Genomic DNA, 144,179 nt, shown 5'->3' with positions numbered 1-144,179 from the left:
GTAATTTTCCTCTTACTCATTTACTGTACCCACACATATTATATACCGTTTTTCTCGCCATTAAATGGACTTTCTAAAGATACCATTATTTTCATCATATCTTATAATTTACTATAAAATCTTTTATAAAATATGAGGAAAAAATTGAAAAAAACACACTTTTTTAACTTTGACCCTCAAAATCTCCTACACTTCAACAACTACCAAAAAACTCCCATGCTAAATAGTTTCTAAATTTTGTCCTGAGTTTAGAAATACTCAATGTTTACATGTTCTTTGCTTTTTTTGCAAGTTATAGGGCAATAAGTACAAGTAGCACTTTGCTATTTCCAAAAAATTTTTAAAAAAATTAGCGATAGTTACATTGGAACACTGATATCTGTCAGGAATCCCTGATTAACCCTTCACATATATATATTTTTTAAAAGAACACAACCTAAGGTATTAAACATGGGGTATTTTGACTCTTTCCATGCAACTATTTTACCACCAATCTATGCCAAAGTTTGAAAAAAAAAAAAAAAAGTGGTGATTTTTTGACAAAATAGCAATTCAAGAATACATTTACTGAGAACGTTAAGGGTTACTGCCAAATAACACCCCAATATGTCTTCAGCAGCATCTCCTGAGTACAGTGATACCACCCATGTATAGGTCTGTTGGGTTCTCTGGGGGCTAAAAGGCATTATTTTTAGGGGGCGCATTCCAGTTTTTTAATTTGGAATTTTCACATCTGTCGTCATGCACCCATGTCCTATTTGGGACATTTCTGAAGCCGGACAATGCAAATTACCCCCATCAAACCATATATTTTTAAAAAGTAGACACCCTAGGGTATTTCAAATGCTGGTATTTTAACACTTTGCATGCACTAATTCAACCACCAGTCTTTGTCAAACTTTTGGGTAGTCATTTTGGTGTGTTATTTTTCACACGCATTGTACTTTAGGCATGGATTCTCAGTTCCTGTTATATGTTACTGACCAAAAACACCTCAATATGTGTTCAACAACAACTTCTGAGTACAGTGATACCCCCCATGTATAGGTGTGTCGGGTTCTCTGGGGGCTAAAAGGCCTTAATTTTAGGGGGCGCATTCCAGTTTTTCAACTTGGAATTTTCATATCTGTCATCATGCACCCATGTCCAATTTGGGACATTTCTGAAGCCGGCCAATGTAAATTACCCCCATCAAACCATATATTTTTGAAAAGTAGACACCCTAGGGTATTTCAAATGCTGGTATTTTAACACTTTCCATGCACTAATTCAACCACTAGTCTTTGTCAAACTTTTAGGTAGTCATTTTTTTGCATTATTTTTCACACACATTGTACTTTAGGCATATATTCTCAGTCCCTGTTATGTGTTACTGCCAAAAAAAACCTCAATATGTATTCAACAACATCTCCTGAGTACAGTGATACCCCCCATGTATAGGTGTGTCGGGTTCTCTGGGGGCTAAAAGGCCTTAATTTTAGGGGGCGCATTCCAGTTTTTCAACTTGGAATTTTCACATCTGTCATCATGCACCCATGTCCTATTTGGGACATTTCTGAAGCCGGCCAATGTAAATTACCCCCATCAAACCATATATTTTTGAAAAGTAGACACCCTAGGGTATTTCAAATGCTGGTATTTTAACACTTTCCATGCACTAATTCAACCACTAGTCTTTGTCAAACTTTTAGGTAGTCATTTTTTTGCATTATTTTTCACACACATTGTACTTTAGGCATATATTCTCAGTCCCTGTTATGTGTTACTGCCAAAAAAAACCTCAATATGTATTCAACAACATCTCCTGAGTACAGTGATACCCCCCATGTATAGGTGTGTCGGGTTCTCTGGGGGCTAAAAGGCCTTATTTTTAGGGGGCGCATTCCAGTTTTTCAACTTGGAATTTTCATATCTGTCATCATGCACCCATGTCCTATTTGGGACATTTCTGAAGCCGGGCAATGTAAATTACCCCCATCAAACCATATATTTTTGAAAAGTAGACACCCTAGGGTATTTCAAATGCTGGTATTTTAACACTTTCCATGCACTATTTCAACCACTAGTCTTTGTCAAACTTTTGGGTAGTCATTTTTTTTGTGTTATTTTTCACACACGTTGTACTTTAGGCATATATTCTCAGTCCCTGTTATGTGTTACTGCCAAAAAAAACCTCAATATGTATTCAACAACATCTCCTGAGTACAGTGATACCACCCATGTATAGGTGTGTTGGGTTCTCTGGGGACTAAAAGGCCTTATTTTTAGGGGGCGCATTCCAGTTTTTCAACTTGGAATTTTCACATCCCATGCACCCATGTCCTATGTAGGACATTTCTGAAGCCGGCCAATGTAATTTACCCCCATCAAACCATATATTTTTGAAAAGTAGACACCCTAGGGTATTTCAAATACTGGTATTTTAACACTTTCCATGCACTAATTCTTTGTCAAACTATTAGGCAGTCATTTTTTGTGTGTTATTTTTCACACACATTGTACTTTAGACATGAATTCTCAGCTCCTGTTATGTGTTACTGCCAAAGAAGACCCCAATATGTGTTCACCAACATCTCCTGAGTACAGTGATACCACCTATGCATAAGTTTCTTGGCTTGTTCGGGGGGTGTAATGCCAAATGTCCAACATGCGTTTGTGATTTTTTTTCACATTTAACATATTTTCTTTGCCTATTGTCTTTTTGGGGGTATTTTAACATACCCCAATTTATTTGTTTCCATGAATGTGCATATTTTTGAAATGTTGACACCCCAAGGTATTGTATATGGTGTGCTTTGATGCATTTGAAGTAACTGTTTTAGCTAAAAAAATTGGAGAAAGTGTATGGTGGCATTTTTTCAATTTTCATTTTTACACACACATTGCTTTTTGACTATGAGTTAGGAGAGACTGTTGTAAGTTAGTGCAAAAAAATACTTCAGGTTGTTTTCTGCTAGGCACCCTGAGTACACCTATGCCCCCCATGCATAGGTTTGCCAGGATTTTGGGAAGGTTATGTTACAATTTTATGACTTGTGATTTTAGTTATTAAGTGAGAGTATTTCTTCTGATAGGCCTATCTTTAGTTTGGGGCCTATTGTAAACCCCACTTTTATTTATTGCCATGAATGTGCATATTTTTGAAATGTTGACACCCCAAGGTATTGTATATGGTGTGCTTTGATGCATTTGAAGTAACTGTTTTAGCTAAAAAAATTGGAGAAAGTGTATGGTGGCATTTTTTCAATTTTCATTTTTACACACACATTGCTTTTTGACTATGATTTAGGAGAGACTGTTGTAAGTTAGTGCAAAAAAATACTTCAGGTTGTTTTCTGCTAGGCACCCTGAGTACACCTATGCCCCCCATGCATAGGTTTGCCAGGATTTTGGGAAGGTTATGTTACAATTTTATGACTTGTGATTTTAGTTATTAAGTGAGAGTATTTCTTCTGATAGGCCTATCTTTAGTTTGGGGCCTATTGTAAACCCCACTTTTATTTATTGCCATGAATGTGCATATTTTTGAAATGTTGACACCCCAAGGTATTGTATATGGTGTGCTTTGATGCATTTGAAGTAACTGTTTTAGCTAAAAAAATTGGAGAAAGTGTATGGTGGCATTTTTTCAATTTTCATTTTTACACACACATTGCTTTTTGACTATGATTTAGGAGAGACTGTTGTAAGTTAGTGCAAAAAAAATACTACAGGTTGTTTTCTGCTAGGCACCCTGAGTACACCTATGTCCCCATGCATAGGTTTGACAGGGGTTTTTGTAAAAAAAAAAAAAAAAGAACAGCCCCATTTTAGAAAAAAAAATATATTAGTGAAATGTAAAAATCTGGCACATTAAAAGTAAAAAAATAACAAAAAATTTAACAGTAAACATAACAAAAAAAAAATAACAGCAAATGTATTTATTTTTTAAAAATTGACCATTGTATGGTACCGCTTGAAGCAGTCCCCAATGCAGAGTCCAGGCTGTCCAGGGCAATCAGGACAGTGATATACAGTGTCCCTTCTCTGCCCCCTCTTGGTACAGACTCTGCATTTTTTTTGTGGTCTCTGCTTTGCGGCAGTAGGGGGGATTTTAAAAATAAAATGAGTAGCCCCAACTCTGCTCTCTCCCATCACCGCCCGGGGAGCAGGTGCATCATGGTACAAAATCCCCGAAATGATCTGGAGCTGAAATTGTAAAAAAGTCAGTTTCATTCCGGGGTTTGCTTTTTTGAACAACAAAAAAGCGTTGTGGGTTGCAATCTGCATTAGGTAAATTGCAACCTTTTTGTACCAGGCCCTTGTCTTCCTCATAATTAGGTAGGGCTGCAGCAGCTGATCTGCCAGATCAACCCCACCCATATGTCTGTTATAAGACTTGATGCACACTGGCTTCCTTATGATCTCAGCTCTGCCACGTACAGAGACCGCCACCGTCCTCTCTGTGTGGATGGTGGTAAGAAGGTATACATCCTTCTTGTCTCTGTACTTCAGTGCCAACAGCTCCTCTTGGCGCAGAGCAGAGGTCTCCCCCCTTCGTAGCCGGGTGCGTACAAGTTGTCCTGGGAAACCTTTGCGGTTCTTTTTAATAGTACCGCAAGCTACTGTATCAAAGCAATACAGTAGCTTGAACAAAAGGACACTTGTATAAAAATTGTCTAAGTACAAGTGATACCCTTTGTTCATTAGGGGTAATATCAGGTCCCAGACAATCTTGCCAGTGGTTCCCATATGTTCTGGGCAACCTGGAGGGTCAAGGTGGCTATCCTTTCCCTCATACACCCGGAAGGCCTGAGTATACCCAGTCTCGCTCTCACAGAGCTTATACACCTTTACCCCATACCTGGAGCGCTTGGAAGGAATATACTGCTTGAATCCCAGCCTTCCCTTATACTTCATCAGGGATTCATCAACGCATATATTCCTTCCAGGTGTATAAGCCTCTGCAAACCTGGCAGAAAAGTGGGTAATCAGGGGGCGGATTTTATACAGCCTGTCAAATTGGTGATGCTCCCTAGGGGGGCACAGGCTGTTGTCGCTGAAGTGCATGAAATGAAGAATCATTTCATATCTCTGCCTCGACATACTCTGGGAGAAAATGGGGGTAGAGCAGATGGGGCTACTGCTCCAGTAGGAGCGAACGGAGGGTTTCTTTATGATGCCCATCAGCATAGTCAATGCCCAGAATTTTTTAAATTCTGGCACATTGATGGGGGCCCATTGCTGCTTTGCCAAATATGTTTCAGGCTTTGCAGCACGGTACTGATGGGCATATAAATTAGTTTGGGCGACAATGTTCCCCAATACATCATCACCCAGAAACACCTCCAGAAACTGTTGGGGGCTAAAACCTGCCACATCTATATTTATGCCAGCATTTGCTGTGAAGGGTGGGATATCTGGCCTCTGGAGATGAGGCGTTACCCACTCTTCAGCGGCAATGGCAGCAACACGCCTCCTTCTAGCAGGGGGGCTGGCAGGGGGGCTAGCAGGGGGGCTGGCAGGGGGGCTAGCAGCCACAGATACATCACTATCAGTTGAGACTGCATCTAATGATGTATCTGAGCATATGGCAGGGTCAAAATTGGGGTCTGAGTCAGACATAGAGGCATCTGACTCTGACGCAAGGATGGCATACGCCTCCTCAACACTATATCTTTTCTGTGACATTTTTGTATCTGTCACAGAAAACCAAAATTAATTAATTAACTAAATGGCCTTTGGTTTTTTTTTAAAAAAAGTACAGCTATGCTAATGCCAGTGATTTATAGCGATCACTGGCAAGCTAGGGGTTAAATACTCTTTAAATTAAATTAACTAAATGGCCTTTGGGTTTTTTTTAAAAAAAGTACAGCTATGCTAATGCCAGTGATTTATAGCGATCACTGGCAAGCTAGGGGTTAAATACTCTTTAAATTAAATTAACTAAATGGCCTTTGGGTTTTTTTAAAAAAAAGTACAGCTATGCTAATGCCAGTGATTTATAGCGATCACTGGCAAGCTAGGGGTTAAATACTCTTTAAATTAAATTAACTAAATGGCCTTTGGGTTTTTTAAAAAAAAAGTACAGCTATGCTAATGCCAGTGATTTATAGCGATCACTGGCAAGCTAGGGGTTAAATACTCTTTAAATTAAATTAAATTAGCTAAATGGCTCTGAAAGGAGCCTTTAGGTTTTTAAAAAATGACAACAACAAAAATTAACCCCTAAAAAAATGCACAGACAGCAAAAATGTACAGCTATGCTAATGCCAGTGATTTATAGCGATCACTGGCAAGCTAGGGGTTAAATACTCTTTAAATTAAATTAAATTAGCTAAATGGCTCTGAAAGGAGCCTTTGGGTTTTTAAAAAATTACAACAACAAAAATTAACCCCTAAAAAAATGCACAGACAGCAAAAAAGTACAGCTATGCTAATGCCAGTGATGTATAGCGATCACTGGCAAGCTAGGGGTTAAATACTATTTAAATTAAATTAAATTAGCTAAATGGCTCTGAAAGGAGCGTTTAGGTTTTTAAAAAATTACAACAACAAAAATTAACCCCTAAAAAATGCACAGACAGCAAAAAAGTACAGCTATGCTAATGCCAGTGATGTATAGCGATCACTGGCAAGCTAGGGGTTAAATAGTCTTTAAATTAAATTAAATTAGCTAAATGGCTCTGAAAGGAGCCTTTGAGTTTTTAAAAAAAAATACAACAACAAAAATTAACCCCTAAAAAAATGCACAGACAGCAAAAAAAAGTGCAGCTGTGCTACTGCCAGTGATTTATAGTGATCACTGGCAAGCTAGGGGTTAATGGCTCTGAAAAGAGCCTTTGGATTTTAAATTTTTTAACAAATAAAAGAAATAAATCTCTCTCTGCTAAAATACAGGTCTCTCTCTTTCTCCAACAAAATGGCAAGTGAGGAGAGGGAGGGAGATCCACTTGAATTTCTAAATTCTAATTTTAAACACATTTGTTGACCCCTGGATTACATATAATCTACAACATTCCATGTTTTCCTTTGAGAGCAACATCATATGATATTTATATTTCAGAACAAAATAAATGTAACATCTGTGTGTGTTTGTACCAAAAATATCAGAGTTTACAAGATTTTTTTCCCTACATTTTATATTTTCTTCCACTGGCTGCACAGGTTGTTGATGGTGATGAGCTTGCATGCTGCTAGTTTTAATATTGCTATTGTTTACACAAAACTGTGTTTGACTCCAACAAAATGTTAAGCACATAGTCAAAGTCATCTCCAGAAAAGCAATACACTAATGGCTTGTCAATAAACATGTCCTATGAGCCCTTCTGGGTCTGCACAGATGTGTATTGCTGTCTCAGAACTGACATTGACTATGTGTTTAACTCTTTTGCAAGAGGCTAACACACTTCTCTGCAAGCACTAGTGCAATAATAAAATGCCCAGCAAACTGCTGATCAGAGTCAATATTTACAAATATTGACCTGATCAGACAAATGGGGTATTTTATTATTATTTTATTTTTTTCTAAGAAGGCTCAGATTGGGTGACCCTAGCTTGCCCCTATGGTGAGACAGGCTAGGGACACCCCCAGATGCCCCATGATGCACCGGGCATCGCCATTTTGGAAGCTTCATGGGGGAGGGGGGGGGCGCTATATGTGGGGCTTTTTTATTTTATATTTTATTTTTTTTTCCCCATTTTTTATTTTATTTATATACTAACTAAGTGCCTCGACCCACCGAGGCACTTAGCACACTATCAGAGCATCGGAAGCGTGTCCGATCGCTTCCGATGCTCTGCTGCACTGCCGGGCTCCACGTGGAGCAAAACCGGAAGTGATCACTCAAGGGGGAGTGATCGCTCCGGTCCCGGCACTCCGTAACAGCACTGCAGGGATGCCCAGACATCGAGGCATCCCTGCAGTACTGTAATAGTGTCTGGAAGCGATCTTGATCGCTTCCAGCACTCACTTTAGCCGAGGACGTGCAGGGTACGTCGTCAGGCGTTAACTGCCTTTTTTTTTCAGACGTACCCTGCACGTCCTCGGTCACTAAGGGGTTAAACAACTTTCCAATTTACTTCTATTATCTAATTTGCTCAATTCTTTAGATATCCTTTGTTGAAGAAATAGCAATGCACATGTGTGAGCCAATCACACAAGGCCTCTATGTGCAGCAACCAATCAGCAGCTATCGAGCATATCTAGATATGCTTTTAAGCAAGTGATATCAAGAGAATGAAGCAAATGAGATAATAGATGTAAATTAGAAAGTTGTTTAAAATGGCATGCTCTTTCTAAATCACAAAAGAAAAAATTTGGGTTTCATGTCCCTTTAAGGAGCAGTCATCAGTTAACCACATCCATATACAGATCGCTACTAAATATACATATATCAGCTATATAATGGTATTGATATTTAAGCTAAATACTTGCTGCAAGTTATTAAAATAATTGGAGCGATCGCAAGCCCGCTCCCCTCCTTAACATGTCTCGCCGGGCCATTGTAGAGCAATGCGATTTAATGGGGCCCATTTATCAAGCTCCGATTGCAGCTTGAGGGCCCGTGTTTCTGGCGAGCCTGCAGGCTCGCCAGAAACACCAGTTATGAAACAGCGATCTAAAGACCACTGCTCCATAACCTGTCTGTCTGCTCAGAGGAGGCGGACAGACATCGCAGCAATTCAACCCGATCGAGTACGATCGGGTTGATTGCCACCCCCCTGCCGGCGGCTGATTGGCCGCGAATCTGCAGGGGGTGGTGTTGCACCAGCAGCTCACAAGAGCTGCTGGTGCAATGCTGAATACGGAGAGCGTATTGCTCTCCGCATTCAGCGAGGTCTGTCGGACCTGATCCGCACTGTTGGATCAGGTCCGACAGACCTTTGTTAAATAGGCCCCAATATGTCAGTATAGAGGATGTTATCCAAGCAGGGAATGTGACTTAGTTATTTATGAATTAGATTTAGATTATCTCAGGTAAGTGGTCTGAAGTTTGATCGTATGAATTTATATTTTAATATTTTTATTGATCTGTATACGGGGCAGTGTAAGGTTTACATTATAAAGTCCCTAGAAAGTTATAATAATAATAAAATAATAATAAAATACAAAAATGTATATTGCTAATGTTAGTGTGATAGTATAAAATCATACAGCAAGATTACAAGTTTTGCGGTATGGTGCGGTACGGCTATACCGCTGAAAAAATTGGCTATTGCGCGTGGAATAACCGGTCTCCCTTATTAGAAGTCACTGTGGTATAGCTATAATGCAAGCATTTTAGCCTGTAACGCAACGATCCATTCTGCACTCAAAAAATGACGTTTGAGTTCAGGATTTTCATAGCGCTGTATTAAAGGTTGTGCGGTCCGGCTAAAATGCTTGCGTTATAGCCTATACCGCCCTGATCCATACCGCGATCTGAGACCAGTAGTTTTGGATTTTGCAAAACAAAAATGTTTCACAAAACTCATAACTAAAATGTTACAAAGATCACTAACACCAATAAACTGCCTATTAACCCCTAAACCGCCACCCTCCCGCATTGCAAATACTATATTAAACGTATTACCCCTAATCCGCCGCCCACCCACATACCCAACACTATATAAAGCTATTAACCCCTAAACCGCTGGCCCCCACATTGCTCCTACTAAACTAAACCTATTAACCTCTTAACTGCCGGCCCTCCACATCACAACACACTAAATTAAACTTTTAACCCCTAAACCTAACATCCCCCTATTTTTTTAACTAAATTTACAATATAACTATCTTTAACCCTTAGAGTACTAATGACGGCTCTGAGCCGTCACTAGCACTCTCCCACCTTGAGGGAGATCTGGGGGCTCCCACCCGCTCTTACCCCGGCGATCGTGCCTGTAGAGTGACAGGTATCGCGGTGGCATCACGTTTTGTGCAGTTACGTCACTCGCAATGACGTGATGACGTCACTGCGCAACTTTATTAACAATTTGTCAATACAAAGTATAGGGAAAGGGGCATGCTGCTTAGAAGACTGTATCTCAGGCATCTAAGCAGCTACAGACCCTCAAAGACCCACCATTGGAAAGGTAATCGCCTAACCTTTCCAATAGTGTAAGTCTTGGGGATCTGGGAAAAAAAAAAGTTAAAACCTTTTTTTTTCACAAAATAAAAAAATAAATGAAAGTGCTTAGCACTTAAAGGGTTAAATAAATAAAAACTTACCTGTGAAATAAAAAAAACTAAGTATAAACTATAAAGTAACCTAACATTACTATTTTTAAACAATACAATTACCGGAAAAAAAAAATACAAATTAAAAAAATCCAAACACTTCGAAAAAAAAAAAAATTACATTACAAAAAATAAAAACTCTACAAAAGGACCTTTTAAGGGCTATTGGTAGTTTATTGATAGGTTAGGGGGTATTTTTATTTTGGGGTAGCTTTTTTGTTTTTATAGGGGTATTAGATTAGGTTTAATTGTTATTATTTTGGATAATTTCGTTTATTATTTTTGTAATCTTAGAGTTTTTTATTTTTCGTAATTTTTAGAGTTTTTATTTTTTTGTAATGTAATTTTTAAAAAATTTTCCGATGTAATTGAGTTTTTTTTTAAATTTTCGTTAATTTTATTGTTTTAAAATAATAATGTTAGGTTACTTTATAGTTTAAACTTTTTTTTTTATTTCACAGGTAGGTTATCATGTAAATTTAAAATTAGGGGGGTGTTAGGTTTAGGGGTTAATAGTTTAATTTAGTGTGTTGCAAAGTGGGGGCCGGCGGTTTAGGGGTTAATAGGTTTATTTAGTGTTGGAGATGTGGGGAGCCGGGGGTTTAGGGGTTAATAGGTTTATTTAGTGTCAGGGGGGCGGATTAGGGGTTAAAGGGACATTAAACCCAAAATATTTTTTTCATTTTTCAGACAGAGAATACAATTTACTTCTATTATCAAATTTTCTTCCTAATTATGATATTCTTTGTTGAAGAGATACCTAGGTAGGTAGCGTGCACGTGCCTGAAGCACTACATGACAGGAAATTGTGCGGCCATCTAGTGCTACTGCTAATGTATAACATTGTTGCAAAACTGCTGCCAAATAGTGCTGCAGACACGTGCACACTTCTGAGCTTACATCCTTGCTTTTCAACAAAAGATAACAAGAAAACTAAGAGAAAATTATAACAGAAGTAAATTGGAAAGTTGTTTAAAATTGTATGTTCTATCTAAATCATGACAGAAAAAAAAATTGGGTTTTATGTCCCTTTAATAATTTTTTTGTATTGTCGGTGATGTCGGGGAGCGGTGGATTAGGGTTGTTTAGACTAAGGGTTTATGTTAGGGTTGCGTTACGGCGATTGCCATTCCGTGATCGCAGGTGTTAGTTTTTTTCTAACACTTTCTCTCCTTTGATGTCTATGGGGAAAAGCGTGCACGCGCACGTAAAGTCAGGTCTTGGGTTTTGTGCTGTATGGAGCTTATCGCACCATTCCGCACAACAAGAGAAAGTGTTTTAGTAACTTGTAATGGCAGCGCTATGGAAAGTGCGATAACGCTCAGTTTTTTTGCGTTATTTACGCACCTGGTATAGCGCAAAACTTGTAATCTTGGCCATAGTTTATAATAATAATCTAATTCATAAATAACTAAATCACATTCCCTGCTTGGATAACATCCTCTATACTGACATATTAAATCACATTGCTCTACAATGAATAAGAGTGTATGAATAACAGGTCTGTCAGTCAAAGGATGCCTCCGATATTCTGAGGATACGATTCGCCAATAACAAACAAAGAGGCGTGACCTACGTCATAAAAAGCCACGGCAGACGAGGCACCTCTTGCAAAAGCCCGTTACCCGGCGAAACATGTTAAGAAGGGGAGCGGGCTGGTGGGAGCTACAATTGCAGCAAGTATTTAGCTTAATATCTATACCATTATATAGCTGATATGTGTATACTTAGGAGCGATCTGTATATGGATGTGGTTAACTGATGACTGCTCCTTAATACGTTGTAAGGTTGAGCCTTTCTGGGTATGATGGTACAATCTAACTCATTTACAATATATGTTGTTTAACTTACAATACTTATAACTATAACTGAGCCTTTTCAACGTAATTGATTTTATAGCAATTAAATATACCTTTGAGACAAATGTTGCTGTTGTTTAGATATAAGACACTATGGGGTCTATTTATCAAGCTACAAACAGAGCTTGATGCCCTGTGTTTCTAAGGACCGCTGCTCCATAAACTGTCCGCCTGCTCTGAGGTGGCCGACAGACATCGACGAAAATCAACCCGATCCAATACGATCGGGCTGATTGACAACCCCTGCTGGCGGCTGATTGGCATTGCACCAGCAGTTCACATTTATTGATGTGCGGCGGACATGTCCGTCCGTCCGCACAATGATAAATGGACCCCTATAACACCGGCTACTGCAAACTGACCTCTACTTGGTTGATTTGCAATATTGGTTATTTGATACTAATGTAAACATACATAAGATATCCTAACTTAAGCCCAGCTGCCGTATAGTGCACTAAGATATAATACATATCTAAACTGATACTACTATTTTTACTTCCTTTACCATTACTGGATCGTTTGTAAAACACTTTTGTTACACAGGAGCTAACCACTTATTTTAATTTCTCCTGTTAAGTGTGGTCAGTCCACGGGTCATCATTACTTCTGGGATATTAACTCCTCCCCAACAGGAAGTGCAAGAGGATTCACCCAGCAGAGCTGCTATATAGCTCCTCCCCTCTACGTCACACCCAGTCATTCTCTTGCACCCAACTAATAGATAGGATGTGTGAGAGGACTGTGGTGATTATACTTAGTTTTATACCTTCAATCAAAAGTTTGTTATTTTATAACAGCACCGGAGTGTGTTGTTCCTTCTCTGGTAGAATTTGAAGAAGAATCTACCTGAGTTTTTTGTATGATTTTAGCCGGCGTAGTTAAGATCATATTGCTGTTCTGGGCCATCTGAGGAGTGAGGTAAACTTCAGATCAGGGGACAGCGGGCAGGTTAATCTGCAAAAAGGTATGTAGCAGCATATTATTTTCTGACAATGGAATTGACTGAGAAAATTCTGCCATACCGATATAATGTAAGCTCAGCCTTAAATGCAGTAGTAGCAACTGGTATCAGGCTGTCATGTATGTATATTTTACACTTCAGTATTCTGGGGAATGGCACTTCACTGGGATAATACTGTATGCATAAGACTTTAGCCTAATTTGCAGTGACTAGCAACAGGCTTTCTAATGTCATTTCATTTATTTGATGTTAAACGTTTTTGCTGGCATGTTAAATCGTTTAATTTTCTGAGGTACTGGGTGAAAAAATGTTTTGGGCACTGTTTTGTCGCGCCGAGTACATCAGGGCGGCCATTACAAATCACATTACAGGATATGGCTAATGTTATGACTGAAGTTTTGGCTAAATTACCAGAACTAAGAGGTAAGCGTGATCACTCTGGGGTGAGAACAGAGTGCGCTGTTGATAATAGGGCCATGTCTGATACTGCGTCACAGTATGCTGAACATGAGGACGGAGAGCTTCAATCAGCAGGTGACGGTTCTGATCCCAATAGAATGGATTCAGACATTTCTAATTTTAAGTTTAAACTCGAAAACCTCCGTGTACTGTTAGGGGAGGTATTAGCAGCTCTAAATGATTGTAACACCGTTGCAATCCCAGAGAAATTATGTAGGCTGGATAGATACTATGCGGTAACGGCGAGTACTGACGTATTTCCTATACCTAAGAGGCTTACAGAGATAATTACTAAGGAGTGGGATAGGCCCGGTGTACCCTTTCCCCCCCCCCCTCCTGTGTTTAGAAAAATGTTTCCAATAGACGCCACCACACGGGACTTATGGCAGACGGTCCCTAAGGTGGAGGGAGCGGTTTCTACTCTGGCTAAGCGTACCACTATCCCGGTGGAGGATAGCTGTGCCTTTTCAGATCCAATGGATAAAAAATTAGAGGGTTACCTTAAGAAAATGTTTGTTCAACAAGGTTTTATATTGCAACCCCTTGCATGTATTGCGTCTGTCACGGCCGCGGCCGCTTTTTGGTCCGAGTCCCTGGAAGAGACTCTTGACTCAATAACTATAGATGAGATTTCAAACAAGCTTAAGACACTTAAGCTAGCTAATTCATTTATTTTGGATGCCGTAGTACATTTAACTAAACTTACGGCTAAGAATTCCGGATTCGCCATTCAGGCACGCAGAGCACTGTGGCTAAAATCCTGGTCAGCCGACGTTACTTCTAAATCTAAATTACTTAACATACCTTTCCAAGGGCAGACCTTATTCGGGCCCGGGTTGAAAGAAATTATCGCTGACATTACAGGAGGTAAAGGCCATGCCCTGCCTCAAGACAGAGCCAAACCTAAGGCTAGACAGTCTAATTTTCGTTCCTTTCGGAATTTCATAGCAGGAGCAGCATCAACTTCCTCTGCACCAAAACAGGAAGGAGCTGTTGCTCGCTACAGACAAGGCTGGAGACCTAACCAGTCCTGGAACAAGGGCAAGCAGGCCAGGAAACCTGCTGCTGCCCCTAAGACAGCATGAATTGAGGGCCCCCGATCCGGGAACGGATCTAGTGGGGGGCAGACTTTCTCTCTTCGCCCAGGCTTGGGCAAGAGATGTCCAGGATCCCTGGGCGTTAGAGATCATATCTCAGGGATACCTTCTGGACTTCAAATCCTCTCCCCCAAAAGGGAGATTTCATCTGTCAAGGTTGTCAACAAACCAAATAAAGAAAGAGGCGTTTCTACGCTGTGTACAAGATCTTTTACTAATGGGATTGATCCATCCGGTTCCGCGGTCGGAACAAGGACAAGGGTTTTACTCAAATCTGTTTGTGGTTCCCAAAAAAGAGGGAACTTTCAGGCCAATCTTGGATTTAAAGATCCTAAACAAATTCCTAAGAGTTCCATCGTTCAAAATGGAAACTATTCGGACAATCTTACCCATGATCCAAAAGGGTCAGTACATGACCACAGTGGATTTAAAGGATGCTTACCTTCACATACCGATTCACAAAGATCATTACCGGTATCTAAGGTTTGCCTTCCTAGACAGGCATTACCAGTTTGTAGCTCTTCCATTCGGATTGGCTACGGCTCCAAGAATCTTCACGAAGGTTCTGGGTGCTCTTCTGGCGGTACTAAGACCGCAAGGAATTTCGGTAGCTCCGTACCTAGACGACATTCTGATACAAGCTTCATGCTTTCAAACTGCCAAGTCTCATACAGAGTTAGTACTGGCATTTCTTTTTTTTTTTTTTTTTTTTTTTTTTTTTTCAAATGCTTTATTGAAGGTTGTCAAAGAAATACATAGAAAAAAAAAACATAAAGAAATCTTACAACTTGACATTGTTTGATATAGGGGAAAAAAGAAAAAGAAAAAGCAAAAAATCGAGAAACAAAGAAAAAAGAGAAAAAATGCAAATTCAGCTTCATTACAATTATTCTAGTATGGTCGTGGTGATTAACCTCGAGGTTGGTTATAATAGTTGGATTAGGTGTGAAGTACCGTTCAGCCGAAGTCAAAGAGTAAGAAATGACTATGTGTAGGAGGGTGTGAACCTCCTCTTTGATATAATGAATTGACCCTACTGTATATATGCGTGAATAAAGTTAGGTTTATAAAAGTCGGGAGTGGGTGTGTCTTTGTGCGGTCCAGTTCAGGAGGTGTGCGAGAGGGTAGATATTTACTGGCTATTGACATATTCCTCCCAGAGAAAAGATATATTGTGGAAATCGTCTATTCGCTTAGTGTGTGCGTAGTGGTATTTCTCTAGTTGGAGGTAGTGAGTGACTTTAGTTTTCCAAACTACCAAGGATGGTAGGTTCGTCTTCTTCCAATTAAGTGGGATTAGCCTCTTAGCTGAATTGACCATGATAGTGAGAAGTGTTTGTTTTAGTTTGCACGGGATTTTAGGGAATTTGTTGAAAAGAAAAACCCAGGGTGTGAAGGGGAGCGGTATACCTAATGCTTTTTCGAATTCTGGTTTAAGGGAGCGCCAGTAGGATGAGGCTATTGGGCAATTCCACCAAATGTGCGCAAAGGTTGCTGTTTCTCCGCAATCTCTCCAGCACATGGCAGTCGTGCTGGGAAATAAATGATGTAGTCTAATGGGGGTATAGTACCAGCGGCTCAATAGTTTGAGGTTCATCTCTAACGTTGAGATGGACGATGAGGCTTTCGTCATCTGCTGGAAAATGGTTGCCCATTCTGTATAGTCTAAAGTGGCGTGTAAGTCTGTCTCCCATTTGGCAACATATGTAGGGGGAGCTGAGTGGGATACTTGCGATAACAATTTATACGCAAGAGATAGGATTCCCCTATGAGGGGACGAATGGAAGCATATTGCTTCAAATTGGGAGAGTTGTCTCTGCAGGTGAGATTTAAGTGGGTGTGTGGATAGGTAGTGTTTCAACTGAGTGAAAGCATACCAATTTTGGAAATGCATCCCAAGAATATCGCATATTGCCTGTTGTGGTTGAGTTTCTTTACCCTTATATAACAGGTGATGTGGGGCTGAGCTATGTATAAAAGGGGTGGGGTGGGCAGCGGCAACTGCCTTTATCATTGATGAGAACGGCGTATTTTTACTGACCGGTGTCAGGGGGGAGCATGTGGTGGAGATTTTAGGATGCTTTTGGAGTATTTTGTCCCACTGTCTGAAGGTTTCATGTACTAGTCTAGGGGTGGTATGTGATAGTTTGCGTTGGGTATTGGGGAGCCAGCAGTTCCCGCACAGGTAGTGTTTATCAGAAAGTGTCTGCTCTAAATGAATCCATTCTTTGTTCATGTTGTGTTTGCACCAGTCCACAATACGTGTTAAGAAAACTGCCTGTCTATAACGCATCAAGTTTGGGGCTCCGATCCCTCCCAACTCCTTTGGGCGATATAGGGTGGAGGTGGCAATACGAGGCCTTTTGTGGGACCATATGAAACTGTTAATTGGTTTTTGCAAGGAGAATAACAGGTGTTCAGGGATAGGAATCGGGAGGGTTTGCAGAAGGTATAGGATTTTAGGTAATATGATCATTTTGACCGCATTGATTTTTCCCAGCCAGGAAAGAGGTTTGCGGTTCCATGCACCCAGAGTAGCCTGAGTTGTCGAATTGAGAAGTTTATAGTTTAGAGATATTATGGTTTCCACCGATGGTGAAACATAAACTCCTAAATATTTGATGGCTTGGGGTTGTATGCGGAAGTGGTATCGTTGTTGGATTCTATCTATTACATTTTGGTGTAGGTGGGTGGCCAGTAGTTCGGATTTTGAGATATTGATTTTGAAATTGGAATATAGACCATATGTTTCCAGGGCTCGCATCAGCGGAGGTAATGATGTCTCCGCATCCGCGAGCGTCAGAAAGATATCATCCGCATATAGGGTTATTTTATATGATACGGATCCAATCTCTATACCCTTAATGTCTATGTTGTGTCTAATATGCGTGGCAAGCACTTCCATTGCCAAAACGAATAGAAGAGGTGAGAGCGGACAACCTTGCCTGGTTCCATTCATAATTTTAAACGGGGGTGAAATGGAGTCATTGATTTTAATTTTGGCCTGTGGATTACTATAAAGGGTGAATATCTTTCCTATAATTTCCTGGGGAAAGCCAAATGTGTATAGGGTTTGTTTCAGGAAAGACCAATCTAGCCTATCAAAGGCTTTTTCCGCATCCATGGCGAGAAAAACCGAAGGGATTTTTTGATTAAATGTGTGTTCCATGAGATCTATTATTTTGGTGGTATTATCTCTGGCTTCTCTGGAGGGCGTAAAGCCTGCTTGATTGGTGTGTATGATTGAAGGTAAAATTACATTTATTCTTGTGGCTATAATTTTTGCAAAAAGTTTTACATCTAAGTTCAGAAGGGAGATGGGGCGGAAATTTGCGGGTGTGTCTGGGGGTTTACCTGGCTTGGGGAGAACTACTACTAGGGCCTCCAGCATGGAGGGTGGAAAAGGATTGTCATCAGTTACTGAATTAAACATTGTGACGAGGTAAGATGTCAATATGGCCGAGAAGGTTTTGTAATATTTGGCTGTGAAGCCATCTGGCCCAGGACTCTTCCCTATTTTCAGGGTTTTAATGGCTGTTTGGATTTCTTGTGGGGATATTGGTGTGGTGAGTTGATTTAGTACTGGCATTTCTAAGGTCGCATGGATGGAAGGTGAACGAAAAGAAGAGTTCTCTCTTTCCACTCACAAGAGTTCCCTTCTTGGGGACTCTTATAGATTCTGTAGAAATGAAGATTTACCTGACAGAAGACAGGTTAACAAAGCTTCAAAATGCATGCCGTGTCCTTCATTCCATTCAACACCCGTCAGTAGCTCAATGCATGGAGGTGATCGGCTTAATGGTAGCGGCAATGGACATAGTTCCCTTTGCACGCCTACATCTCAGACCGCTGCAATTGTGCATGCTAAGTCAGTGGAATGGGGATTACTCAGACTTGTCCCCTACTCTGAATCTGGATCAAGAGACCAGAAATTCTCTTCTATGGTGGCTTTCTCGGCCACATCTGTCCAGGGGGATGCCATTCAGCAGGCCAGACTGGACAATTGTAACAACAGACGCCAGCCTACTAGGTTGGGGCGCTGTCTGGAATTCTCTGAAGGCTCAGGGACAATGGAATCAGGAGGAGAGTCTACTGCCAATAAACATTCTGGAATTGAGAGCAGTTCTCAATGCCCTTCTGGCTTGGCCCCAGTTAACAACTCGGGGGTTCATCAGGTTTCAGTCGGACAACATCACGACTGTAGCTTACATCAACCATCAGGGAGGGACAAGAAGCTCCCTAGCAATGATGGAAGTATCAAAGATAATTCGCTGGGCAGAGTCTCACTCTTGCCACCTGTCAGCAATCCACATCCCGGGAGTGGAGAACTGGGAGGCGGATTTCCTAAGTCGTCAGACTTTTCATCCGGGGGAGTGGGAACTTCACCCGGAGGTTTTTGCCCAAATTCTTCGACGTTGGGGCAAACCAGAGATAGATCTCATGGCGTCTCGACAGAACGCCAAGCTTCCTCGTTATGGGTCCAGATCCAGGGATCCGGGAGCGGTTCTGATAGATGCTTTGACAGCACCTTGGACCTTCGGGATGGCTTATGTGTTTCCACCCTTCCCGATGCTTCCTCGATTGATTGCCAGAATCAAACAGGAGAGAGCATCAGTGATTCTAATAGCACCTGCATGGCCACGCAGGACTTGGTATGCAGATCTAGTGGACATGTCATCCTGTCCACCTTGGTCTCTACCTCTGAAACAGGACCTTCTGATCCAGGGTCCCTTCAAACATCAAAATCTAATTTCTCTGAAGCTGACTGCTTGGAAATTGAACGCTTGATTTTATCAAAACGTGGTTTTTCTGAGTCAGTTATTGATACCTTAATACAGGCTAGGAAGCCTGTTACCAGAAAGATTTACCATAAAATATGGCGTAAATACTTATATTGGTGCGAATCCAAGAGTTACTCATGGAGTAAGGTTAGGATTCCTAGGATATTGTCTTTTCTACAAGAAGGTTTAGAAAAGGGTTTATCCGCTAGTTCCTTAAAGGGACAGATTTCAGCTCTGTCCATTCTTTTACACAAACGTCTGTCAGAAGTTCCGGACGTTCAAGCTTTTTGTCAGGCTTTAGCTAGGATCAAGCCTGTGTTTAAAACTGTTGCTCCACCATGGAGTTTGAACTTAGTTCTTAATGTTTTACAGGGTGTTCCGTTTGAACCCCTTCATTCCATTGATATCAAGCTGTTATCTTGGAAAGTTCTGTTTTTAATGGCGATTTCCTCGGCTCGAAGAGTCTCTGAGTTATCTGCCTTACATTGTGATTCTCCTTATCTGATTTTTCATTCAGACAAGGTAGTTCTGCGTACTAAACCGGGGTTCTTACCTAAGGTGGTCACTAACAGGAATATCAATCAAGAGATTGTTGTTCCATCTTTGTGTCCTAATCCTTCTTCGAAGAAGGAACGTCTGCTACACAATCTAGATGTAGTCCGTGCCCTGAAATTTTATCTACAGGCAACTAAGGATTTTCGACAAACGTCTTCCCTGTTTGTCGTTTATTCTGGTCAGAGGAGAGGTCAAAAAGCTTCGGCTACCTCTCTCTCTTTTGGCTTCGTAGCATAATACGGTTAGCCTATGAGACTGCTGGACAGCAGCCTCCTGAAAGAATTACAGCTCATTCTACTAGAACTGTGGCTTCCACTTGGGCCTTTAAGAATGAGGCTTCTGTTGAACAGATTTGCAAGGCTGCAACTTGGTCTTCTCTTCATACTTTTTCCAAATTTTACAAATTTGACACTTTTGCTTCTTCGGAGGCTGTTTTTGGGAGAAAGGTTCTTCAGGCAGTGGTTCCTTCCGTATAAAGAGCCTGCCTGTCCCTCCCGTCATCCGTGTACTTTAGCTTTGGTATTGGTATCCCAGAAGTAATGATGACCCGTGGACTGACCACACTTAACAGGAGAAAACAAAATTTATGCTTACCTGATAAATTCCTTTCTCCTGTAGTGTGGTCAGTCCACGGCCCGCCCTGTTTTTTATGGCAGGTCTAAAAAATTTTTAAATTATAGTCCAGTCACCACTGCACCCTTTGGCTTCTCCTTTCTCGTTGGTTCTTGGTCGAATGACTGGGTGTGACGTAGAGGGGAGGAGCTATATAGCAGCTCTGCTGGGTGAATCCTCTTGCACTTCCTGTTGGGGAGGAGTTAATATCCCAGAAGTAATGATGACCCGTGGACTGACCACACTACAGGAGAAAGGAATTTATCAGGTAAGCATAAATTTTGTTATTATGCAGTAAATGGAGTAATTATTATTGAACATTGCATGACTGTAGAATATCCTTACCTCCTTTCTGTGATAAATCACATTTGTTACATATTTGTGCAGATTGCTAAACTAGTATCTAGCAAACTAAAATTATATGTGGGATGTGAAATATTAGTGCTAAGCTAAATCTCGTTTGCTAACTCTTTACCCACTTTTTAAAAATTTCTAATAAAATGTATGTTTTCATTTCTTGTGACACACACGTCTTTATACACTGATACAAGGGGTGATCTTGAGTGCTTAGAAAGTATTGCTCTTTTGTTCAGTTCTATAACTGATTATTTTGCAATTGATTCTACTTATAAATAGCACCTCTCAACCACAACTATAGCTTTTGAAAGGCCAACTGATATATTTAGTGGTTATCACCCCCTTATTATACATTATGGGGCATATTTATTAATGTGCGAGCGGACATGATACAAAGTAGCGTGTCCGTTGCACATCAATAAATGCAGACAGCATACGCTGTCAGCATTTATCATTGCACCAGCAATTCTTGTGAACTGCTGATGCAATGCCGCCCCCTGCAGATTTGCGCCCGCTAGCAGGGGGTGTCAATCAACCCGATCGTATTCGATCGGATTGATTTCTGTCCGCGGCCTCAGAGCAGGCAGACAAGTTATGGAGCAGCAGTTTAGACCGTTTAGACCGCTGCTTCATAACTTTCCGGCAAGCCTTCAGGGGTATCAAGCTCCATACGGAGCTTGATAAATATGCCCCAATATATGTAGTGCCATCAATTCCAGTCTTCAGATAGCTCCCAGTAGGGCATAGCTGCTCCTTCAAAAAAGGATATCATGAGAATGAAGCAAATTGGATATAATAAGTGAATTTGAAAGTTTATTAAAATCACATGCTCTATTTGAATCATGAAAAATAAGAAAAAGAAAACATTTTGGGTTTTGTGTCCCTTTAAGCTGAGCCTACAAAATCTGATGCATGTACAGAAACGGAACCAAGTTTTATTTATATAATATACTATATTATACTATATTTATAGTAATTTCATAAGAATCCTGAAAAATAAAAGTAGGCAAAATCAGTTACTTCAACATGTACTTGATACTGTGCAATCCTCCAGGGCACTGATTTAAAAAGGACGTTTAGGTACGACTTGCAGTATATTTCTTCCTTTTAGAAAATGTCAATCATCACATGTTTTATGTACAATGTGTGTGTGTGGGGGGGTTCTTGTTTTGTTTTTCTTTTTTGTCATACTTCAAGCACTTTAGTAAAAAAAAATTAATCATGCTTTTTTTGGAGTAAATTCTTTATTCGTTTGTATGATTTTATGGAGAAATTTCATGCACCTCATTTGTGTTTTCTCTTGTGCTAGCTGTACATAGGAGTCACTAGGTTGTGCAGGGCTAAATTTACATTCCATCATTATACTAATTTTACAAAGAACATATACCTTTTAGTTGTCCCAAAATATGTTTTACAAAGTTTATCCACATCTGCTTGACACATCTCATTCATTAATATAATCCATTGCAAATTATCTCAGTAAATATATTTCCACCAAAGGCTGACCTTAATTGAAAAGTAAGATGTATGACTATACTAAATATTCCAATAAAAAGCACCAAGTCCATAAAATACTAGGCTCAATTTCTCTGTAGAAATGTCTGCCTCTGTTATGTCGCTAACACAGTAGCATGCATGTGAAACACATAAATAGAGTATGCTTACCCTTTGAAGGTCGATGAAGATGAAGTCAACACTCTTCAGGTTTGCCAGTATCAGTGTCCTATGTTTGAAGTCTCCCTGCGAAGATACAACCACTATTGCTGCTGATCCTGCTGTCGGCCTTCTGTGCTGTCAGTGATTGAGTGCACTTTTGGGGCGCAGTGTTGAAATACCTCTCTTGCCCTGTCATGTGCAGACTTCTTTTGTCAGTGCGCGGAGCCTACAGAATCCCTGCACAGCTTTTCTGCCGCGTACGTGACAAGGAACATTGCATGATGGCAGTGTTCTTATTGTTGTACAGAACATTAGAGACATTTCAAAGATAAAAATAAACCTTGGTTGGCACATATTTAGTACACACATATGTCTGAGTGCATTTAAAAGTGACCTCCAATCCTGTACTGTCTATTGTAAATATATGTATGCTCACTGTGCATTAGTACTGAACATTGATCCATCCGTGATGCCACTTTGTGGCCTCCAACTTTGGCCACACACACGAGTGCCTGGGGATATGGTAGTCGGGAGTGGATCCAGGATACTCTGCAAACACGTTCATAATGTGCATGTTGCCATTGTACACAAAGTGGACATTAATAGAATGAAAGTGTTGGCGGATGCAATATGCCATTTGCTGGTTCCACAGTGGCTGCAGAGCAATATGGGTGCAGTGTATTGTCCCCCACACATTAGGTATGCCTACCATATTCTATTAGTCCCTCTTGAGATCAGACCAAGTTTCCTCTGTGTGAGTAAATCCTATGACAGAATGTCACTTGTTGTGGATGGCATTCCTAAACTTCCCGATTACGACAGTGAAAGTGCTTTAAATCATCCTTCATGACATGGTATAAACTAATACTGTACTGCATATAGATGCTCTAGATGTCCTAAACCTCAGCATCAGTGAGGGCACACACCCTGCACGTGTGGGCAAGACTGCTGGCACGTATGATTGTGTTGAGACAGAGTTGTCCATGAGCAAGTGAACAAGCAAACTTGAGATCCATATTTGCATAGCCAAGTAGAGAAGCCAATTAGTCAATCAAAGAGCACTGCTACACAATGGTGATCAAAAAGGCAAGAAAAGCCTGATAAGCCAAGTTGTTCATCTGGGACATATTGGCTGTGATGTTTGTTTAATTTCTAGTACACTAGACCTATGTGAGCAGCTTAGTAATGATTCATGACCGTATCCAGATAAAATGTATTGAAAACATAGAAGCCCAATTATTTAACCAGAGGTGGGAGCTGTGGTTAAAAAATCTTGAAATGTTCTCGATAGCGCAGCCGCGTGCATATTACCCAACAACTTGTTCAGAATAGCTTTTTTAGTGGCCCATTGAAAAAGATTTAATTTTTCAAAAGCTTTTATATAAAAATATCAAGTTGTAAGATGGTGCAAAGTGACAAACATTATAAATTGTATTTTTAATTTTTAATTGTTTTTGAATAATATAGAAAGCCCTAAACCTTGATATTTAGGGAAGGTGTACTGATGCTTAATGTGGAATCATAAAATGTTTGAATAAATTACTTCTTCTTTTTTTATTTCCCATAGTATTTCTGCAAACTGAAGGTACTTTCTCAAAATTCTTCATCAGCTGAAAAACAATTTGCATGATTTTTGTGAGTACCTTTCAATTTAAGTGTAAATGCAGTGAGAAGAAAACAACTTAAATGGACAGTCTACACCAGAATTGTTATTGTTTTAAAAGATAGATAATCCCTTGTTTACCCATTCCCTAGTTTTGCATAACCAACACAGTTATATTTATATATTTTTTTACCTCTGTGATTATCTTGTATCTAAGCCTCTGCAGACTGCCCCTTTATTTCAGTTCTTTTGACAGACTTGCAGTTTAGCCAATCAGTGATGGCTCCCAGGTAACTTCACGTGGACGAGCACAGTGTTATCTATATGAAAAACATGAGCTAACACCCTCTAGTGGTGAAAAACCTGTTAAAATGCATTCTTAAGAGGCGGCCTTCAAGGTCTAAGAAATTAGCATATGAACCTCCTAGGTTAAGCTTTCAACTAAGGATACCAAGAGAACAAAGAAAAATTGGTGATAAAAGTAAATTGGAAAATTGTTTAAAATTACATCAGCCCTCAAATGCGCAAAATAAATAATTAAAGTACATTTATTTTTATTTATATACTGTTCATAATAAACCATTTTAAGGGGAAGTTATATTTGATGTCCCTTTAATTATAGACTCAATTGCACTTTTACTTGCAGTAACAAAAGAGGAGCAAAAGTTTGGAATAATTATATTAGACAGTCTAAAGGTTGGTGTACAATGCAGTAGTGCAGCGAGTAAGAACATTAAGATTCCTGATCATATAGCAAGAGGTACTAGAAGTAGAAAAGGTAAAGTACTTTTTACCAATTTAGGCCTAGATTACGAGTGGAGCGCTATTGTGCGCTAACTGTGCTACACTTCGGCTTTTTGTGTTCGTCGGATACTGCGTGTATTACAAGTTAAAAGCAAAAAGGTTTTTGCTTGCACGCTAACCCAAAGAGTGAAAAAATCAGGTTACATTATCGCTACCGCGTTAACATATTCTCTCTTAGACTTCCATGGAGTGCAAAAGGGGGGGGCACCCGACACGTCGCACTAACCCGACATGTAATATCTCTTTGTCTCAAGTGCGCTAACATGACACTGTTAAACACTTTATTAAATATAAATATTTGCATAAAAAAGATTTTACATGTTTTCAGCTACTCAACTGCAAAGGGCTCCAATGCACTTATATATATGTATACATATGTATTTATATGTGTATATATATCTGTAAATACATATATACCCAAATAAATACATAAATGCATATTTACACACATATAAACCTATATATAGATATATATATATATATATATATATTTAAATATACAGTATATATATATATATATATATATACACAGTATGTATATATATATATATATATATATATATATATATATACAGTATCTCACAAAAGTGAGTACACCCCTCACATTTTTGTAAATATTTTTTTTTTTTTTTTTTAAATTCTTTTTATTAAAGAGACACAGGAACAAGACAACGTACATATATGCATTCGAGGTAAAATTACAGAGAATAAGTTACATTAGAGTTCTAGATTAAATGCTACCTTCTAAGCATCCATATACAGTGTTCACATACTACTGAGAAAAATGAAAGCTATTCATGTAGTAAGAGGTACATAAAGCTTGTTCAGGCATTTTCTTATGTTGCACCTGTGTCCCTAAATTTTATAATATCAACAAAACTAAACTAAACAAAACCAAAACTAAACACTAAATAAAACAAAACCATCCCCCTTCTCCCTCCAAGAACATGGATATATATATATATATTGCACCCTGTGAAGTAAATTGATAATATATTCTCATAAGCAAAGGTTCAGTGTCATTATGAATGATGATATTGCGCAAGTTTTGGACATCTCGAGATACACCACAGCCCGTGCCTTGTGGACCAGAAGATGAGATTTAAAAAAAGGTGGGGCAGTGAGGGTAAGGCAGTGAGGACCACTCTTTAACCAGGAGTTTTGTGTTAGATTAAAGGAAATATTGCTGGGACTAGAAAAATAGAGAGATAAAAGGTAATATTCTGGGGGCTATAGGGATAGTACGGCTGGAGGTTTACCCCTGTAGTTATGCAGTGGAGGACATCAAAAGAGGTATTACTTCTGAATAAAACAAGGCAAGAGGGAGGGGGGGGGATAGGTGAGGAACGGTAGAATGGAAAGGGATGGGGGGAACAAACAGACTCAAGTCGTAGAACAAGGGAGACAAAAGGGAGGCGAGGGGGGGGGGAAGCCAGGGGAGGAGGAAAAATAGAGTGGTCAGAGATGAGGGGGACACAGCGGGCATATATAGATCAACAAATAGCATTTCCACATGCTTCGCTATATAATCCATGAGTTATTGTGATGACCTTAGGGCAATACTATAATGGGTCAGAAATAGTGTTGGCTCACTTGCATTGATAGAAAGCTTTCAAAATTCAACCAGAAAAACAGCAATCACCCTTCATGAAATATAGACATACATTTCTGGAGTCACAGTAAAACACAATTAGATAAGAAAAATCCTAAACAAACTACAGCAAGTACCTTTTCCTGGTTTGTTGTGTTATGATAAGGTAGGTTAACAGTTATAGGCTAACAATGGGAACCATCAATACAGGTAGTGGAGCGCATATACCTTTAAATTTTAGGAACAATTGTGAGGGCAAAGTAAAATTTAGAGTGGGTACTCTGTTAACAAGAGGCTATGAAGTAAGGCGTAAGATTCCCTTATATATAAAATAAAACAGTAGCAGAACTAATGAAAGACAGGCAAACACTGACAGCTAATTGCTTGCGAGCAGGTACTTAGAGACACTAAGCCTGTAACCTAATAAGCAAAAATGTTTGCGAAACGAAGAGTGGAAGTGGCCATAGGACAGATGACTTGAGCTAGATCTGTCCGCAGTATGAGAGCTAATATTGTTTAATGCTGAGAAAAAAAATAGTTAAATAAATAAATATAGATTAAATTCCCTGCTATGTGATCGCTAGCGCTACTGTAGATTGCTAAGATAAAATTAACAATAAACCCTTGTGACGCTCTAATGCCCATAAGTAAGGCTGTGAGCAAAATAAATCAAGTTGCACACATGAGTCTTCCAGCCTTGTTCAGTTTGCTATGGCAGACAAGAGTTTTGCCGCCAAGCTTGGAATGTGAGCATACACCAGCAACAACAAGCCTAAGAGCATATAAGAAAAGCCGGGCATTGATCCAGAGAAAATTAGATAAGTGACGGTTTAATTTACAGCCTATTGGGTTTTAGGGTATTTGTCTATAGTTATCCGACAAAGACATCTGGAGCTAATCCCCCCTCTGCAACCCCCATACAACACAGTATGATAAGATGTTATGCCCTCCAGTGTGTGAAGACCGCTTAATATTTAAAAAAAAAAGAAAAAGGCAAAAGGCACTAAACAAGTAGAAAACATATTCACAGCAGATCGTGGGCAATAAGAAGGCATAAGCAAACCACAAACAAATAGTAATCAAGAAAGGATCATGTTATAGAAATGTTGGCATAGGATGATTGTACAGTCTAAGGTTATTGTACATGGCAGTATTCAATGTCCAGATTGGGTTAACCCCCTCTGCGCCCACACCAGTGCCTGTATGCGCGCAAGAGGAGACAAACATATGTCCAGGATTAGCATGTCTATATAAACACAGCTTTGCAGCGGGTACTGGGAAACAACAGTTCAGAACACTTTTGAGCAAGACAAAACAAATAGCCAGCCGTGCCATAGTCGGGTGTTACTGCAAGTTCAAATTCACATAGAAATTGGGAGTATAGCAGATAGTGGCTCAGGGACGTGCACTACACTTCAGCCAACTCCAGTAGGCGAGCATAACTGCCGGGATACACCGTTCTCCCCACACAACGCGGCACAAGAAACTCCCCTTCCACACTGCCCCCTGATGATACCCGTCTGTCGCCAGGCTTCTGTTGATGGAGGTGCTTTATGCGTCTCATAGACACACGACAGGAAGGTCAGCTCGGGCTCTAGCCGCATACCAGCCCACAACTGCACAATATGTTCCCAATCTAGGCTGTTCTGTTGCAGCTCTCTTGTCTCGCAGTCGGGGGGGGGCATCTACATACAGATCACATGAGGGTATCAGGTTAGTGTTCTCTGCTACGGAAACCAGGCAGTTTTCCAAAGTGTGAGTTGCTGATACTTTATCGAAGGCAGGGGCTGCAGCCCGCTTTGTAGGTAAGGTTAGTAGCATATCTGTACGCATTGGCCCAGCCAGTGAGGGAGCTGGAAGGGAGCTTTTAAACTCAGTCGGGTTAGCCTTTGGGGGTGAGGTGTTGTCAGATTCGTCTATACATAGACAACAATCCTCCCTAGTTCCATAGATTGTCTCACCATCTTGTGCTTTCGGGAGCAACCGCATGGCTCTTACGTTAGCTTTCAAGAGACCAAATTGCTCGGTGTTCCGAGCCGTTCCAAGTATACCATCACGTCTTGTATTCTGCAGCATTGCACATAAGTTGGTGCAGCTGTTTAGCAGGTTCTCAAGTTTTGGTGAGAAAATTACAGACAGTGCCATAAACAATTCCCTGTCTACATCCCCTGCCTCGTGGGCAGTTAACTTTGAGCTGGGTCGCTCCATCTTCATATTTATTCAAAATGACTGTCCGGGGTAGAAGAGCTGGTGATCCTTCTATCTGCTGAATGTTCCCGGACAACTTGCTTGTCAAGGGAGAGACAGATGGCTTAGATTGAGGCTGCAATGGTGAAATTAAAGTAGAATTTCTTCAGAGCTGCTGAGGGTTGCAGCCATCTTGTAGAGCCGCCCACCGGAAGTCTTGTAAATATTTTATTATATCTTTTTATGTGACAACACTGAAGAAATGACACTTTGCTACAATGTAAAGTAGTGAGTATACAGCCTGTATAACAGTGTAAATTTCCTGTCCCCTCAAAATAACTCAACACACAGCCATTAATGTCTAAACCATGGGTAACAAAAGTGAGTACACCCCTAAGTAGAAATGTCCAAATTGGGCCCAGTGTCAATATTTTGTGTGGTCACCATTATTTTCCAGCACTGCCTTAACTCTCTTGGGCATGTAGTTCACCAGAGCTTCACAGGGTGCCACTGGAGTTCTCTTCCACATCTCCATGACGACATCACAGAGCTGGTGGATGTTAGAGACCTTGCACTCCCCCACCTTCCGTTTGAGGATGCCCCACAGATGCTCAATAGGGTTTAGGTCTGGAGACATGCTTGGCCAGTCCATCACCTTTACCCTCAGCTTCTTTAGCAAGGCAGCGGTCGTCTTAGAGGGGTGTTTGGGGTCATTATCATGTTGGAATACTGCCCTGCGGCCCAGTTTCCGAAGGGAGGAGATCATACTCTGCTTCATTATGTCACAGTACATGTTGGCATTCATGGTTCCCTCAATGAACTGTAGCTCCTCAGTGCCAGCAGCACTCATGCAGGCCCAGACCATGACACTCCCACCACCATGCTTGACTGTAGGCATGACACACTTGTCTTTGTACTCCTCACCTGGTTGCTGCCACACATGCTTGACACCATGTGAACCAAATAAGTTTATCTTGGTCTCATCGAACCACAGGACATGGTTCCAGTAATCCATGTCCTTAGTCTGCTTGTCTTCAGCAAACTGTTTGCGGGCTTTCTTGTGCATTATCTTTAGCAGAGGCTTCCTTCTGGGACGACAGCCATGCAGACCAATTTGATGCAGTGTGCAGCATATGGTCTAAACACTGACAGCCTGATCCCCCACCCCTTCAACCTCTGCAGCAATACTGGCAGCACTCATATGTCTATTTCACAAAGACAACCTCTGGATATGACGCTGAGCATGTGCACTCAACTTCTTTGGTCTACCATGGCGAGGCCTGTTCTGAGTGGAACCTGTCCTGTGAAACGGCCCACCGTGCTGCAGCTCAGTTTCAGGGTCTTGGCAATCTTTTTATAGCCTAGGCCATCTTTATATAGAGCAACAATTCTTTTTTTCAGATCCTCAGAGAGTTCTTTGCCATGAAGTGCCATGTTTAACTTGCAGTGACCAGTATGAGAGAGTGTGAGAGCGATAACACCAAATTTAACACACCTGCTTCCCATTCACATCTGAGACCTTGTAACACTAACGATTCACATGACACCAGGGAGGGAAATGGCTGATTGGGCCCAATTTGGACATTTACACTTAGAAAAGCTATAAGGACTCAAAGGTATATGATATATGACAAGGTGTTTGACTGCAAAGGACTATATTGTATGTATACATACCTATACATGTCTAAATATGTGTATGTATGTGTGTGTGTGTGTATATATATATATATACTGTATATATATATATATGTATATATGCACATATATGTATATATGTACATGAATATGTATTTATGTGTTTTACTGCGTATTTACTGTACACATTTCACATTGCAAATCTACATTCCTATATATGTATATATCTATATCTGTAAATCTATTCCTATAGATATATACGTATAGATATCTATCTTATATTAACATTATCATATATATATATATATATATAGAAATATTTATTTACTAACCCGACACTGCCTTAGACCGAAATTGCAAAACACAAAGCTTAATATGCATATTTTACATTCCAGTGTTCTTCACATATACATTTTTTATTCAATATATATTTCTATATATATTTGATATCATTAATATAAAATAGATATCTATACCTATATATCTATATGAATAGATATACATGTATAGGTATATATATATATATATATATACAGGTGGCCCTCAGTTTACGCCGGGGTTAGGTTCCAGAAGGAATGGTTGTAAATCGAAATCGTTGTAAATTGAAACCCAGTTTATAATATAAGTCAATGGGAAGTGAGGGAGTTAGATTCCAGGCCCCTCTCAAAATTGACATAACTAACACCTAATACATTATTTTTAAAGCTTTGAAATGAAGACTTTAAATGCTAAACAGCATTATAAACCGAATTAAATAATCCCACAACAGACTGTATCATCAAACTAAGTTTAATGAACAAAAACATTTTTTTACTTGCATTTCTCTGCAAACAGTTCTCTGCATTTGTTAGCATGTTAGAAATATTGGGTCTGCACCTGTTCTATGCATTTAAATCTGGACTGATTAAGCAGTTAGGCACCCTCAGCTCAAGCATCTGGACAGGAAGATAATAGGGAAGTGGCTGCTGGATCTTGCTGCTTTGAAAGCTGCTAAATAGCGTATGTCTATTCTGTGTACACAGATTAATTTCAGACCTGCTAAGCTTGCATAACTTTGCTGCAACACAAGCGGGCAGCTCCACCTACTGGCTATTTTAATTAGTGCACTGCTTTTCAATGCTTTTCAATAGCAGTCACATGACTGAAAAAAAAGGTTGTTATTCTGAAACAGCGCAAATTGAACTGGTGTAAACCGAGGGCCACCTGTATATATATAAAAATATGTATTTACACTAAAAATTACATTATCCTGTATGTGACAAACATTGGAATGGGAAATATGAATAACTCCTGTCGCGTTAGCACGCAAACAATAGGTGTTCTAACACGGTGGCAATATCACAAAGTCCTTTGGTTAGCGCAAACTTTTTACTTTCAATTTGTAATACGTGCGCGACCCGACTCGCACAAATAGATTACTTCTAGTGAAGTTTATGCTCAAGCGAAAGCGCTACATAGCTGGCCCAAAATGTTTCATTATTCATAGTAAAATAGTTTTAAAAAAACTACTTTGCAGTGTACATTCATAATTTATTTTTCTCACTTTTCATGTAATTTAACTCAGTAAATTGTATTTTTCCCCAATGCTCCAAGAGTGGATTTTGCCAACTTCAGAAGACTAAATAGAGTACTTACTGTATTCCAGGCAGTGGTTCCTAGAATTATACATAAATATAAACATATTTAATAAAATACTGTATATATATTTTTACCGGAATTATGTTTTTTTAATTAGTGATCTGCACATCACGACTCCTTTCAAGCTTTTTATATATGTTAGGTGATTTGCCCATGACATGTAATTTTTCCTCTGTGTATGGCCTAAACCATGTGTTTTATGTGTCTATTTTCTGTAATCTTTTAGCTGTGTTCTATCTCAATAAAAAATAATTTAAATAAATATATAAATATATTTTTACATTTATTAATTTTAAATAAAAATATTTCCCTTTGTTTATCTGTTCATAATATTGAGTTTAAATATATGACTTACAAATGAAAGATTTTCTTTTCCTTTTGCTAATTTTTTTCCTAATGTTGAAAACTCCACAGCAGGTCTGAGCTGGTATAATGGGAAAGGGATTAGGATTAGCATCTGTATACTGTCAGGTTGCAATTTACCAAGGAGTTGAATTACCCGGTATAATAGGGCTTCTAAGTGTGATTCCCAATTTATAAAATCAGTAGTATATATAGCCACTATAAATTGCCTACTTTCTATGGGGGATGTTGGTAGTTTGTTTAATTATTTATTTATTTAGATCAGGATTTCAAAACATTTAGGGCCCGAAGATTAAAAATGTGCGACCAAAAACGTGAAAAACTACGTTTTGCCTTGTAGGGCATTTATCAAAGAAAATGTGCTGTCCCTGAGAGTAGCCAGTTATCTCCCATAAAAATAATAAGAGCTCTTTGCGATGTAAAATGTTGCAGTGAAGGGTGAAGTACACAGGGAGAACCTGGCATAGGTTTAACTTTAATATTGTACTTAAAGGGACATGAAACCCCAAAATTTTCTTTCATGATTTAGGTAGAACATACAATTTTAAACAACTTTCCAATTTACTTCTATTACCAAATTTGCTTCATTCTCTTGTTATCATTTGTTGAAGGAGCAGCAATGCACTACTGGTTTCTAACTGAACTCATGGGTGAGCCTATGACAATTGGTATAAATATTCAGCCACTAATCAGCAGCTATAAACTAGGTTCTTTGCTGCTCCTGAGCTTACCTAGATAAGGATAACAAGAGAAGGAAGCAAAATAAATAATAGAAGTAAATTAGAAAGTTGTTTGAAATTGTATTCTCTTTCTGAATCACAAAAGAAAAAATATGGGTTTCATGTCCCTTTAATACAAATCAAAATATGCTGTTTTTGGTGCAATGTTACTTTGGGTAATTAGTGTTATGAGTATTTTTGATAAAAGCTTGGAACTTTTTAAATTGAGAGAAAAAACAGTGAGACTGTGAAGCGAAAATGGTTAGATAATTACGCTTGGATTTGAGAAATAATTTCATACACGCCCATGAAATGCCCATGTAACAATAACAAAATAAAACAATTATGCTTTGTATTTTATACTTTTAAATACAGATTTATTTTTTCTTTTAAGAATTTTTATTGAGCATCATACAAATTTACATAGATGACAGGTAGGTAGGTACATACATTCAATGAAAACAGTTGTGGCATGGGAGAAATCCAATGTGGTAAAAAGTAGGATGTTATAGCTCCCTAAAAGGGAGTATATGGAAGTCCATTCTGTAAACCCATGGAAATAAGTTGTTGCTCATTTTCAATTTATAGTCTAACTTCAAATGAAGAAACTGTGGTCAAAAGCGGAAGTCCCAACAGGGGACTTTTAAACAACGATAAAGTTTCATCAACAAGAATCATAAATTGTATGTAAGTATGTTATGTGGTAAGTCTAAAGAAAGGACATACAGATAATCGAATAAGCTGGGAGAGGGAGAGAGCAAGGAAGGAATTCAGGGAGGGAAAAGAGAGGGGAGAAAAAAAAAGGGGGGGAGAAGGGGGATCAGAAAGGGGCAGAGATGGGCCCTAACCACGGGGGGCAAGTTTTTACCCATCTGTAGGGGGATTCCACAATTCCAACATAGCTTTGTGGATATCTACATTCCCACTTTTCATATATCTTTCAATTTGTAACAGTGAGGAAACCTGTGCCCTCCACTCCATCAGGGAGGGGACTGCCCTGGACTTCCATTTCCTTGGAATGAGAGATTTAATACTATTTAGCATAAGATATAACAAAGACATTTTAGGTTTGCTCCTCACCTTAGGTAGGCCCAGGAAAACAAGGATGCATGGGTCATTTGGAATTTGTATCCCTAATTTTTCATTTATTTCCGTGATCACGTCGGGCCACAGAGAGCCCAATTTCTCGCACGACCACCAAATATGTAGCATATCCACTTCTTCCCCACATCCCTGCCAGCACCTCCCACCTCCTCTTCCATAGATCCGACATATTCTAGCAGGGTTAGGTACCATCTGGCCATTAGCTTGTAATTCATTTCTGTAATACTAGAGGAGACAGTAGCCTCCTTGAGTTGTTTAAAGGCCCTATCCCATTCCTGAGGGTCAATTTGTCTATCAAGGTCTGCAGCCCATCGATGTGTAAATGTCAGGTACAGCGTACCGCCATTGGTTGAGAGAATAGTGTAGATTTTTGAGATGGTATGTCTGGGTTGTGTGTGTTGCATACAAAGGTTTTTGAATGCCGTAAGTGGTCGGGAAAAGTAATTTCTATTTTTGTGTGTTTGTATGTAATGGGCCAGACGTGTGTAGTCAAACCAGATTGAGAAGGTTGTCCCACATCTCTCCTCTAGATCCTCTTTTGGTATGAGTTTGGTCCCTATTAGTATATTGTTCACAGTCAATATCCTTATATGTGGAGAGGAGCTATGTAGAAGGAGTGAAGTGCGAGGGAACACTTCCAAGTTAGATCTATAAGGGGTCATAGGCGCATATTGAGTGGACACATGGGAGGAAGTCCCAAGGATCCTGTCCCAGACTGCAAAGAATTCTGTCCAGAGAGGATAGTGGGTGATTTTTATAGGTCTTGTCCTAGGGGGCGTCCACGCCAGGGTACCCATGTTATCTATCTGTAGAATTGATCTGTCCAACTGAACCCATTCCTTGTCTAATGAGCTGTGGCACCATTCTATTAAGTGTTGTAAAATTGAGGCCTGTCTGTATAGCTCGACGTTAGGAACTCCCAATCCTCCTCTAAGCCTCGGGAGGTACATGGTGGCCCTAGTGATACGGGGTCTGTTTTTTTGCCATATGTATTGCCCTACGATATTTTGAAGACTGGATATATAATGTCTGGGGAGAGGGATGGGGAGGGTCTGTAATAAGTAAAGGATCCTTGGGAGAATATTCATTTTGACAACCTGTGTTCTACCTATCCAGGATATCTGTTTATTGCTCCAGCTAGACAAATCGTTGGTTATATTATCTTTTAAGGGCTTGTAGTTGATTTGAAATAAGTCCTGGGGGTCTGCAGTAAGAAATATACCAAGGTATTTCGTTTTGAAGGGTTGGATTACTAGGGAGCTGGAGGTCCTCAGGGAGGCAAAACTATCTTGGGGTAAAGTGATTTTGAAAATTTCTGATTTGGATATGTTGAGATGAAAATTAGAGAGTATGCCATAATCTCTAAATTCAACTAAAAGAGCTTCTAATGATTGTGATGGGACTGTTAGGGAAAAATAATGTCATCGGCATATAAAGCTAGTTTGTGTTCAGTATCATTAATTTTTATTTTTATGCCTGAAATCTGTGGATTAAGTCTAATTATTTAGGCCAGTGCCTCGATCGATAGTGCAAAGAGAACAGGGGATAAGGGGCAGCCCTGTCTCATTCCGTTTGTGATAACAAATGAGTCAGATAAGATGTCATTGACCCTCACCCTAGCGGTGGGATTAGAGTATAGAGCAAACACTCTAGATATGAAGCCATCACTGATATTCATCTGTCTCAGCACGGAGCCAAGGAAGTTCCAATTCACCCTATCAAAAGCCTTTTCGGCATCTGAAGAAACTAAAATCATTGGGACGTGGTTGTTGCAAGAGTAGGAGATAAGTTGTAATATTCTAAGGGTATTATCTTTAGCCTCCCTACCCGGGACAAAGCCCACTTGATTGGGAGCTACCAATTTGGTGAGGACTCTGTTAAGTCTGTCTGCCAATATCTTGGCGTACAGCTTAACGTCGACGTTTAGCAGGGAGATGGGTATAAAATTCTCAGGTTTTGTAGGTTGCTTCCCAGGTTTGGGGAGAACCGTAATGTAAGCTTCCAACATGTGTCTAGTAAAGCCCCCAGAATCTTCTACAGTATTAAATAATTGTGTGAGGGCAGGGATCAATTGTGCAGCAAAAGTCTTGTAGTATTTAATCCCAAAACCATCCGGGCCCGGACTTTTCCCTGAGGGAGTGTTTTTAATAGCATGCAAGAGTTCCTCAGATGTAATGGGGTTGTCTAGAGCTATAGAATCAAATATGTCCAGGCGGGGTAGGTCTAATTTGGATAAGTAACTATGTAAGTCCGGAGGACTGACACCGCCCTCACTCGGCCCAGTAGGGCCAGTCGAACAATTAAGATTGTATAGGGATTCATAGTAAGATCTGAAGATCTCTGCAATAGCTGTGCTATCTGATTTAGAGTTACCTAATCTATCTCGCATTGAATGAATGTAGGACTTCAAGCGTTTGCGGCGCAAGGCCCTTGCTAGAAGTCTACCAGACTTGTTTCTGTGTGTGTAATAGTATTGCTTTAGTGTTAGGGCCTGTTTTTGATAATCCAACTGTAAAAAGTCTCTTAAATTGGTGAGCGCTAGTGTCACTGAGTCCATGAGAGCAGTGTCTGTGGAATTTTGTTTGTGTATATGTTCTGCTTTAGAGAGAGTCGCAAGGAGGTTGCTATATTTTTCCCTATGTAGTTTATTAATTTTGGCTTTATGCTTAATCAACAGACCTCTTATGACGCACTTATGTGCCTCCCATACCGTTGACTCTGAAGTATCTTTTGCGTCATTAATACATTAATATTCAGTGATGGATTTTTCTAAGTCCAGTTTGACCAGGGTGTCATCTAAAAGATGATCGTCCAGTAGCCATTGAAATGGGACTAGGGGGGATTCCGGCCAGTCCATCGAGCAGACAACTGGGGCATGGTCGGACCAGGTGATGGGCAGAATTGCAGCTGATCTAATTGTGGACAGGAGTGTAGGGTCAACAAAAAAATAATCTATTCGTGAATAGATGTGGTGGGGATGCGAGAAGAAGGTGTAGTCTTTTTTAGTTGGGTGGATTAGGCGCCACACATCGTGTGTTGCTATGTCTCTTAGGGTAGAGTTGATAATTTTAAGATCTCTTTTAGGCATATTGGAAATTCCTCCCGAGGTGTCTAGGATTGGGTCTAATGAAGTGTTAAAGTCCCCTCCCACAATAAGTGAGCCTATCTTGTTATCCAGTATGTGATTTGAGAACTTTCTCATAAAAGCACCTTGCGATTTGTTTGGGAAGTAGGCATTGGCTATAGTGATGGGTCGACCAAATAGTAGACCCTGTAGGATGATAAATCTTCCCTCTGGATCCCTGGTAGTTTGTAATATCTGAAAGGAGGTAGAGTGCTTGAAAAGCACCCCTACTCCATTGTTTTTACTGGGGCCTGATGCAAAAAAAGCTAATGGGTAGTCTTTGTAGTTCCATTTTGGTTCTCGGCCCTTTTTAAAGTGGGATTCTTGAATTAATATAATCTCTCCCCCTAGTCTTTTGAAATCTTTCAGTATTATGTAACGTTTAGCAGGGCTATTTAGTCTTTTGGTGTTTGTAGTTACGAATTTAAGTGTTTTGGGTGGCATGGTGATAGGGAGAAATAAAAAAAAGGGGGGAGTGGAGAGGAAGGGGGGGAGGGTTATAAAAGGAGGTAGAGAAGGATGGGTTGGTTAGGATAAATGAGGTATTGAGGCTGGAGGTGTGTTTAGAGTACAAAAAAGTTGACTAAACACTAGATATATGTTACAATGGGGGAAGAGAGTAGGGGAAGAAATGGATAGAAGTTAAAGTAGTGAGAAATAGAAGGAGGAAAGAGCTCCTCCTCCCTTCAGGGTCAATAGAGTGTATGTTAAAAAGAGAAAGAAGAGCACTCCAAGTCAATCTCCCGGTCAGCAGGGGAATTGCAGGAGCCTAATTAGTTGTAAAGTAGCAGAACCCATACATTTTTGCATACATTTAAATAAACACATAAATAAATTGAGTGACTTATAGGATGTATACATAACCTTTGTATTCCCGTAAGACACTCATAACATGTTAACTATAAAACATTGGTTAATCTAAACTCCGTACAGAAAATGTAGCTAGAGGCATAGTAGTACCCCCCTTTGCCCGGTCAGGTAGAGAGGATAAAATAACTCAGGAGCCTGGGGGAATAGTAAGTTGGTCTAAATGCCAAGGGAAACGCCTGTACTGTATATCACCATCTGTGTTCAGGGATAAAACACAAGTCTTTAGTATTGGGCCATAAAGCACAGGGTGAGCCCACCTTTTCTGCGACTTTCTCAAAGCAGGGGATCCAGGGCAGCACGCGGGCATTGGCACAGTGTAGGGTGAAAACCAAATGCAACATAACGTTCAAATTTTATTGAAACACAAACATTAAAGTCTTTGAGAAAGGCATCTTTGGGGTATAGCCCGAATGGAAAGAGTCAACTATTCATTTTTTAGTCTATGATTATACATACAATACCTCACTCCGGTGGATGAGAGTTGTTTTGGTCATCTTCCCCAGAGGGTTGTTGAGGGGGACCTGTGGCTTCATTCTCCAAGTCGGGGGGGATAATTTTTAGACCCCACTTCTCATTAAGTTTATGAAGGTCCTCTGGCGTGCGATATGAGATAGTTTTTCCATTTTTAGAGGTAATAATACTGACTTGGAAACCCCAGCGGTACTGAATCCCAGCTGACCGAAGAGAGTGTGTGATAAAGCGAAGGTCTCGCCTCTTTTGAAGGGTGGCAAGACTTATATCCGAGAAAATCTGTATAGGGACCCCCGCGTGCGTCACAGGAGATTTGACTCTGGCGTTTCTCAACACCTCTTCTTTATCCAGGAAATTCAGGAAGCGCACTATAACATCCCGCGGGGGAGCCTTTGTGGAGGGTTTGGGCCTTAATGCCGATGCGCCCTTTCAAGAATTACCTCTGGAGCTGATGGCGCACCTTTGATTGACCTAAACAAGTCCTGTAGACATCTCTGTAGGGCAGATGGGTCAATGGATTCTGGGATACCCCTGATCTGGAGGTTGTTTCTCCGGTTTCGATTGTCGAGATTTTCGACTTTATCCAGTAGGAAGCCAATGGTCTCCTCACAGCTGTGGAGCTGTTTGGATGATTGGTGCATCACACAGAGTTAGTTGTGTACCTTCCAGTTTAGACATTCTTTGTTTAACCTGTGTGATGTCCTTGCGTAGCTCTCCAAATAGGCCCCTGACCTCTTTTAGGACTTCTTTAATGTCCTCTTTGGATGATAGAGATTTTAAGTCATTTTTAGTAAGAGGGTATTCTCTATCAGCATTGGAGTCGTGTGTTTGTGTGGAGGCTTGCCCCTTATGTGAGTCTAGCAGAGGTTCTGGTTGTGGGTCAGCTATTTTTAAATATTGATTTAGAGTGGTGGTTTTGAGAGGTTTATCCATCTTGGTTCTCTTTTTGCAGGGCATTACAGAATATTCAGCAGACTGTAAAGCGATATATGAGCAGGCGCCTTTGACCTGCACCTGAAATATGTTAATGAGGGGGCAGAGGTTGGTTTGATGGACCTTGGTAGCGAAGTGTATATAATTCTGCATAACCTCGTTCTGTTTAAGTGGCCATATGCTGTGCTAAATACATAAAATTGCAGTTAAAAGCTGCTGGTCTTTGTTCACTGTTATCTCTTTTCCATAAACTAGCAGGTTCAAGAGGTCTCCGCTGCTATAAATGTATTAAAACACCAAAAGGGAGCATTCATCATAAGTGCTGAGTTTTGTAATATCCCCCACACACACCATGTATCTCAAAGATCTCAGTCCATGTTAGCTGCCCAGGGTACGTGCCTGGGGCCCCAAATAGAAAACTCCACAGCCCGGTCACCCACCTGAATATGTCCGGTGAGCTGCTTTAATTCATTTGGCCAGCTAGAGGATCCGAGTCGTTATGTGTTAAGGCTTGTTGCTCATCGGGTTACCGTTCCTTCCCTCTGCTGTATTTACAGGCCCATGCTGCTCCGGAGCTGCTCTCTCCATATAAGGATCCCAAGCGCAGCTGTAGTATGCTGTAAAGTATTCACCTGCCTTGACCGCTATGCCATTTAGAGCCAGATCTGACCAGGATTGCTGTGTTAGACCCGAAAAGGAAGGAGTGACGCTTCAGAGCTTTTTACTTTGCGGCCATTTCCCAGCTTGACCAAGCTCCGCCCCTTAAATACAGATTTATATGTATTTTTTGCACATCCAGTGTACTTAAGTTATGATTTTTGCTGTGCATATTTAATATGATTTATTCCTGTGTAATTTACATACAAATTTTACATTTTTGAAAAAATACGTTAGTTTTGGTGAACAATTTTTTGTTACGATTTTTTATTCACCTTAGCAATACTATTTATGTGTGAATGGTTAAATTATTCATTTTGTATGATTTTTAATTTTCGATTTTCATTGTGCACTTTTGTAATGTATGCATCTCCTTCCTATACGAAAATGCAATATGCGCCCACACCCTGACGAGCATTCTTATATAATCTCCCTAGCACAGATACTGTTAGATAATCAGGCCCTTAGGCTGTATGTAATAACCCAGTAAGGGGTGTAGGTAATTACTAAGTCCGCATTTAACATTAGCAGATCCATTGTAATCTATGCCAAGTTAATTTGCTGAATTTTAAATTTTTAGTTACAATATTTTGATAAATCCTGTAAGAGATTGACAGGCATGGCTTTAGCAAATAACCTCAAAGAGATAACGTATTTCTATATCTAAAACTATTTAGAAAGATTGGCTGGCCCGCTGGATCATAATTTGATAGAATGTGATTGACAAAAGACCGAGATTTACCCATTTGAACCTTTGGGCCAGTAGTATTCAAAGCGATTTGCCGATACAGTGCCAGATTACGAGTGGAGCTCCAACAGTTATGAGTGAGTTTATCCTTGATGTTTTCGTGCGTTGGAATTTCTACTCGTATCACAAGCTGAAAGTAAACGTGATCGATTGAGTGCAATTGAATTTAACTATCGTCGGGATAGCACATCCTCAGAGCTCTGGTTAAGTGTTTTGCGAAACAAAAAAGTCACAAAACACATCAAAATACATTACAAAGTTCGGTTACACTCATAACACCATCTGAAAAAATTATTTTAAAAAAAAATATTGCTCAAAAAAGTTATAAGGGCTCAAAGATATGATGAGGTCTCAGGTGTAAACAAAAACCATAGAGATACATACATATACATGTCTAACGATGTGTGTGTATATATATATATATATATATATATATATATACAGTATCTCACAAAAGTGAGTACAACCCTCACATTTTTGTAAATATTTTATTATATCTTTTCATGTGACAACACTGAAGAAATGACACTTTGCTACAATGTAAAGTAGTGAGCGTACAGCCTGTATAACAGTGTAAATTTGCTGTCCCCTCAAAATAACTCTACACACAGCCTTTAATGTCTAAACCGTTGGCAACAAAAGTGAGTACACCCCTAAGTGGAAATGCCCAAATTGGGCCCAAAGTGTCAATATTTTGTGTGGCCACCATTATTTTCCAGCACTGCCTTAACCCTCTTGGGCATGGAGTTCACCAGAGCTTCACAGGTTGCCACTGGAGTCCTCTTCCACTCCTCCATGACGACATCACGGAACTGGTGGATGTTAGAGACCTTGCGCTCGCCAACCTTCCATTTGAGGATGCCCCACAGATGCTCAATAGGGTTTGGGTCTGGAGACATGCTTGGCCAGTCCATCACCTTTACCCACAGCTTCTTTAGCAAGGCAGTGGTCGTCTTGAAGGGGTGTTTGGGGTCGCTATCATGTTGAAATACTGCCCTGCGTCCCAGTCTCCGAATTCGTCGGGAGTTCGTCGGCCAGGATGGATGTTCCGCGTCGGCGGGATGAAGATGGATCCGGAAGAAAGAAGATTGAAGATGCCGCTTGATAGAAGACTTCAGCCCGATGATGGATCTCTTCAGCCCGCGTTTTGATCAAGACTTCAGCCCGATGATGGACCTCTTCAGCCCGATGATGGATCTCTTCAGCCCGCGCTTGGATCAAGACTTCAGCCCGATGATGGATGTCTTCAGCCCCCGCTTGGGCTTGGATGAAGACTTCGGAGCATCCTCTGGACCGATCGGTGATACCCGGCGTGGTAAAAACAAGGTAGGGAGATCTTCAGGGGCTTCGTGTTAGGTTTATTTAAGGGGGGTTTGGGTTAGATTAGGGGTATGTGGGTGGTGGGTTGTAATGTTGGGGGGGGGGTATTGTATGTTTTTTTTTACAGGCAAAAGAGCTGTTTTCTTTGGGGCATGCCCCGCAAAAGGCCCTTTTAAGGGCTGGTAAGGTAAAAGAGCTTTTCTATTTTTATTTTAGAATAGGGTAGGGCATTTTTTTATTTTGGGGGGCTTTGTTATTTTATTAGGGGGCTTAGAGTAGGTGTAATTAGCTTAAAATTGTTGTAATATTTTTCTAATGTTTGTAAATTATTTTTTTATTTTTTGTAACTTAGTTCTTTTTTTATTTTTTGTACTTTAGTTAGTTTATTTAATTGTAGATAATTGTAGGTATTTTATTTCATTAATTTATTGATAGTGTAGTGTTAGGTTTAATTGTAACTTAGGTTAGGATTTATTTTACAGGTAATTTTGTAATTATTTTAACTAGGTAGCTATTAAATAGTTATTAACTATTTAATAGCTATTGTACCTGGTTAAAATAATTACAAAGTTGCCTGTAAAATAAATATTAATCCTAAAATAGCTACAATGTAATTATAATTTATATTGTAGCTATATTAGGGTTTATTTTACAGGTAAGTATTTAGCTTTAAATAGGAATAATTTATTTAATAAGAGTTAATTTATTTCGTTAGATAAAAATTATATTTAACTTAGGGGGTTGTTAGTGTTAGGGTTAGACTTAGCTTTAGGGGTTAATAAATTTATTAGAGTAGCAGCGAGGTCCGGTCGGCAGATTAGGGGTTAATAATTGAAGTTAGGTGTCGGCGATGTTAGGGAGGGCAGATTAGGGGTTAATACTATTTATTAAAGGGTTATTGAGGCGGGAGTGAGGCGGATTAGGGGTTAATACATTTATTATAGTAGCAGTGAGGTCCGGTCGGCAGATTAGGGGTTAATAATTGTAGGTAGGTGGTGGCGATGTTGGGGGCGGCAGATTAGGGGTTAATAAATATAATATAGGGGTCGGCGGTGTTAGGGGCAGCAGATTAGGGGTACATAGGGATAATGTAGGTTGCGGCGGTGTACGGAGCGGCAGATTAGGGGTTAATAATAATATGCAGGGGTCAGCGATAGCGGGGGCGGCAGATTAGGGGTTAATAAGTGTAAGGTTAGGGGTGTTTAGACTCGGGGTTCATGTTAGGGTGTTAGGTGCAGACTTAGAAACTGTTGCCCCATAGGAAACAATGGGGCTGCGTTAGGAGCTTAACGCTGCTTTTTTGCAGGTGTTAGGTTTTTTTTCAGCTCAAACGGCCCCATTGTTTCCTATGGGGGAATCGTGCACGAGCACATTTTTTAAGCTGGCCGCGTCCGTAAGCACCGCTGGTATTGAGAGTTGCAGGGGCGGTAAATTATGCTCTACGCTCCCTTTTTGGAGCCTAACGCAGCCATTCTGTGAACTCTAAATACCAGCGGTATTTAAAAGGTGCAGGGAAAAAAAAGCACGCGTAGCTAACGCACCCCTTTGGCCGCAGAACTCTAAATCTAGCCGTAAGTGTTGTCACATGAATAGAAATAATAAAATATTTACAAAAATGTGAGGGGTGTACTCCCTTTTGTAAGATACTGTATATATACTGTGTATATATATATATATATATATATATATATATATATATATATATAGATAGATAGATAGATAGATAGATAGATAGATAGATAGATCTCTGTGTGTACAGATGTATTTTTATAGGTAAAAATTTATTTACAGACATATATACACATATAAACACATAAATACATATGTACACACATATAGACATATATAGACGTGCATTGGAGCCCTTTATAGTTAAGCAGATCAAAACATGTAAAAATATATTTATGCAATATTCATTTTTGTGTTATACTGTGTATTTACTGTAAATATTTCACATTCCAATGTTCTGCACATAGGGGAATATGTTCTATCATGTATTTTAAAATAGATATTCCTTTATATATCTGTATATATATATATATATATATATATATATATATATATATATATATATCTATTCCTATATATAATCATCTATATATATTATTTATATATATATATATATTTATGTTGTTGGTTGGTGTGTGCACTCTCACCATCTATGTGCAACTGCCAGGGTGCTATATGTGTAATAGATAGTTTCAAAAATCAAATAAGCACTCGCTGGACTTCAGTCATCAGTGACAACACGCTTTATTCTGTGACGTTTCGGGACAACACACAGTCCCTTCCTCAGACTGAGGAAGGGACTGTGTGTTGTCCCGAAACGTCACAGAATAAAGCGTGTTGTCACTGATGACTGAAGTCCAGCGAGTGCTTATTTGATTTTTGAAACTATATATATATATATATATATATATATATATATATATAAATGGACAAAAAGTAGAATACACGAACTCGAGATGAAGGTGTAAGCTATTTAGATATGAAAGTGCAAAACTAAATTTGTGTAAGCAAATAATCGGGTAGATTTAGAGTTTTGCGGCCAAAGGGGTGTGTTAGCTACGCATGTTTTTTTCCCCCCGCACCTTTTAAATACCGCTGGTATTTAGAGTTCTCTGAAGGGCTGCGTTAGGCTCCAAAAAGGGAGCGTAGAGCATAATTTACGGCCACTTCAACTCTAAATGCCAGCGTTGCTTACGGTAGCGGCCAGCTTGAAAAACGTGCTCGTGCACGATTTCCCCATAGGAAACAATGGGGCAGTTTGAGCTGAAAAAAAACCTAACACCTGCAAAAAAGCAGCGTTCAGCTCCTAACGCAGCCCCATTGTTTCCTATGGGGAAACACTTCCTAAGTCTGCACCTAACACCCTAACATGAACCCCGAGTCTAAACACCCCTAACCTTACACTTATTAACCCCTAATCTGCCGCCCCCGCTATCGCTGACCCCTGCATTATATTATTAACCCCTAATCTGCCGCTCCGGACACCGCCGCAACCTACGTTATCCCTATGAACTCCTAATCTGCTGCCCCCAACGTCGCCGACACCTACATTATAATTATTAACCCCTAATCTGCCCCCCCCAACGTCGCCGCTACCTTACCTACACTTATTAACCCCTAATCTGCCGACCGGACCTCGCCGCCACTATAATAAATGTATTAACCCCTAAACCGCCGCACTCCCGCCTCGCAAACCCTATAATAAATAGTATTAACCCCTAATCTGCCCTCCCTAATATCTTTGATACCTAACTTCAAGAATTAACCCCTAATCTGCCGACCGGACCTCGCCGCTACTCTAATAAATGTATTAACCCCTAAAGCTAAGTCTAACCCTAACACTAACACCCCCCTAAATTAAATATAATTTTTATCTAACGAAATAAATTAACTCTTATTAAATAAATTATTCCTATTTAAAGCTAAATACTTACCTGTAAAATAAACCCTAATATAGCTACAATATAACAAATAATGATATTGTAGCTATTTTAGGATTTATATTAATTTTACAGGCAACTTTGTATTTATTTTAACTAGGTACAATAGCTATTAAATAGTTATTAACTATTTAATAGCTACCTAGTTAAAATAATTACAAAATTACCTGTAAAATAAATCCTAACCTAAGTTACAATTAAACCTAACACTACACTATCAATAAATAAATTAGCTAAATTACCTACAATTAAATCAACTAAACTAAATTACAAAAAAACAAACACTAAATTACAAAAAATAAAAAAAGATTACAAGAATTTTAAACTAATTACACCTACTCTAAGCCCCCTAAAAAAATAACAAAGCCCCCCAAAATAAAAAAATGCCCTACCCTATTCTAAAATAAAAATTTAACATCTCTATTACCTTACCAGCCTTTAAAAGGGCCTTTTGCGGGGCATGCCCCAAAGAAAACAGCTCTTTTGCCTGTAAAAAAAACATACAATACTCCCCCCAACATTACAACCCACCACCCACATACCCCTAATCTAACCCACCCAAACCCCCTTAAAAAACCTAACACTAAGCCCCTGAAGATCTTCCTACCTTATCTTAACCCAGCCGGGTATCACCGATCCGTCCAGAAGAGGGTCCGAAGTCTTCCTCCTATCTGGGCAGAAGAGGACATCCGAACCGGCAGACATCTTCACCCAGGCGGCATCTTCTATCTTCTTCCTTCCGGCACGGAGCGGGACCATCTTGAAGCAGCCGACACGGAGCCATTCTTCTTCACCGACGGACTAACGACGAATGAAGGTTCCTTTAAATGACGTCATCCAAGATGGCGTCCCTCGAATTCCGATTGGCTGATAGGATTCTATCAGCCAATCAGAATTAATGTAGGAAAAATCTGATTGGCTGATTGAATCAGCCAATCAGATTCAAGTTCAATACGATTGGCTGATTGGATCAGCCAATCAGATTGAGCTCGCATTCTATTGGCTGATCGGAACAGCCAATAGAATGCGAGCTCAATCTGATTGGCTGATCCGAACAGCCAATAGAATGCGAGCTCAATCTGATTGGCTGATCCAATCAGCCAATCGGATTGAACTTGAATCTGATTGGCTGATTCAATCAGCCAATCAGATTTTTCCTACCTTAATTCCGATTGGCTGATAGAATCCTATCAGCCAATCGGAATTCGAGGGACGCCATCTTGGATGACGTCATTTAAAGGAACCTTCATTCGTCGTTAGTCCGTCGGTGAAGAAGGATGGCTCCGCGTCGGCTGCTTCAAGATGGTCCCGCTCCGCCCCGGATGGAAGAAGATAGAAGATGCCACCTGGATGAAGATGTCTGCCGGTCCGGATGTCTTGTTCTGCCCGTATAGGATGAAGACTTCGGACCCTCTTCTGGACGGATCGGTGATACCCGGCTGGGTGAAGATAAGGTAGGAAGATCTTTAGGGGCTTAGTGTTAGGTTTTTTAAGGGGGGTTTGGGTGGGTTAGATTAGGTGTATGTGGGTGGTGGGTTGTAATGTTGGGGGGAGTATTGTATGTTTTTTTTACAGGCAAAAGAGCTGTTTTCTTTGGGGCATGCCCCGCAAAAGGCCCTTTTAAGGGCTGGTAATGTAATAGAGCTGTTAACTTTTTATTTTAGAATAGGGTAGGGCATTTTTTTATTTTTGGGGGCTTTGTTATTTTTTTAGGGGGCTTAGAGTAGGTGTAATTAGTTTAAAATTCTTGTAATCTTTTTTTATTTTTTGTAATTTAGTGTTTGTTTTTTTTTTGTAATTTAGTTTAGTTGATTTAATTGTAGGTAATTGTAGGTAGTTTAGTTAATTTATTTATTGATAGTGTAGTGTTAGGTTTAATTGTAACTTAGGTTAGGATTTATTTTGCAGGTAATTTTGTAATTATTTTAACTAGGTAGCTATTAAATAGTTAAAGGGACAGTCTAGGCCAAAATAAACTTTCATGATTCAGATAGAGCATGTAATTTTAAACAATTTTCCAATTTACTTTTATCACCAATTTTGCTTTGTTCTCTTGGTATTCTTAGTTGAAAGCTTAACCTAGGAGGTTCATATGCAAATTTCTTAGACCTTGAAGGCCACCTCTTTTCAGAATGCGTTTTAACAGTTTTTCACCACTAGAGGGTGTTAGTTCACGTATTTCATATAGATAACACTGTGCTCGTGCACGTGCAGTTATCTGGGAGCAGGCACTGATTGGCTAGACTGCAAGTCTGTCAAAAGAACTGAAATAAAGAGGCAGTTTGCAGAGGCTTAGATACAAGATAATCACAGAGGTTAAAAGTATATTAATATAACTGTGTTGGTTATGCAAAACTGGGGAATGGGTAATAAAGGGATTATCTATCTTTTAAAACAATACAAATTCTGGTGTAGACTGTCCCTTTAATAACTATTTAATAGCTATTGTACCTAGTTAAAATAAATACAAAGTTGCCTGTAAAATAAATATAAATCCTAAAATAGCTACAATATAATTATTCGTTATATTGTAGCTATATTAGGGTTTATTTTACAGGTAAGTATTTAGCTTTAAATAGGAATAATTTATTTAATAAGAGTTAATTTATTTCGTTAGATAAAAATTATATTTAACTTAGGGGGGTGTTAGTGTTAGGGTTAGACTTAGCTTTAGGGGTTAATACATTTATTAGAGTAGCGGCAAGGTCCGGTCGGCAGATTAGGGGTTAATACTTGAAGTTGGGTGTCGGCGATGTTAGGGAGGGCAGATTAGGGGTTAATACTATTTATTATAGGGTTTGCGAGGCGGGAGTGCGGCGGTTTAGGGGTTAATACATTTATTATAGTGGCGGCGACGTTGGGGGGGCAGATTAGGGGTTAATAAATATTATGTAGTTGTCGGCGATGTTAGGGGCAGCAGATTAGGGGTTCGTAGGGATAATGTAGGTGGCGGCGGTGTGCGGTCGGCAGGTTAGGGGTTAAAAATTTTTATTATAGTGGCGGCAATGTGGGGGGACCTCGGTTTAGGTGTACATAGGTAGTTTATGGGTGTTAGTGTACTTTAGAGCACAGTAGTTAAGAGCTTTATGAACCAGCGTCAGCCCATAAAGCTCTTAACTCCTGACTTTTTTCTGCGGCTGGAGTTTTGTCGTTAGAGTTCTAACGCTCACTTCAGCCAAGACTCTAAATACCAGCGTTAGGAAGATCCCATTGAAAAGATAGGATACGCAATTGGCGTAAGGGGATCTGCGGTATGGAAAAGTTGCGGCTTGAAAGTGAGCGTTAGACCCTTTCCTGACTGACTCTAAATACCAGCGGGCAGCCAAAACCAGCGTTAGGAGCCCTTAACGCTGGTTTTGACGGCTAACGCAGAACTCTAAATCTAAGCGTATGTAAATAAATAATATAACCAAATAATAAAACTAAATAAGAATAATATTGATATTTCAGGACCTTAAAAATAAAATATGATGCAAATCAAATGATGAAATAGAAAGAATTAGTAATATTCCAAACTAATAGAATTCATAAAATATAGCGTATAATGAGTTTCAAAGAATAGCTCCCAGGAGGTGATAAGAAAGAAATGGTGAGTAACCTTTTCCAAGTAACTTGAGTGATAAATGAAAAGAAAGGGTAAACTGTCTAAATACCTCAGCGCTATAAAATGACACTACATATAACTAACTTATTTTTAGATAAAAAATAATTTAATATATATGTATACTCTGTATCCAAAAATGATAGCGATACAAAGTAACACAATTTGTAGATATACACTCTCTGGATCTGAAGAGGATAGAAATAGCAAAGAAAAAAGCGTGAATACTAAAACTTAAATGAATATGGGTTTCAACTGGAATCAGGAGCATATAGGGGACAGCAGTAGTACATATATGCAACCTAGTAATAATATTAAATTAATAAATATAAAAGCACTCAGCGAAACTGATAATTACACAGCTAAAAACCAAGTCACCCTATATATGATGACAAATGAGGATGATCAAATCCTAGTAAAAAATGAAATACTAGTAATATATGTGCTTTAAGCATATATCTGGGTAACTCAGTTAAGCTATTTCACAATTGAAAACAAACAAATATATAGTTCACATGGATATCGATGAATCTTCTTGAGCAATTATATAGTTCATATGGATAACAATAAAAATCTTCAGGTAAAGACCCCCTATTGGGTATTCACTTACTGAAAGCAACCTCAATCATATGAGGTAAGGCAGGTACGAGTAGGCAGATAAAGCTGTGTTCAGGAATGAATCCGGTTTTCAGTATCTTGTATAATCTGTGTCTTTATAAGCCGGCAAAATACTCCAAAGTTGTATTGATCACTTGAAAATATTTGTCACTTGAATAGATAATGCCAATGGATCCCAAGTGTGGTTTTTCTCATATGGGATTATCGCGTATATAAAAAACTGCATACAGCTTGCGAGACAAATCAGCTGCTTGAGAAAAACCACACTTGGGATCCATTGGCATTATCTATTCAAGTGACGAATATTTTCAAGTGATCAATACAACTTTGGAGTATTTCGCCGGCTTATGAAGACACAGATTATACAAGATACTGAAAACCGGATTCATTCCTGAACTATATAACTGCTCAAGAAGATTCATCGATAACCATATGAACTATATATTTGTTTGTTTTCAATTGTGAAATAGCTTAGCTGAGGTATTTAGACAGTTTACCCTTTCTTTATATATATATATATATATATATATATATATATATATATATATAGGTATAGATATATATGGTACCAAAATATCATCAGATATATATATAGAAATATTTGTTTATGACAAAATAGAACAGATTCTACTATGTGAAGAACATGGGAATGTGAAATATTCATATTTTCTTGTCGGGTTAGCTCACTTGAGAATATGCTATCGGGTTTGCGCGCAAGTAGAGTGTTAGGTTTTTTCCCACTTCTTCCGCTTACTTCTAGCGGAGTTATCGTTCGAGCGGGAACATTACATACTGCTCCACTTGTAATCTGGCCCACATTGTGGTTAATTATCTTAATTATTGGCCATTGGAGAAAAACCCCCACCAATTTCAAAAGCCTGACTTTTCATAAAGTTCATATTGACACAGGGGAGAAAAGACTGAGAATGCCTCAACTTGCAGCTTTGGTCTTTAACCCCATGCCTTGTTTTGTAGATATTGATGAATAGCGCATCTAATTCTGCCTTTATCTTTCATAGATGCAGCAGAACTTGGGAAAACTTTTATCTGAATGCTGCCATTTTGAAACTGATTATTCCTTTTTATACAATTGTATTTGTTTCTTTAGGCAGAAATGCAGTTGGCAGTCTTTGATTAATAGACCCTATTCTGTGGTGGTACGTCAGGCCCTGCTTTGTGCATGCCTCATTTGCTATAGCATAAGACGGCAAAAGTCATTTGTTTTTGTTTGTTAATCAGCAACTTCATGATATGACGTTTTTTCAGTTGTTCATTTTTGTAAAGTGTTCATTGGAATTTACAAAAATATAAAATGTTGAAAAAACACATAATAGGAATAAAAAAAGAGTAAAATAAACATGTTACCTTTATAGTTAAATGTACAGAGCTAGTAAATATGACACTGTTCATTAAATACAAAGATAAGAGCAAAAAATTGTATAATGTTCGATAGTTGTCATAGTAAAAAAGAAAATGGAGTTGCACGTTATCCATATTGTGCAAGATTACGAGTGGCGTGCGAAAAAGGGGTTTATTACTGCTCTTTGTGCACGTTGGAAGTAGCATGTGTATTACAGGTTGAAAGAAAAAACACGCTCACTCAAGCGCAATTGGGTTTAACGACTTTGGGATAACGTGATTTCAGAGTTCTGGTTAGCAGTTACAAGAGACAAACAACCTGCACAAAACACATCGAACATATATTTAGAAGTACAGTTACACTAATAATAACACTGTGTAACAAAAAATATTTTTTTAAAAATGCAGTAAAAAGTTATAAGGGCTCAAAGACAGGAGTTTTTAGGTGTTGGGGGGAAAAGGCTGTAAAGGACTTTACCCTAGAGACACATACATATACATGTCTAAATATGTATATAATAATAATTATTATTATATTATTATTATATATAAATATGTATATATATGTAGGTATAGATATATATTTTACCAAAAAACATCAGATATGTAGAAATATGTATTTATGAATAAATAGAACATATTCTACTATGTAAAGAACATTGGAATGGGAAATTAATATTTCATGTTGGATTAGCGCACTTGAGAAAACGCAATCGGTTTTACTCGACCTGTTGGGTGTTAGTTTCCCCCCCCCCACTTTTTGCACTCCATTGAAGTCTGTGGGGGAATACGTTATCGCAATATTCTAAGGTTGGCTATTTGCGCGTGGCTGTGTTGGGTTAGCGCTTGTGTGAAAACTTTTTACATTGAACTTGTAATACAAGCGCTACCCAACGCATGCAGAAATCTTACTTCTACTAGAGTTAGTGTGCGAGCAAGAGTGCAAACTACTGCTCCACCACCCCAAACAGTACTTGATGTGAACAGCATTTCATGTAATAAAATTTTAAAAATATGATCAACAAAAATCCATTAAAAAATATTAAAATATTAATTTAAAAAAAATGGCAAGGTAAATATAAAGGGCTTTGATAAAGGATAAAACATATTGGGCAAGATTACAAGTTGCACGGTATGGGTTTTCCGTGCGCTATATAGTCTTTTTTTCAATCAATTTCCATTGTGAAGATATTACAAGTCTTGAAAAATCAAAAATAACAGTTTTCCGCAACAAAAATACATTACAAAGGGGGGCGTGTCTAGGCAGCGGCCATGTAAGGTCGCAATATCTGCAGCTCTGTGTATGATTTCTCTAAATCCGCCGATTTCTGAGCTCATCCTGCAAGCTATTTAAAAATAACCCTCAGATTTACATGACTTGTGAATCATTGAGTCGATCCATATAAACTTATAAACAGGATTTATGAATACCGGACCCAGATCTGGACCGTTGAGACCTTTGGCGGCGGCCTCTCCACGAGGACTCAACACCCCCCCTGTATAAGGGGTATAGCAGACACGCTAGGACTGCTTCTACAAAACTATTAGAAGGGAACCATCGACTCTAATTAGGTTCTAATCCGTCAGTTAACCTTATTACAGAACCGACGTCACATCCACAGAGTGTAAATGGAGGCTGTTACCAGATGGGAGGCAGAGGTCCACCGGCTCCTGCAGGATCATTTCCGACAACTAGAGAGAGACCTGTGCAGCATTATGTTTGGTGAGCGGCCTCAGATACAACAGACATCATCAGATGGAAAGGAGAGAGATCAGGATCACGACCTTGGTCTAGACTTGGAAGTGGAGGCATGTTGGGGGACTGCCCTCCTGGCTACGGCGCAAACCCTGGTAAAGTTGGAAGATGGTCAGTCCTTGGCTAATAGCCCCCTGCACTAGTAGACCTTGAGACTCCCAGTGACCTGCTTGGCAGCGCTGAACTTTTGGCTCCGATTCAGTTTATGCCTGCCCCGAGACGATTTGGGGAAGCTGCTGCGGACTTGACGGAGTTTGAAGTGCCACATACAGTGAGTTGCCCCCCATGTACAGCAATACCTGGGAACAGGAGCTTGAGCCACCCACAGGAGCTAGATGGTTTTGCCGACAGCGTTGCCTGGGCTACCCCGGTGAACACTAGAGACGCTCCTCTAGAACCCAGATTACCGTTGTCCGCTGCTACCAGATCTCCACACATATGCCGACTGCTAGGCACGGAGTTTTGCATATACGCTCCCTTAAGGGGGACCATCTCACTTACCCAGTTTAAAGACACCGGTGGGGATCAATCAATGTTCTTGGAGGAAGAGGAAGGTGACACAGCTCTGCTGGATCAGGCCATGGTGCAGCACACTAGCAATAGAAACGGAGGTCTCTTGCTAGATAAAGTGGGGTTGCGGAAAATAGCCGGATTATGCTGCTATCAACCGCATCAAAGAGGGCCTGCTTCCCCTTAAAAATCACGATATGCGGCTGAATACCTCCACAGCAGGTTTAAAGACCCTATTCTTGTGCCCACCGGTCCTATACAGAAGTGACAGGCTGCAGCTATGCGATGCTCTAAGGGGACTTAAGCAACTGAGAGCAGGAGTGGGGTAAGACAGTACTGTTACAGTGCCCATACAAACTTTTAAAACCCACCTGCTAAGATTTACCTCAATATATTTCTACTTGAAGGAACTTGCTATGAGGGCACCTTTACTTACATCTCTTACTGCAATCCAGCTGACTATCCTTATCTTACCAGTACCCCTCTTAACATATATTAAGGTTACTTCCTTTTTGTATAGTTAGATAATGTTTAATATTTGACGTGTCATGCTCTTATCCTTTTGTCCACCTATCTAACTGAGTAAGATTTAGATATCCATATCCTATTGCAGGAGGGTTCCTATTACTTATATATAATGCTCCACTGACACAAGTCCTAATGATATTTCCTGACTTAATGCCTTTACTTACTGGTGTTTGACCTCATTCAATAATGCATCCGTGCTATGTAAGCTGATACGCTATAATTATTCTAACGTTCACATACTTTATTTCTCTAAATGTTATGTCTAGTACAGGTGAATAGAGTTCTCATTCTGATATAGCAAGAGATGAATACAGCTGATCACTATTACAGTATCTTGTAGGTGTTGTAGCGTAGTTGCAGCTCTAACTACGTACAGTGACAAAGTATAGATCACATGATTTATAGGTCTATGCATAACTTTTACGAATGTTGCATTTGGAATAACAACTGGTCGTTCCTGTTTTACCTATACCTCTTTGGTGTGGAGTAATATAAATAGCTACTTACTGTTGATGTGCTGTCTGCGGCCGAAATGGCACATTTTCACTGAATCAATGGAGCTAGGTGGCTATTTGGGGACACACTTATACTTTACGTAGTGCATCATATGGCTTTAATTCCCTGGAACTTAAATGCATAATTCTAGATCTATAGCAGTCATATATTTAGATAGATCAACTTACATAACTATTTATGGAGATCTCTACTCATACCCATCTTGGCATATTAATGCATTTTACTGAACTACTATAACATAGCACCTGCTACAACTAATTAGCTTACCTAGACTAGATAGCTTACCTAGACTAGAAATGATGGTTTCCCTTATCAAACTAAAGTTCATTACCATTTTATTCCCCACGTTTCTAAGCTTTGAAATGTTTGTTTAACCATAGTGAAAAGTGATATTCCCCTCCCCTGTAATCAGAATAAAAGAGATTAATTAATAGAGACCCAAGAGTGGTCTCTTACAGTCCTTAATAGTCCTTTCTAGCTTAACATATTTTATATGACTTTGAGAGGTCCTAGAGGGTGTATAGTTGAACAGGCATAATCTATATATTTTGCTTGCACAAATGTCTTGGAACTTTATTTTTATTGTCTTAAATTTATTTGTGGATTGATTGCCTTGCAATTACCCTTTTGTTTATTTTGTGTTGACATTTCAACATTGTATGCCTTATAATGAATCTCAATAAAAAATAAAAAAATACATTACAAAGTACAGTTACACTCATATTAACACTGTCTAATAAAAATTACTTAAAAAGGGGGGCATGTCTAGGAAGCGCCATGTTAGGTCACAATATCTGTGGCTCTAAGTTTGATTTCCCTAACCCGCCGGTTATCAATCCTACAACTTTGACTAAAACCGTAGATCTGCTGCCCCCTGCTGCCCCATCGGCCGCTAGCAGGGGGTGTCAATCAGCCTGATCGTATGTGATTGGGCTAATTGCTGTACGCCACATCGGAGGTGGCATATGAGTCATGGAGCAGCGGTCTTAAGACTGCTGCTTCTTAATTACTGTTTCCGGCGAGCATTGGGGCTGATACGGAGCTTCTTAAATCGACTCCTATATATGTTTGCGTACTGTGTGTGTATATATATATATATATATATATATATATATATTCATTAAGATTATGGTGGAGATAAAAATCTGAGATTAAAATCATCCATGTTTCAAAAGTAAATCAATACAAAATGTTTGCATAGGAAATTAGCACATCCAGGAAGCAAGCTAATTTCCTAAGCAAAAGTTTTGGATTATATATATATATATATTAACAACAATAATGAAGAAGAGAAATGACATAAAATAATGACATTTTTAAAGACTGGGAATACAGCACTCTTTTTTTTAAAAACAACAAAACACTTGTAGAAATTTACTGATGAAAAGGTGGTTTATTGTGCAGCCAGTGGCCCCAGACCAGGCTAGATCCAACTATACAAGAAGCATATAGATGAAAACCAAAACAAAATATTGTGGCAAACTCAAAACTTAAATCAAAAAAGTAACATAAAAAGGGCCGGCCCATGTGAACCCATGCAGGTATGGAGCAAAATTGATGGCTAGATCAAGTGCTGCAGAGGGGAAGGTTATTCACTAATGTACATCAGACCTGAACGGTTTTAGTGAAAACTGAGACATTTAAAAAAGTGAATACCTAACATTCCCAAATGCAGTCCTTGTCCTGTATAAACATGTAAGCATCAAACTTAAGACAAGGAAACAGTTAGTTGCACAGAAATGACCATCATATATAAAAAGTAATCAAGCACATTTGACAAACGTATGTTCCTTTAAGATACATGTAATGTTATAAAGTCCCCAAGTTGAAGCAAGTAGAACTAATATAAAGTCCCAAGGTAGAGAGCAAAATAATTCAAGGTAAACAATTGCCATGAATGTGCAGAAGTGAACACATGATGAAATGAGGCAGTTGGTTATAGATGAATAAACACAGCCAGTATGTTAGCGTGCATAAAGCAGTCAAGCGTGTTAGTGCAGCAACAGGTATCGGGAGATACAAAGCAAGCAAGCCAGGTTGAAAAGGAAGTAGTGGGGATGCAGGAGGATACAGACTTATCAAACAGTACCCCTCTGTCGACTGCACCCTTCCACTATGGTCGTCGTAGAAACTTATAGGCTTGTCAGATCTTCCGTTTTTTGTTGTTTTTTAAAAAAAGAGTGCTGTATTCCCAGTCTTTAAAAATGTCATTATTTTATGTCATTTCTCTTCTTCATTATTGTTGTTAATAGTACTAAATGGGTCTGCACCAATACTGATATTTATAAGGAAAATATTTTCCTAACTTGAAAAGTGTTTGAGTACACTCATCACTTTCAACACTTGGCCTACTGCAATTTTTTCCATCCACTCACAATTATTTCTATATATATATATATATATATATATATATATATATATATATATATATATATATATATATATATATATATATATATATTTATATATATATATATACAAGAAGGGGATACAGAGGTGCACGCTACTCTAAGCGTAGTAAGTTTGGACAGAATTGCACAAATTTATTAAGGCCAATAAAAACTCCCATTTCCAGACCTCAAACAATGATGAGATATGTTAAAGGCACATCAAACAAAAAGCACATCACTAATTACCACTGGTGCGGGTTTCCAAACTAGGAATGTCTCTGCTGGGCACTGGAATTCAGTCAATATCAGGCTCACGAGCACTGGTCCAGTGCTCGTGAGACTCAGCCTGATATTGACTGAATTCCAGTGCCCAGCAGAGACATACCTAGTTTGGAAACCTGCACCAGTGGTAATATATAGGAGAACTTTCTTATGGGACACATTCAGTACTAAGCAAGAGTCGTGATAATCACTCATGTGCTTTTTGTTTCATGTGCCTTTAACATACCTCATAATTGTTTGAGGTCTGGAAAAGTAAGTTTTTATTTGTCTTAATTAAATTTGTGCAATTCTGTCCAAACTTACTACGTTTAGAGTAGCGTGCGCCTATGTATGTATGTATGTAGGGGCAGCAACTCACTCTGACTGTTTGGATACAGACCTGCTAAAAGGATATTACCTATTGGGAGAATTTTTCTACATATATCCTTATATCCTATGTTAATAAGTTTATGTATGTTTATATTTATTGAATCATCTATACATGCATCTTTTGTAATAAGGCATTTTACTTATTTTTATGTTTATTTAATTTTATTTTGTTATTATTATTTACATTTCATTAGACTCTATATAGGGTGCTCCTTTATATATATATATATATATATATATATATATATATATATATACAAATACTAAATTTGGTTTTTTAGCACACCTTACAAAAAGTTTAAATCAACATCTGGGAGTGCTGCCAATATGACCCAGTAATTACACAAACAAAGAGGTATCAGCGCACATCCATTTTCAAAAGCACAACATATTTTTTTTTACTGCTGCAAAAAATTGCCTGCATATACATCAAGAGACAACTATTCTTTTTTAAATAATATTGGGAACTTAGTCACACAATATGGCCATATTTTGCTTAGCCAGTCACCGCTTACAAGGTGCCCCAATTCGACTGGGCTTACAAGGTGCCCCAATTCGACTGGTCCTAATCTAAGTCCTTTTGCCACAGAGGGCTGAAACATTCCTGCTTTTACTCTTCATAATAGAATGAGACTCCCTGGCTTTTTATTCACAACTCTTTAACACTGTAATGAGCACACCTGAACTTGGGTGGGGTGCTTAAACCAATGGGAGATGGTCAGTCTCCCTGGTAATTTTAAATACAAATACAAAATTTGTTTTTTTAGCACACCTTACAAAAAGTTTAAATCAACATCTGGGAGTGCTGCCAATATGATCCAGTAATTACACAAACAAAGAGGTATCAGCGCACATCCATTTTCAAAAGCACAACATATTTTTTTTTTACTGCTGCAAAAAATTGCCTGCATATACATCAAGAGACAACTATTCTTTTTTAAATAATATTGGGAACTTAGTCACACAATATGGCCATATTTTGCTTAGCCAGTCACCGCTTGCAAGGTGCCCCAATTCGACTGGTCCTACTCTAAGTCCTTTTGCCACAGAGGGCTGAAACATTCCTGCTTTTACTCTTCATAATAGAATGAGACTCCCTGGCTTTTTATTCACAACTCTTTAACACTGTAATGAGCACACCTGAACTTGGGTGGGGTGCTTAAACCAATGGGAGATGGTCAGTCTCCCTGGTAATTTTAAATACAAATACAAAATTTGTTTTTTTAGCACACCTTACAAAAAGTTTAAATCAACATCTGGGAGTGCTGCCAATATGACCCAGTAATTACACAAACAAAGAGGTATCAGCGCACATCCATTTTCAAAAGCACAACATATTTTTTTTTTTTTTACTGCTGCAAAAAATTGCCTGCATATACATCAAGAGACAACTATTCTTTTTTAAATAATATTGGGAACTTAGTCACACAATATGGCCATATTTTGCTTAGCCAGTCACCGCTTACAAGGTGCCCCAATTCGACTGGGCTTACAAGGTGCCCCAATTCGACTGGTCCTACTCTAAGTCCTTTTGCCACAGAGGGCTGAAACATTCCTGCTTTTACTCTTCATAATAGAATGAGACTCCCTGGCTTTTTATTCACAACTCTTTAACACTGTAATGAGCACACCTGAACTTGGGTGGGGTGCTTAAACCAATGGGAGATGGTCAGTCTCCCTGGTAATTTTAAATACAAATACAAAATTTGTTTTTTTAGCACACCTTACAAAAAGTTTAAATCAACATCTGGGAGTGCTGCCAATATGACCCAGTAATTACACAAACAAAGAGGTATCAGCGCACATCCATTTTCAAAAGCGCAACATATTTTTTTTTTACTGCTGCAAAAAATTGCCTGCATATACATCAAGAGACAACTATTCTTTTTTAAATAATATTGGGAACTTAGTCGCACAATATGGCCATATTTTGCTTAGCCAGTCACCGCTTGCAAGGTGCCCCAATTCGACTGGGCTTACAAGGTGCCCCAATTCGACTGGTCCTACTCTAAGTCCTTTTGCCACAGAGGGCTGAAACATTCCTGCTTTTACTCTTCATAATAGAATGAGACTCCCTGGCTTTTTATTCACAACTCTTTAACACTGTAATGAGCACACCTGAACTTGGGTGGGGTGCTTAAACCAATGGGAGATGGTCAGTCTCCCTGGTAATTTTAAATACGAATACAAAATTTGTTTTTTTAGCACACCTTACAAAAAGTTTAAATCAACATCTGGGAGTGCTGCCAATATGACCCAGTAATTACACAAACAAAGAGGTATCAGCGCACATCCATTTTCAAAAGCACAACATATTTTTTTTTTTTTTACTGCTGCAAAAAATTGCCTGCATATACATCAAGAGACAACTATTCTTTTTTAAATAATATTGGGAACTTAGTCACACAATATGGCCATATTTTGCTTAGCCAGTCACCGCTTACAAGGTGCCCCAATTCGACTGTGCTTACAAGGTGCCCCAATTCGACTGGTCCTACTCTAAGTCCTTTTGCCACAGAGGGCTGAAACATTCCTGCTTTTACTCTTCATAATAGAATGAGACTCCCTGGCTTTTTATTCACAACTCTTTAACACTGTAATGAGCACACCTGAACTTGGGTGGGGTGCTTAAACCAATGGGAGATGGTCAGTCTCCCTGGTAATTTTAAATACAAATACAAAATTTTGTATTTGTATTTAAAATTACCAGGGAGACTGACCATCTCCCATTGGTTTAAGCACCCCACCCAAGTTCAGGTGTGCTCATTACAGTGTTAAAGAGTTGTGAATAAAAAGCCAGGGAGTCTCATTCTATTATGAAGAGTAAAAGCAGGAATGTTTCAGCCCTCTGTGGCAAAAGGACTTAGAGTAGGACCAGTCGAATTGGGGCACCTTGTAAGCCCAGTCGAATTGGGGCACCTTGTAAGCGGTGACTGGCTAAGCAAAATATGGCCATATTGTGTGACTAAGTTCCCAATATTATTTAAAAAAGAATAGTTGTCTCTTGATGTATATGCAGGCAATTTTTTGCAGCAGTAGAAAAAAAAATATGTTGTGCTTTTGAAAATGGATGTGCGCTGATACCTCTTTGTTTATATATATATATATATATGTGTGTTCTCTAAAAGAAAATTTTGCTAATAAACTGAGATATTGGGGCCTATCTTTTAAGCTCCGAATGGAGCTTGATGCCCCGTGTTTGTAAAGACTGCTGCTACATAACCCTGTCCGTCTGCTCTGATGAGGAGGACAGGAATCGCCGGAATTCTACCCGATCGAGTACGATCGGGTTGATTGACACTCCCTGCTGACAGCCGATTGGCCGCGAGTCTGCAGGGGGCGGCGTTGCACCAGCAGCTCTTGTGAGCTGCTGGTGCAATGCTGAATACGGAGAGCATATTGCTATCCGCATTCAGCGAGGTCTTGCGGACCTGATCCGCACTGTCGGATCAGGTCCGCAAGACCTATGATACATAGGCCTCGGCTTTTTGCGTGCAATGGAAAGAGTGCTCATATTACAAGTTGAAAGTAAATGTGATCACAAGAGCACAATTGCATTTTACTCTCAATCAGATGATGTATACAAAAAAAATTGAGCATTGTAACAAGTGATGTACAAAATAAATATCTCTAAAACTACATAAAATGTATGCTGCCTATTGCTAATATGAAGGAAAAATTCAAAGCTAAAGAAATAGGGAAAAAAATGGTTTGGAAATAGCAAAGTGCTACTTGTACTTATTGCCCTATAACTTGCATAAAAACAATGAACATGTAAACATTGGGTATTTCTAAACTCAGGACAAAATTTAGAAACTATTTAGCATAAGAGTTTTTTGGTGGTTGTAGATGTGTAACAGATTTTTGGGGTCAAAGTTAGAAAAAGTGTTTTTTTTTTTCCATTTTTTCATCATATTTTATAAAATATTTTTATAGTAAATTATATAATATGAGTAAAATAATGGTATCTTTAGAAAGTCCATTTAATGGCGATAAAAACTGTATATAATATGTGTGGGTACAGTAAATGAGGAAGAGGAAAATTACAGCTAAACACAAACACCGCAAAAATGTAAAAATAGCTCTTTAGCTGTCAGAGCTGCTGGTTTTGTAGTGTATTCACTATAAATCCTTTGTAGTTTAACTGTTTGTGGCACTGAACACTAGAATCAATCAGAGCTGAATCAATTTTATCATAAAACTAGCCGATAAGCCTGCCCAAAGGGCAGTCTAATTTTTTTTTTAAACTACAAATGTAGAAACAACCTATTTTATATAACTAAGTACCCTAACCTAACACCCCCTAACCTAACAACCCCTAACCTAACACCCCATTAAATAAACCCAAATTACCTAAACTAATACATTCTAAAGTTACAAAAAATAACAAAAACTAAGTTTACAAAAAATAAAAAAAAGCTAACATTAAAGAAAATAAAAAACATCAAATTACCAAATTTAACAAAATTAAACCTAATTCCTATGAAAATAAAAAAGACCCCCCCAAATAAAAACACCCCCTACTCTAATAATAAACTACCAGTAGCCCTTAAAAGAGCTTTTTGCAGGGAATTGCCCCAATATAATCAGCTCTTTTACAAAAAATATACAAAGTCTCACCTAACATTAAACCCCCCCACCCCCCAAAATAAAAGAACCTAACACTAAAAAACCTAAACTACCCATTGCCCTGAAAAGGACATTTGTTTGGGCATTGCCCTTAAAAGGGCATTTAGCTCTTTTTCTGCCCATCCCTAATCTAAATAAAACAACCCTCCCAAAAACCCTTAAAAAATCCTAAGTCTAAACCCCAGGTTGGTACTCACGGTTCCTGAAGTACGGTGGAGAAGGTCCTGTTCCAGGCGGTGAAGTCTTCTTCCAATCGCAACCTCTTCTTCTTCCAGGTACATCCTGCGCGGAGCGGAGCTGAAGACCGGCGACCGCGGAGCCATGGAGCATGGAGGATCCTCTTCGTATGATCTCCGCTGTACACTGATTAGTGAATTCAAGGTACGCGATTAAAGATGGTGTCCCTTGAATTCCTATTGGTTGATTTGATTCTTCCAATTCAAATCAGCCAATAGGATGAAAGCTACTCAAATCCTATTGGCTGTTTAAATTAGCCAATAGGATGAGAGCAAGTGAAATTTTATTGGCTATTCAAATCAGTCACCCAGTCATTCTCCCACCCCCATATCCTCACTTCCTTCTATAGAATCCACTGATTCAATCACAGACAGACACTCACTACTCATCTGCCTCCTCTCACAGACAGTTTCTCCCTGTACAGTTAAACTTGGTTCAGGCCCAGACAGACCCACACAGTCTATCTGCCTTTCTCCCCAGTCAGTCTCACACTGTACATTTAACTGTAATTCTGCAGATACTGCTGGTTCAATCACAGGAAGATACACACTATCTATCCGTCTTTCTCCACAGTCAGTCTCTCCTCTTACAGGTTCACATCTCAGCACAGACACCCCCAGTTCAGGCACAGCACTTTGCACACATGCACTCTGTCCTCCCTCCTGGTCAGAATGTCTCTGAGCATTTTTACACACAGCCCTTTCCACATAAGGGTCTACAGCTAATGTCACTAGGTTACATGTAGCATTGTCAGGCACATAAAGAGATAACAATCTACCCAGATCAGTAGCCAGTAAAACATCATTAGGAATATTTTCAGATACCCCCACATTTCTTAAACCTCTCCCCGCTCCCCAATCAAGATATACATGTGCCATAAGCACTGCAAGTTTCATTCCCCCAATCCCTTTAACTGCTACAGTCCTGCCAGGAATAATGTCCTTAGAGCTCACCAGCCCTGTATGTACAAGAGTCACTGCAGCACCTGTGTCCTGAAGCCCAAGTGTTACCTTAGTTCCGACAAGCACAGGTTGCAAGTTCTCCTGGTTGCTTTCCTCTGGACGTGTAACAAAACAGATGCGGGTACTTCTGAGGGATTACCCCCTCCAGCTAATTGCTCCAAGTTAATATTCTCTGGGCAAGTGGAGCTGATGTGGCCCACTTTGTTGCAAACAAAACACCTGTGGGTATCGCCCTGCCCAGGTGCAGCACTCGCCCCTCCTTTCCCAGAGAGAGCAGACACACTAGACAAAGGCACAGCAGGTTTTGTGAAGGGGGGTCCTGTAGCAGCTCCTTTCCAGGTGGACCCCCCTTAGCAAAGGATTTTCTCCCACTCCCTGGTGACCTGTTGGCTGTGTAAAAATCAGCCAGCTCACCAGCTTCCAATGCTGCTATGGGTTTATGATCCAAAACCCATTCTTGAACTTCTGCTGGGCACAGCTGCATAAATTGCTCCTTCACTATCAGATCTTCCAGCTCTTCGATAGTGGCAACTTTTAGCCCTCTGACCCACTGTTTAAAGCTATCATCAAGTTCAACAGCTGCAGTATAGCTCTCTGACGTACCTTTCTGCAGAGAACGGAATTTCTTCCTGTACACCTCAGGAGTAAGATTATATCTCCTCTGCAGTGCAGCTTTGATGGAATCATAGTCCTGATCAAATTCTGGGGGTAGTTCAGCAAAAGCCTCCAGTGCAGGATCTTTCAGACCAGGGGTAAGGTACTTGGCCCACTGCTCCCTTGGCAGCTGGAACTGTCTGCAAACTTTCTCAAAGCTATGCAGGAATACATCCACATCGCCATCTTTCTCCAGAGTGGGAAAATTCTCTGCACGCACTCTGGAAACAGGTGGGTCTCTAGGTTCACTAACAACAGGTGAGACCATCCCTCTCTCCAACTGTACAAGCTGTAGCTGATACTCTCTCTCAGCCTGTCATTCAGCAGCCTGTCTCTCAGCTGCTTCCGCAGCCGTCTGTCTCTCAGCTGCTTCCACAACCGCCTGTCTCTCATAACATTTTGTAATCAGTTCCATGTGCAAACTTGCATCCACTGAGCCCATATGTTTCAGAACAGTTTGCAAATAACAGTCTAATGAATTCCCATATCCTGATGAATCGCTGCCCCCAGCTGCAGACACCTCTCCTGAGACTTCAGCTGGGGTGGTTTGGCTGTTATCATATTCAATAAGAAGTTGTATTAGTCCATCTTTGTTCTTTCCACGGGATGGGATATCTCGCTCCTGGCATAACAGTGCCAACATTTCCTTCATTTGTTGCTGATATAACTCCATAGTAAAAATAAAATAGAAAAGAAAAACAGAAAATAGGGAAGGGGACTGTTTGCAATGTGTGACTATATAATGCACTGAGTTTTAGCCTTTGGAACTTGTGAGTTACAATTTTTTTTTAGTACTGGGATTTTCACACTAGCAAATCCACAAGCACTAAAATCTAATAACAAAAATTATCTACACTGCTGCCCACCAAATTGTGACGACCAGGGTTATCCAACCCTGTGCCAGTCTCTTATTTGGCACAGAAAAGGTTATCAGACCCCTTCTACTCTCACTAATATGTCACAATCTAGCCACACCAGGCAAGCTTGTGATTTAGTTCAGTGGGTGCAAGGATTAACAACACTCTCCAGTCTGTACTAGACGTAAAAGAAATGCCCCAAACTCCCCTTTAATGACACCCATACTAAACTAACTATAATATCTAGCTGCCACCACTTAAGATTATTTGATATGTGAAATCTTAAGGAAACCCCAGATTTACACATTAACTCTTAGAATACAATTTAGCAGAAAATAACCTAAAATATACAGTTCTAATACTCCAGTCTCTTCGGGGCATGGGTTCGAATGAGAGGTAGGAATGAGAGACATTTTGGAGATGATGTAGGGTGCACCAACCTCACATGGGGTCCTAGAAAACCACAAGGGCATCATGAGTATGGTAATAAATATCACCAAAATAGAAGGGGAGGTTGGAAGGACAACTTTTACAATAATAATAGGTTCTTACCTTTAAACCAAACAGACACCTAGATTTAGAGTTTTGAGTTAGAAGGGGTGCGTTACCTACGCGTATTTTTTTCCCCCGCACCTTTTAAACAACGCAGGTATTTAGAGTTCTCTGAAGGGCTGCATTAGGCTCCAAAAAGGGAGCGTAGAGCATAATTTACCGCCACTTCAACTCTAAATACCAGCGTTGCTTTCGGACGCGGCCAGCTTCAAAAACGTGCTCGTGCACAATATCCCCATAGGAAACAATGGGGCAGTTTGAGCTTAAAAACCCCCCCACCACCCACATACCCCTAATCTAACCCAAACACCCCTTAAAAAACCTAACACTAAGCCCCTAAAGATCTCCCTACCTTATCTTCACCACGCTGGGTATCACCGATCCGTCCAGAGGAAGGTCCGAAGTCTTCATCCTATCCGTCAAGAAGAGGTCTAGAAGAGGGTCTGAAGTCTTCATCCTATCCGGCAGGAAGAGGATATCCGGACCGGTAGACATGTTCATCCAGGCGGCGTCTTCTATCTTCATCCATCCGGCACGGAGCGGGACCATCTTGAAGCAGCCGACGCGGATCCATCCTCTTCTTCCGGCGACTCCCGACAAATGAAGGTTCCTTTAAGTGACGTCATCTAAGATGGCGTCCCTCAAATTCCGATTGGCTGATAGGATTCTATCAGCCAATCGGAATTAAGGTAGGAAAAATCTGATTGGCTGATTGAATCAGCTAATCAGATTCAAGTTCAATCCGATTGGCTGATCCAATCAGCCAATCAGATTGAGCTCGCATTCTATTGGCTGTTCCGATCAGAGGCTTAGTGTTAGGTTTTTTAAGGGGTGTTTGGGTTAGATTAGGGGTATGTGGGTGGTGGGTTGTAATGTTGGGGGGGAATTGTATGTTTTTTTTAAATGCAAAAGAGCTGTTTTCTTTGGGGCATGCCCCGCAAAAGGCCCTTTTAAGGGCTGGTAAGGTAATAGAGCTGTTAACTTTTTATTTTATAATAGGGTAGGGCATTTTTTTATTTTGGGGGCTTTGTTATTTTTTTAGGGGGCTTAGAGTAGGTGTAATTAGTTTAAAATTCTTGTAATCTTTTTTTATTTTTGTAATTTAGTGTGTTTTTTTTGTAATTTTGTTTAGTTGATTTAATTGTAGATAATTGTAGATAGTTTAGTTAATTAATTTATTGATAGTGTAGTGTTAGGTTTAATTGTAACTTAGGTTAGGATTTATTTTACAGGTAATTTTGTACTTATTTTAACTAGGTAGCTATTAAATAGTTATTAACTATTTAATAGCTATTGTACCGAGTTAAAATAAATACAAAGTTGCCTGTAAAATAAATATAAATCCTAAAATAGCTACAATATAATTATTCGTTATATTGTAGCTATATTAGGGTTTATTTTACAGGTAAGTATTTAGCTTTAAATAGGATTAATTTATTTAATAAGATTTATTTTATTTCTTTAGATTTAAATTATATTTAACTTAGGGGGGTGTTAGTGTTAGGGTTAGACTTAGCTTTAGGGGTTAATACATTTATTAGAGTAGCAGCGAGGTCTGGTCGGCAGATTAGGGGTTAATAAGTGTAGTTAGGTAGCGGCGATGTGGGGGGGGCAGATTAGGGGTTAATAAATATTATGTAGGTGTCGGCGATGTAAGGGACATCAGATTAGGGGTACATAGGGATAATGTAGGTTGCGGCGGTAGGCGGTCGGCAGATTAGGGGTTAAAAAATGTTATTAGAGTGGCGGCGATGTGGGGGGACCTTGGTTTAGGGGGGTATAGGTAGTTTATGGGTGTTAGTGTACTTTAGAGCACAGTAGTTAAGAGCTTTATGAACCGGCGTTAGCCCATAAAGCTCTTAACTCCTGACTTTTTTCTGTGGCTGGAGTCTTGTCGTTAGAGTTCTAACCCTCACTTCAGCCAAGACTCTAAATACCAGCGTTAGAAAGATCCCATTGAAAAGATAGGATACGCAATTGACGTAAGGGGATCTGCGGTATGGAAAAGTTGCGGCTGGAAAGTGAGCGTTAGACCCTTTCCTGACTGACTCTAAATACCAGCGGGCGGCCAAAACCAGCGTTAGGACCCCTTAATGCTGGTTTGGATGGCTAACGCAGAACTCTAAATCTAGGCGAGAGACTACTGAGGTTAGAGAAACACACAGAGCAGTAGCCCATATGGGACATAAACAAGGGAACTACCACATAGCTAATAAAGCACCCAATCAAGGTTCAAACGAACGAAATAGAGCCTCTACATCAGGGCACTCTTTTTTAGGATTACCCCAGACGACAACCAAAGAATTGGAGAGGGTATCCACAAAGAAGAAAAATTCATGCCCAGAAGACTTTCTAACACCCTCCGAAAAAAGAAAACCCATAGAGGTAAGAGAGGTGGAAGAGAATTAAACAAAAACAATACGAATTCCCCCACAAAAGATCCACCAAATAAAGGGATATTTAATCTGAGCTCTACCACACTTACAGAGAAAGAGTCCTCTGTCCTCAATTATGGACTTTCGTTTGCCCCGACCAAGAGTCTTAATAAGTTTAACACATTTATTAATACTAAAGAATTTGTCAGAAAACTTACGCTCAAAAGGCACTTCATGAAATCTCCACTAGAATTGCAATCCACAAAACCAGGCACTATGTATCAACAAGATTCCAATACGACCAGTATATTTATAAGCACACAGATTTAAAACCGAGATCATCTTTCTATCCAATTGCAAGTAAAGGCAATGCGATAGAAACTTTCGATACAATGGTCTGTAATGATATTAGGAATATCAGTCAAAATAGACTGAAGAAATTGAAACACAACCTCTCAAAAGAACAACTACAAACCATAAAAACCCTCGAGAAGAACCATAATTTGGTTATTAAACCAGCTGACAAAGGAGGGTGGATAGTAGTCCTAAATAGGACTGACTACGATCAGGAATGTAATAGAATCTTATCTGACACTAGGACTTATGAAATACTAAAAAAGAACCCTGGTGACAGTTACAAGAAAGAACTAGACAAAATCTTGGGAGAGGCTAGAAGCAAAGGAATACTAAATGAGAAAGAATTCCAATATATAAGCATCAAACACCCGATCACTCCGGTATTTTACTACCTCCCCAAGATCCACAAGTCCCTGGAAAGACCACCAGGGAGACCTATCATATCAGGGATAGGCTCCCTATCGAGCAATCTATCAGAGTATGTTGATAAGAAACTTCAACAGTATGTAACACAGTTACCATCTTATCTGAGGGATTCGACCCAAGTACTGAACATACTGGGAAAGACAACTACATACTAGCCACATGCAATGTGACATCCCTCTATACGAGTATTCCCCATGAGGGGGGTTTGGAAGCCATAGATTTTTTCCTCACAAGAGATCCAGACATGCCAAAATTACAAAAGGATTTCATCCTGGATGGCATACACTATATCTTGACCCATAATTATTTTTTCAATCAAGGGGTCTATTACAAGCAAATATGCGGCACAGCTATGGGGACCAGGTTCACGCCTAGCTATGCTAATTTGTATATGGGATGATGGGAACGTATTTTTTGGGAATCGTGCCAAGCTAGCGCGGACCTGGTCCTATACCATAGATACATAGATGATATCCTCCTAATTTGGAAGGGTTCTATGGAAGATTTGGAACATACCATCAGGGTAATGAATAATAACAGCTACAACCTGAAGTTCACAGATGAACATAGTGTTAAAGAGATTACCTTTCTGGATTTAAAGATTGAGGTCATCAATGGGCAATTAGAGACTTCCACATACTTCAAAGAAGTAGATTGCAATAATTATATACACCAAGACAGTTGCCATCACACAAACTGGAAGTCTAACATACCTAAAGGACAGCTCCTCAGATTAAAGAAAAATTGCTCAAACCCAACCAAATGGGAGGAGCAAGCCACAACCATCATAAAGAGGTTCCTAGAAAGAGGCTACGATGAGGATAGCCTAGAAAGGAATATAGAAGAGGTCAGAAGCAGAAATAGAAGAGATCTCCTACAATATAAATGAAGAAATGACAAAATGAATTTCGACAAAGAACAACTTAGCATTCTCTTTATCACTGAATACAGTGCAAATCAACACATTGTAGAAAAAATAATTAAAAAACATTGGTCGATCTTAAAGGGACAGTCAAGTCCAAAAAAAACTTTCATGTTTCAAATAGGGCATGTAATTTTAAACAACTTTCCAATTTACTTTTATCACCAATTTTTCTTTGTTCTTTTGGTATTCTTACTTGAAAGCTAGACCTAGGAAGGCTCATATGATAATTTCTAAGCCCTTGAAGGCCGCCTCTAATCACATGCTTTGTATTTGCTTTTCACAGCAGGGGAGAGCTAGTACAGGTAAACCCTATAGATAACATTGTAAGCATGCCCGTGGATTGTGGCAGACACTGCACTAATTGGCTAAAATGAAAGTCAATAGATAATAAATAAAATGTCATGTGATCAGGGGTTTGTCAGAAGATGCTTAGATTCAAGTTAATCACAGAGGTAAAAAGTGTATTATTATAACTGTGTTGGTTATGCAAAACTGGGGAATGGGTAATAAAGGGATTATCTATCTTTTAAAACAACAAAAATTCTGGTGTTAACTGTCCCTTTAAAGGATGATGAAATATTGGGAGAAAAATTACCAATATCACCAAAATTCATTTATCGCAAATCAGATAATCTTAAGAATATCCTATCACCAAGCATACCAAAAATGACAAGAACCAAAACGAGAGATATATATGGTAGAGATATTATAGGCTTTTACCCATGCCCAAATTGTAAAGCATGTGAAAGAGGTATTAAAACGCAGAAATTTACCTCAAATAACAGCAAGATTGCATATTCAATTAGGGATCACATTAGATGTAGCAGTAAGGGAGTGATATACCTAATACAGTGCAGTTGCGGTCTCCAATATATAGAGCAGACCTCCAGACCCCTGAAGGACCGTATAAGGGAACATCTGTTACAAATAAAGCACAAAAATACAGAAACCCCCTTATACAGACATTTTATCACTCAACATTTGGGCAAGAAGAAAGACTTTAGCTACATTGGTATACAACTGGTAACTCCCAGTTGGAGAGGAGGAGATCAAGAAAAGAAACTATTAACTGAGGATTCCAGATGAATATTTAATACGGATTGTTTATATCCCAGGGGTCTAAATAATAAGGAAGATCTGTCACATTTATTCAATTTGAGATGATTCACATATATATATATATATATATATATATATATACGAGGGAGAGCTTTTGACACTATTTGCATGTATTCTCATACTAGCTTAACACAGGCATTAACTCTCTTCTCTTTTCTGTTATCTCATTGATAATGAGACTCATTCTATAATCGTAGACTAATATTTTGACTAAGATGGATCATCATAACTACAGTAGTATATATCCACTTAAGTCACCTATAGAGATATACCACCTGTATTCTCACTCTCCATATTAGAAGTGCTAATTATCTCCTAATCATTTTCTCTTTATCTCATTCTAATTGGACTATAAATATAGACCAACATATAGACTTAGATGGATCCATACAATTACATTGACACATATCCACTTAGGCAACATATAGATATAAACCATAGATATCCTTACTGGAAGTGTCAATTACAGTCAGTTCTACTTATCTCCATTATATTTGAGAACTTAGTAACAAGTAAATACAATCTGAAACCTTTTACTTCCCATGGGCCTAGAGAGAACTACTCTCTCAATTGTAAGGCACAGTCTTTTTTTAGACCCCTTTCAGATCTAATCTCCAGATTAATCACCAATGAAATTATGAAGTTATATATATCTCTCATATCTACCGTTAATTGTAATTAAATATTTTTTAAAAATATTTTTAGATTTTTTAAATAGTTTTAGACCATTAAATGTACTTTTAATTATATGTATTCTTTTAATTATATGTATGCGAATAATATAGAAATATGCAGCTATCTCATCAAATTCTAACTGATAAATTATATTTCTCTATAACACATTTTTTTAGGGATCCTCTAAATAAACCAACTATATATTCTCAAGACCTCTTATATATACATACTTATCATAGATTTGCACATCTTTTTTCATAATTTTTTATCACACATTTGCGACATTTATGGCTGTATATTTAGATCTAGCTATTAATTATTCAAGATCTACAATACTTAAAAATGATTTTTATTATAGTAACCCGAGATATGATACAGATGATCAATTATTTTAAATCCTTCATCCCTTCATCAAAAGTAACATATTTCTTAATCATCTTTTCCCTTTGTGTAATATGTAACCAATTCAGGTCCTTGTGTTGAGGATCCTGTTAGCCGAAGGTCGCAAACATTATAGCCCCTACAGTGCGAACACCGGAAGTGACGCAAATGACACCCGCATCACTTCCGGTTTCGATGAAATTAGCCGCACGCATCTTCACCCCTTTTTGGTTAAACCAACGTAAGAATGAGAATGAAAACTACGAGCATTTATTAATATTGGGTCATATGACTATACGGATGGTGTTAGAGTAAACAGAAGCGCCAAAATCACATACGGTTCCACTTCCGGTTTCGCGAACCGCTCATATGGTTCCACTTCCAGTTTTACGAACCGTCTATTCGATTGAATAACTTTATAATATGGATCATATAAGTATTAGACAAACTTAACATGACTAAGGGTATTAATTATTTTAACAAGTACATAGAACGCCAGAAATCATAGTTTTAAGATTGAATAGAAAACGGACTGAGAAGTAATACTTACGGTCCAATGGGTACAATTTTTGGTGCAAATCAGCAGCGCTAATGATTGGTCACATCATTCTTTAAAAGAGGCTTTTGAGCTTACCATAAGCATAGTCTTGAGAAAGGCCCATAGAAGGGCCGAAACGCATTGGCTGTTTATGGTAAGCCTCATTTAATTTATTTTTATGGTATTATAAACATTATTGCACTATTTTGTGTTTTTATTCCACAGGTTCACACTGGGAATATTTTTTTCTATTCTTGATTTAATTCAAAATCGTTTGTATTACTCTACACACTTGTGAGATCACCCACTCCTTTAAAAATAAGGAGCACCAAACTACTTATCGTTTTTGATTTTTTTTTTGCACTTTATAAATCACAATTTTTTCTTTCTTTTTACATTTTTTCCAGCGATATTTTTTCATTTTTTCAGTTTTTCATTTTTTTCACAATTTTGAATCATACGTTTGTTTGTTATTTACATTTTTTTTTTTTTTTTAACTTTTATTTATCATCAAATATTGGATTTCAAACTTGGAGTTTCACATATTTTTTCCGTGGACTGGATCACGTCACAGGGACTAGGAATTTCTTTTACACATACCACCCACACCACTACCCCATCTGTGAGGAGACGTTATTCTATAAACATTTTTGATTGAGACCCAAGGGTCTGAGAAACAACATTACGCTTGTTTTTACACTCGATTAATATAGTTGCATTGAGGACAACATTTGATTGGTTTTACTGTATATGTGATTTGTTTTTAACTTGTTTTAAATTGTACTTTTGTATTTTGTTCTTTAAACATGGATCCATGAATGATTTTATGATTAGCCAATAGTATCCATTACTAAGATTGGTTGATTGTCATTGTTTTAGGCTATTGTATAATAAATTATTTGTTATAATCGCACACTACAATTTTAATACATTTCTATACCCAGAATTGTACATCTGTATTGTATTCTTTGTCCACTTTGAAGCGCTTCATGAACCATACATTCTTTACCATGGGTTTGAATCCCACCGTTGCCACCAATTTGTGACGACCAGGGTTATCCAACCCTGTGCCAGTCACTTATTTGGCACAGAAAGGGTTATCAGACCCCTTATACTCTCACTAATATGTTATAATCTAGCCACACCAGGCAAGCTTGTGATTTAGTTCAGTGGGTGCAAGGGTTCACAACACTCTCCAGTCTGTACTAGATGTAAAAGAAATGCCCCAAACTCCCCTTTAATGCCACCCATACTAAACTAACTATAATATCTTGCATAAATAAAAAGAGAGAAGCGCTCAACCTGGGAACGAACAAAAGCATAATAGCTTGTTCTATGGCTAGTTACCACCCTAGAAGCAGCCTCTTTTTGCTCAATATGTGCCTTTCACAAAGAAGAACTTTCCTGTAGCATATCAGTCTGATCCTGACTTCACAGTACAGTCCAGCCCCGAAATACCAGGCAATCCCTCTCTGAACAAGAGAAACAGCAAAACCCCAGACGTATGTTTTGGCCTATTGTGGGCCTCGTCAGTGAGGTGCAGCCATATCCCTCTAGGCACACTGAGCAACGGGTCCACGTCTGGATTCCCGCATCACAATTAGGGAGACTTCCCTAAGTGTCATAATTTGCATAAATAAAAAGAGAGAAGCGCTCAACCTGGAAACGAACAAAAGCATAATAGCTTGTTCTATGGCTAGTTACCACCCTAGAAGCAGCCTCTTTTTGCTCAATATGTGCCTTTCACAGAGAAGAACTTTCCTGTAGCATATCAGTCTGATCATGACTTCACAGTACAGTCCAGCCCCGAAATACCAGGCAATCCCTCTCTGAACAAGAGAAACAGCAAAACCCCAGACGTATGTTTCGGCCTATTGTGGGCCTCGTCAGTGAGGTGCAGCCATATCCCTCTAGGCACACTGAGCAACGGGTCCACGTCTGGATTCCCGCATCACACTTAGGGAGACTTCCTTAAGTGTCATAATTTGCATAAATAAAAAGAGAGAAGCGCTCAACCTGGGAACGAACAAAAGCATAATAGCTTGTTCTATGGCTAGTTACCACCCTAGAAGCAGCCTCTTTTTATTTATGCAAATTATGACATTTTGGGAAGTCTCCCTAAGTGTGATGCGGGAATCCAGACGTGGACCCGTTGCTCAGTGTGCCTAGAGGGATATGGCTGCACCTCACTGACGAGGCCCACAATAGGCCGAAACGTACGTCTGGGGTTTTGCTGTTTCTCTTGTTCAGAGAAGGATTGCCTGGTATTTCGGGGCTGGACTGTACTGTGAAGTCAGGATCAGACTGATATGCTTCAGGAAAGTTTTTCTCTGTGAAAGGCACATGTTGAGCAAAAAGAGGCTGCTTCTTGGGTGGTAACTAGCCATAGAACAAGCTATTATGCTATTGTTCGTTTCCAGGTTGAGCGCTTCTCTCTTTTTATTTATGCAAATTATGACATTTTGGGAAGTCTCCCTAAGTGTGATGCGGGAATCCAGACGTGGACCCGTTGCTCAGTGTGCCTAGAGGGATATGGCTGCACCTCACTGACGAGGCCCACAATAGGCCGAAACGTACGTCTGGGGTTTTGCTGTTTCTCTTGTTCAGAGAAGGATTGCCTGGTATTTCAGGGCTGGACTGTACTGTGAAGTCAGGATCAGACTGATATGCTTCAGGAAAGTTTTTCTCTGTGAAAGGCACATGTTGAGCAAAAAGAGGCTGCTTCTTGGGTGGTAACTAGCCATAGAACAAGCTATTATGCTATTGTTCGTTTCCAGGTTGAGCGCTTCTCTCTTTTTATTTATGCAAATTATGACATTTTGGGAAGTCTCCCTAAGTGTGATGCGGGAATCCAGACGTGGACCCGTTGCTCAGTGTGCCTAGAGGGATATGGCTGCACCTCACTGACGAGGCCCACAATAGGCCGAAACGTACGTCTGGGGTTTTGCTGTTTCTCTTGTTCAGAGAAGGATTGCCTGGTATTTCGGGGCTGGACTGTACTGTGAAGTCAGGATCAGACTGATATGCTTCAGGAAAGTTTTTCTCTGTGAAAGGCACATGTTGAGCAAAAAGAGGCTGCTTCTTGGGTGGTAACTAGCCATAGAACAAGCTATTATGCTATTGTTCGTTTCCAGGTTGAGCGCTTCTCTCTTTTTATTTATGCAAATTATGACATTTTGGGAAGTCTCCCTAAGTGTGATGCGGGAATCCAGACGTGGACCCGTTGCTCAGTGTGCCTAGAGGGATATGGCTGCACCTCACTGACGAGGCCCACAATAGGCCGAAACGTACGTCTGGGGTTTTGCTGTTTCTCTTGTTCAGAGAAGGATTGCCTGGTATTTCGGGGCTGGACTGTACTGTGAAGTCAGGATCAGACTGATATGCTTCAGGAAAGTTTTTCTCTGTGAAAGGCACATGTTGAGCAAAAAGAGGCTGCTTCTTGGGTGGTAACTAGCCATAGAACAAGCTATTATGCTATTGTTCGTTTCCAGGTTGAGCGCTTCTCTCTTTTTATTTATGCAAATTATGACATTTTGGGAAGTCTCCCTAAGTGTGATGCGGGAATCCAGACGTGGACCCGTTGCTCAGTGTGCCTAGAGGGATATGGCTGCACCTCACTGACGAGGCCCACAATAGGCCGAAACGTACGTCTGGGGTTTTGCTGTTTCTCTTGTTCAGAGAAGGATTGCCTGGTATTTCGGGGCTGGACTGTACTGTGAAGTCAGGATCAGACTGATATGCTTCAGGAAAGTTTTTCTCTGTGAAAGGCACATGTTGAGCAAAAAGAGGCTGCTTCTTGGGTGGTAACTAGCCATAGAACAAGCTATTATGCTATTGTTCGTTTCCAGGTTGAGCGCTTCTCTCTTTTTATTTATGCAAATTATGACATTTTGGGAAGTCTCCCTAAGTGTGATGCGGGAATCCAGACGTGGACCCGTTGCTCAGTGTGCCTAGAGGGATATGGCTGCACCTCACTGACGAGGCCCACAATAGGCCGAAACGTACGTCTGGGGTTTTGCTGTTTCTCTTGTTCAGAGAAGGATTGCCTGGTATTTCGGGGCTGGACTGTACTGTGAAGTCAGGATCAGACTGATATGCTTCAGGAAAGTTTTTCTCTGTGAAAGGCACATGTTGAGCAAAAATAGGCTGCTTCTTGGGTGGTAACTAGCCATAGAACAAGCTATTATGCTATTGTTCGTTTCCAGGTTGAGCGCTTCTCTCTTTTTATTTATGCAAATTATGACATTTTGGGAAGTCTCCCTAAGTGTGATGCGGGAATCCAGACGTGGACCCGTTGCTCAGTGTGCCTAGAGGGATATGGCTGCACCTCACTGACGAGGCCCACAATAGGCCGAAACGTACGTCTGGGGTTTTTCTGTTTCTCTTGTTCAGAGAAGGATTGCATGGTATTTCGGGGCTGGACTGCACTGTGAAGTCAGGATCAGACTGATATGCTTCAGGAAAGTTTTTCTCTGTGAAAGGCACATGTTGAGCAAAAAGAGGCTGCTTCTTGGGTGGTAACTAGCCATAGAACAAGCTATTATGCTATTGTTCGTTTCCAGGTTGAGCGCTTCTCTCTTTTTATTTATGCAAATTATGACATTTTGGGAAGTCTCCCTAAGTGTGATGTGGGAATCCAGACGTGGACCCGTTGCTCAGTGTGCCTAGAGGGATATGGCTGCACCTCACTGACGAGGCCCACAATAGGCCGAAACGTACGTCTGGGGTTTTGCTGTTTCTCTTGTTCAGAGAAGGATTGCCTGGTATTTCGGGGCTGGACTGTACTGTGAAGTCAGGATCAGACTGATATGCTTCAGGAAAGTTTTTCTCTGTGAAAGGCACATGTTGAGCAAAAAGAGGCTGCTTCTTGGGTGGTAACTAGCCATAGAACAAGCTATTATGCTATTGTTCGTTTCCAGGTTGAGCGCTTCTCTCTTTTTATTTATGCAAATTATGACATTTTGGGAAGTCTCCCTAAGTGTGATGCGGGAATCCAGACGTGGACCCGTTGCTCAGTGTGCCTAGAGGGATATGGCTGCACCTCACTGACGAGGCCCACAATAGGCCGAAACGTACGTCTGGGGTTTTGCTGTTTCTCTTGTTCAGAGAAGGATTGCCTGGTATTTCGGGGCTGGACTGTACTGTGAAGTCAGGATCAGACTGATATGCTTCAGGAAAGTTTTTCTCTGTGAAAGGCACATGTTGAGCAAAAAGAGGCTGCTTCTTGGGTGGTAACTAGCCATAGAACAAGCTATTATGCTATTGTTCGTTTCCAGGTTGAGCGCTTCTCTCTTTTTATTTATGCAAATTATGACATTTTGGGAAGTCTCCCTAAGTGTGATGCGGGAATCCAGACGTGGACCCGTTGCTCAGTGTGCCTAGAGGGATATGGCTGCACCTCACTGACGAGGCCCACAATAGGCCGAAACGTACGTCTGGGGTTTTGCTGTTTCTCTTGTTCAGAGAAGGATTGCCTGGTATTTCAGGGCTGGACTGTACTGTGAAGTCAGGATCAGACTGATATGCTTCAGGAAAGTTTTTCTCTGTGAAAGGCACATGTTGAGCAAAAAGAGGCTGCTTCTTGGGTGGTAACTAGCCATAGAACAAGCTATTATGCTATTGTTCGTTTCCAGGTTGAGCGCTTCTCTCTTTTTATTTATGCAAATTATGACATTTTGGGAAGTCTCCCTAAGTGTGATGCGGGAATCCAGACGTGGACCCGTTGCTCAGTGTGCATAGAGGGATATGGCTGCACCTCACTGACGAGGCCCACAATAGGCCGAAACGTACGTCTGGGGTTTTTCTGTTTCTCTTGTTCAGAGAAGGATTGCCTGGTATTTCGGGGCTGGACTGTACTGTGAAGTCAGGATCAGACTGATATGCTTCAGGAAAGTTTTTCTCTGTGAAAGGCACATGTTGAGCAAAAAGAGGCTGCTTCTTGGGTGGTAACTAGCCATAGAACAAGCTATTATGCTATTGTTCGTTTCCAGGTTGAGCGCTTCTCTCTTTTTATTTATGCAAATTATGACATTTTGGGAAGTCTCCCTAAGTGTGATGCGGGAATCCAGACGTGGACCCGTTGCTCAGTGTGCCTAGAGGGATATGGCTGCACCTCACTGACGAGGCCCACAATAGGCCGAAACGTACGTCTGGGGCTTTGCTGTTTCTCTTGTTCAGAGAAGGATTGCCTGGTATTTCGGGGCTGGACTGTACTGTGAAGTCAGGATCAGACTGATATGCTTCAGGAAAGTTTTTCTCTGTGAAAGGCACATGTTGAGCAAAAAGAGGCTGCTTCTTGGGTGGTAACTAGCCATAGAACAAGCTATTATGCTATTGTTCGTTTCCAGGTTGAGCGCTTCTCTCTTTTTATTTATGCAAATTATGACATTTTGGGAAGTCTCCCTAAGTGTGATGCGGGAATCCAGACGTGGACCCGTTGCTCAGTGTGCCTAGAGGGATATGGCTGCACCTCACTGACGAGGCCCACAATAGGCCGAAACGTACGTCTGGGGTTTTTCTGTTTCTCTTGTTCAGAGAAGGATTGCCTGGTATTTCGGGGCTGGACTGTACTGTGAAGTCAGGATCAGACTGATATGCTTCAGGAAAGTTTTTCTCTGTGAAAGGCACATGTTGAGCAAAAAGAGGCTGCTTCTTGGGTGGTAACTAGCCATAGAACAAGCTATTATGCTATTGTTCGTTTCCAGGTTGAGCGCTTCTCTCTTTTTATTTATGCAAATTATGACATTTTGGGAAGTCTCCCTAAGTGTGATGCGGGAATCCAGACGTGGACCCGTTGCTCAGTGTGCCTAGAGGGATATGGCTGCACCTCACTGACGAGGCCCACAATAGGCCGAAACGTACGTCTGGGGTTTTGCTGTTTCTCTTGTTCAGAGAAGGATTGCCTGGTATTTCGGGGCTGGACTGTACTGTGAAGTCAGGATCAGACTGATATGCTTCAGGAAAGTTTTTCTCTGTGAAAGGCACATGTTGAGCAAAAAGAGGCTGCTTCTTGGGTGGTAACTAGCCATAGAACAAGCTATTATGCTATTGTTCGTTTCCAGGTTGAGCGCTTCTCTCTTTTTATTTATGCAAATTATGACATTTTGGGAAGTCTCCCTAAGTGTGATGCGGGAATCCAGACGTGGACCCATTGCTCAGTGTGCCTAGAGGGATATGGCTGCACCTCACTGACGAGGCCCACAATAGGCCGAAACGTACGTCTGGGGTTTTGCTGTTTCTCTTGTTCAGAGAAGGATTGCCTGGTATTTCGGGGCTTCGACTGTACTGTGAAGTCAGGATCAGACTGATATGCTTCAGGAAAGTTTTTCTCTGTGAAAGGCACATGTTGAGCAAAAAGAGGCTGCTTCTTGGGTGGTAACTAGCCATTGAACAAGCTATTATGCTATTGTTCGTTTCCAGGTTGAGCGCTTCTCTCTTTTTATTTATGCAAATTATGACATTTTGGGAAGTCTCCCTAAGTGTGATGCGGGAATCCAGATGTGGACCCGTTGCTCAGTGTGCCTAGAGGGATATGGCTGCACCTCACTGACGAGGCCCACAATAGGCCGAAACGTACGTCTGGGGTTTTGCTGTTTCTCTTGTTCAGAGAAGGATTGCCTGGTATTTCGGGGCTGGACTGTACTGTGAAGTCAGGATCAGACTGATATGCTTCAGGAAAGTTTTTCTCTGTGAAAGGCACATGTTGAGCAAAAAGAGGCTGCTTCTTGGGTGGTAACTAGCCATAGAACAAGCTATTATGCTATTGTTCGTTTCCAGGTTGAGCGCTTCTCTCTTTTTATTTATGCAAATTATGACATTTTGGGAAGTCTCCCTAAGTGTGATGCGGGAATCCAGACGTGGACCCGTTGCTCAGTGTGCCTAGAGGGATATGGCTGCACCTCACTGACGAGGCCCACAATAGGCCGAAACGTACGTCTGGGGTTTTGCTGTTTCTCTTGTTCAGAGAAGGATTGCCTGGTATTTCGGGGCTGGACTGTACTGTGAAGTAAGGATCAGACTGATATGCTTCAGGAAAGTTTTTCTCTGTGAAAGGCACATGTTGAGCAAATAGAGGCTGCTTCTTGGGTGGTAACTAGCCATAGAACAAGCTATTATGCTATTGTTCGTTTCCAGGTTGAGCGCTTCTCTCTTTTTATTTATAACTATAATATCTAGCTGCCACCACTTAAGATTATTTGATATGGGAAATCTTAAGGAAACCCCAGATTTACACATTAACTCTTAGAATACAATTTAGCAGAAAATAACCTAAAATATACAGTTCTAATATTCCAGTCTCTTTCAGTAACGTGGTTCAATTATTAGACAAAGGCCAAAGCTTAATAAAGGAATTATTTATTATGCCAAAAATATTATGCAGAATGCATTATTAATAAACAGTTGTTACAAATAAAATTACACACAGCAAACAGGTTAAAATAAATGAAGAAAATAGACACTAGTACTAGTACTAGTGTACTAATCTTTGGAATCTGTTACCAGAGAGATGGCATGAAGCAATTGGGTCCTTACTCTGTGTTGTCACAGCCTCCCTTGTAAGAATGACCAATTTCAGTGTTAAAACACAAGACCCTTATACCTTTTTTCCATAGATTAGGTTGCCTGACCTCACTCACTCAGCAGGGGCTGGCCCGGGAAACCCCCTATATTTTACAAAAGTCAATAAACTTTAAGTACCTTTGGCTGACTTTAGAGAACACAATATAATTTCTGCTAGATACATCCATTACTCATCTCTGGAGCTGACAGGTTGACTGGCTTTATGACTCAATGCATACACAATAACATTTGGAGAAAGGGGTCTTAGAAACTATTTATGAGGGGTTCTGGCACATCAAAGAAAACACAAACACACAGTTCTTCTTGAAAAACAAATCTTTTTTAGCTCACAGGCTAAACAGAATTAACCCCTTAGCAGCTAAATCCTGAGGTATTCGTGACACCTACAATAAGGGAAGATATTTATGATGATACAGGTGACAACCCTGTGGGTTGAAATAAAGAGTGGAGGAAAAAATCCTAAAAAAAATATTACTTGGAACATGCTACAAGCCCCCCAACATTAGCGACATGGAGGAAACTCAACTACTTCTGCAAATAGGTAAGGCTGCTAATAACAGTGCTGTAATTATGGGAGATTTTAACTACCCTGATATAAACTGGGCTAATGAAACTAGTAATTCAGCTAAGGGGGATAGATTTTTTTAAGATTCAAAAGGCTTTATTAAAAAATGTACAAATGATACATTCAATGAAAAATACAGATAGTTACATATGCAACAGAGCTTTGTTATCTTACAAACATTAAACAATGACAGTTTCTCCTTTGCATTGGTTATATACAGTGGGTTGCTAGCAGAGCTTGGTTATTGATTTGCTGATCATTGGACGTGCAACTTTAACATGCATAAGATATTACATGAATGAGTGGTGGAGCTTAACGTGAAACAAAAAGTAGTTGTTCCTGCAGAGAAAGACATATGTGTTTTGCTTGTTGGGCTACGGAGGTGGCCCCCTGACCAGTTTAAGAGAATGAAGCGCGTCTTCAAGTCTGTTGTTGGAATGGGATAGGTGGGATTGGGATCGGGAGAGATGGAAGGGTGCTATTTGTGGGTGCGGTGGGTGTCGAGTTAAGGTATTCTTCCCATAGGAAGCAAATGGAATGGTAATCGTCTATTCGTTGCGAGTTGCGTGTTGTGAGTATAATGATATTTCTCCAATTGGAGGGATTGGGAAGTTGATTCCCTTCATACTTGGATAGACGGAAGATTGTAGCTTTTCCAATTTTTAGGAATTAGCCTTTTTTGCCAAATTGTCATGATGATCAATAATGCTAGGCATAGTTTACATTTTACTCTGGAGAATTTGTTGAAAAAGAAAAACAATATATTAAGCTCAAGGATTGTGGATAAGATCTTCTCAAACTCAATTTTGATAGTTTCCCAATATGTATGGGCGGTCGGGTAGGTCCACCAAATGTGTGTAGGGGTACCGAGTGCTTTACAGCCCCTCCAGCATTCTGGTGTGAGTGTGGGAAGGATAGTGTGTAGTCGGTATGGGGTATAGTACCATCAATATAATAGTTTGATGTTCATTTCCATTACATAGATTGACGACAAGGATTTTGTCATATGGGAGAAAATATTTAGCCATTCCTTTTGGGTTAGAGTGGTGCCAATTTCTCTCTCCCATTTATGTGTGAATGAAGGGAGGGATGTGTGGTATGGTTTCATAAGCATTTGATATGAAGAGAATAGAAAGCCCCTATTGAGTGTGTCAAGGAAGCAACTGCTTTCAAAGCTGGTCAGTGAGCGCATAAGTTGCATTTTTTGAGGGTGTTTATAGAGGAAATCCACAAGTTGTTGGTGTTGAAACCAGTTTAGATGTACATTTCCCAGAATGGGAGCAATTTCAGTCAGATGTTTGATTTTTCGGTTGTGAATAATTGTAAGGCAAGGGAGAGAATTGGTAATATTAGGTGTTTGGGTCATTTGTCGTGGTGGTTGAATGGGGTAGTCTAGATTTTCACAAAGGGGTGTCAAGGGGGAGGGTATTGTGGAGTTAGCCAGCATTTTGTTCCGAGGTGGGGGGTGTATGATAATGAATTTTCTAGGAGGATCCATTCTTTAGGGATTGCGTGTTTACACCAATGTATTATTGTGGTGTAGAAGGAAGCAAGTCTGTATTGGGCAAGATTTGGGATCCCAAGGCTGCCTAGTTCCCTGGGGCGGTAAAGTTTGGCAGTAGCTATTGTAGGCCATATATAAGAGGTGAGGGACTTTTGAAGATTGTGGATTAGGGGTTTTAGAATTGGGATCGGTAGGGTTTGGAATAAGTATAATAGCTTAGGGAGGAGAATCATTTTGACCAAATTGAGCCTTCCCAGCCACAAAATTGGCTAACTACTCCATGATCTCGTAAGGGCTTGTATCGTTTCGGCTGTAGCTCTGTAGTTAGCATCCAGTGTTACCTGGGTGTGTGGGGATATGTGGACTCCGAGGTACTTTATGGAATTGGGTTGGATGTGAAAGTGCACAAGTGATTGAATCATTTTAAGATCAGTTGTGCCTAATCTGATTGGGAATAATTCTGATTTAGAAATGTTTATCTTAAAATTGGAGAAGGTGCCGTACGTGTGGAGGATGGGAATGGATATGTGGGGTTGTACAAGTGTGAGGAAGAGATCATCGGCATATAAAGTGGCTTTGTATACTCGTTGGAAAATCAAGAATCCTTGGATGTCTGTGTTGCCTTTGATTAGTGAGGCCAACACATCCATTTAGATGAATGCGGAGGGGGTATTGCTGGTAGTGGCGTGTTCCATTAACAGTAACATTTTGGTGGTGTTGTCTTTGGCTTCCCTGAACGGGGGGAATCCGGCCTGGTTGGTGTGTATAATTGATGGGAGTATGGCATTGATGCGGGTGGCTAAGATTTTGGTGAACAATTTGACTTCTATGTTTAGAAGGGAGATTGGGCGAAAATTAGCGGGCATAGTTGGAGGTTTACCTGGTTTTGGGATTATTACCACCTGGGCTTCTAACATTGATTGGGGGAATGGATTAGCGTCAGTGACCTCGTTAAAGAGTTGGCTGAGATAAGGTGAAAGTAGGGGAGAGAAAGTGTGATAGTATTTTCCAGTGAAACCGTGTGGTCTCGGGCTTTTCCCGTTGTTGAGCGATTTGATAGCCGCTAGAAGTTCAGGTTGGGATATGGGGTTGTTCAGGGTCTGGAGTTGATCGGAGGTTAAGGTGGTTAGTTGCGCGTGGGAGATATAGGTGATCAAGTCTGGGGAAGACTCCTGTGCTGGGGTATCTCTTTGGATGTTGTAAAGGGCAGAATAGTAGTCATGGAAGAATTGTAAGATGTCCTTTGTTGTTTTCAAGGTGATGGGAGAGTTGGGTATCTTTATTTCGTTTATGTATGATTTTAGTCCCTTTTTTTTCAAGGCCCTCGCTAGTAGTTTGCCTGACCTATTGCTCTCGTGGTAGAACATACTGTTGGTTTTTGCGCAGAGTGTCGGATATTCGATTTTTAGGAAACCGTCTAATGCTTTAGTGATGTCCCGAATAGTTCGGCGGCGAATAGTTCCCGGCGAACATAGCTTGTTCGCCGCAGCGGGTGAACATATGAGATGTTCAGTCCGCCCCCTATTCGTCATCATTGAGTAAACTTTGACCCTGTACCTCACAGTCAGCAGACACATTCCAGCCACTCAGCAGCAGACCCTCCCTCCCAGACCCTCCCACCTCCTGGACAGCATCCATTTTAGATTCATTCGGAAGCTGCATTCTTAGTGAGAGGAGGGACAGTGTAGCTGCTGCTGATTTAATAGGTAAATTGATAGCTAGGCTAGTGTATTCAGTGTCCACTACAGTCCTGAAGGACTCATCTGATCTCTGCTGTAAGGACAGCTCCCCAAAAAGCCCTTTTTAGGGCTAGAACATCAGTCTGTTTTTTTTTTCCTGTGTAATCTAATTGCAGTTGCCTGACTTCCAGTGTGTGTGTCAGGCTCACAGCGTATACTGTGCCCACTTGACCAGTGCCACCACTCATATCTGTTGTAACAGTAGTGTACATTTAAAAAAAAAAAAAACTTTTTTGACTGTGAAATAATAGCAGTCAGTTTCCTTCACACGTGTGCATTTCAGTGCCTGCCAGGGCACAGTGTCACACTAGTGCAACTCATATCTGGTGTAACAGTAGTGTACATTTAAAAAAACAACACTTTTTTGACTGTGAAATAATAGCAGTCAGTTTCCTTCACACGTGTGCTTTTCAGTGCCTGCCAGGGTACAGTGTCACACCAGTGCAACTCATATCTGGTGTAACAGTAGTGTACATTTAAAAAACAACAACACTTTTTTGACTGTGAAATAATAGCAGTCAGTTTCCTTCACACGTGTGCGTTTCAGTGCCTGCCAGGGCACAGTGTCACACCAGTGCAACTAATATCTGGTGTAACAGTAGTGTACATTTAAAAAAAAAATAATAATTTTTGACTGTGAAATAATAGCAGTCAGTTTCCTTCACACGTGTGCATTTCAGTGCCTGCCAGGGCAGAGTGTCTCACCAGTGCAACTCATATCTGGTGTAACAGTAGTGTACATTTAAAAAAACAACACTTTTTTGACTGTGAAATAATAGCAGTCAGTTTCCTTCACACGTGTGCGTTTCAGTGCCTGCCATGGCACAGTGTCACACCAGTGCAACTCATATCTGGTGTAAAAGTAGTGTACATTTAAAAAAAACAACACTTTTTTGACTGTGAAATAATAGCAGTCAGTTTCCTTCACACGTGTGCGTTTCACTGCCTGCCAGGGCACAGTGTCACACCAGTGCAACTCATATCTTTTGTAACAGTAGTGTACATTTAAAAAAAAAACAACACTTTTTTGACTGTGAAATAATAGCAGTCAGTTTCCTTCACACGTGTGCGTTTCAGTGCCTGCCAGGGCACAGTGTCACACCAGTGCAACTCATATCTGGTATAACAGTAGTGTACATTTAAAAAAAACAACACTTTTTTGACTGTGAAATAATAGCAGTCAGTTTCCTTCACACGTGTGCATTTCAGTGCTTGCCAGGGCACAGTGTCACCCCAGTGCAATTCATATCTGGTGTAACAGTAGTGTACATTTAAAAAAAAAATAATTTTTTAACTGTAAAGGCTGTGACACACTGCAAGCAGAGTGGCGCGAAGCGTGTACATGCAGCTGTGTGCGCTCAGTGTGTCCTGCCTTTTCATCTCTGAGCACTCTGCTGCGTCAGGTCGCGTAGCTAAGCGCTCAGAGATGAAATAATTGAACTTCAGAAGCGATGCGACGCGGAGCGAAGCAGCTGCTTTGCCTCGCGCTGCATCACTTGCAGTGTGTCACAGCCTTAATAGATTGAATAGCAGTCAGTTGTCTGCAAGCGTGTGTGTTAGGCCTACAGCGTCTACTCTGCCAACGTCTGCCAGTGCACAGTGCCACTCATATCTGTTGTCACAGTAGCTTGCATGCATAGTACCACTAATCAAAAAAAAAAATGACAGGCAGAGGCAGGCCACCCCGCAGGGGCCGTCGTGGTAGTGGTGCTGTGATTCCCTTTGGCCCTAGAATAATGCCCAGTGTTCAGAGGCCACGTACCCTGAACTTGAAAAGTTCTGAGGACATAGTTGACTGGCTAACACAGGACACCCAATCTTCTACAGCTTCCGCTCGGAACCTTGACGCACTATCCTCCTCCAGCTTAGCTTCGGGCACCTCTCAAGTTAACACTCGCCCGCCTGCCGCCACCACCAACACTAGCACCACAGCCGCTTCACTTGATCTGTCACAGGAGTTATTGACACATCAGTTGGAAGAAATGAGTAATGCGCAACCATTATTGCCAGTCAGGCAGCATTACACACATGGACGTACGGTGTGATGATGATGATGTTGTACCCGCTGCTGCTTCCTTTGCTGAGTTGTCAGATACAAGTGAAGCGGTTGATGATGACGATGCGTCCGCTAGAAGAGGAGAAGAAGAACAGGGGGAAAGTTCAGATGGGAAGACAGAGAGGAGGAGGAGACGAGTTGGAAGCAGGGGGAGGTTGTTGCAAGGAGCTAGTGTCACAGTCAGACAGCATGCATCGGCACCCGGGGTCAGTCAGACAGCACGCCAATCAACGCATGCTGTTGCCACCACCAGAATGCCATCATTGCAGAGCTCAGCAGTGTGGCATTTTTTGTGTGTGTCTGCCTCTGACAACAGCGATGCCATTTGCAACCTGTGCCAAAAGAAACTGAGTCGTGGGAAGTCCAACACCCACCTAGGTACAACTGCTTTGCAAAGGCACATGATCGCACATCACAAACGCCTATGGGATCAACACATGAGTACAAGCAGCACACAAACTCAAAGCTGCCATCCTCCTCCTGGTCCAGCATCTTCAGCCACGTCAACCACTGCTGTCCTCCTTGCCCCCTCTCAACCATCCGCCACTCCGTCTCTCGCCTTGAGCAGTTCCTGCTCATCTGCCCACAGTCAGGTGTCTGTCAAGGACATGTTTGAGCGTAAGAAGCCAATGTCACAAAGTCACCCCCTTGCCCGGCATCTGACAGCTGGCTTGTCTGAACTCTTAGCCCGCCAGCTTTTACCATACAAGCTGGTGGAGTCTGAGGCGTTCCAAAAATTTGTAGCTATTGGGACACCGCAGTGGAAGGTACCCGGCCGAAATTTCTTTGCACAAAAGGCAATCCCCAACCTGTACTCGATTGTGCAAAAGGAAGTAATGGCATGTCTGGCACACAGTGTTGGGGCAAGGGTCCATCTGACCACTGATACCTGGTCTGCAAAGCATGGTCAGGGCAGGTATATCACCTACACTGTGCATTGGGTAAACCTGCTGACGGCTGCCAAGCATGGAATGCGTGGCTCTGCAGAGGAGTTGGTGACACCGCCACGACTTGCAGGCAGGCCTGCTGCCACCTCCTCTACTCCTCCTACTCCATCCTCTTTCATAACCTCCTCGGCTGAGTCCTCTTCTGCTGCTGCGTCTTGCTCCACATCTTGGGGTTGACTTGCCTGAAAGCAGAGAGTCACACCGGACCAGCACTCCTGTCCACCCTGAACGCACAGGTGTATCAGTGGCTGACTCCGCACCAACTGGAGATCGGCAAAGTGGTTTGTGACAACAGAAGAAATTTGTTGGCGGCATTGAATTTGGGCAAGTTGACACATGTGCCGTGCATGGCACATGTGTGTAATCTGATCTTGCAACGCTTTGTGCATAAGTACCCAGGCTTACAGGATGTCCTGAAGCAGGCCAGGAATGTGTGTGGCTATTTCAGGCGTTCCATGGCGCACTTTTCAGATATCCAGCGGCGAAACAACATGCCAGTGAGGCGCTTGATTTGCGATAGCCCGACATGTTGGAATTCAACACTCCTAATGTTCGACCACCTGCTCCAACAAGAAAAAGCCGTTAACGACTATTTGTATGACCGGGGTGCTAGGACAGCTTCTGCGGAATTTTTTTGCCACGTTACTGGACGCTCATGCGCAATGCCTGTAGGATCATGCGTCCTTTTGAGGAGGTGACAAACCTAGTCAGTCGCACCGAAGGCACCATCAGCAACATCAGCAACATCATACCATTTGTTTTCTTCCTGGAGCGTGCCCTGCGAAGAGTGCTGGATCAGGCCGTAGATGAGCGTGAAGAGGAAGAGTTGTGGTCACCATCACCACCAGAAACAGCCTTATCAGCATCACTTGCTGGACCTGCGGCAACACTGGAAGAGGATTGTGAGGAAGAGGAGTCAGAGGAGGAATGTGGCTTTGAGGAGGAGGAGGAAGACCAACCACAATAGGCATCCCAGGGTGCTCATTGTCACCTATCTGGTACCCGTGGTGTTGTACGTGGCTGGGGGGAAGAACATACCTTCAGTGAGATCACTGAGGACGAGGAACAGGACATGAGTAGCTCGGCATCCAACCTTGTGCAAATGGAGTCTTTCATGCTGTCGTGCCTGTTGAAGGACCCGCGTATAAAAAGGCTGAAGGAGAACGACCTGTACTGGGTGTCCACGCTACTAGACCCCCAGTATAAGCAGAAAGTGCCTGAAATGTTACCGAATTACCGCAAGTCGGAAAGGATGCAGCAGTTCCAAAATAAATTAAAAAGTATGCTTTACACAGCGTATAAGGGTGATGTCACAGCATGTCACAGCTGCTGATAATCAGAAATGTTCCTTAGGTAAAAGAATCAAATGTGCAGATTCAATCAATTATATAGAAAAAATTAAGTAGTGTTGTTTCTGCTTTAGTTTTACTTCACATACTGTTTTGAAATAAAAACTAACTGCAGAGTTTTTATATCCCACCTTATCAGAATGTAAGTTTAACTTTAACAATACATTCTTAATATAGTGGTTAGTAATTGATCTTAATGTAACATTTGCAAATGAAATAATCAGTGTGTGGACTCAGATAATATATAAAAATAAAGATGCTGATAATTTGCTACATCGATGTTTAACAGCATAAAGAAAAAATAAGAGCATTAAGCAAAGGAACTTGTAAACTGGTTGTTTCAATTCCTCAATCACATGCAGGATAAACAAAGTCTTGGTTATAGTATCAGAAGCTGGAACAACTGAGTAAAGTGAGACTTCAAACAGCAACAGTCTGTAGTACAATGGTAATGCAGTAAGTACTTACTGGAATCCGCTGACAAAAAGGATGTGTTGTCACCAAAGAGCAGCAGGCTTCTGTTTAACTGCAAAACTCCAGTCTGAAGAGGGAGGTGTCCAAGTGCACACTGAGGGACCCATTTATCAAAGGGCTTGCGGACCTGATCCGACACTGCGGATCAGGTCCGCAAGACCTCGCTAAATGCGGAGAGCAATACGCTCTCCACATTTAACATTGCACCAGCAGCTCACAAGAGCTGCTGGTGCAACGCCGCCCCCTGCTGACTCGCGGCCAATCGGCCGCCAGCAGGGAGCTGTCAATCAACCCGATCGTATTCGATCGGGTTGATTTCCGGCGGTTCCTGTCCGCCTGTTCAGAGCAGGCGGACAGGGTTATGAAGCAGCGGTCTTTAGACCGCTGCTTCATAACTTGTGTTTCTGGCGAGTCTGAAGACTCGCCAGAAACACGGCCCTTCAAGCTCCATACGGAGCTTGATAAATGGGCCTGTGAATCTGAAGGCAGACTTCCAGGATATGCTGCAGGAAGCAGCTGAACAAGGCAGTAAGTGGCTCTAATGAAACCAGGGGAGGTTCCTCAATAACAAGCAATGAGCAAAGCAGCTAGGATGCTTATAAAGGAACACAACAGGCAGTTCTTAAAGGGACAGGCTGTAAAGAGATACTGATATTATGACACAGCACAACGGGAATCTAACAGGGGAAAAGGTGAAAGTAATCCTCCTCCTCCCACAACCACGCCGGCAAGGACAGGATGCTTTACAGATGTGTTGTTGATGGAGGACATGCAGAGCTTTTTAAGTCCTACGCATCTCCACAGCCCTTCGGGGTCCACCCTCAGAGAACGACTCGACCGACAGGTAGCAGACTACCTCGCCTTAACTGCAGATATCGGCACTCTGAGGAGCGATGAACCCCTTGACTACTGGGTGTGCAGGCTTGACCTGTGGCCTGAGCTATCCCAATTTGCGATAGAACTTCTGGCCTGCCCCGCTTCAAGTGTCCTGTCAGAAAGGACCTTCAGTGCAGCAGGAGGTATTGTCACTGAGAAGAGAAGTCGCCTAGGTCAAAAAAGTATAGATTACCTCACCTTTATTAAGATGAATGAGGGATGGATCCCGAAGGGACTGACAGTGGGCGATACATTCGACTAAAAAAGGCCTGATGAGATGAGCTGCCTTGGGCTTAAAATGGTCCACACGCTGCTGTATTTTATCTCTGAATGCCGGATGACTTGCATGACTTATCAGCCACCAACTAGGGTTCAAGCCACAATGTTTTAGGGCACATTCTGCCTGGGAAACAAACATCAATTTTTCTGGCCACTGCTACAGCAGCGGCTGCAACAATACCTAATTTTTCAGGCATGTGTACATGCCTAATTTTTCTGGCCTCTGGTGCTGCACTGTGGCTTCAAAAAACAAACCAAAAAAAAGGCACATAACAGGGATTAAACTGATAGGAGTGCTGTGTTAAGTAGTACTATTCCTATCAGTTTAATCCCTGTTACGTCCCCTACTTCAAATTTGGGGCACTGCGCGTGCAATCTAATGTGCCACCAGATAGGAGTGGTGTGTTAAGTAGTTCTATTCTTGTCAGTTTAATCCCTGTTACGTCCCCTATCAGGGGACGTGTATATGGCATCGATTTTAGGAACTGGGAGATGGAAAAAGATGCTTGGTCGGACCTCCTACTTCAAACTTGGGGCACTGCGCGTGCAATCTAATGTGCCACCAGATAGGAGTGGTGTGTTAAGTAGTACTATTCCTATCTGGTTTCACATTAGATTGCACGCGCAGTGCCCCAAATTTGAAGTAGGAGGTCCGACCATGTATCTTTTTCCATCACCCGGTTCCTAAAATCGATGCCATATACACGTCCCCTGATAGGGGACGTAACAGGGATTAAACTGATAAGAATAGAACTACTTAACATACCACTCCTATCTGGTGGCACATTAGATTGCACGTGCAGTGCCCCAAATTTGAAGTAGGAGGACCGACCAAGTATCTTTTTCCATCACCCGGTTCCTAAAATCGATGCCATATACACGTCCCCTGATAGGGGACGTAACAGGGATTAAACTGATAAGAATAGAACTACTTAACATAACACTCCTATCTGGTGGCACATTAGATTGCACGTGCAGTGCCCCAAATTTGAAGTAGGAGGACCGACCAAGCATCTTTTTCCATCTCCCGGTTCCTAAAATCGATGCCATATACACGTCCCCTGATAGGGGACGTAACAGGGATTAAACTGATAAGAATAGAACTACTTAACACACCACTCCTATCTGGTGGCACATTAGATTGCACGCGCAGTGCCCCAAATTTGAAGTAGGAGGACCGACCAAGCATCTTTTTCCATCTCCCGGTTCCTAAAATCGATGCCATATACACGTCCCCTGATAGGGGACATAACAGGGATTAAACTGATAAGAATAGAACTACTTAACACAGTGTTTTTCAACCAGTGTGCCGTGGCACACTAGTGTGCCGTGAGAGATCCTCAGGTGTGCCACGGCAGACTGACAACAGTGTGACATATTTTTTAAACTTTGCTTGTTTTTTACTCCCAGTGCAGGGGTAGTTTGTAGGAGGCATGGCATAACAGCACAATACATACAGTATGTGTGTGTGTATATATATATATGCTGTATTAGGCTACAATGTGTGATTTTTTTTAAAATTTTGGGATGGTGGTGTGCCACAGGATTTTTTTATGTAAAAAAGTGTGCCACGGCAAAAAAAAGGTTAAAAATCACTGACTTAACACACCACTCCTATCTGGTGGCACATTAGATTGCACGCGCAGTGCCCCAAATTTGAAGTAGGAGGACCGACCAAGCATCTTTTTCCATCTCCCGGTTCCTAAAATCGATGCCATATACACGTCCCCTGATAGGGGACGTAACAGGGATTAAACTGATAGGAATAGTACTACTTAACACACCTTATAATAACGCAGAGAAAGGCAATGCAGAGAGAGGAGTCTGAAGAAGAGGAGTCAGAGGAGGAAGGTGGCTTTGAGGAAGTGGAAGACCAAACACAGCAGGCGTCCCAGGGGGCTTGTTGTCACCTTTTGGGGACCCGTGTTGTACGTGACTGGGTGGAGGAAGAGACCTTCAATGACATCAGTGAGGACAAGGAACGGGACATGGCTAGCTTGGTATCCAACCTTGTGCAAATGGGGAGTTTGCGGTTGTGCAAATGGACTGTTTGCGGTTGTTTGCGGTGAGTTAAACGGGGAGTTTGGTCTGTCACTGTGAAGCGGGCGTAACCCTTACACTACCTGATCGATACAACATCATACCTGATGTTTTAAAGCACGTTATTCCAAACAATTTAGGAATGTTAGGTGATTTATGCCCTTTATGGATTAAAACCAGACTCTGAGGCCTAGTTAGTTATCAAGCCGTCAACCTCAAATACGCTGGAATTCCACAGCGTATTTGTGGCGAGGCTGATTCGCCTTAGTTATCAAGCCCTACACACCGGCAAAAGTAGAATTTAGTGATGTAAGCTTCGATCCGCGGGATTCAGTCCGACACAGATCGATTCTTACGTCACTCCTGATGTTCCGCACACAAGTTCGGCACAATCTGACTACTTTTGCTAGTTATCAAAAAACTAGCAGGTACGCTCGGCACTTTTCCGGCCCAGCGTACCTGGTTTTCAAACCGCCGCCCTGGAAGCGGCGGATCCCATAGGAATCAATGGGAGTCTGACCATAGCGAAAGTTCATATTCGCTGCTGCCCGACATACCATTGATTTCTATGGGAGCTGTCTACACCTAACACCCTAACATGTACCCCGAGTCTAAACACCCCTAATCTGTCCCCCCTACACCGCCGCAACTAAATAAATGTATTACCCCCTAAACCGCCGCTCCCGGAGCCCACCGCAAGCTACATTATACATATTAACCCCTAATTTGTCCCCCCCCTACACCGCTGCAACTAAATAAAGTTATTAACCACTAAATCGCCGCTCCCGGACCCCGACACCACCTATATTAAACTTATTAACCCCTAATCTGCCCCCCTACACCGTTGACACCTATAATACATTTATTAACCCCTATCCTGCCCCCCCTACACCGCCGCAACCTATAATAAATTTATTAACTCCTATCCTGCCCCCCCTACACCGCCGCAACTATAATAAAATTATTAACCCCTAAACCTAAGTCTAACCCTAACCCTAACACCCCCCTAACTTAAATATTAATTAAATAAATCTAAATATTATAACTCTTATTAACTAAATTAATCCTATTTAAAACTAAATACTTACCTGTAAAATAAACCCTAAGATAGCTACAATGTAATTAATAATTACATTGTAGCTATCTTAGGATTTATTTTTATTTTACAGGTAACTTTGTATTTATTTTAGCTAGTTAGAATAGTTATTAAATAGTTATTAACTATTTAATAACTACCTAGCTAAAAGAAATGCAAAATTACCTGTAAAATAAATCCTAACCTAAGTTACAATTAAACCTAACACTACACTATCATTAAATTAATTAAATAAATTAGCTACAAATAACTACAATGAAATACAATTAAATAAACTAACTAAAGTACAAAAAATAAAAAAACTAAGTTACAAAAAATAAAAAAAACTAAGTTACAAAAAATAAAAAAAAAAGTTACAAACATTTAAAAAATATTACAACAATTTTACGCTACTTACACCTAATCTAAGCCCCCTAATAAAATAACAAATCCCCCCAAAATAAAAAAATGCCCTACCCTATTCTACATTAAAAAGTTAACAGCTCAATTATCTTACCAGCCCTTAAAAGGGCCCTTTGCAGGGCATGCCCCAAAGAAAACAGCTCTTTTACCTGTAAAATAAAAATACAACCCCCCCAACATTAAAACACACCACCCACACACCCCTACTCTAACCCAAACCCCCCTTAAATAAACCTAACACTACCCCCCTGAAGATCATCCTACCTTTAGCCGTCTTCAGCCAGCCGACCACCGATGGAACCGAAGAGGAGATCCGGAGCGGCAGAAGTCATCATCCAAGGGGCGCTGAAGAAGTCTTCCATCCGATTGAAGTCATCATCCAGGCGGCGGCTTCAATCTTCATCCATCCGGAGCGGAGCCATCTTCAGACGAGCCTACGCGGAGCCATCTTCTTTCACCGACGACTGAACAATGAATGACGGTTCCTTTAAGTGACGTCATCCAAGATGGCATCCCTCGAATTCCGATTGGCTGATAGGATTCTATCAGCCAATCGGAATTAAGGTAGGAAAAATCTGATTGGCTGATCCAATCAGCCAATCAGATTGAGCTCGCATTCTATTGGCTGATCGGGACAGCCAATAGAATGCAAGCTCAATCTGATTGGCTGATTGGATCAGCCAATCGGATTGAACTTCAATCTGATTGGCTGATTGGATCAGCCAATCAGATTTTTCCTACCTTAATTCCGATTGGCTGATAGAATCCTATCAGCCAATCGGAATTCGAGGGACGCCATCTTGGATGACATCACTTAAAGGAACCGTCATTCGTCGTTCAGTCGTCGGTGGAAGAAGATGGCTCCACTTAGGCTTGTCTGAAGATGGCTCCGCTCCGGATGGATGAAGATTGAAGACGCCGTCTGGCTGATGACTTCAATCGGATGGAAGACTTCTTCAGCGCCTCTTGGATGACGACTTCAGTCGGATGGAAGACTTCTTCAACGCCCCTTGGATGATGACTTCTGCCGCTCCGGATCTCCTCTTCGGTTCCATCGGTGGTCGGCTGGATGAAGATGACTAAAGGTAGGATGATCTTCAGGGGGTAGTGTTCATTTTATTTAATCGGGGTTTGGGTTAGAGTAGGGGTGTGTGGGTGGTGGGTTTTAATGTTGGGGGGTTTGTATTTTTATTTTACAGGCAAAAGAGCTGTTTTCTTTGGGGCATGCCCCGCAAAAGGCCCTTTTAAGGGCTGGTAAGGTAATAGAGCTGTTAACTTTTTAATGTAGAATAGGGTAGGGCATTTTTTTATTTTGGGGGGATTTGTTATTTTATTAGGGGGCTTAGATTAGGTGTAAGTAGCTTAAAATTGTTGTAATATTTTTGAAATGTTTGTAACTTATTTTTTTTATTTTTTGTAACTTAGCTTTTTTTATTTTTTGTACTTTAGTTAGTTTATTTAATTGTATTTAATTGTAGTTATTTGTAGATAATTTATTTAATTAATTTAATGATAGTGTAGTGTTAGGTTTAATTGTAACTTAGGTTAGGATTTATTTTACAGGTAATTTTGTATTTCTTTTAGCTAGGTAGTTATTAAATAGTTAATAACTATTTAATAACTATTCTAACTAGCTAAAATAAATACAAAGTTACCTGTAAAATAAATATAAATCCTAAAATAGCTACAATGTAATTATTAATTACATTGTAGCCATCTTAGGGTTTATTTTACAGGTAAGTATTTAGTTTTAAATAGGAATAATTTATTTAAGTATAGTGTAGTGTTAGATGTAATTGTAACTTAGGTTAGTTTTTATGTTACAGGTTAATTTCTCTTTGTTTTAACTAGGTAGCTATTAAATAGTTAATAACTATTTAATAGCTATTGTACCTAGTTAAAATAAATTGAAATTTGCCTGTAAAATAAAAATAAATCCTAAAATAGCTACAATATAATTATTAGTTATATTGTAGCTATATTAGGGTTTATTTTAAAGGTAAGTATTTAGTTTTAAATAGGAATAATTAATTTAATAAGAGTTAAATTTATTTAGATGTATTTAATTAATATTTAAGTTAGGGGTGTTAGGGTTAGGATTAGACTTAGGTTTAGGGGTTAATAATTTTATTATAGTGGCGGCGGTGTGGGGGGGCAGGATAAGGGTTAATAAATTTATTATAGGTGGCGGCGGTATAGGAGGGGCAGGATAGGGGTTAATACATTTATTATAGGTAGTGGCGGTATAGGGGGGGCAGGATAGGGGTTAATAAATTTATTATAGGTGGCGACGTTGTAGGGGGGCAGGATAGGGGTTAATAAGTTTAATATAGGTGGCGGCAGGGTCCGGGAGTGGTGGTTTAGGGGTTAATACATTTATTATAGTTGCGGCGGTGTTCGGGAGCGGCGGTTTAGGGGTTAATAACTTTATTTAGTTGCGGGGGGGCTCCAGGGGTGCCGGTATAGGGGGTAGAACAGTATAGTTAGTGTGAGTGCTTAGTGACAGCTTGTCAATAAAGCTGTCAAAAAGCCGAAGAGCAGCGAGATCGGATGAGTGATAACTATCACAGTCCGCTGCTCATCGCCCCGTACTTGGTGCGCGGCTTTTTGACAGCTTTTTTGATAACTTTGGCGAGATTTTTCAGGTCCGCGGCGGCGATGGTAGATGAGCTTAGGCGGGCGTATTGGGCCAACGAAGGCAGGTAAGTAGACACGTCGATAACTAAGCCTCTCTGCATCAACTATGTAATTTTCCTGGGAGTTTTGCCATGGATCCCCCCCGGGCATGCCACAGTCCAGGTGTTAGTCCCCTTGAAACAACTTTTCCATCACTATTGTGGCCAGAAAGAGTCCCTGTGGGTTTTAAAATTTGCCTGCCTATTGAAGTCTATGGCGGTTTGCCCGGTTCGCCCGTTCGCGAATGGAAGATTTTATGTTCGCGACATCACTACTTCTCTGGCCTTTTGCAGGTCGGTCGCTATAATGGAGTGTGTGTGAGATAGCTTGTGAGCTAAGTCGAGGCGAGCAAATGTGTTTGATAGCTCGTTGTACTTTTGTCTGTGTAATTTTTGTTGTTGGGCCTTTAGTTTGATTAACTCTCCTCTAAGCACACATTTGTGCGCCTCCCAAACTGCATATTTGTTAGTTGTCGAATGTGTATTTAGATGGAAATATTCTTTAATACTAGTATTACGTTTTTTGACTGTATCTGGGTCGTTGAGCAAAGTGTTATCAAGTTTCCAGATGTAAGGTGTAGTAGCTGTATTTGGCCAGGATATTTTCAGTTTTACCGCCGAATGGTCTGACCACTATGTGGGAGAAATGTTGCATCTATGGATCAGTGACAATGCTGTCTAGTTGGTGAAGATATAGTCTAAACGGCTGTGTGTTTTGTTGGGGTGTGAGAAAAAGGTGTAATCTCAGGTTTCTTGGTGGATTAAAGGCCAGTTGTCATGTAATGTAAGGTTCTTCAATACTGTCCGCAGTGCGTTGGTGTTTTTTTTTTTGGAAATTGCTATGGTTGGGTTGGAGCTATCTTTGGCTAGTTGTAGAGAGATGTTAAATTCTCCTGCAACAAAAGTGGGCCATTTTGCTATATCTACAATTCTATTGAACATCCGTTTAAAGAAGGGGGTTTGGTTAGTGTTTGGGGAATAGATATTTATCAGTGTGATAGGTCTACCGTAAAGCAGGCCTACCAGCCCCAGAAATCTACCTTCTGAGTCTTTAGTGGTTTGAATGTGCTTGAATGGGAGTGATTTATTTCTTGGAGGTGTTGAAGCAGTGATAATGGGAGCTAAATGTTTTACCGAAATATTTGGGTCCCCTATTTCTTCTAAAGCGAGTCTCTTGCAGGAATAGAATATCAACCTGCCTCCTCACTAGGTCTGAGTGCTTTGGATCATTTGTGGGGCAAATTCAGTCCTTTGGCATTTTGTGTCCGAAGGGTTAATTTTTCGAGTCATCTCGTCCGTATTCGTGGGTGTCATGTTGTATTTGCTGTTGTATTCTGTCTAGTTGTATTGGTGTAGTAGTGTTATACCATATGTGGAATGGTAGCGTGTGCGTGAGTGGGTGAATCTCTGCAGGAAGAAAACATTTACATAAGAAGTAACAAAACAATAGATGAATCTTGTCTAACATGGTAACATTATAAACAGTAACAAACATGAACACAGGTACATAAAACAAAAAGTCTCTCTTCCTATTATAGGGCATAAATGAGAGTGGTTCGGGTGTAACCACAATTTGCCCTATGGGTATTATTAGTTTATTAACTTTAAATGGTTGGGAATCCTGATCGGACTCATGGGGGGGGGGGGGGGGGAAGGAAGGGAATGGAATGTAGGTAAGGAGAAGAAAGGGAAGGGAGGGAAATGGAGGGGGATGGTGGACATGTGAAAAAGGAGGGGGTAGAAAATGTAGGGGGATTATAATATGCGGGTCTCCTTACCTAAGGATAACATGGGTTTGTGAGATACACAGTGACATGGCTTATGTTGAAGTTACTTGCCTATCCCAGGGAGGAGATATTGTCCAGGAATCAAGTCCTGTCGGTACAGTTCAGAAAGTAAGGGTTATGAAGTTCATTATGATGCATTAGAAGAAGCAGAACTGGTGGTAGTGTGTCTTCTGTTGGTGGCATCTTTTGGCTTGTTTTTCTTAGGTATGGCAGTATGTCAGGATTCTCTTGGAGTGCTCTGTCGTTTGGGGGTTTGAGAGCTTGGTGGCTCAGAGGGGGGGGGGATCTGAGGGGGGGTCAAGCCCGAGTGTTGCACAGAAGATCTGAATGTCTTCTGGGGTCTTACAGACTATGCGGGTGCTGTTGCTGATTGTCCAGAGATTGGTTGGGAAGCCCCATCGGTATGGTATTCTTTTGTTTTGTAGCAAGGTGGTTAGGGGCGAAAATTCCTTCCTACGTTGCAGGGTATGGGTTGACAAATCCTGGAAAAACTGTAGGATGTTGCCCCTGAACCTCACAGGTTGTTTTTTGCGGGCCTGATTTAGGAGCATTTTCTTCTCCTGAAAATTCTTGAGACGTATTACGATGTCCCTTGGCAGGGCTGAGTCCGGTGGTTTTGGTCACAGAGTTCTGTGTGCTCTGACGCAAGGGATGTCATCAGGGTAGGAGCGATCTTTTAAATGACGAAACAGGTCCTGAAGATATACAGGAAAGTCTCTTGGCAATACTAATTCAGGTACTCCTCTGATGTGCATGTTTTTGCGCCTGCTTTGGTTCTCTAAATCATCAAGTTTATCTTGAAGACAAAGGATGGTCTCTTACTGAGAGGTTAGTTATTCTGTCAGCTGTTGGACATCTTCTTTAATGATACCTTGATTGCTCTCCAAAGTTTCCACCTGAAAGCCTAGCATGTGGATTTCCTGTTTCAACTTCGCCAGCTCTTCTCTAATGCAAGAGCGGACTATGTCCGCTATGTCTTGTTTCCAAGGTAAGCTTTATAAAAAAGTTGGAGAGAGCTGACAGTCCACAGGTAAATTTCTGCTAGATTGAGGCTCTTGTGACTGTGCCTGAGGTTTTTTTTCCCTAGGTTTGTGGTTAGTATGGGAGGTATTCGCTGAATCAGGACACTGCAAAAAGGAGGACATGATGTTTGGTTTCCCCGATATGGATTTCGATATTCAACATTCTGTCTTGTTTAGTATTTTTTATAGTAATTGCTCATAAAGTGGCCCTGTGGTAGCTGAGGTAGTGGTGTCCTGAGGTGTGCTGAGCTTTGGCTATGCGTGCAGTAGGCAGGCAGTAAATCTGAGCTGCTGGAGGGGTGAATTAATGCCTGACAGTGTGTTGGGGGTTAATGTCTGCTATTAGCAGAAGGAGTTAATTCTTTCTCCCCCCCCCCACACTTATTTTATTTGTTCCCTCACTCACAGTAGCAAAATGAGGAGGGAGGCCTGGGTTCTTGAGGGGAGTCTATGAGCTCAGAAGTGTTTGGGCCTATTTGGGTATTTGATATGGAGACTGCAGGGAGGTATCTGGAAACTGCTAGGTTCTTTTTATATTACCATAACTGGTAAGCTGAGGATGAGGGCAGCTCGCAGGGAGTAGTGAGGGGAGGCAAAGTGGCAGTCTCTAGTGTCAGGGGGTTAGGAGTAAGGTGAGGTGCTTAATTTTTGGGAGGCTCCGGTCCCGTGGTACGCCCAATCCCCGGCCTAAATTTCTGGCTGCTGTCTGGCCTTTGCTCTGGGATCTGTGTAGTTGTTGGCTATGATGTAGTGTGGCCAATCCTGAGAGGAGCAGACTGATGCTGAGGTGTGTTTGAGGGACCTACCCATGATGAAACGGAGCTCCGTGGTAGGCCCAAGCCCAATCCCCTGACTAAATTTTTTTCCCAATCCGGTCAGTGATGCAGGGGCTGTTTCTTGCTCCCTGGCCTCCCGTTTTCTATGCTGATGGGTGTTGGTACCTCCTTGGGTGTCCGATTGTGGCCCCTAAAGCCTGATAGAGGGGCAGTCTTGGTGTCTGAGGCTTGATGTGGCCCTTTTGCAGTCGTCCATGTTGCGAGTCTCTAGGCGCATCAATTTAAAAAATTCCCCCTCTGGATTGTAGCTATGGGTTGTAGGGGGGTTAGGATGCACTTTGGTGGGTGATTTGGAAGGGATGCCCAGGATTCCCAATAGATTAAAGGGCTCTTGTGGTGGAGCTCCGGAGTTATGCTGCTCTCATGACAGCTGCCGGCTCCGCCCCCAGGGGGATAGATTTTTAAATGTTCTCAGGAATAACTTCTTGTCACAATAAATAGAGGAGCCAACTAGGAATAAAGCTATGTTGGATTTTGTGCTATCAAACAATACTGATATAATATTAAACATAGAAGTCAAAGAACATTTGGGTAACAGTGATCATAACATGGTCACATTTGAAATCTCTTTTCATAAGCAGTGTCTTAAAGGTTTAACTACGGCTTTTAATTTTAAGAAAGCAAAATTCAATGATCTAAGGAAATCATTAAATAACATAAACTGGGACAAAGTATTCTCTAATAAAAATAAATGGATAACATTTAAAACTTTGTTAAATAAATATACATATCAACATATACCAGATGGTTAAAAAAATATGGCTAAATAAAAATGTGTTAAGAGAAATTAGGAAGAAATTTAGGGCATTTAAATTATTCAAAGAAAATAGTACAGACTCAACATCAAACTTATAAGGAATGTAACAAAGCATGTAAAAAGGCAATCAAATTAGTCAAACTTGATAATGAAAGATTAATTGCAAAGGATTCTAAGTCTAACCCTAAAAGGTTCTTTAAGTACATAAATAGCAAAAAATCTAAGAAGGACAAAATAGGTACATTAAAATTTGTGGAGGGTAGCATGATTAACAGTGACAGGGAGAAGGCTGAGGTACTAAACCAGTTCTTTTCTTCAGTATACACAAGAGAGGAACCAATAGAGGATACTTTGGAACAAACTAGAATATTCCAGCCCATACCATTAACTGGGTTATGTCTAGTGGATATCAGGAAAAATCTAGATAATATTAAGGTAAATAAAACTCCAGGCCCAGATAGAATAAACCCAAGGGTGATACGGGAACTTAGCACTGTTATAGACAAACCACTAGGAGAAAAGGGATTTGGGAGTAGTAATAGATAACAAGCTAAAGATGAATGCACAATGCAGGGCAGTGGCTTCAAAGGCTAATAAGGGGAATGGAGAATGTAAGTTATGAGGAGAGGCTATCCAAACTGGGTATGTTTTCCATAGAAAAAAGGCGCTTGAGAGGTGACATGATTACTTTATATAAATATATTCAAGGCCCATATACAGAGATGGCAGAAGCTCTGTTTATTCCAAGAAAATTGATTGTGACAAAAGGTCACATTTAAGGTTGTAGGAAAGAAGATTTAATCTCCTGCAACGTAAACATTTTTTTCACTGTAAGAGCAATAAAATTGTGGAACTCATTACCAAAGGAGGCAGTGAATGCCAATACCCTAGATACATTTAAACATTGTTTGATACATTTCTGGCTAAAATCAAAATTCATGGATATGATTGCTTATATTAAATGGGTCACCTATAAGTGGGATTAATTTAAGCTCAACATTAGATTTGTATAGGTTGAACTCGATGGACTTTGGTCTTTTTTCAACCTCATCTACTATACCGAGGGAAGATACTTGCTGCTTAAAGGCCAATCATATGGCCACCCCATTACCCTCATGAACATATATGCCCCCAATGCGAACCAACATAATTTTTTTTAAAAATCGCTAAGCTGTTACTTGAGAACACTTGTGGTACATTGCACTTAGCAGGCGACTTTACTGTACCCTTAGACCCGCACACGGACACGTCAAATAATGCATCTAGTATCTCCCACTGAATAACCAAGACTACCAGAATCAGGCTCACTAAACTAAAATTACACGATGTGTGGAGAACATGCCACCCCTTGGACAGGGACTACACATATTACTCAGCTCCACATAACAAGTACTCAAGACTAGACTATATCTTCACCAATTCAATTGGACTTTCCTTGATCCCTCATATACTACATAGGCAATATAAACTGGTCCGATCACGGCCCGGTGACATGTTCAATAGAATGGCCCGACATCCCAACCTCCGCATACATTTGGAAGCTGGATGATACCCTCTTAGATCACCTTTTAATCAAAGTAGAAATGCAAAAAGCCCTTACAGAATACTTCACACTTAACAACACCAACACCTCCACCACAGCAACTATATGGGAAGCCCATAAAAGCATCCTTAGAGGGGTACTCATCAAACATAAAGCCAGACTAAACAGAGAATATAGAGTAAAATACAATACACTGATACAAAACCTTTAGACGCTAGAAAGGGACCACCAAACCCACGCTCACAAACAAGACATTCTCCAAGCTCTGACACAGATTAGATTTTTTTTTTTTTCATTGAACACCAAGGAACCTCATGGTAAAAATTTTAGATGGGACAATGACCTATACCAAGGCTTATAAAACATACACGTGGGTGCAACTTTGTAGAAATAGGAATGTATATATATTTATTTGTTTTATAAGGATTTCTCACCCTTCCATCTTGATGCCCTGTTTGCATGTCTTGCATTTCTGACAATCTACTGTGGTTTTTTACTTTTCAGCAAAATTATTGGTATTATTGTATGCCATGTGAATTATTATTTGTCTATATGTATGCAGAGGATATATTGTAGGTCCTAAATTATATGCAGGTTGATATAGTTGATTGCCTAATACTGTACTTTATTCATTAAGTATAGATGATATTCTGAATATACAAAAAATGTGACATATAATTTGTTTTCTCTGATTTCACTGTAAATTAGCTATATCATTTTGGCAACAACTAATCATTTTGGAGGATCTATCTGTGGTTCATATCGCTACTTGCTATTATATATATTCAAAGATATATTGTTACACAGTTCTTTATGTGTCGCTTTTTAACTTAGATCTTTTGTATATAATTTATGTGTGAATTGTTTTTTGTATTGTATTTGTAAATGGTGAACTATGCTATATAACCTGGAGTAGGTGTGTTGGCTTTTCTACTAGCTGATTGGCTAATGCACTCAAATGGGCATACACAATTGAGCATAAATGCTGACCAATTGACCTCCTCCAGACTATCTTTGAAAAAGCTTTAGAAGGGCGTGAAATGCTTCAGATGACGTAGGCACCTTTCCTGTTTGTACCTACACTCCTCTTCAGCATGTCCGGTGTATTGTAAGTTTTAAACGTATATGCCAATAAATGTGAAGTTGTATCCACACCATGATCCAAGCTAAGATTGTTGCCTTTCTTACTTAAGCTTCTGTACCTCTGTTCTCTGGATATTACCTTTTGCTGTTTTATAAAGCCAGACTAAATAGAGAATGTACAGTAAAATACAATACACTGATACAAAACCTTCAGATGCTAGAAAGGGACCACCAAACCCACGCACACAAACAAGACATTCTCCAAGCTCTGACACAGATTATATTAGTTATACGCCACCATCTACAAGAAAAACACCAAAGACAAGCCATGTGCTTAAAACAGCAGTATTACTCAGATGGAAACAGACCAGGTAAACTATTAGCCAGGACAATACGGAAAAAACAAGTTAGAACCCACATTCACTCTGTACCTGCTGACAACAACACGACCCTAAAAGACAGTAAAAAATAGCTGCATCATTCTGAGACTATTAAAGTTCTTTATATAATCTTAAAAATAGAACTGAGGGACAGGATCAACTTAAGACATCTGCACTGGAAAACCATATACTACAAACATACTTCCGAAACCTTAACCTACCATCTATCGTGAAAGACAAGGCCGAATTAACTGATTCCTCCATCGGCTATAAAAACTATCCTATCAGGTAAATTTCCAGGTCCGGACGGCTTCACCCCCAAGTATTTCAAGCTCTTTCAAACTAAATTGATCCCCCATATCTTTAATTATTTAAAGATCTTCGGGACTCCCCTACATTGTCACATGACCTCTTAGAGGCACACATAGTTTTGATTCCCAAACAGGACAAACCAACAAACAAAACAGAAAATTACTGGCCCATATCCCATTTAAACACGGATATCAAAATACTTGTGAAAGTACTGGCCAATCAGTTGTTTATTACCTCAACTGGTCTCAACAGACCAGGTGGGCTTCATTCCAGGCAGAGAGGCTAGAGATAACACCACAAAGGTGCTACAATTGATTACATACACTAAGTAGAAAAAAAACCTCCCAATAATTCTTTTCTCCACTGATGCAAAGAAGGTTTTCTACAGAGTCGATTGGTCCTTCCTGTGCCAGACACTAGAGGCCATGGGCTTTGGACAAACATTTATAAACATGATATTCTCCTTATACTCACACCCCAATGCCAGAGTCCGAATGAACGGTGTCCTCTCAGGCCCCTTTTCCATACACAATGGAACGAGGAAAGGCTGCCCCTTATTCCCCCTACTCTCTCAATTGAAGTCCTAGCTCATAAAGTAAGAACAAACACAGCCATCAGCGGGATTAAAACCACAATGCAGAGGGGGCGGAGCTTGGCCATGCAAGAACATGGCAGCTTAGAAAGCTAGCTCCATAGCTGATTCATTGCCTATGCCTAGACACTCCCATCACTACACGGGCACCTACAATAACGGGCACACACTTCTGAGTTGCACTAGATAGTGCATAACAACTCTCTGGTGTCATGACGGCGACAGACCCCCGCAATGTTCAGGCCTACCTGAGAGCCAACGGAACTCACACAATCTTGTGGACAGATGACCCAGCCGCATGAGACATGGCCTCTGCTGATACGGAACATCTACACCCAAAGATAGAACAGCATTAACCCGGCACGTGGAAGATGCCTCATTTCAAGTAGTGCACGCCGCACAGATCAATCGCGGCCTACACCAAATGCACACACACCAGGGTTTGAGCGTCCCTGCAGCAACCACATAACATGGAAACATAGGAGTCAAGTAAGCCTACTCGCATTAACCCATACAAAACCCCAATGCTGTACCTGCTACATGCGCCATCTTATACTGAAAATACTGGGAATTTAAAGAAGGCTAATTAAAAGTCATGCAAATTAAATTTTTACCCCAGCTAATAAATGTTAGAATAACCTGTCTGCAGAATATGAAATAATATTGGCGATCACAATACCACCCAGTAGTTTACGATAGAGCACCACTGATGCTTTATTTATAACGATACTATATAATTGTCATATTCCTGTAGCTTTAAGAACTAAGACCAACCCACTCCTTCACCTCCCTTTAAAGGTGTGATCAGTACACCTGTGCTTTGCTTGATAATTGAAGTTTGTAGTTCCCACTCTGCTTCAAGCTCTAAAGCTAAAATCTACAGATCCTGCTTTTGTACCTGTTAAAGGAAATCCTTGTTGTCATTTCTCCAGCTTCTAAACCTAAGAAGAATTTCCTGCCGCTTTACATTTCAGGAAACAAACTTTGGCAGCAACTCTTGTAAGTCTGTGTTAACTCTGCAGTCTGATTTTCCAGCCAGCTCCGTTACTGAGTGTTTATCTCTACCAGGAAATAAGAACATCTTCCCTGCTGTGATCCATTTTGACTCAGTGCCAACTTCGCTCTCTGCAGTTCTAAACTCACTCGCAAGTATCATTAATTTTATATACAATTGTCTCTAGCTGTATATATTCTTATCCAAAGTTCTGCTGACATACAAACTGTTAAAGTGCACACAACTGGTTAAATCTGGCTCTCTCCTTCTCTCTGTATCACACACTCTGCCTGCTGTAACCTGATACCTCTTGATATATGGACATTGCAGACTGCAAATCAGTTTCTCACTTCTTAGCTTAACTAAAAAGAGACTTTGCTATAAAATTCTGCTTTTCTCAGACAAGTACCAATAAGCTGCTTGTTTGCTGCCTTCTATCTTTAAAGAACACAACTCTTTACAAGTGTGTAAAATATACAAAGGCTTCATTTCATCTGTTTTATTCACTTTACTTTGATTTTGTAAAGTGTTATAAAAAGAACTTGTACTAAGTAAACCAGCTATCTCCCTTGGTAATAACCTTTTGTATAAGCCTGTTTTACTTAAGGTTCTCTGGGAATAGCCACATTATACAAGCTTATAACAGAATTATCAAGCCATAAAGAAATTTACTAACATATATACGGTACATTATAGTTTAAAGCTTGTATATAGAAAAATCATGGATCCTGCCTCAATGGCAATTGAAATAGCTTCCTTAAACCAGAAAGTTGAAATTTTAGCACAAGGTTTGACTGAAGTTAAAAATGAAAACTACACCCTGAAGAGGTTAATGAATGATTTCTTTTCAAGGAAAGAGGCTGATCACCCTGAACCACAGGTTAACCCTCCACGTATTTTTTCTGGTGAAAGAACACGCTTTCGTGAATTCAGAAATGCATGCATGCTGATGTTTTCCATGAAGCCCAGGACATATTATACTGACAAGATCAAGGTTTGTACTACCATCTCTTATCTAACTGGAGATCCCCGTTCGTGGGCTGATAAGTTTTATGAAACTGATGATCCTATTTTGAATTCTATCAGTGAATTTTTTAAGGAGATGGCTGTCTTATATGAGGATTGCAACACCCAGTTAACCACAGAAACAAATTTGCGCACCCTGAAGCAAGGCAAACGTCCAGTTGAGGACTATGTGGCAGATTTTCAGCTCTGGGCTACAGATTCACAGTGGAATACTGCAAGTCTAAAAAACCAATTTCGTTTAGGTCTCTCTGAACATCTTAAGGATGAGATCTCTCGCATTGAACCTCCAGACACCATGGAATCCCTCATAAAGATATGCATAGCCATGGACAGACGATACAGAGAGAGGAGAGCCGAAAAACAACACCCAGAGACTTACCTCAAAAGGTTTACACCCTCTCATTCTGAAAAGACCTCCACAGCCCCTGTGCCCATGGAAATTGGGGCCATCCGTGGACCATTATCCCAAGAAGAGAAACAGAGAAGGAGGATATCAAACCTCTGTATGTACTGTGGGAATAAAGAACACAGTGTCTCTTCCTGCCCTATTCTGAACCGGCAAAAAAGGGGTAAGATTCTTATAGTTAACCCAAATACTGATAACATTCATGAATCACAATTAACTTTCACATTGTCTTTACAGTGGGACCAGCATCTTCTCAAGACTGAGGCGCTGATTGATTCTGGAGCTTATGGAAGCTTCATTGACAAAACCCTTGTAGATACTAATAAAATACCTTGTGTGCAAAAGCAAACCCCTATCTATGTGAAGGTTATTGATGGCTCTACTTATTTAAAAGGCCCAATCACACACCATACTGTTCCTTTACTTGTCTCTTGTAACATGGGTCATGCAGAATACATTACGTTTGATATCATTCCTAGCTCACTACACCCCTTAATATTGGGTTATCCTTGGTTAAGAAAACACAACCCTCAAATAGACTGGAGCAGTAACACAGTAACTTTCTCTTCCCCATACTGTTCTGCTACCTGTTTTCCCTGTGTGGAAATCAAAACTCTACACCCTCATATACCATTGCAGTATTCAGACTTTTCAGATGTATTTGACCTTAAGGAAGCCGAAAATCTACCTCCACACAGACCTTATGATTGCCCCATTGATACTAAACCTGGGTCTATCATACCGTTCGGCCGAATTTTTCCACTCTCTCAAAAAAAATTAAAATTTCTCAGAGAGTACCTAGACAATAATCTAAGGAAAGGTTTTATTTCTACCTCAACCTCTCCTGCAGCAGCGGGCATATTCTTTGTCACAAATAAAGATGGGACCTTACGCCCAATCATTGACTACAGAGCATTAAACTCTATTACGATTAAAAATAGGTATCCCCTTCCTTTAATACCTGAATTACTTGAACGGTTAACAGATGCAACCATTTTTACCAAACTAGATTTGAAGGGAGCATACAATTTAATCAGGATAAAAAGCGGTGACGAATGGAAAACAGCATTTAGAACCCGTTATGGTCTCTTTCAATATAATGTTATGCCATTCGGCTTAACTAATGCTCCGGCCACATTTCAATTTTTCATAAACGATATTTTCAAAGACTTAATGGATGTGTGTGTTGTAATATATCTAGACGATATTTTGATATACTCCAAAAATCTAACTGATCATGTAAAACATGTAAGATGGGTTTTGTCTAGATTAAGAGAACATCAGCTATACGCCAAGGCTGAGAAATGTGTATTCCATGTAAAGACAATAAAATTTTTGGGTTACATAATTTCCCCTAACGGTGTAAACATGGATCCAGAGAAGGTTACATCCATACTCAAATGGCCTGTACCTACCTCTGTGAAATCACTTCAGAGGTTTCTAGGCTTCTCTAATTTTTATAGGAGATTCATCAAAGGATTTTCATCCATTGTCCAACCTCTAACTAAGTTAACCGGTAAGAATCGACTCGTTTGGACTGTAGAAGCCCAACAAGCTTTTGAGCATTTAAAAGAATGTTTTACTTCAGCTCCTATCCTACAGCTTCCTAATCCAGAATTTCAATTTGTGTTAGAGGTTGATGCTTCTACTGTTGGTATTGGTGCTATTCTCTCCCAACAACAAACCGATACTTCAGTCCTACATCCTGTAGCTTTTTACTCTCGACTCCTGTCTATAGCTGAAAGGAATTACTCCGTGGGGGACCTGGAACTTCTAGCTATCAAATGTGCCCTGGAACACTGGAGACACCTACTGGAAGGGACACTCAAACCTTTTACAGTTCTTACAGATCATAAGAATTTACAATATCTTAGAAAAAACAAGACCTTGTCATCAAGACAAGTCCGATGGTCTTTATTCCTGGACCGATTTAACTTTCAGATCACATATAGACCAGGTTCAAGGAACATCCAAGCTGATGCTCTTTCCCGTTCTTTCATTAAACATAATGAAAAGGAAGAACAACAAACAGTTATACCGTCGACCAAGTTTATAGCTGTAACTTCTAGCCTACAAAAAGACATTTTATTAGCTTTACTAAAAGATTCTACCATTCCATCATGCTGCGTAAAGGACACCACTTCAGGTTTATACTTCTACAACAATTTGTTATACGTTCCTCCTTCTGTAAGGAAGGAGATCCTACATCTACATCATACGAACCCTATGTCCGGTCATCCTGGAATCACTAAAACCCAGGATTTATTAACAAGGAATTACTGGTGGCCTGGTTTAAGACAATATGTAGTTACCTTTGTGTCAGATTGTCATGTATGTGCAGCTTGCAAAAAAGAACACCACAGACCTTTTGGTTTACTAAAACCATTACCTATACCTGAAGTCCCTTGGACCATGATTGGAATGGACTTCATAGTCGAATTACCACCATCTAATTCATTCACAACCATATTAGTGGTTATAGATCATCTAACTAAACTCTCTCATTTCATACCTCTTAAGAGAATTCCAAACGCTCTCACAACAGCTAAAACATTCTTTGATCACATCGTGAAACTCCATGGTTTACCGACCTCTATAGTCACTGATCGAGGGACTCAGTTTACATCCAGGTTTTGGAAGGCACTATGTAAATTGTTAAGAATCTCCTCAAGAATGACAACAGCATTTCATCCCCAATCTAATGGCCTTACTGAAAGACTGAATCAGACTTTGGAGCAATACTTAAGGTGTTATATCTCACAGAACCAGGAGGACTGGGTTGAATGGTTACCGCTTGCAGAGTTCGCATACAACAATTCCATCAACTCTTCTACGAAAGTTTCACCCTTCTTTGCCACTTATGGTTACCATCCAACCACTGTACCCAACTCCATCTCCACCTCGAAATCACCTTATGCTCTGGATTATGTCTCTAATTTGAAACAAACTATGACTTCCCTAAAGATTCACTTACAGAAATCTAAATGTACCCAAAAGAGTTATTTTGATAAAAAACATCTAACTCCACCTCAATACTCAGTTGGCAATAGAGTTTGGCTCTCAACAAAAAACCTCAAATTAAAGGTACCAAGCAAAAAACTGGCTAACCAGTTCATAGGTCCGTTCAAGATAAAAAGAATGATCAACCCTAATGCAGCGATTCTTGATCTACCTGTATCTTACAGGATACACCCATCCTTCCATGTTTCTCTATTTAAACCCTATCAAGGATCTGATGTTTATATTCCTCAAGTCATCAAGGACTCTCCTCAGCTGATAGAAGATCAAACGGAATTCGAAGTGGAATCAATTCTGGATTCGCGCCGCCAGGGTAGAACAATTGAGTATCTGGTACATTGGAAAGGGTATGGTCATGAGGAGGATTCTTGGATACCCCTTAGGGACTTACATGCTCCCCAATTGCTCACATCCTTCCATCGTCTACATCCTGACAAACCAGGTTTGGATCCGGGAAGGGGGCGCCCCTGAAAGGGGGGATCTGTCATATTCCTGTAGCTTTAAGAACTAAGACCAACCCACTCCTTCACCTCCCTTTAAAGGTGTGATCAGTACACCTGTGCTTTGCTTGATAATTGAAGTTTGTAGTTCCCACTCTGCTTCAAGCTCTAAAGCTAAAATCTACAGATCCTGCTTTTGTACCTGTTAAAGGAAATCCTTGTTGTCATTTCTCCAGCTTCTAAACCTAAGAAGAATTTCCTGCCGCTTTACATTTCAGGAAACAAACTTTGGCAGCAACTCTTGTAAGTCTGTGTTAACTCTGCAGTCTGATTTTCCAGCCAGCTCCGTTACTGAGTGTTTATCTCTACCAGGAAATAAGAACATCTTCCCTGCTGTGATCCATTTTGACTCAGTGCCAACTTCGCTCTCTGCAGTTCTAAACTCACTCGCAAGTATCATTAATTTTATATACAATTGTCTCTAGCTGTATATATTCTTATCCAAAGTTCTGCTAACATACAAACTGTTAAAGTGCACACAACTGGTTAAATCTGGCTCTCTCCTTCTCTCTGTATCACACACTCTGCCTGCTGTAACCTGATACCTCTTGATATATGGACATTGCAGACTGCAAATCAGTTTCTCACTTCTTAGCTTAACTAAAAAGAGACTTTGCTATAAAATTCTGCTTTTCTCAGACAAGTACTAATAAGCTGCTTGTTTGCTGCCTTCTATCTTTAAAGAACACAACTCTTTACAAGTGTGTAAAATATACAAAGGCTTCATTTCATCTGTTTTATTCACTTTACTTTGATTTTGTAAAGTGTTATAAAAAGAACTTGTACTAAGTAAACCAGCTATATCCCTTGGTAATAACCTTTTGTATAAGCCTGTTTTACTTAAGGTTCTCTGGGAATAGCCACATTATACAAGCTTATAACAATAATCTTAATTAAGAGGAAGGGAAAAGAGAGCAGAATATAATAAAGGAGAGTCTTTCTGAACTTAAAGGAACATTTAATCAGAAGCTTGAAGCACTGTAATTAAATCCCAAGCTCTTAAAATCCTTTTAGGGGTCTGAAGAATTCCAAACGTAGCAGCATAAACAAACTACACACATGGCTTCTAAAAGACCCAGCAAATCAGATAAGGGCAACAAACAAATTACTCTAACCTTACTACATTTTTAAACACTCAAGAGCACTAAAGACATAGAAAAAACACAAATGTTAAAAGAAGATAACCTATAATCACAGCAAGTATTGCTAGCTACGCCTTCTTCACAGGAGCAACTCTCTCATATTCAAACCATCATAGAGAAGCTCTCATCAAAGTCAGATATAGCAGATCTCAAGACGTTTATAAAATCAGAATTATCAGAGGAAAGGAAAGATATTAATGAACTGGGCTTGAGACTTGAAGACCTAGAAGCCGGTCAAAAAACACTAAACACCCTAGTCTCTTCAACAGAATCCAGCCTGGCCCAACAAGCCTCTGCCATTCAGTCTTTACAAGATAAAGAGGAAGACCTTGAAAACAGAGTCAGATGAAACAATTTGAGAATCAGGGGGATCCCAGAGGATGTGACCCCAGATAACCTCCTGCCATATCTAATTGACATGTTTAACTCCATAATGCAATCTACTCAGATAACAGAAATCTCTATTAAAAGGGCACACAGGGCCCTAAGTCCTAAACCCTATCCACCCGCCCCACCAAGAGATGTTGTAGTAAGATTGTTACATTACAGGGACAAAGATCTCATCTGGACAGCCGCTAGATTATCCCGCTCTATCAAATATCAAGGCCAGGAACTTCAAATCTATCAAGACCTCTGTCCAGCAATGATAGAGAAAAGAAAAGCAGTAAAATTCCTCACAACCATCCTTCAAGAAAGGAAAATAAAATACAGATGGGGGTTTCCATTTAGCATCATCATCTCACATGCTGGAAAACAACTTATATACAGAGCCTTATCAGATCTTGGAACTGTGTCCAAAAACCTAAACATCGACATTACCCCTCCTCAGAGCACAACTAATGATGAATCCATCTCTTGTCCCTTCTTCCTGCCCCCACATCCTAAAGACCAAATAACACACTGGTCTACAGTACAGAAAAAAAAGAAACAACTCCCAGCTACTATGCGTGAAGTGACTTGAAGCAGATTATCACCAAGTCTAGCCTGAACAGCTAAGTATTAAAGAAATACTGATTTATTTATTTCCTAGTATATGCTTTCATGCCATACAAACATGATTCTAAAGGAGAAGAAACAAACTTCTACACAATGTATGTTTTAGATATAGACGTCATAAGAAAAGACAAAATGGACCATTTGTCACCCCAATTTTACATTACCAGCACAAGACTCTGCCCTTATAGAGCTAAATACTGGTATATATGTCTTTATTATTTTCTTATTCCTCCAGATATGGAGGGAAAACCTCCTTAGAGACACAGCTTGGGAACTTTAATTTAATACATTTACTCCGAAATCTCATTCAAAGTTAAATGTTAGCATTGTAATATCTTAAACTTGTACTTGTCTAGTTCAATATCTCTATATTTAATAATGTTGCACTGTTTTGTTAAATCTTTGTATAGTTGTGACATTCTAGGTGCAAATATATCCAGAATACTGGGTTAGCTATATTTGTATTTTATTAACTATACCAATATAGACGAGGGTTCTGTTATTTTGGTTTTTTTTATGTCCCTCTCCTCACTTTAGGCTACTTAGGGAGAATCTAAAATCCATAAGCATACTTATTTTTCAGAGATGGACAGAGACAGCTTCCCCTTGTTGTTATTGATTTGTCAAAGAATTTGAATTACTGTTTGTTTCAATGATTTCTTTTAATTTTAGAATGGAAAATATCTTGACTCATTGTTCTCACCACCACGAATATAACCTCTATATTAGCATTCCCAAATCAGGCACTATACACTATGGGGCCTATCTATCAAGCTCCGAATGGAGCTTGATGCCCTGTGTTTCTGGCGAGCCTGCAGGCTCACCAGAAACAGCAGTTATGAAGCAGCGGACAGACATCGCCGGAAATCAACCTGATCGAGTACGATCAGGTTGATTGACACCCCCCTGCTGGCGGCCGATTGGCCGCGAGTCTGCAGGGGGCGGCGTTGCACCAGCAGCTCTTGTGAGCTGCTGGTACAATGCTGAATACAGCGAGCGTATTGCTTGCAGTATTCAGTGAGGTCTTTCGGACCTGATCCGCCAGACCTTGATAAATAGGGGCCATTACCTTGTACGTAATACACTATCATCTCTACAGATACAAACACTGTTAACTCTGATCACTTATTACGAATCCTAACAATCAACTTCAATGATCTCAACTTCCCTAGGAAATCCAATACGACCCTATTTGTATTGTATTGTATTGTATTGTATTGGATACTTGTAAAAGATTTTGAATTACTGTTTTTTTCAATGATTTGAATTAAAAGGCATAAGGGAGACATTGTTCTCTTACAAGAAACCCATTTTTTAAAAGGTAGGGAGCCCAAAACCTTCTGATACAAATTTGGAACTTGTTACTATGCATCCTACCCTAAATGCAAAATCCAAGGAGTAGGAATACCAATTAAATTGGAAATCCCCTTCCAAGAGCTTAAAATTATTTGAGATGGAGAAGGGAGATACATATTAATCACAGGCTTACTATATGGACGTCCAATCACTATTATGTCTTTATATGCCCCACAATCGAAACAACATACATTCATTAAAAAGATAACTAGTATTATCTTAGAACATCAGAAAGGTACGCTCGTCATAGGGGGAGACTTAAACATACCATTACACCCGGACTTAGACTGCTCATTTAGACATTCTTCTACCCCAACATCAGTAATAAGTAAAACGAATTCTTTGTTGAAACAAATAGCTGTAAAGGATATATGGAGAACTCTACATCCGACACAAAAAGATTATACTTTTTATTCTTATCTGCACAAGCTATATACAAGAATAGACTATATATTTACAGACATTACTGGGATGAGTATGTTTACAACACCAGGTATATCTAAAGTTTCCTGGTCAAACCATGCTTTGGTGCATTGCGCCTTCACGTGGCCTACTAAGCCTCTCAGAAATTACATATGGAGACTTGATGATAGACTGCTCACAGATCCAGAAATACAATTTAATCTGACCAAAAGCATTGCATAAAGAAAATGAAACACCCCACAGGCTAATTAGGAGGTACACAGATGCTTACATAGCAAAAAAAAAATAAAAAAATTAGGAGAGAATAAATGACTGCACTTATTGAAGACATAGAACACATAAAATCCCAACATAAAACTAATCTCTCCAACACCCAACTACTAGATACATTATCTAAAAAAACTTCTCAAACTGGCGTCCATACTAAACAAAGACTTCAGAAGACAATGCCTATTCCTGAAACAGCAAGCACATGAAACCCACAATAAATCAGGCCGCTCCTTAGCGAGATATCTCAGGGAAAAACTAAATCAACTTATATTCTTCATATTAAAGACAAACATAACCAAACACATCAAACATCCCATTCAACAGCCAAGACATTTAGAGAATACTACAAAGAGCTTTATAACCTAAACACATTAAAACCAGCTCAACAACAGCATATAAATCAACACCAAGAGCATATTGACCTCTTCCTCTCAAAATTACAAATTTCCCAATTATCACGGGAACAAAAGGAAAATTTGGAAGAACATATAACACTAGAAGAATTACAAAAAATTACTAACAGGCAGATCACCCAGCCCTGACGACTTTACCTACACCTACTATACTAAATTTCAAGACCTACTCCTCCTCCATTTACTGTTATACTTTAATGCCATAGATGAAGAAAATCCCTTCTCTAAATCAGCACTAGAAGCCCACATCATAGTACTCCCCAAACCAGGCAAAGCACCAGAGAACCCATTTAGTTACCGCCCCCATATCACTTTTAAATGCTAAAATATATGCAAAAATCCTAGCGAACAGACTAAATTTAATACTACCAGAGATTATTTCCCTAGACCAAGTGGTATTTGTGCCAGGATGGGAGGCAAAAGACAACACAGTCAGGGCCTTAAATCAAATACACTACGCACAGGAACAGAAAATACCTCTAGTTCTTCTGTCAACTGATGCCGAAAAGGCCTTTGGCCGTGTTGCCTGGGACTATATAAGAGGCATTCTAATTCATATGGGATTTGTGGAGTTAATAATTAAAAAAAATTTGCGCTGTATACTCGGCCCAGTGCAAGAATCCTTCTTAACAGTATTCTTTCAGACCCCTTTGCTATAACAAATGGTACTAGACAAGGTTGCCCTTTATCCCTCATTCTATTCACCTGCGTAATTGAAACACTAGCAATAAAAATTCATCAGAATCCTAACATAGAAGGAATTACAATAGGGAATCACCAATACACCATCTCGTTATATGCGGATGATGTTTTATTTACATTAACGAATCCGGAGAAAGTGATCCCTACTCTCATTGAAGAATTTCAATCCTTTCATGCATACTCTAAATCAGAAATCCTAAATGTTACACTTAATACTGAAACATTGAATAAAGCATATCTAAAATACTTGGGAGTAAATATTATCCCCTCCCTAGACTCATTATTTTTTTATTTTTTTTATAAATCTTTTTATTGTGAGAACAATAATAACAATCAAATATAAAGAATACAATCATCAAGTGTATCCACGCAGGGATCATCAGTTATCTACATGACCATAGAGTTACAAGAGTTAACAGACATAATGTAAATACAACGAGGTGAGTGATGGTCATATTTAAAAAAGGTCATGGCAGCAAACAATCTCAACAAGTGTTAGACAACTTATTCTCAGCTGAATCTAGTACAAAATATGTTTATAGTCAACCATAGCCAACAAGTAGATGATCGGGATCCTAAAGTCGGTGAGAGAGGTATAACAGTTCTCATTTTACGTTTTATGTCATGTAGTACATAATACATAATGTCCCATATTACTAGATGTCTCGTAAACCACTTCTAAAAGGGATATAGGAAGGGGTGAGAGAGATATGGGGGGAGAGAGAAAAAAAAAGGGGAAGAAGAGAGGAGATAGATAATTCCCTAGGGGTAGAATAGGATAAAATAAGGTAAAGCAGAAGGCATCAGATCTTTAATTTGAAAACTTCTCCATCCAAGGAGACCAAATATCTATATATGCGTCCATCTTATCCAAGATGGAATAGGAATAGGATTCAATTTTCTGAAGGAAATGCGCAGTAGCCATAATTTGTGAGGTGGTAGGGGGCGATTTCTGTTTCCATGCCCTAGCGATTTCTAGTTTAGCAGACATGAGCAAATAGATAATGAGGGATTTGTGGGCTTGGGGCATTGTTGGGAACCCTATATGTAGTAGGCAGGTCGGAGGGCTAAGGGTGTACGCAAAGTTAATGGAGTTGCAAACATGGGACAACTGTGTCCAAACCTGTGTAATTTTAGGGCAGTACCACCATATGTGACTCGGCGTGCCTAGCATACCGCATCCTCTCCAACAAGTAGGGGGGTGATTGGCATGAATCTTGTGCAGAGTGTAAGGGACCAGGTGCCATCTAACTGTGATCTTATAATACAACTCCCATAGGGTTGCGCAATGGAGCAGCTTCTTGGTAAAAAGTATCTCCCTATGCCATGTTTCAGTATCGGCGGTGAAATTGAGCTCTCTCTCCCAAGCGAGGTGTTGTGAAATCTTCAGATGTGACTGAGATTCAAGTAGGAGACCGTAGTGGAACGAAAGAGTTCCCTCTTAGGAGGGAGTAGAGGTCCATCTATGTTTTCAAACAGTGGGCTCCCTAAGATCTCGTCTAGGAAACCCCCATGCTTTAAGGAAAGAGTTGAAGTGGGGGAGGGATCTTGAGATCTTGAGATCACTACTGTCATTATTTAAATTTAATTATGTTACATTAAAAGATAAAATAATAAATGTCAAATCGAGCTGGAAAATAAAAAAAAATCTTGGCTTGGCCGGATCAATACAATAAAAATGAAAGTATTCCTAAGAATACTTTACTTATTGCAAACCTTACCGATACCCATCCGAGAAAAATACATTGACACACTACAAATCGCCTTTAGTGACTTCACCTGGAATAAGAAACACCCCAGAATACACAAAATTATAATGATGACCCTTAAACTTCAAGGAGGACTAGGACTACCCAATCTTAGATGCTATAGAAGCGCAATATTCTTACGCATATTAGATTGGTACAATCAACATTGTTACAAAAAGTGGGTCACCATAGAACAAGACATGCTGTTGCCCTCACACACTAGCACTCTCTGCTTGTCTTTCAAACAGAGGAATATAACTACCATTACATCAAATCCGATACTTATAGAAACACTTAGAGTCTGGGATCAATCCCTCATACAGTTCCCCTATATCTCATCCAGATCTTCTCCACTTACCTCGTTAGGGGAAAATGGTAGACATGTGCGGTTCGTTTCGGATTAATACGGAAATTCTGTAAATTCGGTAAATTCGGAGATTCGGATCGATTCGGATTTCCGAATTAAAATACTTCCGAATCTACCGAATGAATCCGAAATAGCTGCCGTATCTCCGAATAAATCCGAATTAGCTCGTTAAAATTCGGCATTTCCCCATAGGAAACACAATGGGAGTTTCGGCTGAAAAAAAACTAACACCGCAGCCCCATTGTTTCCTATGGGGAAACACTAAGTCTGCACCTAACACCCTAACATGTACCCCGAGTCTCTAAACACCCCTAATCTAACACTTATTAACCCCTAATCTTCCACCCCCGCTATCGCTGACACCTGCATTATTTTATTAACCCCTAATCTGCCGACCGAATATCGCCGCCACCTACATTATAACTATTAACCCCTAATCTGCTGTCCCTAACACCGCCGACCCCTACATTATAGTTATTAACCCCTAATCTGCCCCCCCCCAACGTCGCCGCAATCTAACTACAAGTATTAACCCCTAATCTGCCGACCCGATATCGCCGCCACCTACATTATAACTATTAACCCCTAATCTGCTGTCCCTAACACCGCCGACCCCTACATTATAGTTATTAACCCCTAATCTGCCTCCCCCAACGTCGCCGCAATCTAACTACAAGTATTAACCCCTAATCTGCCGACCCGATATCGCCGCCGCCTACATTATAGCTATTAACCCCTAATCTGCTGTCCCTAACACCGCCGACCCCTACATTATAGTTATTAACCCCTAATCTGCCCCCCCAACGTCGCCGCAATCTAACTACAAGTATTAACCCCTAATCTGCCGACCCGATATCGCCGCCGCCTACATTATAGCTATTAACCCCTAATCTGCTGTCCCTAACACCGCCGACCCCTACATTATAGTTATTAACCCCTAATCTGCCCCCCCCAACGTCGCCGCAATCTAACTACAAGTATTAACCCCTAATCTGCCGACCCGATATCGCCGCCTACATTATAGCTATTAACCCCTAATCTGCTGTCCCTAACACCGCCGACCCCTACATTATAGTTATTAACCCCTAATATGCCCCCCCCAACGTCGCCACAATCTAACTACAAGTATTAACCCCTAATCTGCCGACCGCAAATCACTGCAACTATAATAAATGTATTAACCCCTAAACCGCCGCACTCCCGCCTCGCAAACACTATAATACATTTTATTAACCCCTAATCTGCCCTCCCTAACATCGCCGCCACCTACCTACAATTATTAACCCCTAATCTCCCGCCCCCAACGTCGCCGCTACTATATTAAGGTTATTAACCCCTAAACCTAAGTCTAACCCTAACACTAACACCCCCTAACTTAAATATAATTTAAATAAAACGAAATAAATTTACTATAGTTAAATAAATGAATCCTATTTAAAACTAAAGACTTACCTGTAAAATAAACCCTAAGATAGCTGCAATATAACTAATAGTTACATTGTAGCTATTTAAGGATTTATTTTTATTTTACAGGCAACTTTGTATTTATTTTAACTAGGTACAATAGTTATTAAATAGTTAATAACTATTTAATAACTACCTAGCTAAAATAAATACAAATTTACCTGTAAAATAAATCCTAACCTAAGTTACAATTACACCTAACACTACACTATCATTTAATTAATTAAATAAATGACTCATATTTTAAACTAAATACTTACCTGTAAAATAAACCCTAATATAGCTGCAATATAACTAATAGTTACATTGTAGCTATTTTAGCATTTATATTTATTTTACAGGCAACTTTGTATTTATTTTAACTAGGTACAATAGCTATTAAATAGTTATTGACTAATTAATAGCTACCTAGTTAAAATAATTACAAAATTACCTGTAAAATAAATCCTAACCTAAGTTACAATAAAACCTAACACTACACTATCATTAAATAAATTAACTACAAGTACCTACAATTATCTACAATTAAATAAACTAAAGTACAAAACCCCCCCACTAAATTACAAAAAATAAAAAACCACTAAATTACAAAAAATAAAAAAATATTACAAGAATTTTAAACTAATTACACCTAATCTAAGCCCCTTAATAAAATAACAAAGCCCCCCAAAATAAAAAAAATGATTGAATCAGCCAATCAGATTTTTCCTACCTTAATTCCGATTGGCTGATAGAATCCTATCAGCCAATCGGAATTCAAGGGACGCCATCTTGGATGACGTCACTTAAAGGTACAGTCACCTAGTCGTCGGATCAAGAAAGAAGAGGATGCTCTGCGTGGGATGTCTTCAGGATGCTGCCGCTCCGCTCCGGATGGATGAACAGAGAAGATGCCGCCTGGATCAAGACTTCTGATGGATGGAAGACCTCTTCTTGCCCCGCTTGGATGAAGACTTCTGCCGGTCTGGATGTCCTCTTCTGCCCCATCGGATGAAGACTTCGGCCTGCTGGGTGAAGACACGGTAGAGAGATCTTCAGGGGGGTAGTGTTAGGTTTATTTAAGGGGGGTTTGGGTTAGAGTAGGGGTATGTGGGTGGTGGGTTGTAATGTGGGGGGGGGTATTGTGTTTTTTTTTACAGGCAAAAGAGCTGTTTTCTTTGGGGCATGCCCCGCAAAAGGCCCTGTTCAGGGCTGTTAAGGTAATAGAGCTGATTACTTTTGTAATTTAGTATAGGGTAGGGCATTTTTTTATTTTGGGGGGCTTTGTTATTTTATTAGGGGGCTTAGATTAGGTGTAATTAGTTTAAAATTCTTGTAATTTTTTTTATTTTTTGTAATTTAGTGTTTTTTTTTTTGTACTTTAGTTTAGTTTATTTCATTGTATTTAATTGTAGGTACTTGTAGTTAATTTATTTAATGATAGTGTAGTGTTAGGTTTAATAGTAACTTAGGTTAGGATTTATTTTACAGGTAATTTTGTAATTATTTTAACTAGGTAGCTATTAAACAGTAAATATCTATTTAATAGCTATTGTACCTAGTTAAAATAAATACAAAGTTGCCTGTAAAATAAATATAAATGCTAAAATAGCTACAATGTAACTATTAGTTATATTGTAGCTATATTAGGGTTTATTTTACAGGTAAGTATTTAGTTTTATATAGGATTAATTTATTTAGTTAATTTAATGACAGTGTAGTGTTAGGTGTAATTGTAACTTAGGTTAGGGTTTATTTTACAGGTAAATTTGTATTTATTTTAGCTAGGTAGTTATTAAATAGTTATTAACTATTTAATAGCTATTGTACCTAGTTAAAATAAATACAAAGTTGCCTGTAAAATAAATATAAATCCTAAAATAGCTACAATGTAACTATTAGTTATATTGTAGCTATATTAATAGCTAGTAGGGGGCTTAGATTAGGTGTAATTAGTTTAAAATTATTGTAATATTTTATTATTCTTGCTAATTTAGTGTTTGTTTGTTTTTTGGTACTTTTCTGATGGATGGAAGACCTCTTCTTGCCCCGCTTGGATGAAGACTTCTGCCGGTCTGGATGTCCTCTTCTGCCCCATCGGATGAAGACTTCGGCCCGGCTGGGTGAACACGACTCAAGGTAGGGAGATCTTCAGGGGGGTAGTGTTAGGTTTATTTAAGGGGGGTTTGGGTTAGAGTAGGGGTATGTGGGTGGTGGGTTGTAATGTGGGGGGGGGGGGGATTGTGTTTTTTTTTTACAGGCAAAAGAGCTGTTTTCTTTGGGGCATGCCCCGCAAAGGGCCCTGTTCAGGCATGGTAAGGTAATAGAGCTGTTAACTTTTGTAATTTAGTATAGGGTAGGGCATTTTTTTTATTTTGGGGGGCTTTGTTATTTTATTAGGGGGCTTAGATTAGGTGTAATTAGTTTAAAATTCTTGTAATATTTTTTTATTTTTTGTAATTTAGTGTTTGTTTGTTTTTGTAATTTAGTGGGGGTTTTTTGTACTTTAGTTTATTTAATTGTAGATAATTGTAGGTACTTGTAGTTAATTTATTTAATGACAGTGCAGTGTTAGGTTTAATTGTAACTTAGGTTAGGATTTATTTTACAGGTAATTTTGTAATTATTTTAACTAGGTAGCTATTAATTAGTCAATAACTATTTAATAGCTTTTGTACCTAGTTAAAATAAATACAAAGTTGCCTGTAAAATAAATATAAATGCTAAAATAGCTACAATTTAACTATTAGTTATATTGCAGCTATCTTAGGGTTTATTTTACAGGTAAGTATTTTGTTTTAAATATGATTAATTTATTTAGTTAATTTAATGATAGTGTAGTGTTAGGTGTAATTGTAATTTAGGTTAGGATTTATTTTACAGGTAAATTTGTATTTATTTTAGCTAGGTAGTTATTAAATAGTTATTAACTATTTAATAACTATTGTACCTAGTTAAAATAAATACAAAGTTGCCTGTAAAATAAAAATAAATCCTTAAATAGCTACAATGTAACTATTAGTTATATTGTAGCTATATTAGGGTTTATTTTACAGGTAAGTCTTTAGTTTTAAATAGGATTCATTTATTTAACTATAGTAAACTTATTTCGTTTTATTTAAATTATATTTAAGTTAGGGGGTGTTAGTGTTAGGGTTAGACTTAGGTTTAGGGGTTAATAACCTTATTATAGTAGCGGCGACATTGGGGGCGGGAGATTAGGGGTTAATAATTGTAGGTCGGTGGCGGCGATGTTAGGGAGGGCAGATTAGGGGTTAATAAAATGTATTATAGTGTTTGCGAGGCGGGAGTGCAGCGGTTTAGGGGTTAATACATTTATTATAGTGGCGGCGATTTGCGGTCGGCAGATTAGGGGTTAATACTTGTAGTTAGATTGTGGCGACGTTGGGGGGAGGCAGATTAGGGGTTAATAACTATAATGTAGGGGTCGGCGGTATTAGGGACACCAGATTAGGGGTTAATAGCTATAATGTAGGCGGCGGCGATATCAGGTCGGCAGATTAGGGGTTAATACTTGTAGTTAGATTGCGGCGACGTTGGGGGGGCAGATTAGGGGTTAATAACTATAATGTAGGGGTCGGCGGTGTTAGGGACAGTAGATTAGGGGTTAATAGCTATAATGTAGGCGGCGGCGATATCGGGTCGGCAGATTAGGGGTTAATACTTGTAGTTAGATTGCGGCGACGTTGGGGGGGCAGATTAGGGGTTAATAACTATAATGTAGGGGTCGGCGGTGTTAGGGACAGCAGATTAGGGGTTAATAGCTATAATGTAGGCGGCGGCGATATCGGGTCGGCAGATTAGGGGTTAATACTTGTAGTTAGATTGCGGCGACGTTGGGGGGGGCAGATTAGGGGTTAATAACTATAATGTAGGGGTCGGCGGTGTTAGGGACAGCAGATTAGGGGTTAATAGCTATAATGTAGGTTGCGGCGATATCCGATCGGCAGATTAGGGGTTAAATAATGTTATTATAGGGTTTGCGATGTGGGGGGGCCTCGGTTTAGTGGTTCATAGGTAGTTTATGGGTGTTAGTGACTTAGTGTACTAAATGGGTGTTAGTGTACTAAAAACATACCGAATTTCGGAACGGAATAGAACCGAATTCAGCCGAATCCGAATAAATCCGAAACGAATTTATTCGGATCCGAATAAATCCGAAACGAATTTATTCAAATTTTGCCGAATCCGATTCGATCAGAAACGAAATTCGAAAAGTCTGAATCGATCCGAACCGAAAACGAACCGAATTTTTTAGCCGTGCACATGTCTAGAAAATGGAGAATTAGATCTCGACCCAAAAATCCGGTCAGAATACATCTCACCAGATTTAACTGACCTACCTGTATACCTCCTTTTTGAAAAAGAACAACTTAATCAACAAGACAATCTTGTCTCTCAAGCACTAGACTGTTTCAAACAATGGTTTACTTATCATAAGGTCCATAATTTACTTACCAGACACCCCCAAGCTAGAAACATGACCAAACCACTAACAAACTTTGAACATTTGTTCACCAATTTTCCTACACCAAGACACACTATCTCAAGTATTTATAAGTTACTGACAAATATTCAACCAGGACATACTTAACCATATATGGAGAGTTGCGAAAATGATTTAGGACTTATCATATTACCATAAACATGTTTACAAATCTTCCATTCCACACTAAAAACCTCAATATCCTTGAAAATAGTAGAACTTAACATTAAAATATTATATAGGTGGTACCTCACGCCCCACAGGACACATTGCCTATTTCCCAAAACTAGCAATATTTGTTGGCGATGTGGTCATGTGGGAAGTGGAATGGCCCATATTTGGTGGTGGTGCTCCTTTATCCGGGATTTTTGGAGAAGCATCATAACAGAGATTGAAAAGATCTTGGGGTTACAACTCTAATTAGATCCTCTGATCTGGCTATTAAACAAACCCCCAAAAATAAAATACAAACCACACCTCAAATTATTTTTTATTATGACAAATAGCATAACATTTTTGATAGCAAATAATTGGAAAAGTAGGGAGGTTCCCCATTTAGCATTGTGGGCACAAAGATTTTCTGAATTTTTTGATATGGAGGAATATTACTTCTTAACCCCTTAACGACACATGTCGTACAGGGTACGTCGCACACAACCTGGTCTTTAAAGACCAGCGACGTACCCTGTACGACATCAGGGTTTAAAGCGGCTGGAAGCGATCCTGATCGCTTCCAGACGCTTTCAAGGTATTGCTGTGATGCCTCAACATTGAGGCATCACTGCAATACCTTTTTTCCCAAACCGATGCAGAGAGAGCCACTCTGTGGCCCTCTCTGCACCGGTAGCGATGGGCCCGATCGTTGGTGGGTGGGAGCAGCTTCAGGGAGGCGGGTGGGCGGTCCATCGCTACCCGGCATCCGGTTCCTGAATGTGCAATGTGCACGCCGGGTGCCGGGAGCGTGCGGGGGCCTGCAGGGAGCGCGCGATCGCGTAACAGCCACTGCCACCAATGAATTTATGAATGGGAGAGAGGGAGAGGGAGGGGGGGAAATAATTTTCAAAAGGATCTGGGAGGGGGAGAGGGAGGAGGGTATTAGGGGGGGGCAGCTACACTACAGAAAACATTTAATTACATGAAAAAAAATAAAAATAAACATTTTTTGGAGGCAAATTGGGTACTGGCAGACAGCTGCCAGTACCCAAGATGGCAGCAAATAGGATGTGGGCAAGTGTTATAGAGCTGTTTGGGGGGGATCAGAGAGGTTAGGGGCTAAGGGGGGGTCCATCACAGCTAAACATATATTTATTTATTTTTAAAAATTCATAAAAAAAAAAAAAAAGCCTTTTATTTTAGTACTGGCAGAGTTTCTGCCAGTACTTAAGATGGCGGGGACAATTGTGGGGTGGGGGAGGGAAGAGAGATGTTTGGGAGGGATCAGGGGGTGGGATCTTTCAGGTGGGAGGCTGATCTCTACACTAAAGCTAAAATTAACCCTGCAAGCTCCCTACAAGCTATCTAATTAACCCCTGCACTGCTGGGCATAATACACGTGTGATGCGCAGCAGCATTTAGCAGCCTTCTAATTAATGTCTAAACTAATGTTTTTTGGTGGTTGTAGATGTGTAACAGATTTTGGGGGTCAAAGTTAGAAAAAGTGTGTTTTTTTCCATTTTTTCCTCATATTTTATAAAAAATTTTATAGTAAATTATAAGATATGATGAAAATAATGGTATCTTTAGAAAGTCCATTTAATGGCGAGAAAAACGGTATATAATATGTGTGGGTACAGTAAATGAGTAAGAGGAAAATTACAGCTAAACACAAACACCGCAGAAATGTAAAAATAGCCCTGGTCCTTAAGGGAAAGAAATTGAAAAATGGCTGTGTCCTTAAGGGGTTAAAGAAGTGATACCTATGCCGAGATGACCACTCTATGGGACAATTACACAGCATTAACAAAGCAGGAATTATATTTAATCATACCTTAGGATTCAAGACATACACCCAAGTACAGATTTCTAATTATTACCAGAACTTTCTATTACTAACAGCCTGATCATGAGAACAAAAAAATTAATTTAAGCTTATTGAAGTTAAGATTTCCAGTCATTTGTTTGTTGTTATTTGTTTTCTTTAAAACTGTATTCAGTTTGTATACATACTAATGGAGCATCTCCAGCAATTGTATTATCTTTTCTTTCAACACAAATAAAGCCGGAATTTTTTATTTTTTTTAAAATCCACTACGCAGAATATAAACAGGCGTTATATGTCGATGACATTCTCTATACCCTCACAAACACAGAACACTCCGTTCCGGAACTTTTGCTAGAACTCAAGCATTATGGTAAAGTTTCTAACTTTCATTTAAATCTCTCAAAATCTGAAGTTTTAAATATAACGGACCAACCGCATACCATCCAAAAACTCCAAAACGATCATCATATTGTAGTAGCACACCAAAAGCTAAAATATTTAGGTATATTCCTTTCGGCAAACCAACATGACATATTCAAACATAGTTACATAAGACTAAGATAGGAGATATCAAAAGATTTATCCTCATGGAAAAACAAACCTTTGAACTGGTTGGGTAAAATTGGGTTAAATAAAATTAATATATTCCCCCGGGTGCTATACCTCTTACAAACAACCCCAATCCTTCTTACCTTCCTTGCAAATTATACGGCTAGATTTGGAGTTTTGTCGGTAAGGACCCGAAAAACTAACGCCCGCGTTTTACTGGCCGCACCATAAAAATAACTCTGGTATGGAGAGTCCACATAAAGGCTGCGTTAGGCTCCAAAAAAGGAGCGTAGAGCATTTTTAACGCAGCTTCAACTCTCGATACCAGAGTTGCTTACGGACGCGGCCAGCCTCAAAAACGTGCTCGTGCACGATATCCCCATAGGAAACAATGTGGCTGTTTGAGCTGAAAAAAAAACTAACACCTGCAAAAAAGCCGCGTTCAGCTCCTAACGCAGCCCCATTGTTTCCTATGGGGAAACACTTCCTACGTCTGCACCTAACACCCTAACATGTACCCCGAGTCTAAACACCCCTAACCTTACACTTATTAACCCCTAATCTGCCGCCCCCGCTATCGCTGACCCCTGCATTATATTATTAACCCCTAATCTGCCGCTCCGTAAACCGCCGCAACTTACATTATCCCTATGTACCCCTAATCTGCTGCCCCTAACACCGCCGACCGCTATATTATATTTATTAACCCCTAATCTGCCCCCCTCAACGTCGCCGACACCGGCCTACACTTATTAACCCCTAATCTGCCGAGCGGACCTGAGCGCTACTATAATAAAGTTATTAACCCCTAATCCGCCTCACTAACCCTATCATAAATAGTATTAACCCCTAATCTGCCCTCCCTAACATCGCCGACACCTAACTTCAATTATTAACCCCTAATCTGCCGACCGGAGCTCACCGCTACTATAATAAATGGATTAACCCCTAAAGCTAAGTCTAACCCTAACACTAACACCCCCCTAAATTAAATATAATTTACATCTAACGAAATTAATTATCTCTTATTAAATAAATTATTCCTATTTAAAGCTAAATACTTACCTGTAAAAGAAATCCTAATATAGCTACAATATAAATTATAATTACATTGTAGCTATTTTAGGATTAATATTTATTTTACAGGCAACTTTGTATTTATTTTAACCAGGTACAATAGCTATTAAATAGTTAAGAACTATTTAATAATTACCTAGTTAAAATAATAACAAAATTACCTGTAAAATAAATCCTAACCTAAGTTATAATTAAACCTAACACTACCCTATCAATAAATTAATTAAATAAAATACCTACAATTACCTACAATAAAACCTAACACTACACTATCAATAAATAAATTAAATACAATTCCTACAAATAACTACAATGAAATAAACTAACTAAAGTACAAAAAATAAAAAAGGACTAAGTTACAAAAAATAAAAAAATATTTACAAACATAAGAAAAATATTACAACAATTTTAAACTAATTACACATACTCTAAGCCCCCTAATAAAATAACAAAGACCCCCAAAATAAAAAAATGCCCTACCCTATTCTAAATTAATAAAGTTAAAAGCTCTTTTACCTTGCCAGCCCTGAACAGGGCCCTTTGCGGGGCATGCCCCAAGAAATTCAGCTCTTTTGCCTGTAAAAAAAAAACATACAATACCCCCCCCCAACATTACAACCCACCACCCACATACCCCTAATCTAACCCAAACCCCCCTTAAATAAACCTAACACTAAGCCCCTGAAGATCTTCCTACCTTGTCTTCACCTCAACAGGTATCACCGATCCGTCCTGGCATCCGGTGCTGAAGAGGTCCAGAAGAGGCTCCAAAGTCTTCCTCCTATCCGGCAAGAAGAGGACATCCGGACCGGCAAACATCTTCATCCAAGCGGCATCTTCGATCTTCTTCCATCCGGTGCGGAGCGGGTCCATCTTGAAGCAGCCGACGCGGATCCATCCTCTTCTTTCGGCGTCTCCCGACGAATGACGGTTCCTTTAAGGGACGTCATCCAAGATGGCGTCCCTCGAATTCCGATTGGCTGATAGGATTCTATCAGCCAATCGGAATTAAGGTAAGAATATTCTGATTGGCTGATGGAATCTGCCATTCAGAATCAAGTTCAATCCGATTGGCTGATCCAATCAGCCAATCAGATTGAGCTCTCATTCTATTGGCTGTTCCGATCAGCCAATAGAATGCGAGATCAATCTGATTGGCTGATCGGATCAGCCAATCGGATTGAACTTGATTCTGATTGGCTGATTCCATCAGCCAATCAGAATATTCCTACCTTAATTCCGATTGGCTGATAGAATCCTATCAGCCAATCGGAATTCGAGGGACGCCATCTTGGATGACGTCATTTAAAGGAACCGTCATTCGTCGTTCAGTCGTCGGGCCGGATGGATGTTCCGAGCTGGAGGTCTTCAGGATCCTGCCGCTTCGATCCGGATGGAAGACCATAGAAGATGCCGCCTGGATGAAGACTTCAATCGGATGGAAGATCCTCTTCTGCCCCGCTTGGATGAAGACTTCGACCGGATCATGGACCTCTTCAGCCCCCCGCTTGGGCTTGGATCAGGACATTGGAGGAGCTCTTCAGGACGGATCGGTGAACCTGGATGGTGAAGACAAGGTAGGAAGATCTTCAGGGGCTTAGTGTTAGGTTTATTTAAGGGGGGTTTGGGTTAGATTAGGGGTATGTGGGTGGTGGGTTGTAATGTTGGGGGGGGTATTGTATTTCTTTTTTTACAGGCAAAAGAGCTGAATTATTTGGGGCATGCCCCGCAAAGGGCCCTGTTCAGGGCTGGTAAGGTAAAAGAGCTTTTAACTTTATTAATTTAGAATAGGGTAGGGCATTTTTTTATTTTGGGGGTCTTTGTTATTTTATTAGGGGGCTTAGAGTATGTGTAATTAGTTTAAAATTGTTGTAATATTTTTCTTATGTTTGTAAATATTTTTTTATTTTTTGTAACTTAGTTCTTTTTTATTTTTTGTACTTTAGTTAGTTTATTTCATTGTAGTTATTTGTAGATATTGTATTTAATTAATTTATTGATAGTGTAGTGTTAGGTTAATTGTAGGTAATTGTAGGTAGTTTATTTAATTAATTTAATGATAGTATAGTGTTAGGTTTAATTGTAACTTAGATTAGGATTTATTTTACAGCTAATTTTGTAATTATTTTAACTATTTTAGCTATTAAATAGTTCTTAACTATTTAATAGCTATTGTACCTGGTTAAAATAATTACAAAGTTGCCTGTAAAATAAATATTAATCCTAAAATAGCTATAATGTAATTATAATTTATATTGTAGCTATATTAGGATTTATTTTACAGGTAAGTATTTAGCTTTAAATAGGAATAATTTATTTAATAAGAGTTAATTAATTTCGTTAGATTAAAATTATATTTAACTTAGGGGGGTGTTAGTGTTAGGGTTAGACTTAGCTTTAGGGGTTAATCCATTTATTAGAATAGCGGTGAGCTCCGGTCGGCAGATTAGGGGTTAATAATTGAAGTTAGGTGTCGGCGATGTTAGGAAGGGCAGATTAGGGGTTAATACTATTTATTATAGGGTTAGTGAGGCGGATTAGGGGTTAATAAATATAATATAGGGGTCGGCGGTGTTAGGGGCAGCAGATTAGGGGTACATAGCTATAATGTAGGTGGCGGCGCTTTGCGGTCGGCAGATTAGGGGTTAATTATTGTAGGTAGCTGGCGGCGACGTTGTGGGGGGCAGGTTAGGGGTTAATAAATATAATACAGGGGTCGGCGGTGTTAGGGGCAGCAGATTAGGGGTACATAAGTATAACGTAGGTGGCGGTCGGCAGATTAGGGGTTAAAAAAATGTAATCGAGTTGCGGCGATGTGGGGGGACCTCAGTTTAGGGGTACATAGGTAGTTTATGGGTGTTAGTGTACTTTAGAGTACAGTAGTTCAGAGCTTTATGAACCGGCGTTAGCCCAGAAAGCTCTTAACTACTGACTTTTTTCTGCGGCTGGAGTTTTGTCGTTAGAGCTCTAACGCTCACTTCAAAAACGACTCTAAATACCGGAGTTAGGAAGATCCCATTGAAAAGATAGGATACGCAATTGACGTAAGGGGATCTGCGGTATGGAAAAGTCGCGGCTGAAAAGTGAGCGTTAGACCCTATTTTGAGTGACTCCAAATACCGGCGGTAGCCTAAAACCAGCGTTAGGAGCCTCTAACGCTGGTTTTCACAGCTACCGCCAAACTCTAAATCTAGGCCATAGAAAACTATATATGGGCTGGCACTAGAACCTGAATTAACTGACGTACAATGTATCTACCTAGGGATAGAGGAGGACTAGGGGTCCCAGACCTCACTAATTATAGACAAGCAATTTTACTCCAAAAACTGGTGGAATGGTACCACATCTCTGACTGCAAGGCCTGGGTTAGACTAGTTACTCATCTATTCCAACTGAAAAATATGGGAACCCTGGGCTGGACCCCCTATCACCTACGCCCTAAGATAACCACCTTATACCCACTGACAGCAGTGACACTGCAGGAGTGGGATAAACCCCTAAACACTAGAACACACATCTCCTCCCAACCATCCCCACTTCTCCCGATAAAAGAACATCCTCATCTTCTTTTCCCCTACTCGAACTCCCACACAGGGATCTATTATCCCCTGCAGAGGAGGACACTGTACTATGCACAAGAGAGAAATAAATTGCTCCCACTCGACAGAATGCTTGAAATACATTCCGATCTTCACCTGACTTGGTTTAAATACCAACAAATGTATCACTTAATAAAGACACACAAAAAAAAATTGATAACCCGTAACCTGACACCTTTCAAACAACTATGCACTACGGACACTGTCACCAAACACATCATCTCACTAATCTACAAAATTCTTCTAATACCAAATGACAACACTTTGCCATCCTACACGACCCCATGAAACACAGAGTTAGGCGCAGAGCGAGACACAAAATCCTGGTTTAAAGCTTTTGCAACCACCAAAAGCGCATCAACCTCAGCGACAACACTTTTAAGATTCCAATGTCGTTGGTATCTCACCCCTAAAGGCTTCACTGATATCTCCCCTCCATCAGTGATCGCTGCTGGAGAGTTTGCTGCGAAGAAGGGACTCTCTTACACATATGGTGGTCCTGCCCGAAACTCCACGAAACTTTCTGATATCTTTAGGGCAATCTCAGAAACAATTGGTGTACTGATCCCAAATTTACCAGACATCCTACTTCACCATGCACTCCCCAATATTTGGGAGAAAACTAAACAATCATTGCTGATCATTATGCCTAATAGCGCTAAGAAGCTAATCCCCCAAAATGTGGAAATCCTCTGTCACCCCAAGTATACAAGAATGGAGCACCCAAGTAACCGAACTACTAAATCTAGAAAAATTTAGTTACCTTAAAAAAGGCAAGCTTGACACCCACCTGAACATGATGAATTTATGGCTTGAACACAATTCATAGATCAAGCGAGGTCCCTTAAACTCTGCCTAATACACTGATGCCCCCCCCCCTTACCCACTTTTTCTACTATATTCTCTTTGTTCCTGAAAAGAGGGTATCCAACAAAGTAACAACTATTCTGCTACTACCCCTGTTAAGTGCTGGCTTAAAGCTTTTGCCACAACCAAAAGCGCATCAACCTCAACGACAACACAAGAGATGCTTTTGAAATTCCAATGTTGTTGGTATCTCACCCCCAAAGGCTTCACCGATATCTCCCCTCCATCAGTGATCGCTGCTGGAGAGTTTGCAGCAAAGAAGGGACTCTCTTACACATATGGTGGTCCTGCCCGAAACTCCACACATATTGGGCCGATATCTTTAGGGCAATCTCAGAAACAATTGGTGTACTGATCCCAAATTTACCAGACATCCTACTTCACCATGCACTCCCCAATATTTTGGGAAAAAACTAAACAATCATTGCTGATCATTATGCCTAATGGTGCTAAGAAGCTAATCCCCAAAAATGTGGAAACCCTCTGTCACCCCAAGTATACAAGAATGGAGCACCCAAGTAACCGATCTACTAAATCTAGAAAAATTTAGTTACCTTAAAAAAGGCAAACTTGACACCCACCTGAATATGATGAATTTATGGCTTGAACACAATTCATAGATCAAGCGAGGTCCCTTAAACTTTGCCTAATACGCTGATGCCCCCCCTCCTTCCCCACTTTTTCTACCATATTCTCTTTGTTCCTGAAAAGAGGGTATCCAACAAAGTAACAACTATCCTGCTACTACCCCTGTTAAGTGCTCGTTTCGATGCAAGATCTGATACAGAATTGTATTTCTAACTCTTTATGTTTACAAATATTGTTATACGATTTACAGTTTGATGTTAACATTATGGACTTATATAAGGGGGAAAAAATCTCAAAACATGTGAGCGGGAATGTAAATAAGAGATCAGCTACAAGGAGTAATGACTATATATTCGTAACATGGACATTTATTGCTTACAGATAAAATATCTTAGTCACGTTAACTGTTTGTACAACATAACAAGCTAATGTAATTTCTCTTATGTATTATATGTTTATTTCATCAAATAAAGCTCATTAAAAAAAATAAAAAAACAACCAATGCTATGCATAGTTACAAACACTTCTTCCATAGACTGCTATAGACACGTGCAAACTCCTAAGCTCTTACCACTCTACTTAGGTTTAGTCTTCAACAAAGGATACCAAGAGAACAAATCAAATTTGATAAAAGAAGTAAATTTGAAAGTTGTTTAAAATCAAATGCTCTATCTAAATCATGAAAGTTTAGTTTTGCCCTTACTGTCCCTTTAATTATTGTAACTTAGATATGCACAATATGGAACCAATGTGTATATTATAGTGGGTTTCCTTCAGTTATAGTACTTCCTGTGTCGTCACCATATATGTAAAGTAGTTCACACTATGAAATATACCTATTAAAACTGGCAGTTCTGAATGGTATAAATGTAACTTATGATGTTAACGTTTTTGTTTAAGAAGCACTGTTAATGGTGATGTTAAAATAAATAAAATAAAAATCTTTACAAAAAGTATTATTAATATTTAATATGTTTACTTATTATGTAAGGTCTTTAATTGATAATGTACACATACATATTTACAAAATGTTATTTTTCATATATTGTTTTTGACTATGTATAAAATATGATAAAACCATGCAGGGTGTTAGTGAGGTTTCCCTCACTGGAGAAAATTCTCTTAGCTCTTGGCCTTGGTTTTATCTGCTATCTAACAGCTTCTATAACTAGCAGTTCAAAAGTACACAAAGCTAGTGTTTAGTACAAATACCTTTGTAGACAATCATTTATAAGGTGTTTATAAATCAAAAGATAGTTGCTCAGTTGCTCATCAGGCTTATTTGTAATACATTGTTATGCTTTTGTCTATGTTTTTTTTCTAAAACAAAAAGGACAATACAGACAAAACTTAAAGGGACATTAAACACATTGAGATAGTAATATAAAATGATACGCTATATATATATATATAATATATATATATATATATACATATATATATATATATATATATATATATAAATCAACTCTGCAATATATTTTCATTATTTATTTTGTCCCCCTTTCCTGTAATTTCATTATGAAATTGTGAGCTTTTCAGTTCCTGTTAGAAATGGAAGTGCAGAACACTGTTCTATTACACACAGCTATTGGCTGCACACTCTAGTGACCTATTTATAACTGTCCCTAATTGGTCACAGCAGAGAAAGTAACCTAAGTTACAACATGGCAGCTCCCAGTGTTTTATAGACATTAAAACTTTACACTTATTTTGTCACCATTTAAACAACTAATGAAACTTTAAAAAATCCTAATCTTTTCTTTAAATGCATCATTCTATCTAGCATATATTTAGGGCCAGATTAAGTGGAGAAGTATTTTGCACTTCCGCTAGAGCGCTAACTCTGCTAGAATTAAGATTTTTGCACTTGTCACATTGCACTCGTATTACAAGTTGAAAGTAAACTGTTTTCACTCTAGCGGTAGCCCAACTATTGCAAAAATCCAAAGTTAGAATATCACTTGCGCGTTCACGTATTCCCCCATAGAAGTCAAAGGAGAAAAAAAAGTGGAAAAAGCCTAACACCCCACTCTTGTGCAAACACGATCGCATATTCTCAGTTGTGCTAACACAACATGAAAATTTGAATATTTCATATTCCAATTTTTACATAACAGAATATGTTCTACTTATTCATAAATACATATTTCTACATATATCTGATGTTTTTTTGCTCAAATATATATTTATAGCTTTATATATATATATATATATATATATATATATATATATATATATATATATATAAAACAGAGAAAGTCTAGCACTTACAAGCACTTACAAGCTCTCAGCTAAGATTTTAAAGCAAAAATGGAAAGGTTAGTTACCGCATCTGGCCAAATGGGACAAGCCCAGGTACCACGTCAAGGTCCTTTCCAATACCTGGGACCCTAAAACAGCCACACAATGCAAGCTCTCAAATCCAAACAAACTGGGAAAAAGGGAAGGGTGCACAGGCTTATGTAATCACCCTAGACATATACAAAACACGGAAGGGGACTGAACTCTCATACCGGACCAGTTACACATCCCATGACCCTGCAATATGCTCAGCCCTGGGTGCTCACCGGCACTCACAGGAAGCTGTGCTGTCCCCAGAGTCACAGTCAGTTAACCCCAGGCAGGTCTGGGTGCAAGAACCATAGGGAAAATTACAAAACAAATGAATACAACACACAGAGAAAGTCCAGCACTCACTTACAAGCTCTCAGCTAAGATTTAAAAGCAAAAATGGAAAGGTTAGTTACCGCATCTGGCCAAATGGGACAAGCCCAGGTACCACAAAAAGTCTGTGCTTTAGTATATATATATATATATATATATATATATATATACTGTATAATTATATATAGGTATAGATATATACAGTTATTTATAGGAATATATATTTATAAATACTTAGAACATATTCTGCTAGGTTCAGAACATTGGAATGTGAAATATTTACAGTAAATACATAATTAAAACCTTAATTAAAAATGAATATTGCATAAATGTTTTAACATGTTTTCATCTACTTAATGGCAAAGGGCTCCAATGCACTTATATATATATACATGTCTGAATATGTATACATATATATTTATGTGTTTATATGTGTATATATGTTTGTAAATACATATATACATATATAAATACATAAATACATATGTACACACACACACACACACACACACACACGTATATGTATGTATCTCTATGTTAAACCCCTTTCCCGGCCTTTTTCTTTCTAACAATCGAGATCTCATGTCTTTGAGCCCTTATAACTTTTGTGTGCAATATTTTTTTTCAAATAATTTTTGTTTGACAGCGTTATTATGAGTGTTACTGTACATTGTAATGTATTTCTTTCTTAAGACACAGTGAGTCCTTCAACCTTATGCAGTGCCCTGCGGTTCCTCTCATGCTCCTGTAGGAGTTTCTTTGCAAGACATTGCCGCCCAGGTATTCTCTGCGGTTTCTGAGGCATTGTCTGCTTTTCCCATGCTTCAGGGAAAACGCAAGAGGAAATTTAAAGATTCAGTTAAGCTTTCTGATCCAGTTGTGGCTAACCAGGCTGCTCCTTCTCAGAGGTCTGAGGAGGAAGGCACATCAGTAGCATCTGAGGGTGAAATCTCTGACTCAGACAGTATAATTCATTCTTCTGATGCTGAAGTGGTATCCTTCAGGTTTAAGCTGGAACACCTCCGCATGTTGCTAAAGGAGGTTTTGGCTACCTTGGACAACTCCGATACGACTATCGTAGTCAACCCTAAGAAATCTAGTAAGTTAAATAAATACTTTGATGTTCCCTCCGAGGTGGAGTTATTCCTTGTACAAGACCGTGCTACAGAGATTATTGCACGGGAGTGGGAGAGGCCTGGAATTCCCTTTTCTCCATCTCCAATTTTCCAATTGCTGACTCCATTTAGAAGTCATGGCAGACAGTTCCTAAGGTGGAAGGAGCGATCTCCACTTTGGCCAAGAGAACCACTATTCCCATAGAGGATATCTGTTCCTTTAAGTATCCTATGGATAAGAAGTTGGAGGCCTTACTAAAGAAGCTGTATGTTCACCAGGGTCTCCAATGACAGCCTGCGGTGTGTATTGCCACTGTCACCAATGTGGCAGCCTATTGGTTTGATTCATGCCCTTCAGACAGATACTTCTCTTGAGGAGATCCAGGACAGGATTAAGGCTCTTAAGTTAGCCAATTCCTTTATCTCGGATGCTTTCTTACAAGTCATTAAGTTGGGAGCAAAGATGTCTGGTTTTGCTATTCTAGCTCGCAGAGCCTTGTGGTTGAAATCCTGGTCTGCGGATGTTTCATCTAAGTCCAAGCTTTTGGCAATCCCCTACAAGGGTAAGACCTTGTTTGGACCTGGCTTGGCTGAAATAATTTCAGATATTACAGGTGGAAAGGGATCCTTTCTTCCACAGGATAAGAGGAATAAGCAGAAAGGACGTCAGAGTAATTTTCATTCCTTTCGAAAACTTCAGAGGTAAACCTTCCCCTCCCTCTTCCAAACAGGAACAGTCCAAGCCTTCTTGGAAGCCCAATCAGTCTTGGAATAAGGAGAAGCATATAATTCTAGGGGTATGGGGGTCGATCCGATATAAAGCGTCGCCCGCAAAAGCCGGCGACGCCAATATTTGCGCGGATTTGGTATCACATATACGGCGTAACCTAGAAGTTACGCGCGTATATTTCTGCCGTCGCCCGCAGTTTTTTGGGCCATAGGCAGGTATACCAAACCCGCGCAGTTTGGTATCCAATATGCAGCGTAAGGACTTACGTGGCGAAAATGGAGAAAACTTACTCCATTTTCACCTCGCCACAAAAAGCAGCCGTAAGAAGCCTTACGCTGACTATTGGAGCCCCGTAACTCCCTAAACTAACTAGAAAATAAACCTAACACCTAACGCATGCGCAATGTCTATCTCCCTGTCAACCGCGATCTGCTAAAATAAACCTAACACCTAACGCATGCGCAATGTCTATCTACCTGTCAACCGCGATCCCCCCCCCCCCCCCCGAAATCCCTAATAAAGTTATTACCCCCTAAACCGCCGCTCCCGGACCCCGCCGCCATCTACATAAACTAACCCCCTACTGTGAGCCTCTAAAACCGCCGCCATCTACCTTATCTATCCCCTAATCTGACCCCTTACACCGCTGCCACCTATATAAAAATGATTAACCCCTAATTTAATCTACCTACCCCGCCGCCAGCTATATTATCTATATTAACCCTAAGTATATTATAGTTAATATAGGTATTACATTATATATATTAACTATATTAACCCTAATTATATTAGGGTTAATATAGTTAATATAGTTACTATAGTATTTATATTAACTATATTAACTCTATCTAACCCTAACTAAATTTATATTAAATTAATCTAATTCATTTATAAACTAAAATATTCCTATTTAAATCTAAATACTTACCTATAAAATAAACCCTAAGATAGCTACAATATAATTAATAATTACATTGTAGCTATGTTAGGGTTAATATTTATTTTACAGGTAAATTGTTAATTATTTTAACTAGGTATAATAGATATTAAATAGTTATTAACTATTTAATATCTACCTAGTTAAAATAATTACCCAATTACCTGTAAAATAAATCCTAACCTAAGTTACAAATACACCTACACTATCAATAAATTTAATAAACTACTAACATCTATCTAAAAATACAATTAAATTAACTAAACTAAATTACAAAAAAAAAAAAACACTAAATTACAAAAAATAAAAAAAAGATTACAAGATATTTAAGCTAATTACACCTATTCTGAGCAAAAATATAATAGAGCAAAAATAGAATTATACCAAATAGATAGAAGTATATGTCCCTTATGAACCTTACTCCGGATATATACTATAACACATATATATATATATTTCTAATGAACCTTACTATTGGTATATACTAGAACATTTATAAACAGGCTTGTATTTGTAAATATATGTTGAATAGTGCTAAAATAACTATATAAACAAGAGTCGTTTCTACTATTAATGTATTGTGATAAATATTCATAATTAATATTATACACGTATGTCAAATAAATTATTTAAATGTATCCAAAAAATAAAATTAAAATTTATTACATCTATTGATACAACTAAAATAAGATGCCGGCATTAATAAAAAACAATATATGTGTGGTTCTAATCGTTACAAATTTTTGCAATCTCTTGTAACAAAAACATAAAAGAGTTAGACGATAAAACGACAGCCCTTATTTTGACTCCATAATGGTTAACCCAATAGCACGTGTCTGTACTAACAATGCTTTGTTAAACAGCGCTTGGTACAAAATTGTCTTTTTGAGACGCTTTTCCAAGAATATGTGACCAAGTTCGGATTTTTTATACACAATGATACAGATATCTTCAATTATAGTCACTAAGTGTTTTCGTATTTTCCTCGCTTGTGACTTAGTCTCCTGTCCGTTGTTTCAGCGTGTATGATGGAACGCTGCAGCAGTGTATCCAATCTCGCTGTGGAAAAGAAGTTCTGGTTCCGGTTAAAAGTTCAGAATGAATCCGCTAGCAAGTATTGATAATACGTGAAGTATCCGTTGGCAAATGCTGGACACAACCTCTATGTTAGAGTTTAAGCAATAGGTGGGTAAGCGAAAGTAGGTCCTGGGACAGGGATTACACATATGGAGACTACTCAATACAGGATGTAGCTCGATGTACCTGCCCTATCTACTTCACTACCTCACCAGTAAATTGTAATCCAAATAGCTCAGAGTAAGCAAGTCTACGCGTTTCAGCCGCTAGGGGCCTTTATCAAGATGCTTACTCTCTCCGTTATTAAGTTTAAATAGCAAGTGCCTTTTGTCCATTGGATTAGAACTAGCCTATAGGGCATAATCAATTATCTATGCATATTAGATCATTGGTCTATAATGATGTGTATATATATGTCATCAAATTCTATTTGTTATTCTCTATATGTTTCAAAATACTAGTAATAGTAATAAAAATTCTTTGCAACAATACGCTTGTTTTGTTTTTTGTTATTTGTTATGCATTTTCTTATCATACCCTTTCAGTTCATAAGGGGAACATGTACACCTACACACATTTAGCACAATTTTAAATTCATAAATAATATTAATTAAAACAGGATCCAAAATTTGAGAATTTGCTGCACATCAAAATAAATTTGGAACTCGATATATATAAAAAACGATATATGTATAAAACTATAAAAAATAAATTTAGAACTCAATGTATACTAAACATTTTTTTTGATGTGTATAAAAAATTTCGATATGAAACTAAATATATACAAAAAATGTATATAAAAATTGTATATAAAAATGTATATAGAAAATTGTATATAAAATGTATATAAAAAAATTGTATATAAAAAAAGTATATAAAAAATTGTATATAAAAAATTTGTATATATAAGAAAGGATTCCTTTTTTCGATAAAATTAAGAAGATGTACCTCTTTACTCGCTATTTTTAGACAATATGTTAGATGCATCTTACAAAACATTAGTTTGTGTACTTTACGTAAAAAAATATTTAAAATTTAGCAGTAAAATTAGTGGAAATGAAATTAAATTTGGTAAAGATATTGCTTTAAACAAGTTAATCTGACCTAATCTGTTTAGTTTGTGATAGAATAGTACCAGTAAGGTATTTATAATAAGAGTCTCTGTCTATTTTTTCATAGAAATCACATTGCAGCTTATTTTTATATATAGAATCCTTATTAGCACATCTTCTGTAAAAAACATTATAATGCTAATTCATATGTATTATGTTTATAAAAGATGATATTATGTTATAATATTAGGTATTACCTTTGTCTAATCTATCTAAAATAACATACTCAGATCAAGCTCTGCATTCAAACCATGCGGGTGAAGGGTTTTAAATTTATAAATAAATTCCGCTACCTTTTTTGAAAGTCGCCTGTTCACATCTCCTCCCCTTATCCCTGGATTTAACTGTTTTATGCCCCAATATTTAAAATCTTTCAAGCTTCCTGAATGAACTTCTTTAAAATGGGCATATAAATTAGTCTCCGTAGAGTTATGTTCTATTTTCAATATATGCTCTTGGATTCTATCTCTCAACATCCTGCTTGTTTGACCAAAATAAAATAGATTGCATGAGCATTTTATGCAATATATGATGTTTTTGTCAGAACATCTAATTAGTTGGTTTATTTTTGTTTTAAAACCAGTGTTGGGAGATTGTATTTCTTTAATTTTGTGACTAAATTTACATGATTTGCATGTGTTACAGGGGTAGAAACCATTTAATTTTTCTCCATTTAAATCTCTCATACTTGTTTTCTGCCTTTCTTTATATTCACTGGGAGATAGTATGCTTTTCAAATTTCTTGCTTTTTTAAAAATAATGTCTGGTTGGCTTTTTACCTTACTACCTAATATGTGATCCTGTTTGATCAAATGCCAATGTTTTTTAAGTATCTTTTTTACAGCTTGATGTTCCGAGCTATACTCTGTGATAAAAGGAATGAATAGGTCATCAAGATTCAAAGTTTTTTTATCTATCTTTTTCTTTTTGTCAGTAATGTGTTTCTATCAATTTTTTCTACCTCTTGTTGTACTTTTTCTATTTTACTACTATTGTAGCCTTTATCTATAAATCTTGTTGTTAATATTTCAGATTGTTTATGGTAGCTTTCATTTGTGGAGCAGTTCTTTTTTATCCTCATATATTGACCTTTTCGGGATGTTTGCTTTCCATTGTTCCAAATGGCAACTTTCAAAATGTAAGTAGTTGTTAGCATCTATTGTCTTAAAGTAGGTTTTAGTGTGTATCTTGTTTTCTATAATTTCAATTTCTATGTCAAGAAAATTAATTTTACTGCAACTATACTCATGAGTAAATGATATGCCCATTTTATTAGTATTTAGATATTCCAGGAATGTGTCCAATAGTTCCACATCCCCCTGCCATACGAAAAAAATATCATCTATGAACCTACAATAGAGCACAAGGTTCGCCCCCCCAACGGCCATTATGTATGTATTGGTCTTCAAAATGCCCCATAAATAAGTTAGCATAACTGGGGGCGAACCTTGTGCCCAATGCAGTTCCTTTTACCTGTAAATAAATTTCTTGGTTGAATAGAAAACTATTATTCTGCAATATAAAACTAATACATTCCATAATGAATTTGTTTGTTGTATAGGTAACTCCTTGTCACTATCTAGATATGATTTTATCGCTTCCTTCCCTATCTGATGGGAAATGTTGGTGTACAGCGAGTTAACATCACAAGTTGATGCCGGCATCTTATTTTAGTTGTATCAATAGATGTAATAAATTTTAATTTTATTTTTTGGATACATTTAAATCATTTATTTGACATACGTGTATAACATTAAATATAAATATTTATCACAATACATTAATAGTAGAAATGACTCTTGTTTATATAGTTATTTTAGCACTATTCAACATATATTTATCAATTACAGATACAAGCCTGTTTATAAATGTTCTAGTGTATATCAATAGTGAGGTTCATTAGAAATATATATATATATATGAAATCTGCTTTGTCTCAAAGGAGGTTCCAGGTGGAGGAGGAGCTGAGCAGGTGCAGCTGAGCTTTGCTCTCCAGTCTCACAGCGTTTGGCGGTGGGGTTGCGCACCTTCCCCGACATATGGGGTTGCTTTTTGGATATGCTGAAATATCGCTCCTGGAACCCAAACAGTGGTAACCCATCCCACTGTCAAGACATATTAAGCCTCTAAGGAAAACTTAAAAATATATTTTTTCCTTCGATATATATTTGAATTGAACAGTTTAAAATCCACCCTAACTGCCTGCTTCTTTTGTTTTTCTCTCCCTCTCTCCCGGCTTACATCGATACTCAGTGGAGGAGCTAGGAGCAATGTAAACCCGGTATTACACGTTAAGGGAACTCCGGCTCTCTCTGCACTCCAACAAATTATCTTTGAAATTAAAATTGCCAGCGCTCCTATCCTGCTCTAATCCCCACTATACCCGCTGAAGGATAGCCTCACAAAATAATTTTTTTTTTTTTACCTGCGGATCTATTTGAGGTTCCTTCATTGGTATCACAGCTGGTGACTCTCCCCCCTCTCCCATCGGTGCTGCGTGAGAGGGGGTGAAAGGTGGAGCTTGCTTGGCTCAGGATCAGAGGAACACGTTCTATGCGGCACTCTGCCCTTGACGGGTTGCTGTCCAGATCTCAATTCCCCCTCTCCCACCGTTGCTGCGTGAGAGGAGGTGAGACTGAGCTGGGCTGCAGCTGGAGACCCAGTCTGTGTGGTCGGGCAAGAAGGAGGCTCCGGATACATCTCCTTGAACAAAGCATCCCTGCTACGGTCTCAGACTCAGTCGGATCCCACACACTACAAGTCGGGGACCAGTGAGGAGGTGAGACTCTAACTATTCTGCTTATGTGCAAGGAAGGGAATACTGACAAATATATATTCATAGAGGGAGAGAGCAGGGGGAGTTGGGAGAGCTGGTTTAATCTCTACAGGAGGAACTCACTCATTGAGCAAAATACTTCAAAGTGATATTACCCAGAACATACTTGAAAACGAGAGAAATCTCAATGTATCTTTCCTGGTAAAATATTTTATAAATAAATAATATTCAAAGAAGGGGAAGAATTTCTCTTATACCTAAAAAACTGAAAAATTCGCCCTGGGCTACAGCTGATATAGCTCCAGTTATACAGCAAAAAGAAAGAGTGGGAGAAACTTGAAACATAAGGGTGTAAAGGAGGAAGGGGGAAAGAGAAAATAAAAGGGAACACTGTTTCAAAACATTAATTACAAGCAGGATAAAATATACCTGTCTATCAAATGGGAGCTGGCTGCTACAAACTATCTAAACTGGAATACATAAAGTCCCTGTGGACATAACTAAGATTACTGTCTATATCCTGGAAATC

This window comes from Bombina bombina, chromosome 2, assembly GCF_027579735.1.
Source record: "Bombina bombina isolate aBomBom1 chromosome 2, aBomBom1.pri, whole genome shotgun sequence".
Classification (NCBI taxonomy): Eukaryota; Metazoa; Chordata; class Amphibia; order Anura; family Bombinatoridae; genus Bombina; species Bombina bombina.
This window is presented reverse-complemented; position numbering follows the sequence as displayed.